The sequence below is a fragment of the Ixodes scapularis genome, unplaced genomic scaffold (genome assembly GCF_016920785.2).
Source record: "Ixodes scapularis isolate PalLabHiFi unplaced genomic scaffold, ASM1692078v2 PGA_scaffold1__304_contigs__length_218370807, whole genome shotgun sequence".
In the NCBI taxonomy this organism is placed as follows: Eukaryota; Metazoa; Arthropoda; class Arachnida; order Ixodida; family Ixodidae; genus Ixodes; species Ixodes scapularis.
In genome coordinates, this window is record NW_024609846.1 from 71,278,112 (window position 1) to 71,422,290 (window position 144,179).

General features: G+C 44.4%; 2 protein-coding genes and 2 long non-coding RNA genes across 5 annotated transcripts; 2 read left to right on the top strand and 2 right to left on the bottom strand.

Moving 5' to 3' along the window:
• The first annotated feature begins 7,889 nt into the window (after positions 1-7,889).
• On the top strand, positions 7,890-8,840 carry LOC120843584. Its single transcript, XM_040214989.2, has one exon. The coding sequence runs from the start codon at positions 7,890-7,892 to the stop codon at positions 8,832-8,834; it is 945 nt and encodes a 314-aa protein (XP_040070923.2). The 3' UTR covers positions 8,835-8,840.
• A 27,140-nt stretch (positions 8,841-35,980) lies between these two features.
• Positions 35,981-51,916, top strand: LOC120850570. 2 transcript variants are annotated; one of them, XR_005718178.1, is made up of 3 exons: positions 35,981-36,005; positions 49,706-49,983; positions 51,799-51,916. It is a non-coding gene; the product is annotated as an uncharacterized LOC120850570 (long non-coding RNA). The 2 variants fall into 2 exon arrangements; XR_005718177.2 differs by lacking the exon at positions 35,981-36,005 and having other exon boundaries at positions 49,726-49,983.
• Positions 51,917-62,124: 10,208 nt separating this feature from the next.
• Positions 62,125-75,311, bottom strand: LOC120850385. The gene is made up of 4 exons (XR_005718134.2): positions 75,253-75,311; positions 73,129-73,249; positions 69,492-69,634; positions 62,125-62,356 (listed from the first exon to the last, which is right to left on the bottom strand). It is a non-coding gene; the product is annotated as an uncharacterized LOC120850385 (long non-coding RNA).
• A 22,747-nt stretch (positions 75,312-98,058) lies between these two features.
• LOC115326181 (gamma-interferon-inducible lysosomal thiol reductase-like) lies at positions 98,059-132,858 on the bottom strand. The gene is made up of 7 exons (XM_029986983.2): positions 132,670-132,858; positions 127,806-127,910; positions 121,834-121,989; positions 112,894-112,974; positions 112,704-112,799; positions 98,476-98,628; positions 98,059-98,142 (listed from the first exon to the last, which is right to left on the bottom strand). The coding sequence occupies exons 1-7, from the start codon at positions 132,856-132,858 to the stop codon at positions 98,059-98,061; spliced, it is 864 nt and encodes a 287-aa protein (XP_029842843.2).
• Positions 132,859-144,179: the final 11,321 nt, after the last annotated feature.

Sequence of the window (144,179 nt, forward strand, 5' to 3'; positions counted from 1 at the left end):
CGAGGTGTACGATTTGGCTGAGCAGCCTGATGGTAGCCTTCTTAGAGAGTCGCAATCGTGTAATGAAATCTGCGTCATCGCACTGGTAGAGGGGGTCTTCCCTCGGTCGTACCCTATTGAAAAATATCATTTGTATCAGAAATTTTTGCGTCCAATAAAAACATATGAATCATAAAAGCTATATAAGAACATATAAGAATTATGTAAGAAAAAAAGAAAAGAACTACTGTAAACGACTTAATTTTCGCAAGGATCTGATTTCCGTGGATTTCGCGAATCGCCTACAATTTGAAAAAAAATGGGTCTTGCGAACAATCCCGGTAAAATGTAAACACATTGGAATCTATGTTGAGATCCCACAGTGTCGCGAAAATTAGAACCCACGAATTATTCATGAACTTCTGCTTTGACCTAAATCTCAAAACTCTGAGCCCGCCAAAATTAGGCTGTTTGCAGTGTATAAGATATATGAGAACCTATAAGAATCATATAAGAAACTTGCGAGAAGTTTCTTATAAGTTTTTATATGTTTCTTATATGTTCTCACATCTGTTATATAGTTCTTATATATTTCTTATATGGTACTTATATGTTCTTATATATCTTGCATGGGTCATATGTGTTTCTTGGACAAAAGACATTTCTCAATCAACTGGCTTTTTCACTAGGGTACCTGCAGTGGCTTGCAGAGGAACTGGATCCAATGATCATAAATGGAATAATGGCAATCTTCGTGGTCACTACAGCCACCAGGAAGAACAATCGTATCGGCAAACATGTCAACGTACAGTGGAGTGATCGTGAACCGTAGGTGCTTCTTGGAAGCACCTGGTAACTGGTAAAATGTAAGTCGTAAGATTGAAAATATTGTCTTGCCCAAATATAATATAAATTATATAGCTAACATGTTACACGCGAAAAAAGAGCCGTGCTTAAATATTTTATTGTTCAAGCGAAATGTCTGCCACAATAAAAGTTTGATGGGCAGACTCCGAGAATAAGGTGATATTTGCAACTAGACGTTGCCGTTAATAAGGACATTGATTGCAATAACTGGTCTGCCCTCCACGGCGAGGAATGAAAATTCAAATGTTTTCACTTGAGAGTGATTTTTTAGGAATCTTCCAAACAAAATTGTTCCGATGGTGTACGTTGATCAGATTAAACACGGAAAGAAACAACACAGGTGACATGTCCCCGTGGCTTCCCGCTTCGCCCGCTTATGGCTAACATCACTGTTAGTCAAGGTCGTACTTTAAACAATAAGGGTCAATAAGCATGATGGGAATATTTCGTAGCCTTGGCAAGATTGAAGGGCATTCCCTGGCTACTGTTATATAGTTTGCAGCCTCAAACACACTTTTGAAACACTTTTGTCCACCACGTCGAAGGCCACAAACCAGTCGCCATGTTCTAAATCCGCGATTAAAAAAGAAAAGAACCAAGAGCAATGCGGCCAGAGTTCAGCGCTTACAATAGGCGTGGTATTGTTCTTGGTTTAGCAATTAGAGATTTTAGTGCAACAGAACGAAACCGAAACTCAGCTTAGGTTCCCGCAAAGCCTTGGTTTGCGCTAACAGCGTTGGTGCAACCGGCCCTTAGACTTTAAAAAAAAGTAATTACGGAAGCTACTCAAAATTGCTTTTTTTCACACAAGCGTAGCTCTCAAGCAGACACCAAGCCCAGTGGATACCACAGAAGGCATGTCTTAATTAGGTTAATATATATATAAATATATATATATATTTATTTATTTATGTATTTATTTCTGTCCTAGAGTCTGTGTTTATACAAGAAATTTCAAGGGCACATGTGTACAAAGCCTGTTTCATTTCGTAGAGTTCTCGTAAATCCGCGAAGAGCGCCGTAAAACACTAACAGGTGTATCGCATGCCATGGCGTTGGACGTTGCCTGCGGCAACGCAGTCAATAACAGTCCCTCTCTCCCTCGGCTAGCAGAGGGACGCGGAAAATATGCGGCATTTTTTAATACAAAACATGTCTGGCTTGCCTGAAGCAGAATCACAGTAAAATAAATTCCTAACAGTTTTTTTTTTCTTTTGTTGTTTGTTTTAATGTTAGACATCAACTTAGAAACTGCAACATTTATATTTTATTTCGTAGAAGAGGGGAAAGAAAATGGGCGGAAACGCTTAATTGGTGCTCGCCAATTGGATGTTGAAGCAGCCTGGGCTCAAAATAAGTTGTATATAAAGCGTCAAAGGTGAGCAGAACTTATAAGTTCGAGCTTCTACAGCAAGACTAACGCTTCGAACCATGGTAAAATTTTGCTTTGGGGTGCAAATTCTCTAGCGATTCGAACCCTCTAAACCTATAAGAAAGGGTTACCCAGACTAAGGAGAAATTGTGAACTAAACTTTGTTATTAATATGAAATAAAATAAAGTTCTCGAACACCCAATTTCGTAACGTTTTATTTATTTGGCGAACAACTTTAAGTTTTATTGTCAATTTCCCAGTATCTGTGTACGAAAAGCACTTGATTTACTTGTATATCAGAACCGCGAAAAAGATTATTTTTTTAATATTTTGTGCAATCCAACCGACCATTGTTTTTTAAACTCACAAACTAATGGCGAACTCGGGTTGTCGTCACTTCCTCTCACCTTGATTGAACAGACCGCCCCATCCTACCGCAAAAGCAACTCGGGATCCATTTCAGCCGTTCACAACTACTGAACTCAGGGCTCTCTGACGTTCTGGGAACAGTCACGGTGTAAAACGTTTTGACATTGGTAATGGAGAAAAAAAAATTGTTACAGCGTAGGACGGACGATTCAGCAAAATTGGCGGTCGCAGCGTGAAGAAATGACTGTTGTGTGGGACTGTAAACTGTTTTTCACAGCGGCATATTAAAAGAAAAAGAAAAAAAATGAAAGTCATTTACAATTCTCTGTAATGCCGAATTAGAGCGCAGCTCTTCAGGAGGAGGAGGGGAGGGTACGGATGGAGAGGATGTGCCCCTGCTCGTACCTTCCCTTCCTCCTCTCCTGCTCCCTTACCATTCAGAGGACAATTTTCGCTAATTTTTTTTTTTTTTTTATAAAAACATTTTCCGCCAAATATAGCGGGAAATTTCGCGAAAATGTTTCCGGTAACTTTTCCCTCTCAATTTAGCGGAATAGGCATCGCTAAATTTCCGGCTAAATTTAGTGGGGAATTTTTGCGCTAAATTTAGCGGGGAAATGTAGCGAAAATTTCCCCTCCAATTTTAGTTGGAAAATTTCCCTGCTAATTTTATTGGGAAAAGTTCCCCGTTCAATTTAGCGGGGAAATATTGGGAAAATGTTCTTCCTAAATTTAGCGTGAAATTTGGCGATACTTTCCCCGCTACGCCGACGCCACTCAACAGCGACACGGGCGTCTACGAGCTGTGCTCTAAAACACAATCAGTAGCATTAGAATCGGTCTTCGCAGAACGAAACAAACTCCAATGTTTGGAAATATTTGGCAACTCATCCAGTTTTCGACAAGGAATGAGGTGTAATAGCGGTCATAGGGTAAGGTAGAGCAGGCAAAAATCAAATTCTAAATAAACCGCTCTTTTTTCACGCCGTAATACCGCGCAAGGATCACCCACAGAACATAGCCTGTGTCGCCATGTGACACAAATCACCGAGATGTATAGTCAGCTCTCCCTTTATTTCACAACTCATCCATGTGAACGCGCTTTCACCAAACCTAAAAATTTTTTTGAAGCGCCCACAAAACTCGGTGAAGCGGCGGCGAGCCCCGCGAGCTCTTTCTTTATTGGTTGGGCTTAGCTGGTTTACCGACATGAGATGAACGATCTTGTAAAAGCACTGAAATACTTCTCACGTCGAGTTTTCCTGTCACGGTTCAAACGAATATATCCCGCCCGTTGTAATCTCCGCACCTTCGAACACACAAGCACATTGTCGAACCAGATATCCATCGCCCTTACGCAGGACCAGAGATGGCAGTAATGGCATTTCTGTAATGGAATTACAGTAATTAAATTACTTTTGGAGTAATGAGTAATGTAATGAATTACTTCTCCATGCTAGTAATTTAGTAATGTAATGCGTTACTTTGAGGCAGTAATTTCGAGAAAATTACTAATTACTTTAGAAATTAGAAAGTTCGTTTGCAAGCTTTATAAAAGAAGAGAAAAATTGTTTTGCGTCGTGAAATGTTCTGAAAGAGCACCAGAGGAAATAAACGACGGCCAACTGAGCTCAAAGCCTTGCACGAAGAGCTGGGCAGATGCACAAGGGAGGGCTGGAAAGGCGAAGTAGAAAAGCTTACGAGTAGACAACGCTGGAAGGCAGGGGTTTACGAACTCCAGGCACGACAGATTCACGGCGTTGCCTTATTACGACGATACTATACTTCGATCGTCCCTAAGCTGACAAAAAGAGCTTATCTTTTCGAGCTCTCCTGCGTCTCTTCTGGTTGCGATAATTTTAAAAAGGTTGATGTGTATGTGTTGTAGGACGGACTGATTTGCAAATTCAGGTCTAATCAGTTTCGGAGTTGTCACTAGCTCCGAAATACATGAATACTTGCGTTTAACAAACATTCTCCCACGCAAGACCACTGAGCCACAATCTTCGGGGTAGCGAGGGAAATATCGCAGGGAACTATTTCTTCCACAATCTCTAAAATAAACGCTTGCTCCTGCACTCACTATATCTTCCAATGAGGCTACTCCATGCAGACCATAAAAAACTTCATGTAAATACTTCGTTTTAATATCAGCTAAATCTCAGTCAGAGGCCGGAATGCTTCGTAAGTTAAATAGAAAACATTTCAACACTTCCTTCAACAACAAAAAAAAAAACTGCTTTTCCTGCGAAGAACTAGTTTTTTACTGCAACAAACGGAAACAGCTCGGCCAATCAGGGCACGGGACACGTGTCTTGATCTAAACATAAAGGTTGCCAACAATCGCTGAACACAATTTTCTCCGTACGTAATTACGTCGTATTTCAGGTATCAAAGGAAACTTCAGTTGGCATATTAATCATTCTGGCTTCGCCAATGCCTCCGTGGAATGTCGACACTATAGCGTGGAGCTATGGTCACGGACAACTGAAGAAAGCCAGGGTGTGTCCTATTATCTTTATTTGTTTTGCTTTGTGATTCGTTCCTTGGCGTTCTTATCAGCAGATGCAGCAACCTGATTGGCTGCAGATTGATCATTAGGTGCTCGGGACTCCCAACGCCACGAGCTCCTTAAGTTGTCCGCATTTAAAGTGCACTGGCACGTAACACCGCTCAGGTAGATAGGAGCGGGCTATTTCTTTAAGATATGTTATCTGCTTCGTATAAACGCGTCTTTTTGTGTTTTAAATTACCCTCGTGAGTACTTCACCAAAGAGTACTGAAAGAACCAATAATTATATACTGTTTTTTTTTCATCATAACCAAGATATTAGTCAAAGGTAAGGTATCAAATGAAACACACGCAAAGATTAAAAAGCCAGGTTCATGGCACATTCCCAGCTCTTGATATTGGTAGAGCCGGTTGGTCGGTAGAAAACCTCGATATAACAAAAATATGACGTTGCGCTTCTGGAGGTTTCAAAGGGGTGACGCCGTCCGGCAAGGAGGCCGACCGCTCAACCTACCACTCCGCAGCGTATCATGCTAAGCGCTGCGGCGGGTTCGACTGTCGGCTGCAACCGTTAGCCGGGACTCTCAAAGGGAGCACAAGGACACGCCGAAGGCAAGGGATAATCGGGTGTTTATTTTACGTGTTAATCATATACAGATAAGAAATACGTTAAGGGCGACAAGGAAGGAACAGATTTTACCTTGTCGTGCCTTCCCGAGAGCGGGCTCGGAGGTGGGCCGTCAGGGAGGGCCGGGCCACACGTCCGAACAGTCGGATGTCCCCGCGAGCAGTCCCCTCCAGCGGGGCGCAAGGCCCCCCTCTCTCTTCCTCTCTCTTTCCTGGCGGCCTCAGCCTCGGACTCAAGAAGGTCCAACCGCCAGGGGGACGTTTCGCGTGTCCCCGCAAGGTGTGGGGGCGGGGGGGGGGGGGGGGGGGGGGGGGGGCACGGGGGAGGCATTCGACGCGAGGGTAAGCAGGCAAGATGGCTGCTCCTCCTAGGCACGAAACGGGGCCCTCCGGCTGACAGTTGGACAGCTCGGAGTGCTTTTCCCGCGGCCATAGCGCCTAATCAGGGAAGTGGAGCGGGCGGCTCCCACACGCTTCTGACACTGATTTGTTGGTTCCATCGGCTCGTAAAGTCGGTTCCATCGGCTAGACAGCAGATTTCCTCTTAGAGTCTACATGTATTGTGGAACTCGTTATTTGCTTAGCTTCCGCTATAGATTTCACAGGATGGCTTCAAAAGTTTACCGAGGGAAGACTGATGTAAAGGTGTCTCCTTTACCGGAAAGAACCAGTATAAACTGGATTATGGAAAAGAAAATCTAACCAAATTTCCTTGTGGGAAAATGGATTTCAGGAATCCAGTTAGATTTTCCAGCAAGGAATCCAGTTAGATTTTCTGTTCCATAATCCAGTTTATACTTTTCTTTTCTCGGTAGGGAGGTGTGTTGGCTTTACGGTCCAGTGGTGGGAAAGGGGTATTGCTATATGATTTCAGTCAATCAAAGGTGTTAAAAACATGCATAGTGGAAAGTTGCCTACGAGCAGCGTTATCAAAGTCGTGCGAGCTTAGGATGGTGTTAAGTTTCGGCTCTCAGGTAGATATTTTAATTATAGGTGGCTCTCCACGAAACCTTCTGGTGGGGGTGGCAGACGATTTTTCGAAAAGACTTCGGAACACGGGGGAACAAGTTAGGAAAACGCCTGCAACAAAACCTGTGGTATTACCTGATATTCATAAGGTGGCTTACAGACTTAGGAAAGTTGTACAGCGACATAACGTTGCGGTAATGTTCTAGACTCCATCAAAATTGAACGCATTTGTACAAAAGTTGATAAAGGAAGGCTCGTTAGCGGCGATGTCGCTGACGAACCCTTTCTTGTTCTACGTACAGGCATGCTTGCTGTCGACGCTGCTTCCCCAAGGATCCTTGGCTCTGGGCCTATCTACGGTACCGCAAGCTTCGTTAATGAGAGCGCCTTTGATACCGGCGTTCGTTGTCTCGCCATCACATCGCGGAACGCGTGCCTGCACCAGCGCTGACAGAGCTCGGATATCAAGCGTCATCCTATGGAAGTGCCCATCTTCACCGGCCTTGGAGGACGTCGCCCTCATCGAGAATCCTGCGTCGATTCAGCCGCACCTAGCGCGACCATCGACTGCGACAGCCACGTCAATTGCTACAAAAGCAGCGCATGGTGTGGCCTACGCCAGTGGGCACGGTGACTCGTTAGCGGCGATGTCGCTGACGAACCCTTTCTTGTTCTACGTACAGGCATGCTTGCTGTCGACGCTGCTTCCCCAAGGATCCTTGGCTCTGGGCCTATCTACGGTACCGCAAGCTTCGTTAATGAGAGCGCCTTTGATACCGGCGTTCGTTGTCTCGCCATCACATCGCGGAACGCGTGCCTGCACCAGCGCTGACAGAGCTCGGATATCAAGCGTCATCCTATGGAAGTGCCCATCTTCACCGGCCTTGGAGGACGTCGCCCTCATCGAGAATCCTGCGTCGATTCAGCCGCACCTAGCGCGACCATCGACTGCGACAGCCACGTCAATTGCTACAAAAGCAGCGCATGGTGTGGCCTACGCCAGTGGGCACGGTGACTCGTTAGCGGCGATGTCGCTGACGAACCCTTTCTTGTTCTACGTACAGGTAAGATATCAGTATTCTATACACTCTAGACGAAGTAATAACCTATGGCTTCTCGAGTTACCGTGCCCACGGTCATCGCGCTTTTTTTGTTCTTTGTGCTCTTTGTATTACTGGTTGTGTACACATGCGATGCTTGTCCTACATTCCGCTGATACATTAAAACTTCTCTTGTTACGCTCCGGTGACGTCGGGGCGAATCCGGGACCTATGTCTATCGATCAGGCCAAGCAGTTTAACGACATGTTCAAACTCTTGCAAGATGTAAATGAACGTACGGTCAAGATTGACCAAGGCCAAGCTAGCCTAATTAAGTCTATTAACGAGTTAAAAAGTAAGCAAGAATCCGTCGAACTGAAGGTTACCGACATCCAAAATCGGCTCGAAGGCGTTGAGTGCAAAGTAGCAACTTTCGATGCAACCCGGGAAGAACTCTTGGCTGCCGAGGGATTAATGCAGTCTGTTATTAAGGACAACCAAAGACTGCACGAGCGCCTGAACGATATTGAGGACCGCTCAAGAAGGAGCAATATTATCTTTCACGGTATTGAAGATTCCACCTCTGAATCTTGGGAACAGTCTAAAGTAAAAATATTAGATAGGTTATCTACTTCACTTAGTCTGCAAGTTTCTGACGAATGCGTTGAACGTGCTCACAGGCTTGGCTCGTACGCAGTCGGAGGATGCAGGCCACTGATTGTCAAGTTCTCTTCTTTCAAAACAAAACAAACAATTTTGCAATCACGACCTAAGCTTAAAGCCTGCGGCATAACGGCTAATGAAGATTTTTCTCCGGCTACGCGCCTAGCAAGACAGAAACTTTTTGATTTTGGAAAATTACAAAAGAGCGTCTTCCAACTGCGCTACAATAAGCTTTACGTGAACAATAAATGTTTCATGTATGAAAATGCGAACGACAGGGTGTATGAAGTTGGAAATGACAGAAGGCCGGGCAAGAGCAATTCAAATACAAGAAGCCCTGGAGGCGATAATAATCAACCTTCCTCATCGTTGCAAAATAACGTGGCACCAAACTTAAATGCCCGCGCAGCATCTGCCCGATCTGCCTTGCCCTAACATAGTGCGAGGGGTAGTGGTTCTTCTTTCGCGCCAGAAATAATTACTGTTCTGTTTACTAATATCCGAAGTGTCATGCGAAATCGCGATGATCTATGCTCTGCCATTGACTCCACCGGGGCTGATGTTGTAGTTTTGACAGAAACGTGGCTCTCTAGCAAAATTCATGATAACGAAATCCTAACTACTAACAAACGGTTCAAAATTTATCGCACTGATAGGGAAGCTCGCCAAGGCGGAGGTGTGTTGATTGCAGTCGCCGAACATATAGATTCCCTTCATTTGAATGTTGCAAGTGATCTCGAAACAGTCTTTGTTTGCCTTTCCGTGAATCACAAAAAATATATCTTGGGTGCCTGTTACCGCCCTCCCTCAAGTGACGATAGCTTTCTGAACAAACTTCATGACGTAATCAGTACAGTGACTTTGCGATCTCCCACACCAAACGTCATCCTTCTGGGTGATTTTAACTATCCAAATATTGTGTGGTCGGCGGAAACAGCTTACTCAAGTCCTTTTTCGTCTGACAGTGACAAATTCCTCAATTTATGTTCGGACTACAATTTCTCTCAGCTAGTGTCTCGCCCCACCAGAATTACGCCCTCCTGTGCCTCAGTGCTAGATCTTGTATTGTCAACCTTCGCCGACCTTGTTTCTCCTATTACCTATCTGCCTGGTTTTAGTGATCATTTATTGCTGCATTTCACCTTAAATATAACCACAAGTCATTCCCCGAAAATAGTTAAAACGATTCGTGATTACGGAAAAGCTAATTTTACGGCTATAAATATTGAATTGTGTGAATTTCTGAGTTATTTTGTGGAAAATTTTTTTGAACGGTCTGTAGATGAAAATTGGTGTCTGTTCCGAAACAAAGTGAACTATCTAATAAGCACATATATTCCTGTTCGCACATTATCATCCAAAAGTAATTCCCCTTGGTACAACACCAGACTTAAACGACTTTCAAATAAAAAGAAACGCCTCTTTCGTGTAGCCAAACTTTCAAAACAAGAGAGTCATTTTAACGCCTATCATTACGCCGAGCAGGAATATAAACGTGCAGTATTAGAAGTAAAACGCAATTTTTTTACTAACACGTTGCCCACAATTTTATCTACAAATGTTCGCCACTTTTGGAACTTTTATCAAACCTAATGATAACCACGGTGACCTGAAGCTTACAAACACAGATGGGGAACCAGTAGGCCATGATGAGTGTGCATCATTGCTAAACGATATATTTATTCAATCTTTTTCTTGCACCGATGTTTCTGTGTACCCCAACTTTAATTGCCCTGACTTTTTTCCAATGAATCCAATATTAATATCATACGACGGTATAGCTGCAATAATTAATAACCTGAAGCTCTCCTCTTCATCCGGTATTGACAAGATTAACTCTAAATTCTTAAAGAACACGAAATCGTCTTCATCAGCTATACTATCAATGATCTTTAAGCAATCATTGGAGGAAGGCTGCCTTCCCGAAGACTGGAAAGTTGGAAAGGTGACTCCAATTCATAAAAGTGGCAACCACTCCTCACCGAATAACTTCCGGCCAATTTCTCTAACATCCATTCCTTGTAAGATACTCGAACATATCATATATTCTAACCTCGCATGTTTCCTAGAATCGAATTCTTTTTTTCACCCTACTCAACACGGCTTCCGCAAATCATTTTCCTGCGAAACACAGCTTCTACTTTTCACTAATAAGCTTCATTCTGTCCTTGACCGTGGCTCCCAGATAGACTGCGTTTTCCTTGATTTCTCTAAGGCCTTCGATAAAGTTTCTCACCGGCTACTCCTATTAAAACTTAGCAACCTCAATATTGATCCGAACGTGCTACGCTGGATAGAATCGTTTTTAACCAACCGTTCTCAATTTGTGCATGCCAATGGTACTAACTCTTCACTGACTCCCGTAGGATCTGGAGTTCCCCAGGGTTCTGTTTTAGGACCGCTACTTTTCCTCATCTACATTAATGATCTCTCTGAATGTGTCTCCTCTAATATTAGTTTATTTGCTGACGATTGTGTACTATATAGAGAAATAACAAATAACTCTGACACCTCTGTTCTCCAATCTGATCTTAACTCTGTATCTGACTGGTGCGACAAGTGGTTGATGCAACTCAATCTTAATAAATGTAAATCCATGAGAGTTTCCCGTCATACTAACATATGCTCGAATTACTACATTGACGACACTCCGCTGCAGTCTGTGTCCTCTTACAAATACTTAGGTGTTTACATAACTTCTGATCTTTCCTGGGTAACTCACACTAACTACGTAACTAACAACGCCAATCGCATGCTTGGATATCTCAAACGAAATTTTTCACAGTCACCAGTGTCACTAAAACTCCTTTTATATACTACTTTAGTACGTACTAAACTTGAATATGCATGTTCTATCTGGGACCCCGGTCATAATACTATCATTGAAACATTGGAATCGGTTCAAAATCGTGCAGCACGTTTCATACTCTGTAATTACCATCGTACATCCAGTGTTACTTCAATGAAAAATACCCTTGGTTTACCCACACTAATGAACCGTAGACGCATTTTTCGCCTCACTTTATTTCACAAGATTTACCATAATAACCCTTTCATGCGCCATGAACTTCTAACGCCACCTACTTATGTTTCATCCCGCGTAGATCACCAGTACAAAGTCGGTATCCCCAATTACAAAACTAACACTTATTATAACTCCTTCGTTCCTCGTACTAGCTCCGATTGGAATCGCCTTTCCGCTGACATAGCCTCCATAACCAATATAATTGATTTTAAAAATGCCTTGTTTGTTAGTTTTCATTAACCATTTTCTAGTTGTTATTACTGTTATAACATTGTGTAAATATTTTTGAAGTGTCTAAGCAAGCGTGCATTAATTACTGTATCATATTTCATGTATCAACAACTGTACCCTGTCACCTAATCCCCCCCCCCCCCCCACTCCCCTCTGTAATGCCCTTCGGGGCCTTGAGGGTAAATAAATAAATAAATAAATAAATAAAAGAATAATAAGGCATGTAAAATAACCCATCGAACAAAAATATATTCGTCAAGTGCTAAGCGGGTGTTGTGTGCCAGATACCATTGACCTGTAAAGGGGTTTATATCGGACGAACCGGTAGATGTATTAATGAAAGGCTTATGGAACATGCCCGCTCTGTTAATTCGCCACCGGGAGAGAATCTGGCGCTTAACTGTGATATGTTTGGCTGCATTCCGATATAGAGGAAACGACGACGCTGGGTAGCCATAAAACAAAGATGAGAAGTTAAATTGTAAAGGAGCATTTTATTTCACTGAGCGAGGACGGAACCTGTGCCAGTGTGCCAGCTATAACTTTATATCTCACGTAAGTGATGTTTTTCCGGGAATTCAACACATGTTTAAAAATAGATGACGGTTTATGTTTGTGTATTTTTGAATGTAAGAAAAAATGTTTGGTCTATCGAATAAAAAAAAAACTGCTGTAAGTCAGCGCTCTGTCCGTGTTCATCGACTCGTCTTTCATTCATCTTCGCGTTGTTTCTTAATTATCACAATTGCAGAACCAACTCGAACAAGTTTCAACGGTGCTACTACTACAGGATGTCGTCTATGGCGGACGCCTACAAAAACGCGAGTACTGAAAACAATTCGGCGCTCGGCGCCCTCGCAGATAACGCCGCCACCGACCAAAAACTAGACGCCAATCCTGCAATTCGAGTCCCCGCAGGAGCATTGACAGGGGGGTGTCCAGCAGAGCTAAGAATGCCATAGACGTGTGGCAACGTTCATGTCGAAAATCCGAGTCTACCCTGCTGCATCGGGGATTGATGATGAAACCATGCTCACTGGTTTTTTGCCGGTCGCATTGACTGATAGCGCGGCGCTCTGGAGATATAGACAGGTTTCTCGAGTATGGCGAGGTCATTTTGTTTCGCGATTCAGAGCGGAGTTCCTGCCACCAGATATACGAAACCCGGATGAAGGGCGAGCTCTGTGCCTGTATGCAAAACCCGCAGGAGTCGTTTATAGATTTTGTAAGGGCCTTCCAGGGGTTGTATGACCTTGCTGACGCGGTGGCCCCAGATGCAGAAAAAGTAGCACGCGTAATCCGTGAGAGCCACCGGCTTCCACCCACATCTTATTGAGTGTCGTTTTAGGGATCTGGATAAGATGACACTGGCTACATCGACGAGTCAAGGCGACACTCTTGCTGAACTTTGGAACGGGCCTCCTCCACCAAGAAGCACTGATCTGACGAATAGGCCGACTATGCCGAGCCCTGAGCTTTTGATACTCGAGCATATGAGTCTCGATAACGTTTCGAACACGAGCGTGCATATGCAAAATTTCTTAGTGAGAAGCGTTCTCTCAACCCACAACAGGTACACGGGCGAGATTCAGAAACGGAGGACAGGTCACACCTTATTCTTACAGGACCCGTGGAAACGATGGGAACCAGACCTGGCTCCGCTGTCGCCGGTGAGGACAACCATGACACGTGCCACCGAACTGTGGCGTACAGCCGCAAACCTGAATGCAGTGAAACTGCGAGAGCCGGCGGTGGTAGGTCCATTCGTCGCAGTCGCCTTTGGGCCGCCCGGACGATGGCACACTCCGCACTACCAAGGCATTTTGCGGCCTCGCATTCTCACGATCATGAGAGGCGCGGCGCGTCTCCTTCTGCAATGGATCCGGGGAGGCTCCTGAAGTACGGTCTCGGTCACGGAGTGCTCGGCGCGTTCGCAGTCGAGGCGGGCGTCTGAAGGTTCTTTGCGGCCCGGATTCTGATGGTTATGAGAAACCAGGGGGTTCCCTAGTGGTTATTTGCGGGAGGGCTGATCAAGTCACTACCTGTCGTGTGATATCCGTTGGGTCGGTTCCAGCGGTAACCACTGGAGGCCGTGGCCCGCCCTCTCACCAATTTGAGAATCCCGAAAGATCCCTCGTGGTTACCCCGGTAGTCCTGATATGTCACTCTCCGTCATAATAAACCCGGCAGGTCCGCTTCAGCGGTTACCTCCGGAGGCTCTGCCCCGCCCTTTCACGGTTATAAGAAGCCCGGTAGGCCTGATCAAGTCACTGTTGGTCCTTAATCATGACATACGCGGTGGGTCCGCTTTAGCCATCAACCACCGGAGGCCTTGACCCGCACTCTTACGGTTATGGTAACTCTGTTGCGTCTACTTTTGCGGGGTATCTTGGGAAGCCTGCCGGGTACGGCCTCGGTCATAAGGTACTCGGCGGGTTCGTCGTTGAGGTGGATGGCAGAACGCCCTTCGAGGCCCGCCTCAGTTATGATGTGTTCGGAACGTCTGTTCCTGCGTTGAATTCAAACACAGTTGCCTTCAAGTGGACCGGCGCGAGGCCCGTCCCGCACGGGACTTCAAGATCCAAAGATGGTCTGGGCTTCGCCACACCAAGGATGGCTGCCGTTGATGGCCAATCACTTAGAGGCCCTTGCTAGCGCCCCCCGACTGCAACGTTACCCGAAACAAGACACCTGTAATACTCGTCCCAACCGTACGTAGAACTGAGCCCACAGATAAGTCCATCGAGCTGGGTATTACAGTTACTGTGTATGTGGAAGGGAGCTCGTTGAAGATGAAATACAGAAGAGACGAAAAAGGATAAACTTACAGGGACAGAGGATAACACACAATGCGCTTTCAAATAGCTAGCGACATGTATTAACGCCCATTTCAATGGGCGGCGTGTCCGTGCTTGGCACTCATTTCGCTGTGTTCGGCGCTCCAGTCGTCCCACTCCCAGATACTGGTGCAAACATATCACCTATTCGAGATGAAATATTCAAGGTTTGCAAAAATAAATATATACAGTTTCGAAAAGCAGGCCTAAACATGCAGGCTGCGTCGGGATATATACTCTCTGCTGCGGGCACCATGAGATAAAGAATCTTTCTCCACAACAAGAAATAACGCAACGGTTTGTAGATCTGCCGGGATTACAAGTACCCATGATCCTCGGTCGAGATTTTGACGCAGCGGAAGGCGCTACATAAGGCTTTTACTGAACTGCCTTTTGCTTCGAAAACGAGACTGTGCTAACGTCATTTACCAGACGTGAGGACTGCATTTATGGGTACACGATTTTTGTTGAAATTTGAGGGACAGGTTCTTTTGCTCCCGGACAGTGTCATTGAGGGGGTGGAAATGTGTACCGGCAGCTGCTCTCAGAAGCAGCAGCTCAAGCATTACTGGAGCCCTTCTCGCCGGTGTTGCTGGAAGGACTTGGGAAAGCAGATCTCTTATAGCACCGAATAAAAAACAAGGATGCGCTCCCCGGAAGTGCAATGCGAGAACCATAAGTGCTCACAAACAGGACTTTCTTGATGCGGATCTCAAGGAAATTATCAACACAGGCGCATTGCATATGTCAAAACGCCCATGGGTCTCCCCGGTGGTCCTTGCTCCAAAGAAGGATGGCACAGCTAGGCTTTTCACCGATTACAGGAACCTAGACGAAGTATCACTCGGGAACAGTTACTCGTTCCGCAGTATTTCCTCTATACTGAACTCCCTTAGAAATGCCCACGTTTTTCACAACCCTCGATTCGACTAGAGCCACAGATTTCTTCAAATAGAAGTTCATCCAGCTGATAAACAGAAGACTCCATTCATTTGCCACAGGGGACTGTTTGAATTAACTCGCCTTCTCTTCGGTTTGTCCCACTCTCCCGCCAGCTTTCAGCGCTTAATGGACTTTGCCTTCGGCGACACAAAGAACGACTTTGCGATGGCGTACATATATGACGTAGTTGTGTTTTACAAAATATTTTAGGAAGATTTCTGGCACCTTCACATCATACTCGCGCGATTGCTTCAGGGTGGCCTTTCGATTAATCCATAAAACGTTCAGTTGGCCTCGCCTGTAATGAACCTTCGTGGCCCGAATGAGAATAATTTTCTAGCCATAATGGAGCACGCACCCCCTCACGACGTCAAAAGCCCACAGAGGAATCTCGGGATGATTGTGGATTATAGAACTTCCATTCCGTATTGTGCCGAGATAAAAACAAACTCTGAACCAATCACTCTGCACAAAAATCGGGAGGTGTTAGGAGAAACGCAACAAAGTGAATTCGCCTGTCCTTCAAGAGCGGTGACCGAAAACGTGTGTCTGATTCAGCCCGACATGAATCGTCTGTTTGTCCCGCAGACCGATATAAGCGATTACGGACTGGGAGCATTTCTTTCGCAGGAACATGACAGCGTCCTGCGTCCGGTAGCCTTTGCCAGTCACAAGTTCACCGGAGCGGAAAGGAACTATTCAACGACTGAAAAAAAGTAGCGAGTAATTATTTTTGCGCTTAACACGTCTGACATGTACCTTGACGGAGATTCACTTTACATTGAAAGTGACCAGTAGGCTTTCTCGTAGGTAAAGGGGTTTCAGGCTTCTGTAGGACGACTCGCTCGATGGACTCATTCGGTTTAGTGCTGCAAGTACACTAACGAGTGCAAGCACGGAGTGACTAACCACGTTGTAGGTGCGTTGTCCCGAGCTCCACTTCTCGGGCAGAAACTGCATGTGGATCCCTACTTGGCGCTCTGGCCAATGCAGCGCCCATCAAACTGGATTGGTGGTGGGGATCCCTTGCGAGTAAAGATGTCTCTCGGCGGCCCAGTTGTCAGATGGACTTTGTCTGAAGATCACACAACGGCGGGCAGAAGGAAGCGCAGCCGACACCTGTAGTCCCAGAGACCTGGACTCATACCTGCTGAGCAGCGACGGCACCTTCCTGCTGTCATTATATTCATGCCCTTCTCGGCTTTTGGGAGGCAAAAAATAACCAGGCTCCCGTATTTTATAGTTCGGCAGGCGTCGTTGTCAGGCGAGGCGACTTATCCCCGCCGTGCCAAGGACTTATTTTTTTTTTTTTTTTAATTTCTAAAGCCTCGTGCCAGAGACGGTGCGGCGGCCACGTAACTCCATCATCAGACCCACCACAGCCGCATCGGTTCCGTCCGGACGTACTGATGTCAGATCGGCGCTCACCCCTCTGCGGAGGCCATTGCTAACCAAGAAGAAAGGTCATCCCAACACTTCCGGAACCGTCCCTTAATATTTTTTTGAATGGATAAGATAGGTGGGCAACCTGCGGATTTAAAGCTTTAAACCAGATTTTTTGCATGCCAAATGGTCCATAGGCATTTCCACCGCGAGGGACTAAGTGCAACTGTTCACGCGAGCGGCGCTCCGCCGCTGAAAAAGGGCCGTCGTAGCGTGTTCGCGAGAGCTCTTAGGATCGCGGCGCGGGCGACAATATTCATTAAATGTCTACGTGTTATTGAACTAGTCCGTTGTATGATTTTCCGACACGGGACGCAGCCAGGGAATTCCTACGAGCTTCAGGAAGGTTTTATACTTGTGAACGTTTAAAAAAATTAGATAGGAAATAAACATTCGAATTGCGAGCTAAAAACAAAATAAACCCAATTATGAACTAGGGAGGTCCCAGTGTCCAGTTTTCATGTGCTAAGTAAAAAAAGGACAATTTGTTTGATTTTGTATAACTTGACGTCATTATTATGCTTTCAAATAAGCTCAAATTGCAGAGGAAATTTGTTGACTATTAAATTAAGTTTTGTTCGCAATGCCTGTGAAAAAAAAAATTGTGTGAATTGTGCTAAACTTTACCTCAGGGCAACAGAAGGTATTTATTTCTAAAATATCTTAAAAGCCCAGTTACATGTCTTCTTCCTTCAGAATGCAGGCCACAGTGATTTACGTTATCCACAAAAACATGCGGCTTGACAGCTGATCTTACCTTTCTTCAATTTCTGGTCCCGGAAACGTGACATGCATTGCATACGGATCTCAATTTGGCAAACTGACCAAGATACGCATCTATACGTAAAATATCAATACAAAAAAGAAAGCCAGCAGCATTAAATATACGGCACTGCGACACTTGTAAAGCAGACAAGTAGGCAATGTGAAAACAATATTTCAAGGTAAGGAACTCAATAGCGCATGATACTACAAAGTTTCATTTTAATTCAGTTGTATTCAATTAAGAATTATTAAGCATACACTAAACAAAAGCTTTTTGCTTTTTTTCCAATGCGAAATGGTAAAAGGGCTCAAACGGTGGTCCGAACTGTGTCCATCGAATCTAGAGCAGTGTTGTGCAAGGCACATCTAAAAAGTAATTGAAGTAAGGTTCAAAGCAAGACCACTCTAAGACGGGCACTATATAGGAGTTCTAAACAAACTCCTTTCAAAAATCGGCGAAGCAGACCGCAATCTCGCGGTTATTAACGTGCGCTAATTCACTGATTTTTTTAAGAAGATTATGCGGAACTACTTCAAAGTGGCCGTCAGGCAGTAGTTTAAGTGAGAGGTGAGGCACTTCAAGCAAAGTAGTAAGCAAACCGGGCGCAGTTTACTTGAAGTAAAGTACGATATATATAATGTACTTTCAATATAAAGTACAACCACACTTTATCATAATCTTTTGTGATTTCCTTTTATTGGCCTATGCATCTTTTCCTGCTTGAACTGGTATGGATTGCACCAGGATTAATCAGGGGCGCATGTCATTTTTGGAAATGGCGGTGTTCTATAAAGTCAAATTGACAAAGATTAGTTGTTTCTTCTATCGCTGACGACTGCTTAATATAATCAAGCTATAAGGCACTCATTTGCATCAGTCTCGAAGCCGACATTACTCCACTTATAGAAGTCACCAGACGACGTCTCGAAAGATGATAGCTCGTGTTCACATGACGATACGCCATTTCTTTATAGGTTGATCTACCCCAATATTTGAATTCAGTTCTGTGTAGTACTGGGAAAACCAAGTAAGCGAACGTGTGCTTATTAAAAAAGCTTAATTTTACCGATTTGAAGGCATAGTGCAAATCAGCGTGCTCGTCCCCGTGCCTTTCAAAGGAGACCACGTCTGTTGACGCCCAAGTAGCACAACTCGCTGGTTTGGGAATGGGGCGGTACCGGTCTGCCGGCAAGATCCTACTGGCCCGACGCTGGAAACGCCCCGTGGGGCGACAACGGGCCAGTGAGATTGCCAGTCACTGGCCAGCGACTGGGACTGACTGGGACGCCCGGCACTGGGCGTCCCAGTGAGTTCCCGGGATGCTGCCAGCACAAACCCCCAGCGTAGTACCAGTAATACGGTAAGGTACCAGCAAGACCCCAGGCTAGCGGCCTCAAGCCATACAGTTCCCGGTCTTTTTTCCCAGCGAGTTCCCGGGCTGCTGCCAGCACAAATCCCCGGCATAGTACCAGCAGTACCGCAAGATGCCAGCAAGACCCCAGGCTAGCGGGCTAAAACCATACAGTTCACGGTCTTGTTTTCCATGCTAACATTTGGTTTTGTGTGCAATTCACACCTGAATAGAAATGATGTAGTTCATAACAAGGGTTATTTTAACACGTAATGTGTGTAAACAATAAATGAAACATACAAAATTGTTACCGTCATTGTTTATTGTCAGTTGCAGTGAAGCTACAGTCGGCTGGTAATCATGCGCTTGTCGCCAGAGGAGTGCGCTGAATGGAAGAGGCTGCATGTCACGGGCCTTGGAAATTTTCTTCACACTTCTCATGCAGCTTGTGATGCAAGTCGACCATGCACCCGAGAAGGCAAGTCCTTCATTACAGCACCTGTAAAGAGAATCGACACCACAGTAGAATGACAGGGTAAATCAATACCAGCTGGACGTGACAATCCAGAAATTCCAAACTGGGGTGAGGGGCATGAGACAAGCAGCCCATGTAAAAGGAAATTTTTTGTAGCTAATGCACTAATTGTCTTTATTTTATTTTCAATCTGGAAACTATATCAAAACAAGAATCCCTAAGGGACACACCTGTAACAACACACTGGATGACCAAGGGGCGAAAATGGTCCAGTTATCTCATAATCAAGGTCAGCTATTTGTATGAAAAAGGCCCACTTCAGAGAAAGGCTTGTGGAAATCATCTATTTTAATTCAAAACGGCATGTCGAGAGACGGGCGAGCTTGGCAGAGTAGTTGGCATGTTGTTTAACACTGACGTTTGTTACGATAGGTGTGCAGTCCCCGATATCCACATTCAGCATTTTTAGGTAAACATAGCGATTCATTAGCATTACTGAGACAATGACAAATCATATCCTTGACATATACAGCTCACCGTTGTACACATACTAATGAGATTGGGTAGACACAGGTAAACATGTAATGCATTGCAGAGTATGACACCCCGGTTCCCACATAATGGCAACTTGACGACTAAAAGTCATCTGCAGACTTCATGAAATAAAAAATAGCGACTTACACAAAAACTAGTATATATTATCAGCGTCCACCATCAAACTCACATTGAGTGTTTTCCATCGGCATGCCCTAGCCCTTTAAAATGCCCGCAAGCCTCACTTACTTTAAGCATATGACATCCCATGAGATGAAACATTCCCTCGTTATCATCATTAAGATGTCTACAGGTGCGAACAGTTCAGGAATATCAATTGAAAGATACCAAACCAGTAGTGAGGTAGTGTACAGTGGCTGGTAGATGCAGGTTAATATGTATGGGACATCTATTTTCTAAGTGATATTGTTTATCTGGTCAATTTTCTTCACATACCCATCACATACTGGGACAAGGTTCTCAATACAGTGGAAAACAGGAAGGAGGAGTGAGTTCCAGATTTAGTTTTGCACAAGTTATGTGGCAACTGACTTCATCCTCTTAGAATTTATTAGAGTGGGTCTGGGTGTAATGATGTCTAGCCCGACAATACTGCCAGGAGCACATGTCCCAAAACCTTCAGAAACGGGTAGAGGAAGCTTTGCGATGAGAGCTGCTCGCACTGAGAATTGATGTGAGCAGTGTCGGCCATTTCTCTGTCTGAAATATCTATGCGTCAGCCACCCCCTATCAGAAAAAGTTTTAGCTGAGCGCTTTTTACGGCCCGCTCAGCTCAGCCACTGAGCGGGAAATTAACCAGGCATGCACGTAACGCTCAGTCGGCAGTGGCCATAGGGGTGCAGGAATTGTCTTCTCCATCGGCATCTGCGCTCCGGTTGGTCGTTGCTGACTGAGCGTTGTGTGCATGCAGGTGCTTTCCTTTTGAGTGGAGCGGGTCTAACAATGCTCAGATAAAACTATCTAATGTCTATGTCACAGCCTCAACAGCCAAACGAGCAGTCTTCCTCGCTTGCACAATAGACCAAAATTGCACTGCATACTGCTTTAGAGGCTTGTTGGCATGTTTCACACTCACTCTCTGCAGACAGCTAGGACTATCGGTAAGCAAGGGAAAAAAAAGTGTGAACACATATCATGCATGCCAAAAGAAAACATCAATGGGACTACACGAGACTGCATTAAAGTTGCCAATTGGGCGCGTTTTATACTGCAAAGCCACTGGCTGAATCACATAAGTGTCACACTTGCCGAGCTTGAAGTACAGTCGTTGCAAGTATGCCCATGCAAATTGCACTTTCTAAAACATAAACACGCATTTCAAATTGTCATCCAGGACAAGCTGCTATTACACAGCAGTATATATAAGGCAGCTTACCATCAACAACCTTCGCAGACTGCCATGGACCTGATCCTCGGCTTGGCTGATGATGCAGGAACGAATTGGCCTAGTCGATGCTAGCTTCCGTTCGGCAAGGGCTGCACTGAGTATAAAGATGAAAAAAGTGTTGTAGATTATGGGAAACAAACAAAAGCAATCCTAGCATCCACAATTCGCTAGAGGCACTGAAAACAAAAATAAGAGGTTGGGTCAATTATTTTAATGCAATATACTTCGGACACATACCATGACTGCAGGTAAGATATTTGCTGCCTTCAATCTAGATCTGCTTGAAAATTTACAAGCCAAATAACAAATATTTTATAAGCTGAAGACTATCTCTGCAAATATGGTGCTATCTAGTACATCAGAGATGAGTAGAATTGGATTACAGCGTCCCCCTTACAAAGATTGAAGCAAAACAAGTATAGAATCTGCCGTGCCACTACAGTAAAACCTTGTTAATTCGGATCTCATGGGACCGGCAAAAATGTCCGAATTAACCGAAAGTAGAAATATCGAAAGGACAAAGAAAGCTGCGCGAAAACGTTGCCCTGTGACAGACCTTTATTTTGAGAAAAAATCTGTTATTACCGCCTGCTTTCTGGACGACACTTGGGCGAAGACGACAACTTTCCTTAGCGCGGTCAAGTGCTCCACCGCACTCGCACTGTCGGAGCTACGCATCCCGTGCGCTGACAATGTAGCACAGCAAGGCCTCTTCTAGTTTCGGGTGCACCACCTTCCAAGGCCGCTTTCTTTTCGTGTTGAACTTCTCGCTCTCATAAGCCCGTAGGATATCGGCCAAAATTTTTACGTACGTGGCCAAAGTGCTTCTCTTGACGTCGTAACTTTCCATAAGTTGTCGAAAGACGCCGCCCTCCAAGGCCCTCAGTATTTCCACTTTCGTCGCTAAATTCTTAGCCTAGTACAGCTGCAACGGAAAACGAGTAGCACAACTGACCAGTAATCGGGGCGGCGAAATCGCGACACCCGGCGCCATTTTTCCCGAGCGCCGATAGCGAGAGTGCCAGTCACGTTGCATTTTACAATGCGGGGGTGGCCGACGAAAAATTGAGGGATAGGATAGTTGTTAAAATGGCGGGCTTTAGGATCCCCGCGTTCAGGTATAAAACGTGACTGTCACTCTCGCTATTGGCACGCTCGGGAACAATAGCCCCGCGTGCCGCGATTTTGCCATTCCGGTCGTCGGTTACTTGTGCTACCCTTTTTCCGTTGCAGCTATGCTTCTGCCGCTCCCTTGCCAGGAGAGTAACGCGCTGAAGCACGGCGATCCAGAGCAAAACTGTTGCGAAACACGGAGAACCGAAAAACCATGGGAAAACCGGAAAAATCCCGTGCGCACTTCGGATGGATATCGGTTATACCTTTTGGAACAGACGGTAGATAGCGCCACCTGCCGAATTCGTCCGAATTTACGATAGTGCGCCGCATTCCCTCTGAATTAATGAGCGTTTGCTGCCATTGACTAATACATACGTTTGACGGGACCGAATCTGCAGTTCAAATTATCCAAATTAGCGGGGGTTGAATTAACGAGGTTTTACTGTACAACAGAAACGACTCTACTGTGATCTCGTGGGGATCAGAGTTCGGAACAGGCATGAAGGATTTGGCACGAGAAATATGCCAATGTCAATATTCATTTTTGCAACATTAAAATGACTCTGAAAGTGCGACCAGCTGCAGGGTGTATTAACGCAAATCTTGTGAGTGCTGAATTGTAGGCACAGTGCCCTGGTTGTGTTCATGTGCGATATACGACCAAATACCATAGAGACCAATACTGCAAACCTCATCAAAAACCAATGGGTGCGGTGGTGAACGGCGTGAGTGGCGCTGTTCACCTCTCTTGCCGTTCATTTGTGTTTGTGTGTTGCCACTTCCAATGGGAAGGCTTCAGCCATTATTGGGAACACTAAATAAACAAATAAAAATGCAAACACAACACACACAGCAATACTGGCAGCAAGTCGAGACGCACTTCTGTTGTAAACTCAGCATTCCGCTTACGAATGGGATGCGCAATTTCCCTACAGGATTTCATTCCACGTGAATGGCATCGGAATTGCTAAAGGCCAGTCCATAAACACAGTCTGCGTTAAAAACAATCCTATCAGCAATAAGTTTCTATTATATTGCTCAATATATAGAGCACCTTACCATGAACAGCCTTGGCAGTCTTCCAAGAAGCCTGGCCTTCAACAGAGGAAGCTGTCATTCTGTGTCGTCTCAGGACACTCGCATCAGAATGGCGAAAGTGAATGCCAACTACTACTCGGTAAGGACTGCAGCAAGTATAAAGATGAAAACACAGATTAGAATATACGATAAAAAATATCATAGACCAACGTGAAAAAAGTGCACAAAAAGACAAGGACAAAAGGACAGGAACACATAGGACGCAGACTGGTGCACACTCACAACTTGATCTATTGAACATAAAAGAAAAAGGATCAGAGAAATCAGAAAGGCTGTGTTCGGAGAATGCGAGCTTCAGAAACCAGGGCGTGAGCAAAATATGTCAGGTAGACTGTTTTACAGACATTTTTGAAATAACAACAGCCTTTCCATGTAATAAGGTGGTGAGTTCATTCTGATTGAACATCCTGAAAAGTAACAAACAAAAAACAAGGAATAAAAGAGAGGAATACATACACTACATACGAGTGTAGACTCCCAACTCACAAACTGGAGAAGAAAAAAAATAAAGAATGCGAAAGGAGCTTTAGCAAAAGTTCGAACAGGTCCAAGTGGAATGTGCTAACTCCCACCCATATGACTGTAAACACAATTTTCTTGGCAGCTCAGGTAACAGACGGATGTGCGGACACATTGGTCGCCCATACTAAGAATAATAAAGGCCTAAAATAATCCCCTTGTATGGTTTTCACAGTATCTGCTAATTATTCACGTTTTCTCTAAAAGCCTCGTCCCATTTGAGCGACAAACACCGATTTTCGTCCGACACCACAAAGTTCCATGTCGCCGATGCTGTCCCACTGCAACGGCCAACGCCCGCGACAAATAATAGAGGCGGAGGGCACCGCGCTCTTCCAGACATTCTAGCTTACCAGTGAACAATACGGTGGAGGGAGGCAATCAAACAACCCCCCTCCCCTTTCCGCCTCCACCCGCCGGCGGGCCGGCCCCCCCGCGCGCCCGCCGCTGCCGCGGTTCCCCCGCCCCCCCCCCCCCCCCCCGCGCTGCCCCCCCGAACCGCCGCTGCCCAAGCGCTGCCGCGGTTCCCCCCCCCCCACCCCCCTCCATCTCCCCAAAAGTTCCGCCGCTACTGATGGACCTCGAGCGAGTATGCAGCCTATTTGTGAGCGAAGAAAAACAGCCTCGCATTACCCCATTCGTGCACAATTAGTAATACTGGTAAAAGCAAGCGATCTAGACAATAACAAGGATTTTGAACGGAGGAAAGAATAATCTAGCCCTAAGAGGGGGCGCACCTCAGAGCCCCATAGAGAATACATGAGGTTTTTCACCAAATTAAAAAACTTCTCACATAATAACGGCTGCGCGGATCTCGTTGAAAATTTCGGCTTTAAAGACATTGAGTCATTATCGAGACACTAAACGCAACAGATGTTTCGTCATAAATTTAATTATATTCTTTAAAAAATCATGAAAATGGTCAAAATCGGCTAATTCGGCACTCTTGCGTTCGGAGCGAATTTACAAAATTATCTAAATTCAAACATAAGAAGAATTGCGCTTAATGTCTTCTAAAATTATTACGGAATCGAATAATATTCAAATTATTCATGTAAGTCGATTTGTTCCGTAACTACAGCAAATATAAAGAACCAAGGTGTCGGTGCTTGTTTTCGTCGTTTTTAAGGTACCTCTCTCTCCCGTGCGGTGGCGCTCGCTGTCCACGAAATGCGAAATCGTCCGTTCGGAGATCGGCCGGATCGGCACTGTGCGAGGTGTTCTTCCGCGGCCGTATTCCGCGCCCGTATCCTGTTTCATTCTGCACGCCGAGGCGTCAGTGTGCGTGTCTTGCTTTCCTGGTTCTCGCTGGGTAGGTCTCCGTGTTTTCGCAAGTGGTAAATTCACCTTGGAGGTATGGGTCGAAGACAACCGTCCTGTGGCAAGCGGACCGCGAGGTGTTCCACAACCTCGCGGTCCGTCAACGCGTTGTGCTTGTTTATACTTTTTTTTCTTTTAAAAACGGGCTTTTTTTTTTTTTTGACGCAAAGTTTTATTTTATCGTTATCCTTCACACAAACGTCCTTCGGCCTTGGGGTCGTGGAAATTGGGGATGAAGCGTGCACAGAGTAGATCGTTGTTTTCCTCCTTTTTATTTTTCACGGACGTCCTGTGACCTCCGTACGGTTCGTGGTCACCACAATCTAACGCGGGGAAAAACGGGTCGCCTGCTCTGTAGTCAGGGTATTCCTAGGGGAGGGTGATAACTCGCTGTTCTTCTGGAAATTCACATATCACCCAAAAAGGTGACATGGGTAATGATTACGGTATGTTTTTTTCCGGTGTTTATTTTTGAGCGAAAATCGGTGCATGTTTTTCGGTGCTTTTTTTTTAATCACCAGTGTATTATGGGTTGAACGTCTTGTGATGACGCTAAAAAGCGTTGATAACCAAAGAAAAATGCGATTGGACAAGAACATTTCAAATTTCCAATTCTATTCACATATCCATTACGCTCTTCTCGTGGGAGCATCTATCCTGACGAAAAATGCCAAAGTCATTGAGCTGTGAACGCATACTCAGTGTACAATCTTTCGGCCTAGAGAGGTATTGCGCACGCTCGAACGCGCTTCACAGCCCAGTAGACGAAGTTGGTGGCACCCAGAAGGCGAGTTCTTGAATGGTCTGTAGTAGGCAAAAGAAACAAATAACAATCAACGCATATCAGCTCTTCAAGCGAAGAAGCGCGTTTCTAAGGTCAATGGTTCCGGACGGCACTAATGTTGTTGGCGTTGTCGTAAGATGACGTCAGTTCATACGAACTGACGTCATCTTACGTGATGACGTGACACAAACACGTCATCTTACATGATCTCGTTACACGAAATGACGTCATCTTACGTGATCACGCTGCACGAAATGACGCCATCTTACGTGACCACGTAACACGTCATCTTGTAAGTCAACCTCTCCACACAGCAGCGCTTTCCGGGCCCGTGCAGTGCTGTAGTCGAAAGCAAGCTCCCTATGGCAAGCGAAAGCTTCTGAAGTCTCACAATGAGAATACTCGCTAGCGACCGTCTGTGGAAGCTTCGCACGTTGAGGTTTTTGTCGAGATCGAGCCATCGTGTTCCATTAACTATAGTTGAAGTTATCGTTCAATAAAGCCCTAAAAAATATGAATGTAGTTGGTGTAGACATCAAGATCTAATCAAAAATGCGGTTTGACGTCAATTAACGTGCACATACAAGTGTAGAAAAAAATGAGTTATTTGTGCATAGATGTTTAAAAAAGTGTTTATTATTCGACATAGGACTTTGGGAGAAGGATGTGTTCAGATTTTTCTTCATGAGCGCAAATATACCTGACGCAATAAATAGTGACGATTTCATCGTCCCAGTGGTGAGCAGGTGATTTCTTGCTCGAAACAATGATGCCATTTCATAAACCAAGTTCTGTGACATATGCTTTTCCAATGTCTGGTCACTATCTTGTAAACCTTTCAGTCCAAACGAGTATACTTCTGTTTGTTTTTGTTAGCTTAGGAGGGGGTCACAGAGCCTATCTCTTTGTCTTCCTCTAGGACAGACGTACAGAGTTATACCGCAACACGCATCTGTGGAACACACAGAGCTATCGCTCTCCTGTTGGCGGTACAGTAGCAGACGACACAACGCAGCTCCGTAGTCTATCGAGGGCACGGCTAGCCGCGGCCCGTAGCGCGACCGTTCAGACTTGGGAAATGGTTTTGAAGAACCGAGAAATGGTATCTTGTGTACAATAATCACATGTCGTTAGTATACTAGTATTCTACTTGCTAAGCCAAATAAATATTTGCAGCTTGTGAGAATATGTTTGCGTGACGATTTACCGTTCACACTCCTGACGGATGTTAGCGAGTCCTTCATGTTCGTGGCTCGCAGTTATCGCTACCCCCTCGGAGTGACTTCACCATATATATTTTTTTCTTGCTTGCAGGACATCATAAAAATCACAAACACGCGAGAAAAAAAAAAATCTTATGAGTACGCGTGATTTTGAGCTTCGCAGCTCTAAAGATGCCCGGTAAATGTCGTCCAGTCTGTTTTGTCTATACTCCGTTTCACCGTAATTTGGCAACCCTCAGTCGCGGAGCAAAGCACGTGACAGCTACTTTTACGAGCAGTACTATGGCACCTGCAGCGCGTCTCCGACTGGTGTGGTTAGCGTCTTATGCTGGCCATACATCAAAAGTTGTCCCGAAGTGCAACAAATGACGTCACAGAAGACGGAGTGTCACGCTGTTGCATCTTGCGATCCTGGCAATTCATCGTAGAAATGCTGGCGAAAACCACGAGGGAACACGAGTGTCGCTGTCGTCATGGCGTCCCAACGAAAAGCAATTATACAATTTCGACGTTTTTGTAATTCGGTAATTTAAATTACTGTATATAATTTTTAAGAAAGTAAAGACATCATAACCAAATAGGAACTTCCGTGCCAAAACATGCAGTGCGAAGTGAAGACAACTACTATCTTTTTTTTTTTCTTGATGTCCACAAAAAAAAAAAAAGGCTATGCAGCATCGATCCGACCGTTTGTTTGTTGTTTTTTTCGCACATTATGTGATGTCCTCTAACACGAAAGTACCGACGTAAAAGCGCTGTAGAGACGATATAAAAACAAAAATTTAAGGGAATCGAGCTTTGTAGTAAACGGAAAAAAATAAATAATTAACGACTTTTTACGGTAAACACTTCACCTCTAAGTAGAACTTCAAAAAAGTGACGGTTACGCGCTTTCATGCCCATTTCAACAAAGTTGGGAGAACGATGTATTGCATCTTGTGAATAGACATGTGGAGCAGCATGTTTATGTTAGAGGCATTGTGTGTAATCGCTGCGCAGTACCTGCCAAAAGAAGATATTATTTGGGCAGTCTCAACCGTTTCCGTCTGTGTGTGCTACGAATACAGCAACTCTTTTCGTAGAAGAAGTGATGAGGAAATGGCGTGCCCTTGATGATACGATTGTGATTATGAAATAAAATTTTTAATCAGCCAATAATTGCGACCTGTCCGGTCGCCTGGAACCCCGACAACAACTCTCGTTCTCTGGAAAGTTCATTCTAATATTTACACGTTTTGTGGAGTTCATCGCGCGAATAAGAATGTTCCAACGATGAGCTAAACCTACACGAGTTCCCCAATCCAACTCGGCGCTTTTGAATTTTAGCGCCGTAGATAGTTCTGCGAACAGAGTATACTTCTGTGCAAAATATTCGTCTAACAGTTTTGCAACGTTGGAAAGCATCGGAATGATTCAGAATCACTGCGGAGTTGATACTCGGGAAGATAAGACGGGCACTTGGGAGGAACGGACCGTGGCATTTGAGACAGGGGCACAACCGGGGGACAAACGTGCTACAATCGCATACCCTTCCAAGGTCATCGCTTGGGCGACCGCGCGCGCGCCCAAGAAACCTTTCTTTTCTTCTTTTTAGGGGTGGGGGGGGGGGGGGGGGGGGGGGGAGTGGAGGGGAGTGGTGTAGGCGCTGATTGTCTTCCTCCTTTGTGGCTTTTGACAGACGCACAACGAGACTGGCAGAACACGCGCATGATTCATTTCTTTCGATGGAGGCGTTCTGTCTGTGTATGCGAACATGATTTTTTTCCCCTTTTAGTAGTTAGTTGTTCTTGCCTTGACTCGGGTCCCAGTGGGTGCGTTGTCGTTGTATGCCCACTATTTTTTTTTTAGTTCATGGTAGTTTTTGCGCTGATGGGGTATCAAGGTAGACAAAAAGTAAAAAAAATAAAATAGCGCCTCGTCAAAAAAAAAAAAAAAGTTGTTGCAATCAGGAACGTTTTCAAAGCCATTTTAGGAGCCTGCGGTGTTACCACAGGTGCAGGATTGAGAGCGTAACCCACGCACTTGAAGAGAAGGGGAAGCTCTCGTTTTATTGGAACTCTCTTTTATGGGTTTCCACGTCGCGATTGTCCTTCAAAATCAACTGTCATTTATTTCTCGCTCGTGGCTTTCAAGTACTGGAAGCCACGACTCGAGCCACAATAGTTTTGCGAAATCAAGGTTTCGCTGAAATGGATAACTCTCACGTACAGTTCGACGCGCAATACCTTTGCCGTATTGACTCGCGAGAGATGCCCCCAACACGGCTGAGTATGGCGGTGCTCCAGACCTAACATCTAAATTTTGTTGCCTTACCTGTTACTATTTCGCGCCCATTTTGAGCCATATCAAAATGAAAGCGCATGATGAAATAAAAGTCACACTCGTTTTCCGCTCGATGGAAATTTCACGCCAGCTCGCTGTCTTTGCTGGTACCTTGAGCGTTTCCCAGCAATGCGGAGAGTTAAAAAAACAAAAAAGAAAAAAAAAACACACGTACGATGGCATCCTTTGCGGAATGAGGACGATTCGTCACATGCGCATTCGTCACAGGACGATTGGTCACAGGATGATTCGTCACATAGGAACATTTGTCACAGGATGACTCGTCATGCGGGCAACTGCATGGTCTCATTGATCGAGCAGGGGACGATAGTAAATTGTAAATTTCAACATCTGCCCACATACCCTGATGAGGAGTTTCACAATTTTCCACTGTCACGTAAACCAATGGTTATATAAACTAATATTACAATACTCATCCGCTTTTCCTTTCATTATATTACGGGTCTTCAGCAGGTTGATCTCAGTTGCAGGCTTGAACGAGCAATAATCCGACTGGCAGCCAAATTAGTTTTTAGTTTTGCCTTGCATACACCTATTCGACAAAACCAACAAGTATCGGAATTCCTTCTGCCGAATGTGTACCAGTACCCCTCGTGCAGCATCATGGCTCTCTCTGTTGCGATCACCTCCATCCTTTTGAATGTAGTTCAAAAATAGTCGCTCTTCTATGGCCTCCGCATTCACCGTTCAGGACGGACCCAGATAGCTAGAACGTCTGTTACAAATTCTTTGACCTCGAGAAGGGAAAGACATGCTAAGATAAGAGGTGACCGACTTTCTGAGGCCCAATTAACATTCAATGTTCGGGACCGAATCAGAAGCTAAAACGTTCCTTACAAATTCTTCGCCTTTGTCCGCCCGAACCAAATTGAACAATACATTTTTGAGGGGACGAACTATTGTGAGACCGGTTGGCCGCGTGACGAGTCATCCTATGACGAATATTCCTGTGTGACGAATCGTCCTGTGACCAATCGTCCTGTGACGAGTGTGCATGTGACGAATGGACCGTATCCCATCCTTTGCACACTCATTACTTCTATAACACTGAGCCACCTCGTATCCTTTTGTTTTTCTTTCATGGTACTAATTTCTTTCTGCGCATTACGGCTGTTACGACGCTAAGTCTGTCTGCCCTTCCAATTTAAACTTAGGCTCAGATCAGGGACGAACCAGTTTAAATCAGGGAAATATAATTAACACTGTAGCAAAATAAATCTATCATATCGATCGGAAATACGATTTGGCACATTTCATCTGAACACATATTGTGCACAGCGAATGCAATAGCGAGTCAGCGTGCAAAACGCCGCCACACTGAGCTACCATAACATCTCAGCGATTTTTGCATAGCACCGAGCACGGAAAAGAGAAAACGGTTATTCATTCACATAAACGAAGCAAATTTATTTAAAGCCCGGACACTCCGTACGTCCAATCTAGCTAAGGTTATCAATAGACTCGACCATGTCATTTGTCGAAACAGATAAAAGACGTTGGCAAAAATGATTAGACTGAATAAGTGAATCTAACGCACGTATTTTACCAACCGACGGTCGCGCGCCTTCAATACCCTTTCCAATTGTCATTGCGCACCTTGGACACACTTTGGGAAGCAATGCATATTTACATCGCCGCCCGAGGTCTCCATTAAACGTGTAGTGCTGACCCAAATAAAATGCTAACCTGACTCTCAATCGCTCACCGCAAAGGACGATTTCGAACAGGCGGTACTGTAGGTCACTTGAGATAAAAAAAAAAAAGAAAAACAAGCTATAGAAACGAGCGTCGTAAAAAAGGGGACCGGCATTTTTATTCCTACCTCCGAACAGAAACGAGCGCCACCCACTGCATCACACAGCGCAGAGGCCGGACTCGGTCACCGCGCGTACATACCAAGCGCGCGCGAGGGATGCAGAAACTTCCTCCGCCGGGAGAACACGGCAGATTTCGGGATCTATTTCACGCAGCGGATAACGCGGGCCTTTTCACACCTCGATACTGGCGCCATCTAGAAGTTGCGCGTTCAACCACGTTTCGAGCCGCGCGCCATCTGGTGGCTGAAACGGACGAATAAATAGAGGTACCGCGCCCTCCTAACAGACAAAGAAAGGAACTTACTTTGGAACGACCGTACCATGATCTTGGCTGTTGAGCAGATTCGACGTAGTTCCACGGCTCACAGTCGCTTCCTTCTTGTTTAGACACATTTGAAACTAAGATAAACTCCACGCATCACGACTAATCGGTGAATTGACCTGAAGACAGAGATATGAAAACCCACACGCCCGGCCAAACGTGCAAAAAAGGGCTGTGGATTGGACTGGATTGCATTGGTCGGCTCTAATGGATATCTAGCGACTTTACGGAAACTATCTTCATCACGCTTGCAATAAAACGACCAGCAATGCAAATTAAAAAAAAAACATTAGTATACACAGTAATAATAACTTATTTAGCATGTAAACATTGCCACAATAATATAAATGCGTCCTGAACACGTAGCAAAAAATTAAATACGAAACTAACCGCACAATGTATCCAACCGACTTCAGCAGACGTATAATCTTTTAAAACATCAGACATTCTGCATGTCGGTTAGGCTTTGGTTGTTAACGCGTCCTGCTGGTAACGTAGTGGTCGTTGGTTCGAATCCCACTAGAGAAAAAATTTTTTAATTTTTTTTTATCGCGTTTTTTTCTTGTTTTTGTTATTTTAAATATTTGCTGTGTTTTTTTGCAGTCGCCGGCCCCCTACTTTAGGGTAAAAGTCACGCAGAATGTGAAAATAGAAAGTGCGAGCCCAAATTTGAGTTGATGCAATGCACAAACCGTGGCCCTCCTGTTTGCCGGGATAAATCGCTCCCTCCGTGCTAATAGGTTGGTTGGTGTAGTACGCAAACAGCGCAAGTGCTTTCAACGAAGTAAAGAAGATAATAATAATGGGAATATTGAGAGAAAAATGGGAAAATGTGTATGTAAATGGTCAAACTGCCACAGTGATGCAGCCGAAGTTTGTCTGAAGGCGGTCACCTTTAGCCACTATTAAAACAAAAATACCGCTATTTTAAGGCAGTTATTTACCTGAGCTCATAGCGCGCTACGTATTGAGCACATCTCTTAATTTTCTGACTTCCGGAAAGTAGTACTTAATTTTGTTCTGGCACATCAGTGATATCCATCGCCTGCCCCCTGGTTTTACTTATTGAGGTTGTGCTCCGCAATTTTACTTTTTTATTAGGCCTATAATGTTTTTATTCCTGAGATCGAAGAACAGTGCGGATAAATAAACTAGCTTTCAGAAACGGTATCGTTCGGTGTGATAACATTTATGTTTTGTAGCGCCAAGGGGTCACATTCACAAACCCGGCAGTGTAAACACCCTCAACGCCTTTGTGTTTCCCGTTTTATCGTGTTAAAAAAAAAATGTTTTTATATTTACTTTTTTTTGGTGCGGTATGTCGTATAACATAAGCTATCGGGGACAGATCATCTGACTATGTGAACATTTGAAATCTTTCTGTTAGATGGTCGTAGCTACCACAGAAAATAGTCGATTCTTGCCTGAAATAGCATATTTTCACACTAAATTAAAATCACCAATAACATGATCTCAGGAAAGTTGTGCACATCTCGCAGCGTCATAAGCAAAACACACATCTCTTTCTTGTCCAGATTCTGCAATGTAATGCAAATTATTGTTTTTGTAACTCAAAGCGCGTGCTCAATCATGCCACGTGTTTGTTAATCGTGGTTGTTGTTCTTCACTCGGATTCTCCGCTATACCGTTTTTATTTTATTTTTCTTGTCAGTGCCAAACACGTGCGTATACCACCGACCTTAAGTATAGTGCATCAAATTAAAGTAGTTTCCTGAAAAGGTGTCGTTCGGTGTTGTGTAATTTATTCTTCATAGCGTAGGTGGTCAGAGTCTCGAATCCTGAACTGCAAATGTTCCACGCCGCATTATTTTTTCTCGCATTTTCGCGATAAAACACGTCAGCCCTGCCATGCTGGGATCAAATACACCAGCGTCGGCAGTTATTTGCGAAGGATTGATCTACGCAAATATTTCCACTCGCTATTCATGAATTGCCACAGTTCGTCAAAATCTGGAGGACTTGACTGCATAGTAAAAACGGAAAAAAAAGATAAACGATGTCGGTTAGTAAACGGAACTTCCATGGCGGGGCTCGCCAGCCTGAACAGCAAAGCGCCGATGCCGGCCAGTCACTGAACTTCCGTGTAAATACTGGCCATCAAAGACAGCAAAGTGCCGATGCCGGCCAGTTACTGAACTTCCTTGTAAATACTGGCCATCAAAGACAGCAAAATACCAATGCCGGCCAGTTACTGGAACCTCCATAGAAAGACTGGCCAGCAAAGACAGCAAAAACCCGATGCCGGCCAGTCACTGTAACTTCTTCGGCGGAACTGGCCAGTGAGCAAGACGAAACCCCGACGCCGGCCGTGGCCGGTAGCTCACCGGCGCCAATGGCCGGGCGCCGCCATCCTGTTACCGGGACCGGCCGGCGTAGTCCCGATACCGGCCGACGCGGTGTGCTACCTGGGCGCGCGTTCATGCGGGCACGCAACCTCTTCCAAGATTTTCTACCGATTTTGTAAGAAGTCATAAGACCCCCTAACCCCCCCACCCCCTACCCCCCTTCCCAACCCCCAACAACAATAAACATTGCGCAAGATGATGCCGCAGAGAAAAATAAAATCTAAGGGTAAAGAAAAGAAATTCATTTTTTCGTGCTCTTTTTGTATCATTCTGTCTGTAAGGATCCACCTTATACCCTGATACTAAGGTAAAAAGTTTTCACGGAGAATAGACGGATTCTTTGATTTACGCGTGCATTTTTTTCACCTTTGCCAATATTCTCTAACTTTAGTCACCAAATTTTAATGATTATTTTTTGTGAGGAAGGTGTATGTTTAAATCTATGATACAAGTTATCCTCGTGTAACTCTTTTGTTGTTTTGTAGTTAATGAAGCAAGCTTGCTAATCACATGAAATAAATCAGTTTGCTTCTATTTCGGCATTTTAATGTAAAAATATAGTACACAATAAAAAGGTCAATACCAAACGTTTGGCATACACTGACTCGGCGAATACAATATCACGGTGATTCCGAGAGAATGACCTGTTTATTCATAAGAACGTCCGCGCGTCCCATATTTAAAACGACGGGACTCCAGCACTACTTCGTTACCATTCGCCGTAATTTAAGTGCCCGTGTACGCTTGAGGCTGACAAGAAACCGAAGCGGTGTCGAAGGTATTTCGCGGTGGAGGCTGGATAACTGAAGACCCTCCCGCTTTCATCCTGTCAGTGACAATAGAGCAAAACTTACGGCACACCTTGCCGCTGATAACCTTCGCAGGAGTAAGAAGGAACGGTTTTCATTGCAGCTTAAAAGCGAAATATTTTTTTTCTGAGCAAAAGTTGTTTCCTATATAAGGGCATATGTAGTATGTGGAAACAAATAAAATTTTACTCTGTCCGGTTTGATTTCAATAATTCTCAAACTAAACGGATGTGAAACAAAGAAACCGGTAAAATTGTTTACTATACTTTCTAAACATTCAGTCGTAAACCTACAAAAAAAAATGTTTTTCCACATTCGATAAGGAGTGCTTGAAAACAACTTACGGTATTTTTCTTTTCAGAAAGATATTCAAAATGCACTGGACCGTTCAAAACACTTGTGACACTGTTACGCGTAATTGACCAAAGACGTTGTTACTTGGCAGCAGATTTTTGTTTCTCTGAAATTCCTTGTCTTGAAAACTTGACGCACATAACATAAATATTTAAATTAGGCGAGCTATCCACGTTCATTATTTTCAATACGTAAAATCTCAGATAGAAAACAAAAAGACCAGCAGCGTAAAATATGTGGCACTTGTGAAGGAAAACACGTATGGGTCATGCGAAGCAAAATATCAGTCAAAAGAATTTAGTAGTACTTGTTTTATTTTAATAAGCGTGCACTAAGCAGGAACGCTTTTCTTTTTTTTCTTTTTTTTTCTTAGGTGTAAATGTTGGAGGGCGTAAACATTTGAGTGAGCTTTAATTGGCGCTGGAGGCAACGTCGTCTTGGAGCGCGGAGTATATAAAGGGTGGTATCTTGCCTCAGTTCATCAGTTCGAGCTTCCCCAGCAAGACTAACTCCTCCAACCATGGTAAGGTTTTAATTTTGATTGCAACTTCTGAAGAAAAATAACACCCCTCTAAAGCGGGAAATTTGTTATTGTGGCTGTCAACCAAAACAGCGACTGCAAAGAACAAAACGGTTTCAAGTGTATCCAAGCTGTAAGCAGCACAAAACATTTGCGAAATCACTATTCGCGTATTTATTTTGATGGTCATGTCCACTCATAATAGCAACATGATTATATCAATTTGATCCCGGCGACGTGATCCCTAGTTACTTATAACTCAATAACTAACTTCCGATTTCTGCTCATATAGGCGTTCTAGCTAACTCCTCAACCTCTATTTAACCGTGTTTATTACCCTTAACCTAGCCTACCTTAATATTTTATTTTATAATCTCTGATGACTATTCGTTCGCGGTGTCGAAATGCGTGATCTTTGTGAAGAGAACAATAATGTTTCTTTGTAGCAGCAGCAGTATTTTAAAGTCTTCTGAATAAATCATTCATAACAAATAATATTAGCCCACTTTTGAATTTTGCAGAGCCACTTTTTTATTCTTATAATTTTATTTATAACTTCAGCCCGAACAGTCATGTTGTGACCGTGCTTATTATAGGCTCAAATTTACATCGTTAAACAGCTACCTTATGTGCGATCTTAAGTTTCCTTATAGATACACCTTTCTCCTCGCTATATCCCAAGTAGCACAACTCGCCGGTTTGGGACTGGGGCGGTACCGGTCTGCCGGTAAGATCCTACTGGGGCGACGCTGGAAACGCACCGCGGGGCGACAACGGGCCAGTGAGATTGCCAGTCACTGGCCAGTGACTGGGACTGACTGGGACGCCCGGCACCGGGCGTCCCAGCGAGTTCCCGGGATGCTGCCAGCACAAATCCCCAGCGTAGTACCAGTAACGCGGTAAGATACCAGCAAGACCCCAGGCTAGCGTCCTCAAGCCAGAGTCCCCGGGCTTGTTTTGTCCCAGCGAGTTCCCGGGCTGCTGCCAGCACAAATCCCCAGCGTAGTACCAGTAACGCGGTAAGATACCAGCAAGACCCCAGGCTAGCGGCCTCAAGCCATACAGTTCCCGGGATGCTGCCAGCACAAATCCCCAGCGTAGTACCAGTAACGCGGCAAGATACCAGCAAGACCCCAGGCTAGCGGCCTCAAGCCATACAGTTCCCGGGCTTGTTTTGTCCCAGCGAGTTCCCGGGCTGCTGCCAGCACAAATCCCCGGTGCACTACCAGCAGTACCGCAAGACACCAGCAAGACCCCAGGCTAGCGGGCTAAAATCGTACAGTTCCCGGTCTTGTCATACAGCCTAACATGTGGTTTTGTGTGCAATTTACACCTGAATAGAAATGATGTAGTTCATAAGAAGAATAATTTTAACAACAAATGAGTGTAAACAATTATGTTGCACTGTACATGAAAGTAAATTTCTGGCATAGGTATACACCTTATTGGTAAAGCGGCTGCCACAGCCATTTGTCGCTCATACACATGATAGCAAATAAAACATACAAAATTGTTACCGTAATTGTTTATTGTCAGCTCCAGTGAAGCTACAGCTTGGCTGGTCATCATGGGCTTGTCGCTAGAGGAGTGCGCTGGATGAAAGAGGCTGCATGTCACGGGCCTAGGAAATGTTCTTCACACTTTTCATGCAGCTTGTGATGCAAGTCGACCATGCACCCAGGAAGGGGAGTCCTTCATTAGAGCACCTGCAAAGAGAATCAACAGCACAGTAAAATGACAGGGTAAATCAATACCAGCTGCACATGATAATCCAGAAATTCCAAACTGGGCAAGCGCTTAAAAGGTTAAAACAGCGCAAAGGACGACGGACAGGGTAAAGGACACGGACAGAGCGCTGACTCGAAACCAAATTTTCATTGAACTCAACGGCGCAATATATACACACTATTGAGAACAAAAAAAAGAAAATCAGCCTGAAAAACACCCAAAACAAAAGCACAAAAACTAAGTAAGTATCACCTCTAAAAAGATAAACCAAGCTAATCAAGTGGCCAGAAAACCAGAGGCATGAGACAGAAGCCCATGTAAAAGAAAAACTTTTTGTAACCAATGCGTTAATTGTCTTCATTTCATTTTCAATCTGGAAACTATATCAAAACAAAAATACTTTGATTGCCCTAAGGGACACCTGTTACAACACACTGGATAACCAAGCGGCAAAAATGGCCCAGTTATCTCATAATCAAGGTTAGCTATTTGCATGAAGAAGGCCCACGTCAAAGAAAGGCTCGTGGAAATCATCTACTTTAATTCAAAAGGGCATGTCGAGAGACGGGCAAACTCGCCGGAGTAGTTGGCATGTAGTTTAACATTGCCGTTCGTCCCGATAGGGGCGAGAGATCCAGCATTTTTAGGTAAATATAGCGATTCATTAGTATTACTGAGACAATGACAAATCATATCCTTGACATATTCGCGACCCTAGCAAAACGGACAGCACCAAGCGGGAAAACCGGGAACCAGCCAGAACAGGTCGCTCTGCGCCTCTCCACGTCTCTGGCGGCTTTCGCGGACACGTGTTGTCGACGCGGTGGCAAACAATGTAATTTGATGAAGGTCTGAATATTTCTCAAGTTTGCCTGAGTGTTCATCAGTGTGATGAAGCCTCAGTAAATTGTTTCTTTCTATCACGTGTTTGAAAGCCTGTTTACTCCACAACACACATTCGCGTGCTTTTAATTTCTTGGATGGGGAGGAATCAAGGAAAAACGTTTTGATTTCTTCTCTGGCTCGAATGACATTCAAAGTGACAACTACTCGGTAATTGATAAGTGGTATGTAAAACAGACGAGGTGTTTCACTGGAGGGAACCCCAATGCTGCAGTCAAGTGAATGGGAAGGTTCAATAGCTGCTTTTCTTGAATTTGGCTGTGTTTGATTAGCGTCAAGATTGAGCCACCCACGCTGGTCGGTGCATTGGCTATTCATCTTGGCAGCTTTTCACCGAAAAAGCCTCTGGACCACACCGAAAAAGTTGGGCTGATTTCGCATCTACTTGATTCTCGAAAACCTCCTCGCTGCATACGATTAATGAGGGATATTGTCTGCTTTCAAAAAATGGGGGACGCGTCTCGCAAAGTTAGAAGCTGTCACGACATTATGATCTATTGCGCCTCCAATATTTATAATATACCCTCGTTGAAGCCAGCAGCAATATTCGTCTACATTGCTCAGGTTGTCCGGCCACAAAAGATACTCTCCTTCTCCATTCAGGATTTGAAGTCAAGTTTAATGCAGAGGGGTTCTGCGTGAATCTCCGATGAAGACTCTCTTCAAATTTGTCCGCAATCATCTCCGTGCTGCCGGCTAGAACCATATGGCTGAGTTTAGGTAGTATCTCTCCGTCTGTCAAATATACTTTGATTCAGCAGTTCACCTAATAGCTTGTCAAGTAAGCTCATATTTCAGCCCAAATAATATACTAATATCCCTTTAGTGGGACATGGTACATAATATAATGCATAACCCGCACATTCGTCAAAATGACTTCGATTGCCACTAAAACCTGAGTTGAAATACGAGTATCAGCTGCTTAGTGGGGCTCAAGAAGCTCAAGCTTGGCTCAAGAAGCGCTTGCTTAATTTTCGTAATTTTCCTGCAGCCTGTGTTGCTGATCGAGCAGACGACTGGAGCTGTTTCTTGATACGCACAAAAGCTCGATTTCGCCGACAGATAAGTCGTATGGTCGAGTGATGCGAGGTAGTTGAAAATTACTGTCGGTGGAACAATTCTGTAGTCATCGCTGCTTTCCTTACCTGATCAAAACTGATTAGAGTCTATTACCGTCTCTCCGGAGCCCATAGTTTCGGTAATGAACGAAACCTCCGAAACAAAAGTTTGACATGAAAAGAACAAAAAGCACCGGGAAAACAAAACTATGCTCTGCAAGTTTATCTGCACCGGCTACACTTAACCGTCGCAGTTGAAATACCTATAAAATAGGGCATTAAACAAAAGAAAATCTGTTAAATTGAATGCGCTACCCGTTCAGGCGGCCCGGCCGAGCCGACGCGACCTGTTCCCAGCCGCCATGTTTGTTTGGTGGTGGCGCCCCCTATAGATCGTTGGAGTCGCGAATACAGCTCATTGTTGTACACATACTAATGAGATTGGGTAGACACATGTAAACATATAATATATTGCAGAGTATGGCCCCTGTGTTCCCACATAATGGCAACCTGACTAAAACTCATCTGCAGACTTCACCAAATAAAAAATAGCGACTTACCCAGAAACTAGTATATATTATTAGCGTCTACCATAAACTCACATTGAGTGTTTACCATCGGCATGCCCCATAGCCCTTGAAAACGCCCGCAAGCCTCACTTACTTTAAGCATATGACATCATATGACAAGAAACATTCCCTCGTGATCATCATTAATATCTACAGGTGCGAACAGTTCAGGCAAATCAATAGAAAGATAACAAATCAGTAGTGAGGTGGTGTACAGTGGCTGGTAGGTGCAGGTTAATATGAATGGGACATCTATTTTCTGAGTAATATTGCTTATCTGGTCAATTTTCTTCACAGACCCATCACATACTGAGACAAGGTTCTCAATACAGTGAAAAACAGGAAGGAGGAGTGAGTTCCAGATTTAGCTTTGCACAAGCTGTGTGGCAACTGACTTCATCCTCTTAGAATTTATTGGAGTGGATCTGGGTATGATTATGTCTAGCCCAACAATACTGCTAGGAGCACCTTCAAAACCTTCAGAAAGGGGTAGAGGAAGTTTGAATCATAATTTCCGTATTGCGATGAGAGCTGCTCATACTGAGAATTGATGTGAGCCAATGTCGGCCATCCTTCTGCCTGAAATATCTATGTGTCAGCCACCCCCTATCAGAAAAAGTTTTAGCTGAGCGCTTTTTACGGGCCGCTCCGCTCAGCCACTGAGCAGGAAAGTAACCAGGCACGCACGTAACGCTCAGTCGGCAGAGGTCATCGGGGTGCAGGAGTTGTCTGCTCCATCGGCATCTGCACTCCGACTGGTCGTTGCTGACTGAGCGTTGTGAGCATGCAGGTGCTTTCCTTTTGAGTGGAGCGGGTCGTAACAATGATCAGATAAAACTATCTAATGTCAATGTCGCAGACTCAACAGCCAAACGAGCAGTTTTCTTCCTCGCTTGCACAATAGACCAAAATTGCACTGCATACTGCTTTAGAGGCTTGTTGGCATGTTTCACACTTACTCTCTGCAGACAGCTAGGACTGTCGCTAAGCGAGGAAAAGAAAAAGTGTGAACGCATATCATGCACGCCAAAAGAAAACATCAATGGAACTACACGAGACTGCATTAAAGTTGCCAATTGGGCGCTATTTATACCGGACAGCCACTGTGTGCTCAAGTAAACTAGCTCTACATATACCGCTCAGCACACCACAGCTAGGCTGAATCACATAAGTGTCACACTTGCCGAGCTTGAAGTACAGTCGTGATCTCTACGAGTGTGAACAAGCGATCGTCGACTGCTCAGTACTGGGAGCATCATGCACCAGCGGACTTGCTCTCCTTTTAAAATGCCTTGCGAACCAAGCATGGTAAGTCATCTGATAAGGAGAGAACGTCACCACGGACAGCACTGAGCAGTTGATAATCGCCTGCTTACCTTCATATGTATCAAGTCTCTACCTGGCCGAAGTAGGCAGTATGTGTGCAGCAGAAACGGCTGTACTGAAATCTCAAAAGGATGAAAGATCAGAACAGGCTTGGTAAGCTTTCACGTTGCAAGTATGCCCATGCGAATTTCACTTTCTAAAACATAAACACGCATTTCAAATTGTCATCCAGGACAAGCTGCTATTACACAGCTGTATATATAAGGCAGCTTACCATCAACAACCTTTGCAGACTGCCATGGACCTGATCCTCGGGTCGGCTGGTGATGCAGGAACAAATTGGCCTAGTCGATGCTAGCTTCCGTTCGGCAAGGGCTGCACTGAGTATAAAGGTGAAAAAAGTGTTGTAGATAATGTGAAACAAACAAAAGCAATCCTAGCATCCACAATTCGCTAGAGGCACTGAAAACAAAAATCAGAGGTTGGGTCAATTATGTTAATGCAATATACTTCGGACACATACCATGACTGCAGGTAAGATATTTGCTGCCTTCAATCTAGATCTGCTTGAAAATTTACAAGCTGAATAACAAATATTTTATAAGCTGAAATATATTTCGATGGAACTACAAAATCTGAAGACTATCTCTGCAAATATGGTGCTATCTAGTACACCAGGGATGAGTAGAATTGGATTACAGCATCCCCCTTACAAAGATTGAAGCAAAACAAGTATAGAGTCTGCCGTGCCACTACAGTAAAACCTCGTTAATTTGGATCTCATGGGACCGGCAAAAATGTCTGAATTATCCGAAGGTCGAAATATCGAAAGAACAAAGAAAGCTACGCGAAAACGTTTCCTTTATTTTGAGAAGAAATCTGTTATTACCGCCTGCTTTCTGGACGACACTTGGGCGGAGACGGCAACTTTCCTTAGCGCGGTCGAGTGCTCCACCGCACTCGCACTGTCGGAGCTACGCATCCCGTGCGCTGACAATGTAGTACAGCAAGGCCTCTTCTAGTTTCGGGTGCACCACCTTCCAAGGCCGCTTTCTTTTCGTGTTGAACTTCTCGCTCTCGAAAGCCTGTAGGATATCGGCCATAATTTTTACGTATGTAGCCAAAGTGCTTCTCTTGACGTCGCAACCTTCCATCACTTGTCGAGAGACGCCGCCCTCCAAGGCCCTCAGTATTTCCACTTTCGTTGCTAAATTCTTAGCCTAGTACAGCTGCAACGGAAAACGAGTAGCAAAACTGACCAGTAATCGGAGCGGCGAAATCACGACAGCCGGCGCTATTTTCCCCGAGCGCCGATAGCGAGAGTGCCAGTCACATTGCATTTTTCAATGCAGGGGTGGCCAGCGAAAAATTGAGGGATAGGATAGTTGTTAAAATGGCGGGCTTTAGGATCCCCGCGTTGAGGCATAAAACGTGACTGTCACTCTTGCTATTGGCACGCTCGGGAACAATAGCCCCGCGTGTCGCGATTTTGCCATTCCGGTCGTCGGTCACCTGTGCTACCCTTTTTCCGTTGCAGCAATGCTTCTGCTGCTTCCATGCCAGGAGAGTAACGCGCTGAAGCACGGCGATCCAGAGCAAAACTGGTGCGAAACACGGAGAACCGAAAGAGCGAAGAACCATGGGAAAACCGGAAAAACCATGTGCGCACTTCGGATGGATAGCGGTCATACCCTTTGGAACAGACGGTAGCTAGCACCACCTGCCGAATTTGTCCGAATTAACCATAGTGCGCCGCGTTCTCTCCGAATTAATGAGCGTTTGCTGCCATTGACTAATACATATGTTTGACGGGACCGGATCGACAGTTCAAATTATCCGAATTAGCGGGGGTTGAATTAACGAGGTTTTACTGTACAACAGAAACGACTCTACTGTGATCTCGTGGAGATCAGAGTTCGGAACAGGCATGAAGGATTTGGCACGAGAAATATGCCAATGTCATTATTCATTTTTGCAACATTAAAATTACTCTGAAAGTGCGACCAGCTGCAGGGTGTATTCACGCAAATCTTGCGAGTGCTGAATTGTAGGCACAGTGCCCTGGTTGTGTTCATGTGCGATATATGACCAAATACCATAGAGACCAATACTGCAAACCTCTCCGAAAACCAATGGGTGCGGTGGCGAACGGCGTGAGTGGCGCTGTTCACCTCTCTTGCCGTCCATTTGTGTTTGCGTGTTGCCACTTCCAATGGGAAGGCCATTATTGGGAACATTAAACAAACAAATAAAAATACAAACACAACACACACAGCAATACTGGCAGCAAGTTGAGACGCACTTCTGTTGTAAACTCAGCATTCCCCTTACGAATGGGATGCGCAATTCCCCTAGAGTGTTTCATTCCACGTGAGTGGCATCGGAATTGCTAAAGGCCAGTCCATAAACACAGTCTGCGTTAAAAACAATCCTATCAGCAATAAGTTGCTATTATATTGCTCAATATATAGAGCACCTTACCATGAACAGCCTTGGCAGTCTTCCATCAAGCCTGGCCTTCAGCAGAGGAAGCTGTCATTCTGTGTCGCCTCAGGACACTCACATCAGGATGGTGAAAGTGAATGCCAACTTCTACTTGGTAAGGACTGCAGCAAGTATAAAGATGAAAACACAGATTAGAATATACGATAAAAAATATCATGGACCAACTTGAAAAAAGTGCACAAAAAGACAAGGACAAAAGGACAGGAACACAGAGGACGCAGACTGGTGCACACTCACAACTTGATCTATTGAGCATAAAAGAAAAAAGAAAAAGAATCAGAGAAATCAGAAAGGCTGTGTTCGGAGAACGTGAGCTTCAGAAACCGGGCGTAAGCAAAAGATGTCAGGTAGATTGTTTTACAGACACTTTGGAATTAACAACAGCCTTTCCATGTAATAAGGTGGTGAGTTCATTCTGATTGAACATCCTGAAAAATAACAGACAAAAAACAAGGAATAAAGGAGAGGAATACATACACTACATACGAGTGTAGACTCCCAACTCACAAATTGGAGAAGAAAAAAAATAAAGAATGCGGAACGAGCTTTAGCAAAAGTTCGAACAGGTCCAAGTGGAACGTGCTGACTCCCACCCATATGCATAAGACTGTAAACACGATTTTCTTGGCAGCTCAGGTAACAGACGGATGTGCGAACACATTGGTGGCCCATACTATGAATAATAAAGGCCTAAAATAATTCCCTTGTTTTTCACAGTATCTGCTAATTATTCACGTTTTCTCTAAAAGCCTCGTCCCACTAGAGTGACAAACACCGATTTTTGTCCGACGACACCACAAAGTTCCGTGTCGCCGATGCTGTCCCACTGCAACGGCCAACACCCGCGACAATCGCCGACAAACCATCGACGACGGACGAGTTCTTGTCTGTTGTTGGACTTGAAGCGCAGCAAGCAGTCCCACCGAGGAACATCTGTCGGATACAAACTTATCCTCCTCGCCCGCTTGTGCCCTCTGTTGCCTCTCTTTCCACCTTTCCTCCCGTGGCTTGCTCCACCGCTCGACCTTCAGAGAAGCCCTTGGCGGCCTCTCCCCGTTCCCGCAGTTCCAGTCCCTCGATTGCTCATAGTGGTCGCGGGCGCGGCTTTGCTTGCTGGCGCTGGGCAGTCATGTTGCGAAAGGCTTGTCTGTGGCTGGTTTTGCTTGCAAAAACTTTGTGCGCGATTTGGTGCTTCAAGATGCCGAGGTCTACGCCCCTAAATCAGGATGGATACACCCATGTTCGAGGACTGACCAAAGACCGCTCACCACGAAGTAGGACACGACGTTCCGCAGCAAGCCATTCCAGCAGACGAGACTTGTCATCACGTTCTGTGATGATCGGGATGCCGTATTGTCCCCCATAAAACGCCTGCCCTCGATCATTCGGATATAAAGTTTTAAACATCCTCAAAATCAGGGTGAAATTCCTTGGTGCTAACTTAGAATTCCTCGAACGACCCCCCCAAAAAAAAGGAACGATTCGGGTATTCTAGTTCAGAAAAGGTTTGGTGTCAATTGTCACGACTGTTTGTGGAAAGTCGCCAACGGCAAATGAAGAGAAGCGGAAGCTTTAATCAAGAAACAAAGTAATTGTCTCCACTTTCACCGTGTTTGTCGGCGCATTTAATGCCCAAAGAGCAAAATATGAAAACCGCATCGCCAGACTGTTTATCTGTGTATTTTGAAGTGTTTTGTTGACAACTCCAATCCCACTAGGAAAGAAGTTTCCTCGTCCCCGTGTCCTGCGTCGTGTCCGCCAGGTGGGACAGCGTGCGTCGTGTGTCGCTCGTCGTGTGTCGCTGTCGTTTGTTGCTGTCTGTCGCTCTAGTGGGACGAGGCTATAAGGATGACACATGAGCAGTGTAAATAGTGCATAAGTAGGTGACAATTCATCGTAGACTTTAGAGAGAGATTAAGCTGTCTTTATGTATTGGCCATCAATCTGTTGCCTTAACAGACAAGGAAATTATGGTTTTAAAATCTGCTCTTGCTAATGGGTGAATCGGCGCATTCCACTTGGGCCTGTGCTTGAGCTCCTTCCGCATTCTTTATTTTTTCCTTTTCTGTTCATGCGAGTCAAGAGTCTGCGCTTGCGTATGGTTTACACGTAACTCTGCTTGTCTCCTTGCCTTTTGTGGTGAACTGTTTTTCAAGCTGTTCAATTAGTAAAGCTCACCACCTTACTACAATCATGCAACAACTAAAACAAATACAACCTACACCATTCGCGCAAGGCAGTACCAAACGAAAAAATACCGGGATTGGGTGAGGCATGTCTAACACTATACACTTACACTGAACTAAATATACCTCTCATAAACTGGCGAGACACTACCTTAATCCAGGACATGCTTGTAAATTTCCCCAGAAGCGGCATCAAAAAATTATTTCGTGGGCACAAAGTTTTGCGATCAGGAGCGGTATGCTATGCAAATCACCATGGGATGAATTCATCGCGGCACCAATTTTCGACAATTCTTTTCTGATAACGAGTCACGAAAATAAAGCCGTTTGCAGACGACTGCGCGGCGGAAGCTACGGACTTGCTCGATCCTCCTCTGCCTTTTGCCTGGCTCAGCTCTCCGGACGCAAATACGCACACGGAATCCACCCGTAGTGTCTAACCGAGAGCTTAGACGATGGAGGGGCACCGCGCTGAGTTGAGTGCTTTATTTTTTTTGTTGGGGGGGGGGGGGGGGGGGGGGGGCACCGCGCTCTTCCAGACATCCTAGTTTACCAGTGAACAATACGGTGGAGGGAGGCAATCAAACTTCCCCCCCCTCCCCTTTCCGCCTCCACCCGCCGGCTGGCCGGCTGGCCGGCCGGCCGGCCGTCCGCACGCCCGCCGCCGCCGCCGGCGCCGCCGTCCCCCCCCCCCCCCATCTCCTAAAAAGTTCCGCCGCTATTGATGGACCTGGACCGAGTACACAGCCTATTTGTGAACGAAGCAAAACAGCCTCGCATAGCACCATTCGCGCACAATTAGTAATACTGGTAAAAGCAAGCGATCTAGACAACAACAAGCATTTTGAACGGAAAAAAGAATAATCTAGCCCTAACGGACAAAGAAAGGAACTTACTTTGAAACGACCGTGCCATGATCTTGGCTGTTGAGCAGATTCGACGTAGTTCCACGGCTCACAGTAGCTTCCTTCGTTTTCGGACACATTTGAAACTAAGTTGAACTCCACGCATCACGACTAATCGGTAAATTGACCTCAAGACAGAGACGTGAAACACACACGGCCAACACGTCCGGCAAAACAAGGCTGCGGAATGGATTGGATCGCGTTCGTTGGCTATTATGGATGTCTAACGACTTTACGGAATCTATGTGCGCGTATTGCCGCGTATCTTCAACACGCTTGCAATAAAACAATCAGCAAAGCGCATTAAAAAACTATTAAAAGACACAGTAATAATAAATTATTGAGTATGCAAAAATTGCCACAATATTAGAAATACGTCCTGAACACGTAACAAAAAATTACATACGAAACTAACCGTACAGTGTATTCAAACGAACTCAGCAGACATTTAAACTACTAAAAACAACGCGTTTTTGATTTGGCGATTTGGTCTTGGTGGTTAACGCGCGATGCGGGTGATCGTCTGGTCGGTGGTTCGAATCCCGGAAGCGCGAAGTTTTTTATTGTTTTTTTTACTACGTTTTTTATTTCTTTTTAATATTTTTTTTAATGTTTTTTGCAGTTGCCGGCCCCTTACTTTAGGGTAAAAATCACGCAAAATCTGGAAATTAGAAGTGCGAGCCCAAATTTAAATTGATGCAATGCACAAGCCGTGGCCCTCTTGTTTTGCCGGGATAATTCGCTCCCTCCGTGCTAATTTCTGGGTCAGTGTAGTAGGCAAACAGCGCAAGTCCTTTCAACGAAGTAAAGAAGGTAATAATAATGGGAATATTGAGAGCAAAATGAGAAAATGAGTAAGTGGTCAAACTGCCACAGTGATGCAGCCGAAGTTTGTCTGAAGGTGGTCAACTTTACCCACTGTTAAAACAGAAATACCGCTATTTTAAGACAGTTATTTAGCTGAGCTCACAGCGCGGTACGTATTAAGCACATCTCTTATTTTTCTGACTTACGGAAAGTAGTACTTAATTTTCTTCTGGTACATCAGTGATATTTCCCTCGCCTGCCGCCTGATTGTACTTATCGAGGTTGCGCTCCGCAGTTTTACTTTTTTATTAGGCCTAGACATGTTTTTATTCCTGAGATCCAAGAACAGTGCGGATAATTAAACTAGCTTTCAGAGACGGCATCGTTCGGTATTAGAACATTTATGTTTCGCAGCGTCAAGGGGTCACATTCACTACCCGGCAGTGTAAACATCCACAACGCCTTTATCGTGTTAAAAAAAAAAAATGTTTTTATATTTGTTTTTTTTTTGTTTTTGTTGCGGTATGTCGTATATAACATAAGCTACCGGGGGACAGATCGTCTGGCTATGTCAAAATTTGAAATATTTCTGTTAGATGATCGTAACTACCACAGAAAACAGCCGATTCTTGACTGAAATAGCATATTTTCACACTCAATTAAAATCACCAATAACACGATCTCAGGAGAGTTGTGTAACTCTCGTAGCGTCATAAGCAATACACACATCTCTTTCTTGTCCAGATTCTGCAATGCAATGCAAATTATAGTTTTTGTAACTCAAAGCGCGTGCTCAATCATGCCACGTGTTTGTTAATTGTGGTTGTTGCTCTTCATTCGGATTCTCAGCTATACCGTTTTTATTTTAATTTTCTTATCAGAGCCAAATACGTGCGTATACCACCGACCTTAAGTATAGTGCATCAAATTAAACTAGCTTCCTGAAAAGGTATCGTTCGGCGTTGTGTAATTTATTCTTCATGGCGTTGGTGGTCAGATTCTCGAATCCTGAACTGCAAATGTTCCTCGCCGCATTGTTTTTTTCTCGCGTTTTCGCAATACAACACGTCAGCCTTGCCATGCTGGGATCAAATACACCAGCGTCGGCAGTTATTTGCGAAGGATTGATCTATGCGAATATTTCCACTCGCTATTCATGAATTGCCACAGTTCGTCAGAATCTGAATGACTTGACTGCATAGTAAAAACGGCAAAAAAAAAAAAAAAAAAAAAAAAAGATAAAACGATGTCGGTTAGTAAACGGAACTTCCATGGCGGGGCTCGCCAGCCTAAACAGCAAAGCGCCGATGCCGGCCAGTCACTGAACTTCCGTGTAAATACTGGCCATCAGAGACAGCAAAGTGCCGATGCCGGCCAGTTACTGAACTTCCATGTAAATACTGGCCATCAAAGACAGCAAAATACCAATTCCGGCCAGTTACTGGAACCTCCATGGAAAGACTGGCCAGCAAAGACAGCAAAAACCCGATGCCGGCCAGTCACTGTAACTTCTTCGGCTGAACTGGCCAGTGAGCAAGACGAAACCCCGACGCCGGCCGGGGCCGGTAGCTCACCGGCGCCAATGGCCGGGCGTCGCCATCCTGTTACCGGGACCGGCCGGCGTAGTCCCGATACCGGCCGACGCGGTGTGCTACCTGGGATGTTACAAATAAATGATTACTAACTGCTGCCACTACCGTCCCATATTTTGTGCAGTTCCGTTGCGTTCTCGTCCTGGCCCTGGCCACCTGCGCCTTCGCGGGCTACCTTGGCTACGGTGGCTATCCCGTGGCTGCCCCCTTGACTACTTCATATTCCACCGTCCACCACACCCCAGTGGTTTCTAGCCTCGGCTACGGACATGGACTGGGCTATGGCTATGGTCTCGGCTATGGCCACCGTCTTGGCTACGGTTATGGTCTGTCCGGCTATGGCCTTGGCTACGGTTATGGACTCGGTCACCTTGGATACGGAGGCTTCTACAAGAAGTGAAGGTACGCGGCAAGAGAGTTCTGAACAATTTGTTTGGAACCGTTTGTCTTTCAAAACGCTGGAAGAGTCTGTTTATCACAAACGAATTATTAGCCACGTTTTAAGCTTGGCAATTCTATTTACATGTTAGCGCTACGAAGATGAGCGACCGGCATGCATGAACGCGGTCTTGCTCACAGGATGAAACAGAATAATATTTACAGCCTAGCACTTTATGGGTTTGGGCACTGCTGCGCTGTGTCGCTGCCTTTATGTCACAATATAATATGTTATATTGTTCTAGGTACCTAACCAAAAGGCGTGAAATAAATTATTTAAATATTAATATTTTAGATAAATGGCCTCACTGAAGAAGCGAACTGTATGTTGGACTTTCTTTTTCCGTAAACTAGAGGTGCAACAACATTCGGACTTTGACCAATTCACTGCCAGGATTAATCTCTGTCAAATATAAAATAGAAACTGGTATGCCACTTCTTTATGTGCACTAGTTAACATTAAAACGAAGACAAATTCAATTTCAGGGTACCCTTCAAATCGGGCAGCATCTTTTGGGTGACATCATGTAGGGTACCCCGTGGTTTTCCTTTGGTTTTGTCTTTGGGGCCTCTGCAATCGCCAACATTTCAAAGTACGGTGCGGCTTAGCGTCGCCGAAGGTCGAGGCGAGCGATCAAGACAAAATACTTTTTCTCGCTGCCAATGACGTGGAGGACAGCAGTGCAAAAAGGGTGGTTTTGTTTACTTCCTTTTGATGACGCCACTAAAAATTGACATGATGATAATGCAATTATAGCTAAGGTGCAAGCGAGCTGGTCGAGAATGGCGATAATAATCCCTGGAAAAGGGGAAGAAGGAAGACCAAGGGCAAACACAAATTACCAAACACAGTCAGGGGACAAGTGCGCAACTGAAACAACTGGCCCAGTCTTAATATCGAAACAGGGACATCTCTATTTTCAGCGGAGCACTCTACCAACTTGCTAACAAGGAGTTAGACGTCCATAAAGCAAACGGGTTCTATCAGTTGCCACCAGTCACCAACAAGGGTGAACGGCCTGCATTTTAAGGTTATGATAATAATGCAATTACTTCAAAGCTACAAGCGAGGGGGGCAAGAATGACGATAATAATCCCTGGAGAATTGGAACAGGGGGGAAAAAACAAGCATAAAATTCGGTCAAGCAGCAGTCACCTATTTGTGTTTGGAAATTTGTGCTTGTCGTTTGTCCCCCTCGTTCCCCTTCTCCAGGGATTAATATGGTCAGTCATATGGTCAGTCATTTCTATAATTGCATTATCATCCTAACCTTCAAATGCAGGCCGTTCGCTCCTGTTGATGTTAGACTGGTGGCAACTAATAAAACCCGATTTCCTCTGCTAACGTCTAACTCCTGGTTAGCTCAGTTGTTAGAGGGCTCCACTGGAAATGAAGAGGTTTCTGGTTCGATACCAGGTCCGGGTCGATTTTTTAGGCCTCGCACCAATCACCTAGCTGAGTTTTGATATTTGTTTTCGATTTTATCAGCCATGTTTCCCCTGTTGAGAGATTATGATCGTCATACTTTTCATGAAGCCATACTGTTGTTCTAAATACTTTGCAGACCGGGAGATAATGTTTTTTTTTCTTTGCATTCTGGCAGCGGCATCGCAGTACATTAGGAGACGGTTGACTGTTTTTTTCACACTTGTGTTAACATGAAAATTATAAAAAATGCAATGTTTCTTTTCTTTCACTCCTAGTAATATTACCCTACGTGTCAATCCCTGCAGTCTTAAAGTTAACATATATAACTGGAATCGTTTTCTTTCTTCCAGAGTCAGGGCGTCTGAAACCTCCTTATCAAGATCTGTTGGACCTGCATTCAACACAAGCAAGAGCTCTCGGAAAGAAATCAAATGGACTGAAATAAATATATCGCCCTGAAAAGTGCAACCCTGTAATGTGTTCTAAAATTATATAGAAACATAATTTGCAGGTACCTATCCCGTTTGATAAAAGGAAACTCTACAGAACTTTCGAGCAATCTCAAGAAGATATGAATGTTAAGTCAAACTAACGTCGGGTTCATTTAAGAATAGCGCCCATTTAAATAGTTGGACCCTCAACCTCTAATGTGAGAGATTAAAATGTAACGTTCTTTGCGGTTTACCTCAGGTGTGTGGGCCGCACACATCCGTTACTTCTTTGTTTCTCACGAAGCGTTCGGCTTACCTTCATGTGCGCTGTGTAAGTGATCAGATCAGAATCGCGTTATGTCACTAAAGCAGTCGTTGAACACAATTCACGGAAGTGTTGCATCTCATTTGCATGGTCTAGAGAAACTAGCGTGGACAGAGTTTGAGCACTGCGGAAGCAACTATAACCTCAACAGCGTAATACATTACAGTTGACGCCGGCTACAGAAGCATCGAGGGATGCGCACATGCAAACTGTGCATTCCTTAAAAGAACTGGATTCGAGCAAAGGTAAAAACAACATCTGTACTCACGGCGGCCATACAAGCCTTTCTTAAGCATGATCACTTGTCCCTCGGTAGCACCATTCGGTGAGAAGCACCAAAACCACGCCCGTGAGACACCCCCGACTCCTCTATTGAACGACAACGACCCGCCTCAGGTCTTGGAAGGAGATCCGAAACACTGCTTTATGCCAGATGTTGTATCTGGCGGGGCAGGGGCGAAAAGTAAAAAATAACATATTTATTGGAAGCGATAGATTCCTATGGAATAAACTCTATGATAGCAGGATTTTTTGGGTCATTGATGTGTTTTATTTAAACACAGAAATGGTCGGTTTATATGATGAATCAGCAGCCCCCATTTTGCATCACTGTATTCAAGAGGGTAAAACTAATTGCTAGTACGAGTTGGTCGAGAGAACGCTCGAGTTGTATAAAAGCTTCGTTCGATTTACATTCCCATCCTTCACCGGTGCAGAAGAGTGTAGGGCGGTGTACTTTATGTAACGATTTGGCGAGGGATGAGACAAGCAACGGTGACGAGGAACAGCTGTCGCTCAGTCAGCCGCGCAACGAGGCACGCTGAAAGCGAAAGGAGCAAGTGACCAAGGCGATGAGCGACGTTTCTAGAAATTAAACAACGAGCTACGCAACTAGCGACAGTAAGAAATCTCCGTCGCTCGTCGCCGGCACTCGTAGCGTGTCGCCATCGCTAGTCTCGTTGTACGCAAAATTGCTTACATGCAGTTCAGAAAGCCGCTCAGTACTGCATTGACACAAGCCTCGCATCCAGCCATAACCATAGCTTTTGTTTTAAGACGCCGAGGTGGAAGTTAACATCGTACATCGTTTTGAATCATGGCTTCTCGTTCATTGGCTCGATTTACACTTTCGGTAAACGCACCAGAGACCGTCCTACCCACATCGCGACTATCGCAGGCCCGTGATTGGACAAGCGTCTACCGACGATACAGGCCACCAGAGAACAGGGGCTATAAGAAGTGACCGGTCGCGAGCGTTCTCTTGACCCTTGAACGAGATTGTGGTCTTGCATCGATTGCCAGCTTGACCAGATAAGATACCCGGCATCATTCTTAGTTTTTCATGAGGCTGTACAACAGGAGAGCGCACGACACAACAGCGCGCGCGAAGCTAGAGCGCCGCGACGTTAGAGCGCGCGACACTAGAGCGCCGCGACGTTAGAGCGCGCGACTCGAGAGCACAGCGACGTTAATGCGCGTGACTGAAGACCGCTGCGACGTTAACGTGCAGCGGTCTTGAGTCGCGTCTACTTTCCCGCACAACACTCGGAAAGCCATGCACCGCAGCTTACGGAGACAGCTCAGCAAATGACGAAGCCAAAAATATGCTTACATAAAAAAAAGAAAAAAAAAAAAGAAAGCTTAGTTTGAGTTGTGATATTAAGCACTGCAAGGGCTTCGATTTTTGCATTGCTTGATGTCAAAACTCAGACTACGTTTTTTGGTCTAAACATATGTTTCGGCTATGTCAGTCGCTGAGCTGTTTCCATAAGTTGCAGTGATTAGCTCTCCGAGTGTTGTGCGAGAAAGTAGGCGCACGTTTTTTGTTTTTAGAGCGCAGCTCTTAGGGGCCCGTTTCCGGCTTGAGCGGCGTCGCCGTCGCCGTCGCCGTCGCCGTCGCCGTCGGCGTAACCGCGCGGTGCATTATGGGTAAATTTCCCCGCTAAATTTAGCGGAAAAATTTCCCCGCTAAATCTAGCGGAAAAATTTCCCCGCTAAATCGATCGGAAAAATTTCCCCGCTAAATCTAGCGGAATATTTTCCCCGCTAAATCTAGCGGAAAAATTTCCCCGCTAAATCTAGCGGAAAAAATTCCCCGCTAAATCTAGCGGAAAAATTTCCCCGCTAAATCTAGCGGAATATTTTCCCCGCTAAATCTAGCGGAAAAATTTCCCCGCTAAATCTAGCGGAAAAAATTCCCCGCTAAATCTAGCGGAAAAATTTCCCCGCTAAATCTAGCGGGAAAATTTCCCCGCTAAATCTAGCGGAAAAATTTCCCCGCTAAATCTAGCGGAAAAATTCCCGCTAAATCTAGCAGAATAATTTCCCCGCTAGATCTAGCGGAAAAATTTCCCCGCTAAATCTAGCGGAAAACCCGCTAAATCGCAGAATAATTTCCCCGCTAAATTTAGCGGAAAAATTTCCCCGCTAAATCTAGCGGAAAAATTCCCGCTAAATCTAGCAGAATAATTTCCCCGCTAAATCTAGCGGAAAAATTTCCCCGCTAAATTTAGCGGGAATTTCCCCGCTAAATTTAGCGGAACAATTTCCCCGCTAAATCTAGCGGAAAAATTTCCCCGCTAAATCTAGCGGAAAAATTCCCGCTAAATCTAGCAGAATAATTTCCCCGCTAGATCTAGCGGAAAAATTTCCCCGCTAAATCTAGCGGAATAATTTCCCCGCTAAATCTAGCGGAAAAATTTCCCCGCTAAATCTAGCGGAAAACTTTCCCCGCTAAATCTAGCGGAATTTCCCCGCTAAATCTAGCGGAAAAATTTGCCCGCTAAACGAGTGGAAAAATCTCCCCGCTAAATCTAGCGGAAAAATATTGGTCACGTGACCTGGGGGGTCACGTGACCCCCTTCCGAGGTCACGTGACCTCGGGGGGGGGGGCACGTGACTCCCCCTCCACGTGGACCCCCTCCCCTGAGGTCACGTGACCCCAACAAGGTCACGTGCCCTCGGGGGATGGTCATGTGTAACCCTTTCCCCTATGTCACGTGACCCCCGAGAAACCATGGCCCTCAGTACACTTCCCTCCTCCTCCTCAAGAGCTGCGCTCCCATTCGGCGTTACAGGGAGTGGTAAACGGCTTTCACTTTTTTTTTTTTTGTTTTAGAGTGCATGCGATACTCTGCTCCGCAAGCGGAGTATATGCAGTTACTCTAGCCTGATGGTGCTTCCCAGGTCATGACATCTTTCGATGGTTGAAATAATCTCAATATCCTCTGGAGGTTTTAGCGGTGGCCGAGAGGAGGCGCCAAGGGTCTCACGTCGTCGCGGTTGCGTGAATTACACTTGGTGCTGAAGCTGAAAGCGGTATGGCTCGATAACGGCGAGTTGAAAATGCGTAATAGTGTGCCCCCTGTAGTCGGTAACAGCTTAAGAAAAATGTTGCGGCTCCACCCTCAAGCACAATGCGCCCACTTGAATTACCTCCGCCGTCGAGAACATAGCCCTCTTGCAAAGCCTCTCCCCTCACCCGCCACCCCCCCCCCCCCCCCCCCCAGAAAACGCCTTTTAGGAGCTACATTATTCATTTGATTCATTCAGTACACCTAAAGGAATTTAATTCTTTATTTTCAACGGAGGCGTTCACTAATAATGGAAAGAAGTCATGTCTAATAGAACGCCATCTGACTTCCTGTCCGAAGTGCTGTCTAGAAATCCTGTCTTCTAGCGCTTCCAACTGACTAAAAAAACAGCCTTTAAAGAAAAAAAAAAAGGAAACGTAAATACTGTTTTAGTTTTCGTAAGTAATAAAACATTAATATTTCTTCTTCCTAAGAGAGGCTTTGTACACGAATTGTGTATGTTTATTTGGTTTATTAAACTCAAAAACCCTTTTCTTTTCGGGTTTTGGCGAAGCGTGACTCACTAAGTACTCGATGTCTGTCTCCTTCGTTGTCTACCGCCATGGATCCGAAGGATAGCTGCGGAAAGCGATTCTTCGGATTCATTTTGGTCGAGAGAGCCTGGTGCGGCCACATCGGCTACATCAAAACGTTGGTACAAGAAGAATAAGCGCGGTCGTATTTTAGACGTGGTTGACGGCAGCTGACCTTGAACACTTATGTTCGGATGCGACACACAGAGCCCGAACTCAACGGGAGCGAGGTCTGCAAGGCTGTCGGCAGACTAGGAGTGTCGCCAACTTTGGTGAAGCCGGATTTTTAGGTGAAACTTTCGGGGTTCCTCTGGCTCAAACCGGTTCGACGAGCCTTCGAACTTTTAACCAGGTTCGACCGGTTCGACTTTGTGGGCAGTGTGGTCAGACCTTGATACCAGCATGTCTAGGTTTGGAGATTTTTTATGTACACGGTTATTTTTAATTTATGAGCATTTGCAATTAAAATAAACTAATTACAATCACTGAATAAGTTAATAACTTCTTTTTTTGCACTGTATTAACTGAAATAACCAAACAGTACCACTCTTAATTCATCCCTTTGCCTTCAACATCCAATCCGAAGCCAAATGGTCAGCCTGTCGAGCATGCGCATAGCAGTCGAACCTGAGCCGAACCTTTGTCGAACTTTTCACAAGAAGTCCCAAAAAGTCGAACCTGGTAGAACTTGAACCTCGGCCGGTTCGCGACACCCGCGCGGCAGACTGCTTGCTGTCAGCGTATCGAGCGTCCTGGAGATCAGGAAGGAGGTAAATGCAAATAATGGAAAAGTTGCGACACCTACCCGGAAGCGCCCAGTAAGTGGAGGCAAGAAGCGGAATACCGTCAAGTACGGTGACTTCGTGCTACGTGCGTTGAGTTCGTGCGTACCTGACCTTTTTCGCCTAAGCGAGTTTCCCATTGTCTAAAAAATAACGGCAAAGTTCAGTGCAACCTCTGAATTCCTTTCGCTGAAGAAGTGTAGTGTGGGTTGTCTTCTCCGTGACATCGGTTTCAGGCGAGAAAAGGGGGGTCGAAACTCTTAACATGATCGAACGAGACGACATCGTCTCGCGGCAGCAGACATACTTGTGGGACGCTGCATGTCACGGGCAAGACATAACCAAAGAGTTTGCCGTCTTCGGTTACATACCATTTCTGTTTTTGGTCTTTGACTATGTACCATTCGTGCATAGCCAAAGCCAAAAAGATGTTGTGTACTTCGATATGACTAAAGAATTCGTTAAATTAAATCGTCAGCTACTTTTGAGAAAGCTCTGCAACTATACGGTCTGTGTTCTAAGCACTATCGGATGTTTCAAGGTTATTATTCTCATCCGGTACATTTTGTGCGAGTGTCGAGCTGCTTATCTGCTCCTTTTTTATCTACTTCTTGTGTTCCACGAGGCACCCATCTTGGTCCAATTTCGTTTTTAATTTTTGTAAATTATGTATGTTCCGCCATTAAACACGCTCAATTACTGTTATTTGCTGACGACATTAAGTTGATTAATGTGGCTAATACGGTAAAGGACTGTGACCGTCTAAAGCGTGATGTACATTCAATTTCGGCTTGGTGTTCCCTGAATAGCCTTGTTTAGAATGAGACAAAGACAAAAATTACACCCTTTTCGAGAAAGTGTGATACTGTAACATTTTCTTACACGTTAGACGACAAAGCTATTGATCATGCTTCTTATGATTCGAGATCATTCGCATTGCTACAACGAATTCATCGTTTCAATACTTGAAGCCATTACACACAACTTTTCGAATTCGCTTTGCGTTTTACGTTTGTTTTTTCACTCATGTGTAGTCGTATTGAATACGCCTCGGTGGTGTGGAATTGTATTGAAGTTACAAATTCATGTATCATCGAGCGCGTTAAAAAAATTTATTTGTGTATTTTAAAATCGCTACTTTTATTTACACTATTACTACGGTTATGATAGAGTATGCAGACTCTTGAAATTGTTCACGTTACCTAACAGAAGAAGGAGACATAATTGTAAATTTCTACACAAGGTCGCAAATGGAATAATTGATTCAGATGTATAACTTAGTTGCATTTATTTACGCGTTCCTCGAATTTCTTGCAGATCGCATTCAATGTTTTATTCTTCTGAATTGCACAAAGCACAACCCATTATACGGTTACAATAAATCTATAACAACCGTGAACAGATTGCTGCATGTAATAGCCTTGATATTTTTGATGACGCGCGTAGATTTTGAAATTCTATTGATTATATTGTGTCGTCCTAAAGTTTCTCTTCCTCTTTATATTTCTTTTCTGCTGTTAAATACTAATCTGGAAAGTGCACCACTAAAAATGCGTCATTCTGTTCGTGGGCCAGTCAAAAATAAATGAATGAATACACGCACTCGATTTCCATGTCCTGCGGTCTAAATACATCGGACAGACGGGCCGATGCCTAAACGATCGGGTGAGTGAACATGCAAACGAGATCAAGAAAGCCGCCTACAGCACTTCGGAGATTAGTTACCACCCGATTGCCAAACACACCTCTGAGTGCAGTGAACCCTGTTCGGCCGACCTTCCTCGACCACCAGGATTGGAGGTCACGCGTCTCAATATACGGACGAGAGATCATGGAGGTTTTCGCTATGCACCACAGTCACAACAACTTTGGGCCCAGTCCATAGGCTTATCCAGGAGGGAGATAATCTTCCTGGGGCCAGAGCTGACGTCCCTCGTTTCCGCGGCTCCAAGCGATTAGATGTCAACCCCACGGGATCGTTCTTCACTTCCCTGGCTCTACACACTCTCCCATCGCTTTCCCACTTTCCAGGGTAGCGTCCTTCACCCTCCGCTCCTTCACCTATATCTGCAAACTTCCGGTCAATAAATGTTGTTGCTAGTTGAAAGCCTTCGTTGTCCGTCCCCCCTGTCTATGTATCTTCCTCGTGTTTGATTACTATTACCAACACGCTAGTTTTGTACTTAACATACATCAGGTTGAGCCCTAATCCATAGATAATTTGCATAACCTTATATGTTGTATAATATTTCTAAGGCTTATCAATTGGAGATGCTGCAACAAATGCAATACATGCGTAATTTTTAGACGCTCACTTTCAACCACCGTCGTATAATGCAAGCCGCAAGATGCAAATTTACAATATAATCTTAAATTCATTAGGGATATGCCGTGCTCATTTTTGTTTCTTGAAATAAAACGCACGGGTCACCGTCGTACATTTTATATTGTGCTAAATTTTTTCTCCGACGAGGCTATTCGGCGATGGATCTGATGGCGGGGATACTCCCACACGCGGGAGTGCAGAATCCAACATTGGTGGAGGCGACAACGGCAACGGGGAATCGGCACATGACGGAACATCTTCGGAAACTATCTGCCTGCTCGTGGGGTCTTCGTCTCGGCTCGATATTTTAACGGCCGAGGTAAAGCTGCTACGCGCGGATCACAGTGCGCTCAGAGAGGAAGTCTCCCAACTTCGCCAAGCAGTTGTGAATGAGTCCATCGCGGCTGCTTCCAAAAACGCGTCAACCGTCGCCACGGAATTAGCGGCGCCTTCGTATGACTCAGGTACAACATCCGGATATACCTGCAAATATGACTGCCCGTGGGATTTCGACATCGTCCCCACGTCAAGGAAACGGTGAGTTTTCCAACGTGACTGACGGTGCGAGTGATTACCCTCGCTCTAACCAGGATTGTCGTCCAAGGCCTCAGGTTTCATTCGGTTAAGCTACAAATTGCGGTGTCAGAGTGGTGCCGCGCGCTCCGCCTTCGAAAGGCTTGTTCGTTTCCCGTATGGACCCAGCCACGACGGTCTCGGACATAGAGGCTATCGTAAAAACCATCCTCGGGGAAAAAACAGTGATGTGCACGCGTTTAAAGACACTCTATCCAACCTACAATTCGTTTCATCTCGCCATTGACGAGGAATCTTTGGTAGCGTTGAAGGGCCCTGATGTGTGGCCGGATGGCTCTCTTTTTCGTCCGTTTTTTTGGGAGGCTGCCTATTTCCCGGCATTACAGGACTGTCTTGGAAAATGTAACTCAAACTGATGATGGCTCGAAAACTTAGTGCATATTATCAAAACGTTCGTGGTCTTAGAACCAAATCAGATGAATTTATGTCGAATCTGCTGGGCTGTGATTACAACATCGTTACCTTATCGGAAACCTGGCTACATGATGGCACCGCCAGTGGCGATTGTTTTCCAGCGTGTGTTTCGGTGCTTCGCAGGGACCGTGACTATGCGTCAGGAATAAAATACGGCGGTGGTGTACTGATAGCCTGCAATCAATCTTTGAACACCCATAGACGTAACGATCTGGAAACTTATCGGGAATCGGTATGGGTTTAAATTCCTTCTGCTGACGGATTCAACCTTCTGATTGGAACATATTAATTTCCTCCCCCTTCAGATGCTGCGCTTTTTATAGACCACTTCAATTTCCTTGAAAACAACATATATAGGACTAAGTATCGCGTAAACATTTACAGAGATTTTAATCTTCCAAAAGTTGATTGGCTTTCTGGCATTATTAACAGTGAAAGCTTATGTACGCGTCTAAAAGCAACTTGTATATTCAGCTATATAAATTTTAATGATTTAACGCAAGAGAACATGTTTGTGAATTGCTCCGGAAACATTCTTGATTTAGTTCTATCTAACTTTTGTGTTTCGAATGTGACTTGTGCAAATGATCCCCTGGTAACTGCTGATGCTTACAACCCTCCGATTGAGGTCTTGTTTTTAATGTCTTTAAAGGTTATATCACCTTGTTGCGTCCTGAGATATGCATATAGTCTCGGTGATTATTTTTGTTTATTTAAATATTTCACGAAATACGACTGGAATAGCATCTTACAAGGCTCAGATGTTGATTCTATAGTGGACGGTCTCACATTGGTAGTTAGTGATGCAGTGGATATGTTCATTCCTAAGGACCTTCAACATCCCGAGAAGTGTCCCAAATGGTTCTCTAAGGATTTACGACATTGCTTGAAGTTAAAATTACATTATCATAGATTGTATAAAAAGACAAAACTAAACGTGTGGTGTGAAAAATACAGCATATGTCGTAAACTAACAAAGCAACTACTCGCTAATGACCAGTATCTATACCGTAAGCAGGTGGAGCTTAGCTTAAACAAGCGACACAAAGCCCAAGCAGCACAATTCACCGGCTCAAGCTTGAGCCTGCTTGGGCAGCCGGGGAAAGTTTCCCTGGCCCAAGCACCGTTTTCCTCCAAGGGGCAAGCTAGCCCCAGCCTGGCTAGCCGGCCCGGCAGTTCAGTGGGGGTTCCTTGTACAGCCAAGCTTGGCCAAACGGTGTAAAACAAGCCTGGGCCAGGCTGGCAGTTCAGTGGTCAGCCAAGCTTGGCAAAACGGTCTAAATGCATCCTGGGCCACACTGGCAGTTCAGTGGTCAGTCAAGCTTGGCAAAACGGTGTAAATGCAGTGTGGGCCAGGGTGGGAGTTCTCTGGTCATTCAATCTTGGCTATACGGGGAATTTACAGGCTTCTCCCAAGGAAGTCTATGTTGTCATTCAAAGGATGCTTTTGTGGCATAAAATATAGTCAGACATCTCCAATTTTTGGTGCTGTGTGCAGAAAAAAACTGGTTGCTACCTTGTTCCGGATTTAGTGACCCACGATTAATGGAGCTGCTCCAGTAATTTTCTCAGAATACTTAAACAATAAAATGAAAGTTGAAAACATGTGCGAGCTGCTGTATTTATTGTGCAGTTGGCATGCAAATGAAGCTGCAAAATCAAGTCAAGTTTGATACAGTGGTTTTTTATTTCATGTTCAGTACATGGTGCTAGCTTATGCCCCGAGTCCCACTACAGCGACAAACAGAAACAAATGACAACAAGTCTCAAACCTGAGTCTTTCGCGATTTGACAGGCTTTGTGGAATAAAGGAGGCTATGCTTAAAAACAAGCATCATGCACGCGAGGGTATCTTTGGCAGGCTTAGAATCACTCATGCTTATTTCACGAGCACCGAACGAATAAACGCCTTCCAAAGGTACCATCACGGGCATGCTGAATGGGTTGGAGGCTTGTAGCTGTCGTTTGTTTCTGTTTGTCGCTCTCGTGTCCCACTCGAGTGACAAAGGCTGGTTGCTGGTCGAGTATCTGCTGCCTGGCAACTGGGCTTCACAGCTAGTAGGTGGCTCTGCCGATTGGAGTACTTATGACAGCAGTTGTCCATGGTTCACCCCACTTCATGGCTGTGACGTAGAGCTGGATAGCAGCACCTGGAGAAGGAATAAGATAACCAGTGATGCATGTTTAGTAAATATGTTTTACATGAACCATGCTCCTAATTAAATTATAACATAGCAGAAAGGCCACCCAAAAGGTCTTGGTGGTATGTTCAGTCTCCTTCAATATAAAAGACGTACTAAAAGCATGTGGCCGTGATGGCCGTGGGCGCTATGCGCGCTCCACGAGATTCTGTTCTGCCTCGAGGAAAGGACGCTCACTCGGGGCTGAACTGGTCCTGAACTTGTTAACCGTTTTTGGTTTAGGTTTAGACTAAAAGTGTGCTTTATCGGCATTGCGCCCAGAGATGTGATCATGGAGGCTCGAAGTAAGCATGCTCATTATTGTTTTCGTTATCAGTTGTTTCTGGTGTAAAATTTGAAAACAGGCACAAATATTAACGTTACACCTGAGTCTCATATTTGAAAAATAAAATGTCTTGAAGAGCGGAATCATTAATCAGAAGGATGGCATGGACCATGCTATTTAAAAGTGAAAATAATTGCCTTGACTCGGGCCAGTTTCTCTCGTACAGCCATTTCAGAATTAGTTGCTGTAACATAATGTGAATGAACTGCTCTCCACCGTCAACCCGAAAACTGATAAGTGTGCATTGTGCTTTAGCTGAGCACTACGCGAGTTCCCCCTTGGGTAGATTGGGATCTCCCAGAGCACACAAAGTGCCCTCACCAGTCACTGCCTCGGCCAGGCGCTCCCACTGGGTCTTTCATACTGCAGGAGAATACAGAACGCAGGAACTACAGAATTTGACAGTGACAAGCATGATTTCCCTCCATTTGTAGAATACTACTGTCAGTAAATGCAAAATAAAAGCCAGTTAGAGCACCTCAATGTGAACACCACATATAACATACAGTACTGTGGAAGGTTGCTCAGATCGTTTGAAAGCAGACTGAATTGCCGCAAGGGAATTTTCTTGTTTCTCTTGATAGTAAAACCAAGCCATAAGTACAACTTCACTGTAAAGACAATGTTTTCTATCTGCTTTTCTTTAAATGCATAGAAGTACTTTTTGGTATTTATGTTACCTACCTCTAAAAAGACGAAGGACCAGTAAAAGGAAACACACAGACACAGTTACGTACAAAACAAGCGTGTTGGTAAGAGTAACTACACATGAGGAAGATACATAGAAAGGGGGGGGACGGACGGACGGACAACTTTGTTGTCCGTCCCCCCTTTCTATGCATCTTCCTCATGTTTAATCACAAACACAGCGCTGTGTCTTTCCTTTTACTGGTCCATCTTTTTTGCACTGTTTTAACCCATTCAATATGGCCATCAACCAACTTGCCCAACTTTACACCTTGCTACCTCTAAGGTTGCAATATAAAGTGGTCTCAACTTCCACTGACAGCCCTGAAGCTATAAACCCACAAAAAACCAAATTCCCTAGTAATTAAAACAACACAAAAGAAAATCAGATCAGAAAAACATTCAGTCTGATTTGATTATATTGAATCAATAAATACAATGAATATGAGCAAGAATTCTTGTGAAAATGTATTATAAACTTTCAATGTAAAATGGGATGAGAGTCCTACTAAAGCAACCAAGAGGAACAACCGACCCCAACACGACTTAAATACATTCAGCATGCACACGAAGATAGCTTTGGCAGGCTTCCCATTTTTCGAGGCTCATGAAGTAAGCACAAGTTATTGCAAGAATGCCAAAAGATATCTTTGTATGCATGCTGCATGGTCTTGGGGCTTAAGATGGCAAGTTGGCTATTCATCACTGAATAATACGCCACAAAAACACAGACACAACAAAGGAAGATCTGGACAGGACACGGCATAACCTTCAACTGAATGGTTCATATAAAAAAACAGAAATACATATAGACCCTTTCAGGCAACATTTCATGGGTGCGCCGCTGCCACCTTGACGTCACGTGATCCTGCCGCCATAGCCGACCATGTTTCTCGCAGTTGCTCCGCGTTGTGTGCGGCACCGGCGACCACCGGAGCTTTGTTCTCGAGTTCTTTTACGTTCTGCGTTGAAATAGTGTGTTTGCTTTAGGTCCTTTTGATATTTCGGGCTTTCATTTAATCATTTGATATCTACACTTGAACATCGCTCTTGTATTTTCTTATTTATAGAATGGAATCGGACAGCGAATGGATCGACGATAAAAGATTATGGCCTAGGCTTCAGAAACCATTAAGTTCATCACATTTTGTTTTTATCGCTAATAAGGGCAGTCAACACCATTGCGACACATAAAAATTTCAACTGACGCTGTAAGGCTATCGCAGTCGTGCTTCTTGCTGCATGTGCGAACTATAGACATTGTTTCCGTAAGTAAAAGCCGAACTGCATGGAAGTGCTCAAGCGAGCAGCGAGACGAGCAACGGCGACAACGATGAGTCAGCGACGAAGATTTCTTACTGTCGCCCGTTGCATCGCTCGGTTTTTGGATTTCTAGAAAACGTCGCTCATCGTCTTGGTAGCTTGCGTGCGGTTTGCCTTGTCGCGCGACTGATTGAGCGAAAGCGAAGCGAGTCGCTTGGCTCCTTGCTCTCCAAACCACTTGCATGCGGTTTTCTAGAAATCCAAAAGCCGAGCGCCGCGACGGGTGGCAGTGTGAAACTTTCGTTGCTGACTCGTCGTTGTCGCTCGTCTCGTCGCTCGCTAAAGCGCTTACATGCGGTTCGGCTTTTATCTATGGAAACAATGTCTAAAAGCGCGCACATGCACCGAGAAGCATGACTGCGATAGCCTCACTGCCAAAAATTTGGGGGATTTGCGTGCCAAACCAACGACGGGCATCTGGAGATAGCCTCACTGCGTCAGTTGAAATTTTCATATGTCGCAATGGTGTTGACTGCCCTTTATTAGCGACAAAAACAAAAGAATGCGATGAACTTACATGTTCTCTGAAGCCTAGGCCATGATCTTGTATCGTGATCCATTCACTGTCAGATTCCATTCTATAAATAAGAAAATACAACATCTATAATGAAACATAGGTATCAAATGATTAAATGAAAGCCTGAAATATCAAAGACCTAAAGAAAACACTCGGCTTCAACGCGGAACGTAAAAGAACACAAAAACAAAGCTCCGGTGGTGATTGATGCAGCACACAATGCGGAGCAACGGGGACAAAATGAAGGTCAGCTATGGCAGCCCGTTAAGCACGCCGACTGGTGGCAGCTCGAGTAACTGACTCCCTAAAAGCATCTATACAGATAAAAAACTGACACCTGCTGGCAGAACACTGTAAGGTCAAAATGCACTTCCTCAGAAACCAGTGCCACTAGTCCCACAGAGAGTGAAATTCTGTCAGACAATGACACTAAGGGTGCACCTCAGACAAGAGTTGTTACCCTGGTATTTTATCCAGAAGGTCACCTAGCAATTCACTGTGTCCATTGTGAGTGCAAGTCCAACTTAGAAAAAGACTAGTGTCATGGGCTGCTACAAGACAAAAACAAAGAGGAAAATTCACAATGCCTTCTTGAAGAAATCCTACAATAACAACTCATGTGAGCACACCCTCATTACTAACACATGACAAAGAATTCCACGGTCTGCAGAGTCAATGACGCTCGTTTCTGGAGGAGTGTGTTCAGACGTCGCATCAGCCCACTTCACATGGCGCAATTTCGCTTGCAAATTTACACCTGTGACATCAGGCACTGCAGCTTCCCCCATGCCTATATTTCGCTGAGTGAGTGACGTCACAACAGCAAACTCGCAAGTAAAATCACACCATGCGAATCAGGTTTACAGTGTTCTGACAGCATGTGTCACTTCCTATCAGTAGATATATTTTTTTTACCAAAGTAAACTATTCAGTTAAAAGTTAAGACGTGTCCTGCCCAGATCTTCCTTCATTTCGTCTGCGTTTTTTGGCGTATTATCCAGTCTTGAGGCATATCAGTGTCAGGTGTTTTTCTATGTCGCTCTAGTAGGACTCGGGCAGGGTGGGTAAACAGTCATGTCTCAATAATATGGATACTCTGCTATATAAAAACCGTTTTCGGGGACCAACCGGGTAAATACCTGCATTTTGTCCTGTTATTATGCACAGCTCACATTATGGACGCCTCTGGGTAGGAACGGAGGTGTCCATTTGCATGAGACATCACTGTCAAATTCCCTAGTGTTGAAATTAATGACTGCATGCTCTGAAGCCACGTAGCAGGCTTCTCCACTGAACACTAATGCGTAGTGGTGGCATGGCAGATGTTTGTGGCTGCAGAACACACCGCAGGCAAATGATATCCAATGTGGACAATCATGGATATTTGACATTAGAATCAACCAACAAATAGGCCTACATGTTGCTGTCACAGAATTGAATGATTTTTTTTCATCGTTAGCTTCCGTTTTGTGTAAGATGCATGAGTGCCGAAAACACGAGCTCGGAAGAGAAGAAAAAGAAAAAAAGAAGGAAGGCGGAAGCTGCGTAGAGCTAGGCTTCAGTGGTTGGAACAACAAGCAAGGCTTAGTGGTATGGGAGGTCGAACCCCGAACAAGGCTTTGTCAAGATGGTTGGTGGGCCCTGAGCAAGCTTCGACAATGTGCATGCGCTTGTGAGCGAGCGCTGTTCGGCACTATAACCACCCAAGCCACCACAAGTTCTTGACTCCGACTGGTGCCGCAAGGGACTGGGACCACCACCGACATCTTGCGACCATGATTCGACTTTCCTCATACGAAATGTATGGCGTCTTTGATTTGGCTTCTGTTCCCTCTTTGTTACGCTTTCGAAGCTTTTGCGATTTTCTTGCCGCTGCTACGAAGAGCAAAAGGTTTCCAAGATATGTTCTTTTCCTTTATTTTCATTTTTTTACGTCCGTTTGTGCGTCCTGTGCACCTTTTCTTTAATTTTAAATTTCATTACTAATAAATAGTGTTTCGAAATGCCAGGTACAAGTCACTCTCAATTCCTACCGCCTCTAAGGAATCCATCACCTAGGTGTGGCCCTAGCACCTGGACAGCGGTCCAATTCAGATTACAAGTTGGTTTGTTTATGGCATCTTTTCCAACCGAACCTGTGACAAACTGGCATCCACTACAGGACTTGAACCTGACACAAGTTAGTCACAGGTTCGATTGGAAAAGATCCCATAAAAACAAACTTGTAATTTGAATTGGACCGCTGTCCAGGTGCTAAGGCCACACCTAGGCGATGGACTTCCTGAGAGGCGGTAGGAATTGAGAGTGAGTCGAGCCTGGCGTTACGGAACACTATTTAATAGTAATGAAATTCAAAAGTAAAGAAAAGGTGCACAGGACGCGCACACAGTCATAAAAAAAGAAATAAATAAAGGAATAGAACATATCTTGCAAGCGTTCCACTCTTCATAACCGCGGAAGGAAAAACACAAAAACTTTGAAAGCATAACAAAAGGAACAGAAGCCAAATCAAAGATGCCATACATTTGGAGGAGGAGGAGAGTCCAATCATGGTCCCAAGATGTCGGTGGTGGCTTGGGTGCTTGCAGCGCCACACAGTGCTCACTCACAAGCACAGGCACATTGTCTAAGACTTGCTCGGGGCCCACCAACAGTCTTGACGAAGCCTTTCATTTCACTTCATTTCATTTATTTTTCCCTCAGGGCCCGAGGGCATTACAGAGGGGAGTGGGTTACATATAATATAAAGTAAATCTAAGATATGCACATGAAACAGAACAAGAAAAATAACAATAGGTTAGTCAAATTCTGGAATATAAATATTGGCAATACAGTTTTTAAACGCCACACCATCGGAAATCGATACCGCAGAGGCTGGAAGGTGGTTCCAGTCAAGAGTGGTGCGAGGTATGAACGAACTATGAAAAGATGTAGTTTTACACGAGGGTACGTCCATTTTATGTTGATGATCGAGACGTGACGAGATGTAAGGTGCAGGCGTTAGTAACCTTTCACGTAGGAAAGGGTTATGATGGTATAGCTTGGGTGCTCGAGGTTCGACCACCCAAACCCACGAAGCCCTTGCTTCGCGTTCCACCACAACCACACCGTGCGCGGGTTCCACCTTCTTTCTTCTTGATCCCTTCCTCTGAGCTTGTGCTTTCGGCACTCGCACATTTTGCTCAAAACGGAAACCAGTAAAAAGAGTACAAAAACCACTGAATTCTGTGAGAGTTGTTATGACTGTGAATGTCTAGAGGGCAAAGTTTACATTTGCAACAAAACTTGAAATGATAAGGCATGTGGAGAGGGAGACAAAGTTTTGTGTCACTGGACCCCACAAGATCTTTGTAAACTACTCAAGAAACGGTGTGACATAAAAGCGCGACAAAAGACATTCTGATGCACGGCATATTAAGACATCGAAAAACCACTACAGAGGTGGTTTAGAGATGTCGGGGCAAGCAACATTCCTATATTGGGACAAATCTTCTAAAGGAATGTGAAAAACTCCTTTTACTCTTGAAGTGAAGAATCTTCTAAAAGAATGTGAAAGATTCCTTCTAATTTGATGTGAAGAACTTCACTGCAAGTGGATAGCTACATTAACTTAAGGGCCACCATGGCATAGAAGAAAAGACCATCTAAGGGATAAATAGATAGATGCAAACGGCTGTACCTTTTGTAATGGGCAGTAGTGCCAGTGCATGTGATGGGACTATTGTGCTGGCAGTGCCAGCGTCGAAAGAGAAAGTCAATGACTCAACAATCAATTGAAGCCAAGTATGAAACCAGAAATAGTTAAATGCCTTGCCTAGGAAATTGGCCTGCAGTGGCAAAAGCATCCCTGGCAAGCGATTCACAGTTCGCATGGAAGCTAACAGAACAAGGCCCAGATATCAGAGCTTTTGAAAACCAACACGGATGGCACCACAAAAATGTATCCTTAGTGATGGGAAAGTTTGGAATGCCAAATAGTATGAGCTGTTGTAGTAAAACCATCATATACGTATGAAACATGAAATCATGGATGACTCAGGATCTCTTTGGCTGGGTCTTTGGTGGCTCGTGGACTGGGAAGCCGAGTTTGTGGATAAGCGTCCCAGCGTGTGCTTACTTGGTGACATGTGCCACTTAACACTATCCAGTTCTATTCTAGCAGCCAAACACGACATCCAAGCTGCATCCGTTAGACCAAGGCATAATTCAAAGGTAGTCTAGATTGTGTTTACCATTTATAAATGTCCAGGCACGTCTGCAATTTAGCCCATCCAGAGGCTTTCAGAGACAGTCACAAGAGCCAGCAGCTTGCTTGGGCAGCTCACTGTCAGCCACTCTGTTCTTCCATGCACCGTGCCACCTCCATGAGCTCCCACTGAAAAACAAAACAAACAGAATCGGAAATTATACTTGCAATAAGAACATCTCAGCAGCAGAGGCTACGTTATGGTGCCTGGAATGCGCCTCCAACTGGTTCGTTTCATGCTGTTGGATGTTGCAATCCTGGCATGCTGTTGGATGTTGCAATCCTGGCAGTTGGTCGTACAACTTCTGGCAAAAAATATATGAGCTAACGCAGCCGTCATTGTCCTCGCAACATTCAAAATCCTGGCTGACAAAGCTTCTACGGACTGTCAAGCTGAGGGGTACCCTCTCTCCCCCCCCCTCCCTTTTCCAGCAGAAACTACCTCAACTGCCATGATGTTCACAGCCCGGAAAAGATCCCCTTGAAGTTTATTCAGGAGCAACTAGGGTAGCTATAGAGACAAGCTCTCGCACTATGAAGCCATTCCACAAATCTGCCATAAGCAGCAGCAGTTCATTGAGAGTATAGAAGTTTTCCTTGTAAATACATCTCGAGATGAAGTTGCATCTCTGGATTCTACCAAGACTCTAGTTTCCAGCAAAGATTTACGTTGGCAGGCCGGCCGAGTTGCTGAGTAGGAGGAAGGTGCATGTGCCACACCACACGAATCTTTTGCTTACATTCAGAGAAAGGAAGGCTGAACTTCCCTGATCGAAACTGATTAGGCTGAAAATCTTGAGACTTTTCCAATTGCCGAATTCCTCAACAATACCAATTTTTCAGCTCATAGACACCCTGCACAGGGTTGAGTTAGGTACTAATGGTCATTAACAACTGCGTGAATTACTGTACACATATGCTGTAACTATACTAAAGCCCAACTTATTCTACTAACACACAACACTATAAAACTACCAAAAAACACCGAGCATGCACCCGTGGCAGAGTAAGCGCTCTAACCCCTACTTTTGAAACATATCACCTCATTTAAGGACATATTAAAGCCTATTCCTCTATTTTAAGCAAGTTAAAAAAATATATGAAAGAGACATCAAGCGCCCTGTCCCCATGGGCGTTTATCTCCACGACTGGCAGACAGAATGGGGATAGAACGAGTAGAACAGCAAAGCAGGAGAGGAATAGGAGGGGTGCAGTCGAAAAGAGCTAGAAAGTGATATACTTGGGGACAACATTCTGTGGCAATGGAGCTAAAGCTAGAGAGCCAAAGGACACCATTTCACTGCATAGCTGAATATAGTTCAACCATAATAATTTGCTGGGTGGAACGTAACCAATTAAAATATATGTAAAATTGTTCTGTTTAGCTTTGACTTTAGAATGTTAGCATAACATTAGCCAGGATGTGCCAAACCTAGAGCATTTCCTATTTAGCTATTTTGTGTTTTCTTGGTTTAAATTCACCCTAGGTTTTCTAGCTCCCTGCAAAATTAAAATGGCATCTTTATCGTGCGCATCTTTGGGCATCATCAGTGTGGTGTATTGTAGGTACACCCTGTGAGCTCGCCTCTTTGTTTGACATATAAGATTTTTACGAAGTTTGGCAACCAAGAAATCTTAAAACAAACCAAGCAAGTGGTGTGCAACGTGTATGACAAATGGGACAGTGGGAACCGGGGTCTCCTAGTTATTTCCGTATGCCGGTTGGCAAGCAAGCTCACTGGTGTGTGTGAGCACTGAGCAGGGGTGGGGACCGAGCTCAGGACCCCTGGGTTCAGCAGCGCAATCCTCGCTACACATTCTGAGCTGTGGTGTGCCAGCGACCCCCTAGGGCCAGCCATAACTGAATGCGATTCAAATGGAATGCGACTTTGCGTCGTGGAGTGTGCATGCTTCTATTTCTGTATATTCCTCCCGCGCAATAGTTTTTCAGCACCAGAAGAGTTTACAGATAACTGACCTCAAAACGCGGCAGCACTCATGAAATTTGTTCATGTGGCAATTTGGGTCAGGTGGATCATGATCATTGACTAGCGCCAAAAAAATAGACAGGGTGAAGAAGTTGCCACTGGCACACTCGCAACTAACATTATTGAAAAAAAAAAACAATCTGTTACATTGCTGTGAAAAATGTCAATCATGATTACAACCAATGTAGACCTCTATCAAGAAATTCATATTCTTTTGCTGATAAGGTTATGGATGTGTCACTTGTACAATTCGTGCCTTCGGCTATAATCTCAAACACCTCGTGTAGCTTTATCTGAGTATCTGGCCAAAAATTTGGTGTCATTAAATGATGGGAAACAAGGGCAGCAGCTGATGTGTGTGGTCGCTGCAGCAGCGGCCCTTGGAAAAGACAAATGCAAAACTAAACACTGCAAAAAATTCACAGAATGCACGACCAAAGTTGTGTTCGAAATCCCAATGTCATATGGTTTTGTGTACACAGGTCAGACAGGCCTATGTACTAATGATTGCGCCAACGAACACGAGGTGGCCACACAAGCGACTTCCATCACGACATCTGGCCACACACTGCAGACGCTGCTTTTGCTCCCAGTCGTTTAAGGACACCAAATTTTTGGCCAGATACCCCGATAAAGAATCTAGAGAGCTACACCAGGCGTTTAAGATTAAAGCCAAAGGCACCAGGTGTACAAGTGACAGATCCATAACCTTATCGGCAAAAGAATGAATTTTTTGATAGAGGGTTGGACCAGTTGTAGTCACGACTGACGTTTTTCACAGCTATATAAGAAATTTTGTTTTTAATAAATGTTAGTTGCCGGTACGCCAGTGTTCACATCAAATTTTTGTCTAGGTATTTTTCCGGCGCTTATCTACTATCATGAAGTTCGCAGCTTTTCCTGATTCGACACTGCCTATCTTCGTCAGCTGAGAGACAAATTCTAGTAGGTTGACCCCAATGAAATCTACCTTGCAAGTCTGTCCGAGTGTTTCAGTCAAAGTGTTGGCTTACGTTTAAAAACGGGTTAGCCTTCAGAAATAGATCTGAATATGCCTGCATGCTCGGCGATCGCGGTTCAGCTCCCTAAACCGCAATCCTCGTACAAAAACATGCACTGAAGCAACTGCGTGGTTGACACGCCAAACCCTAACTAAAACCAAAACCAAAAAAAAAAAAAAACTATTTGGTGCACTAACACAGAGCCATTAGCACTGCCTGCCTCCCCCCTCCCTAGCTTTCTCTTCATTGCCAAAGAAAGTTGTGCCCAAAAAAAGATGGGTTGCTTTTTTGTTCTAACTCGGAAGAATAAATTTAAGGCTTTATAACAAAAACAAGCAAATGCGTAAGCAACCATTCTTTAGGGTGTTAATTTGTAATCAAAAAAAGAAAAAAAAACAAAAACAGACGGGTTGTTTTTACGTGTTTGCACAGTCAACTAGCTTTGCAAATGGCAGCTGTTTGTAATTCCGTGGTCAGACCGAGGGACCACCCGACCATGTACACCTTTGCTTTATTACCTACCCTATCCCCCAGCTCTCCATGGTCATCGCCAATTTAGAGTGGGCAATTGCTCGGTATATTACAGTTTGTAATGGTGTTATTTGTTTAGGAAAACAAAATGTCAGATAAATACCAGCAGGGCCCTGCGGAAACGGTGCATGGGCCCCTTTGCTGAGTTGATGGCTACTATCCAGACTGGCAGCTGATCGGCATCTTCCAGCCACCTGCAGTTTTTTCTTGATGATACAGACTTCCTGCAATAGCATGAATAAGAATCAGACTGATATTCTGGAACAAAAAAAAAACAAAACTTGCTTCACAGATCAACAAAAGAACAAGTGCCAACATTACGCTTCTCTTGTTGTCGACAGTGCAAAGACCATGATGACAGCACCATTAAACTCAAGCAAACAAGGAAAATGAGCTTCTTCATGACGTAATTGTATTAAGAACCAGGCATGCAGCCGGAGGGGGGTAGGAGCCTACCTCACCTTTGCTTTATTACCTACCCTATCCACCCCCCCCCCCCCCCAAAATCGTCCATTTTGCTGGGCCCTCCTCTCCCCCTCCCCCTCATACAGCATTTTGTCTTGGGTGCCCCCCCCCCCCCCCCCTTCCAAAACAAAGTTCTGGTGAAGTGCCTGTTAAGAAAAATGTGCATGTAGAGCTTAGATACCTACTGGTACCTTAAGAAATCCCAGGAAGCTAAAAACAAATTAAACACCACTTAAAAATAGCACAGCTCGCTTGATAGGCACATGCACAGCAATCAACAAGCCTCTTGACGTGTTCTGCAGTGCAGGGATACAGATCAAAAATAAACACCGGGGATGTGATTGAAATCCTTTGGGGCAGTGCAATGCGCAAGTTTATCCTGAAGCTACTGTTTGCGCATGCGCCTAAGAGGCATTAAAGCTGGTTCACACTGTTGCAACTGACTACGACCGAGTTGAACAAAACAGGGTTTTAAGCCGCTTACGACTGCCATTACTGCTGGACGGCGTGGTCATAAGCTGTCACAAGAGGCTTAAAGACTGGTTTTGTCGGAGTCAGTCCTAGTCGGGTGCAAGTGTGGACCAGCTTTTAGACTAAAATTGTATCCAGCTTTGGGTCTTTCCACAAATGCTTTAAGAGATTCCCTTCAACTTTACCAGAGCCTCAGGTATTTATATGTCTTAGTAAGTAAGGAGACATCACATTCAAAGTTGCATCTCCTTGATTTGTATGTGTCTCTGCAGTACATGTGAGAGCGCCTGCCAGATGTGTGTGTTTCTATTGCAACTTTTGTACCCCTGAACGTTCTATACCAGACCAGAGCATTTTAATCAAATCATTCAACCTCTTTCCTCAGCCATGTAAACTACTTGTGCACCCACGAGTTCCACAAGTCACGAATGTAGCCGGGGTAAATTAAAACGCCGCTAAGGCAAGCAATAATAATCTTTATTAGCGACAGTAGTACTCTGGGTGGCTCGCAAGGCTAGACATATATACAGGGGCCCGTGCGCACGATCGACTGCTAGGCAATCAACCAGAGCAAGATTATTAAAATAACAAACAAGCAACAAGGAAGAAAACAACAAGAACGATGAGATTAACAGGGCTCTGTCAACACTTTTAAGAAACTAGGCCCGCGCGCCTCAAACCCAACGCCACGCACCACAGGCCGGCGTGAGGCACACGCCGTACACGAGCACAACGACGACGCCCAGCTAGGAGCCTGTCCTATCTACCCGCCAAACGCCAGCGCAGCCAGCGCCACACGCCAGCGCCACTCGAACCGCGCCATCCCGCTGGACGCGGCGCGAAAACCAAGTGCGCGCAGGCCGGGAGTTTCAAAATACTGGGCACAACTCAACGCTGTCGCTAGCATGACAAAGGACAAGACGACACGCCAAAGTCAAAACCACCCGAGTCATCCCGAACACACCCATGGCGTTCGTTCCAACGTCCGTATTCAAGCGTTTGACAACACAGAGCAGTTCACTGATAGCAACGCGTACTTTAGAAACGATCTAATCAGCGTCTCTGCAGTGCTCCGTTGTCGCAGAGCATTCACAAGACTCTCAAGATAGCCGCGCCGCCGCCGCCGGTCAGTGCTAAGACGATTTCACTTTTTTCGACTCAAATCGCAGAAAAAAGTGAAACATTATCCGCATTACGGTGGCAACGTGAGCTACGTTGTTCGGAAGATCATCTAGCATATCTTGGATATTCTTCTAGCATGCATTATGAATATGAAATCGGCAAAACTTACCTAAACTCGGACCGACCGACGCACTCCGAGAAACAGGCCTTTGTCTCCGCTCCGGCGCGAACAAGGATCCGGAAGCTGCTTTGTGGCTTTGGATTAGCACGAAGCCAAGGACTGAATACGACGTAATAGTTTCGGTTTCGACCCCACTCTATCACAGTTCATATTTTTGGGGCCGGTGTCACTGCTGTGGACATTACCGCAGTTATCGTGCTCTGTACGAACTTTGAAGTGAATCGAAGACGAGCAGACATAATTTTCCAGCTTCTTCTCCTGTTATACGCTGCTTGATAACCTTTGTTTGCTGATTGAAATCTACATCAACTTACGTACATCTCGTCCTTCAAACATACGGTGTTCATTATCTTAATTCAACTTGATTTCTCATTTGTAAAGACATGTAATTGCTTAATCATTCACTGGATGTTTGTTTTGAGTTGTTATTTTTTGCTAAAAAAATGTACGTGTTTTTTTTTTTTTTTTTGGTTGGGGGGGGGGGGGGGGGGGGGGGAGGGGGTTGGTCTGAATTACATGTCGTGTTTTGCGGCTCAGTAAAACGGGTTGTTTTGAGAAATTCAAGATCACGTACAGCCGACAATACACCAGTGATGTAGATAGAGGGGAGGGGGGAGAAGCTTTCAGGGTCGCCCCCCCCCCCTCCCTCCCCCTTGGAAAATATTCGTGGCTGCGTCGCTAAATGGGCAAAAGAGAAGATGCACTGCGTTTTTTGCCTCATAAACATACACACAAATCTAAAGAGGCGTGCATTTTGGGCTTCGTGTGGGATTTGCTGAGCACGACTTTCGGTTTTGAGATGAAGCAGCTCCTCCCATCTAAAAAAAAAATTGGGTTGTGTGTGTGTTTATACAGCCTAGAACTTGGTCTGCCTCACAGGGGCGACGAGTCTCCCAGCTGTAGATGAGAAATTTGGCCAGTGCGGTACAGCCGCTAGCCTGGGGTCTTTAAGGTGCATTACGCAGTAGTGATACACGACCGCACGCCGGTACGATGCTCATCCAAACGGGCAGGGGTGGGGCTCGAGCCCAGGATGTCTGGGTTCTGCAGCGCGAGCTTTCGCTCCACGTGCTCCGAGCTGGTGTGCGCTAGACCACTCGGCCACTGATCCCCCCATCCTCCTCCCATCTCTTTCCACTTTTGCTGAGCGAACGCTCGAGAGGAGCCGACCCCCTCCTCAACGTTTACTTTTAACCTGTCACCGAGTATGGCTTTTTTTCTTTTTTCGTGGACCTTTCAAATCGCTACAGCTCGCAGTTCATACAGCGGTGTAATCCAGTTGCGAACGTGCTGTGCGTGTAGAAACAGAAGACATGTTTCCCTCCGGAGCGGGATCGGCGGCCGAGTGGGCTAGAGCACACCAGCTCGGAGCACGTGGAGCGAAAGCTCGTGCTACAGAACCCAGGGATCCTGGGTTCAATAGACCGATCCCACCAAGCGTTCCACGCATGCGTGACGCCGAAATTACTGTAAGTGATAGAAGCAGACACCAGTTCACGAGACAGCTCATGCCACCTCGTGCTCTGCTCGCGCAAACCTCCAGCAGAATTGTCGCGCGTGCAGAAAGACTACAGCTCCCACGATGCATGGCGGCAGCGGCGGCGTACTCAAACTAGATGGTGAAATCGGTCTATCCGCACCCCTGCCCGTTTCGATCTGGATGAACATCCTACCGGCGCGCTGTCGTGTATCATTACTGCGTGATGCACGTTAAGACCCCGCGCTATCCGTTGTACTGCATTGTCTAAATGTTTAATCTACAGCTAGGAGACTCGTCGGCCATTGAGGTAGACCAAATTCTAGGCTGTATAAACATATAACAAACCTCAATTTTTCTCTGGAGCCATAGCTACAGGCTGTTTTCAGCGCACGCGATCAGCGCATTCAGTAAACTAAGAACAAGAGCGCGCCCACGAGGCTTTGTGTTGCCTCTAATTTGCACGTGCTCACCCCCCTTTGACCAAATTGGAGCCCTGCAGAAGTTACGCTAACCTCGTGCACCGCCGAAACGTGCCCTACATGTCCTACACTTCGTTTCACACTCAGTGCGAGCGAAAGCAATGTGGGGTCGATGTTGACACGTCAAGAGCTCTCCTTCGCTCGCATTTATGATGAAAGAGAGAATAAAGAGTCATAGAACAAAGAAATGATTGCCATATATTTTCTGTTGTGTAATAGATGGCAGGTTAGATCTATGTTCTGACCGCTTAAGCTAAGCCTATTTCGTATTTACAAATTCTGATAAGCATGAGTCCATGTGGAACCTATCCAAACGCGGATTAAAACCCGGCTTGATTAATTTTGAGATGAAAATAAAAATGTAAATAAATATTACATTCGCGGTATCTCTTACTTTGTTCCGATTCCTTGCATTGTACGCATCAGTGACATTAATGCGATGGCTGATTCGTAAATGCGATTTTCCGTGGAATAAACTTCTTTTTTATGCACTTGATCACTAGCGCCACCTGCACATACCTTTGCTTTACGCCACGCGTGGCCAAGGCTTTAGTAACGTTGTGGTGCGGTCTGTGCGGACCGCATTCCACGTGTGTCGGCGGTGTCAGGTGAGTCAGATGGGTCGTTCCCACTTTAAATAAATACTAAAAATCAGTTTCTCATACTGCGAAGTTTTGACGTAGGTGCAGCGAGAGCAGTCTTGCCTCTTCTTGAACTCAGAAATACCAGCCAACATCTAAGCCTTTCTCGTGGCGAAGTTTCGCGTGCCGCGTTTCACTTGAAAAACTAAAGGCTTAGCACATGTCGGTTTTAGAAAGCATTTTTTGCTGGAAGCTTCTGAGGCAAGTTCGCCCTCGCGAATAAAACGCACCACCAGGCTGCAATTACGAATCATGTGAAACTGATTTTTGTTGTTCATTTAAAGTTTGGGACGATCAATTTGACTCAAGCGCCCGGTCATTCTTTTCAGTCTGTAAAGAACGCGGGGTCTGAGCGAACGGAAAATTGAACACGCCTGTTCAACGCCGCGGCAAGGTGTGCAGATTTAGTTAAGCAGCATGTTTTTCACAATATTTTTCCTGAAGCGCCGACTGAGTTGCGATTAGTTAATTTGTTCCGTGTCAATAAAGCCCGACGATCGCGTCACGCCAACAAACGCGATATTTTTTGAAAAGAAAAGGAGGAAGCGGGTCCTGGCCCAAGGTCTAAGCGCAGATACTCGTGGACGAAGCTATGTCACTGGCTATGTGAGAATAGCGCAAGAGTCAAATTTAAGCGCAACGTAAGAACACATTTTAAGTTGATGTTATATAAGTAAAAGTGTCGGTATCGAGCACTTCAGGGTGCGATGAAAAGCAAGTTCCAGCCAAAAAATATTGAACGACGGTAATTGCCCGTCGTTGCTTAGCGCGCTGAATCTTGCAAAAATAAACGACACCCAAACAGTGGCGTCACTAGAGTGAGCGGCACCCGAGACGGTGGCCCGCGGCGACACCCTCCCCCCCCCCCCCCCCTGCTCGTCGCCCGCCTCCATCCCCCCCCTCGCCCCTCCGCCCGTCGCCCACTGCGCCCCCCCCCCGCCCACCCCCACCGGCCCGTAGCGACACGCCTCGGAGCGCTGCACCCGGGGCGGTCCGCCTCGCCCTCCCCCCCCCCCCCCCCCCCCCCCGCACCCCCCTTCACTGCACCCGAAGCCACTCCCCGGCAGTTCCGTATAATCCCGGGGCCAGTGAACACAGTGAAGCGCCACGAAATCCTTAAACGTTGGTAGCCGCCTGTCTTCCCTGGTCGGCTCGGACCAGGACAATACAAGGAACGCCAAGGAAATCACCTCCCTGGTAGTTACGTAGAATCCCGGGGCCAATGAACACGCTGACGCGCCACTAAGACTTCAATGTTGGCGGCCGCCTGTCTACCCTGGTCGGCTCGGACCAATAAAATACAAGGAACGCCAAGGAAATCACTTCCCTGGCTGTCCCGTAAAATCCTGGGGCCAATGAACACACTGAAGCGCCAATGTTGGCGGCCGCCTGTCTACCCTGGTCCGCTCGGACCAAGAAAAGACAAGGAACGCCAAGGTAATCCCTTCCCTGGCAGTTCCGTGGCATACCGGTGCCCGGGAAATACGGTGAGACGCCAGGCTGGCAGTTCACTGAATTTCCTGGGCGGTCCTGGTCCAGTCTACTACGGCCAAGGCCCAATCCTGGCCCCAGCTAGCCCAAGCAAGTGTGCTGCTTGGGAGAATTCTGGTACTTTGTGAAGAAGCATACCAGGAAGGAGTCAAACTGTATAACGCTACATAATGAGTCTGGTGTTCATACGTCACCTAAGTCTGTCTGTGAGCTGTTTTCAGAACACTTTAAGTCATGTTTTTCTAATCTCAACACTACTTGTTCTGTGACATGGGATTCTGACGACTATTTACCTTTAACGAGTATTACGGTTGATGAGGTGGTTTCGGCTATGGGTAAACTAAAATCTAAGCTATCGACAAGTTCCGATGGTATTCCAAACTTTATTGTGAAGTTCTGTTGTGAAGTGTTTGCTCCTCTTCTCGAAAAGGTGTTTAACAGGTCGCTCCAGAGGGGTGTCTTTCCAAACACCTGGAAATGCTCCATTTTTGTGCCAATCTTCCAATCTGGTAAGTGTGGCGACATCACTAATTATCGTTCTGTAGCTTTTTTAAGTGCATTCTCAAAAGTGTTCGAGAAGGTGATGTACAGCCGTTTGCAAACTATTTTAAAAGAAAGATTGTTCCCGTTCAGCATGGTTTTTTAGCAGGAAGATCCGTGGAAACACACTTATGCACATTTCTTAATTATTCTATGCCAATTGTCCAGAGTCGGGGACAGGTAGATGCAGTATATCTGGATATGTCGAAAGCCTTTGACAGGGTAATCATTAATTGTTATTGCTGAAACTCAAGAACTGCGGGCTTGGCCCTGAGTACATTACCTGGTTCAAGAGTTATTTACATGAAAGACAAAACTGTGCTAGAGTTTCTGGCTACCTGTAGCGTCTTTTCATATCTATTTCGGTTGTGCCTCATGGCTCCAATTTTGGTCCTTTGTTGTTTAACAATTTTGTAAATGATCTCATATCCTCCATGACGCACTCGCAGGTGCTCATTTTTGCAGACGATGTTAAACTGTTTCGGCACGTGGTCTGTATCGCCGACTGTACTTTGCTGCAAGAGGATGTCTCGTCAGTTCAGAAATGGTGCATTTCAAACAATTTACTTTTGAACCCCCATATAACCCAAGTGATATCTTTGTCAAGAAGGCGTAACACGTTATCATATGACTATACTATGGAAATTGAGCCTATAAGTAGGACCAAACTTGTAAGAGATCTAGGGGTTTTTGTGGCTGGTCACCTTTCTTTTAATTCACACACCAATTCCATCGTCCGTCAGTCCATGCGGGCGTTGGGAATAATGGCTCTTTTAAACTAAACCATTCAGCAGTCATCACCGTCTGTTGCGACTCTACAGCCCCCATGTACGCTCTAAACTTGAATTTGCATCTGTCGTTTGGAATAATATATCTAGCTCAGGGCAAGCGAAAGTATTGAATATGTACAAAGGCGGTTTGTACGTATAATCAACCATAGATATATTGGTTACAAATTTTATTTTGAATACAATCTGATTTTAACTAGACTAGGATTGTGCATGTTATGTAACAGAAGGTCTATCCGGGATGTTAAGTGTTTGCATAAGTTGGTTCACGGATCAATAGACAGTTCTACTTTGCTTGCTTCTTTACATTTTCGCATTCCTGTTAGCACAAGTTCCAGAAATCGTAGAGTGTTTATCCAGATAAGATTAACTTGTCACCTGTATCACGAATTCAACATGTCCTTAACACGAAGCATTGCGGCATTGATATTTTTTGTAGAACTTTGCCCCATATGTTTTACACGTGCGCATGATTTTAGAATCGGTTTGATTAAGGATGTATTTTTTTGTAACCGAAATGTAAATCTTACATTGTGCTTTACCGCAAAGGCCAACCGGCTGCTAGTAAGCGCGCAAGATAAATATTGTAATGTATTGTATTTATATGGATTTTAAAGCGATTTACTCGAGATAATAATGCTATATCTAACTCTAGAATAAAGAGCTTAAACTTTTTGTAGACAACTGCATAGCCAAAACCGCCAAGTCCGTAGCCGTATCCCAGACAATAGCCAGAGAGACCATATCCATAACCTAGGTTGTGACCGTTGCCCAGGCCGTAACCGTAGCCAAGTCCGTGACCGTAGCCGAGGGTAGAAACAACTGGAGCATGGCTGACGGTGGAGTAGGAGCTGGTCAGGGGGACAGCCACGGAGTAGCCGCCGTAGCCGCGGCAACCAGCGAAGGCACAGCTCGCCAGAGCCAGGATGAGAACGCAACGGAGCTGCAGAATATGAGGGTATCTAATATTATAATGGAGCCAATTAATCGTTGCTCGTTAGTCTCGTCCACATGATCGTTTCCTTCTGGTGGTCCCGGTGATCAGGATCAGCCATTCAATGCTCAACAGTCTTGAAGCATGGGGAAACCTAGTATATCTTTATTTTTTTTTTGTATCTACCATTATAACCATACGCCATGTATCGGAAGGCTTTATTTTATCTTTCTTCCTACATTTGAAAAATTAAATTGGATATCCACACATGTAAACACTTGTTCGCATCAACTACTGTCTATTTATTACGATTTTTTGAATTATTACTTTTTTGTAGAGTTTAAACAACTTGCGTAGCATTTAATAACGCTCCATGAGAAGTTCTGCCTAATTACGTTTGGCGACTCAGTACAATGAGGTCTGAATAGGCGCATCAACATTTACGTTAAATGTGACCACCGATCGCTTTGAAATTGCATTAATGTGAAGAGAAGATTTAAACAGCGTGATAGTAATAAGCTTAAGAACATTCAAAAATATTCTAAACGCATTTAGAGCTAGTTCACACCATGATTTAAGTGGTGGTCTTGCTGAAAAACCTCGAACAGATGAGTCAACTGAAAAAAAATACTTCCTTTTATACGTCCATCATCAAGGTTAATTAGCTATGTAAGCCAAGGAGAATATAAAGATATGAGCACGATTTTTGCAGGAGTCTGTGACTACTGAATATATTGCATAGTAACGGCTAGACTCTAATCAAAAGCCTACATATTTCGTTTTATTTTCATTTACCGCAAACTATTTTGTTTCAAATAAAGCAAATCACCTTCGCTGCAAAAACAGTGGATTCTCGGTTAGTTAGTGGGTGTACAAACCAAGGGCAGTATGATAACCAAAGCACGTTATTTCGCTAAACTTTGTGCAAGAATCGCTTGCGGTGCATGCTTGTGATCTCTCAATTTTAGCTTTTAACTTTGCATTCTAAGGCGGTAACTTCCTTTCGCAACTTGAAATTAAAACAAGTTCACTATAAACGACCCGATTTCGCTTCGTGCAATGTTTAAGATAGACTTAAGGTGCGCTTCGTATCATTGACCCATGGATTGTTACATATTTTACACGTTCCATTGTAAACGCCTAGCCGACACTTGAAGGGACACTGAACCCCCGAATTAAGCTTTTAGTTAATTGGTAGCAATGTAGACGTATTATATATAATGAATATTACTCGAAAACAAATATCCCAGTGTTTACGTCCTGAGAGAAATTTTCAGCTAGGGGCAATTTCGATATTCAAACACGTCAACACGGAACATAATAATTCTGTAGAATCGCCTGTTATGGACGAAACACTCCACAAGGACATGTGTCTAAATTCCTAGAGTGGCGACGAATGTCCCAATCTAAACTTACTCACAAATTAGGAAATAAAATACAAAATGAGCACCATAATCACGTCGTGTGACTCCTTTCGAGTATGGAGCAATCGCAAAATCTACAACTTTTTAGCACATTGTCCCGCACTAGACGCTACGAATACAAGCACGTCGTGATACTTAAAATGATTTATACAACTTAAATATCGCGTAAAATTTTGTTTTCGAACATATTTTAATGGCATCAAGGCACAATAGTTGCTTGTTTGTTATTTTAGTGCTTCTTGGGAGCATTGAAATGGCTGACCCCACCGCATGTTCTTAGGGCAGGAATTATGATCCGAAATGTTGCATTGTATGTTTCAGTAAACTACCGGTAGCGCTAACAGTGTTCGCATTGATAACACTCATTCCGCCTTCTTCTACCGAACACCTGGTATCCCTCAAGGCTCAATTATTGGCCCGCTTGTGTGTTTAATCTTCGTCAACAATCTAGCAGCATGTATATGTAGCGCTCAGTTACTGATGTTTGCGGATGACGTCAAGCTTTTTTGTGAGTGCAAACTCTCTGGTTGACTTCCATGTTCTCCAGCATGATGTTTCACAGATTGCCCAGCTGTATTCAGCGAATAGCATATCGCTGAATCGCCAGAAAACAAATGTTTTATATTTCTGCAGTTGTCAGGGTATAGTTCACTATGATTACATTATAAAACAAGAGGCAACCAAATGTGCACCTGTAGTAACTGATCTTGGCCTGCATCTTGACAATGCATTGAGGTTTACTGCTCACGTGTCTTTTATCGTCGGTAGGCACACAAGTTTGTTCTGTATTATATATCGCATTATTCAGCAGTTGAGAAACTCGGCCTCCTTTATTTCTTGATTTAGTGCCATAGATAAGTCGAGGCCTGAGGTCTTTATTGTGGCGTGGAATTTGTCATCGGAAACGCAGGCAATGACTGTGGAAAATGTGCAACAAAGGGTAATCTGTATTGTTTACGATCGCTACTTCCAGCGTCGTGTTTATTTTGACTACGCTTTTCTTCTTAATAAAATTTCGCTGATGCCTTTCTCTAATAAAGGAGCAGAGCACAATGCAGCTTTCCTGTACAGGTTTGTAAATAACGATTAGACAGTTTTCCGATTTTACTTGATGTGAATATTCAGGTCCCTTTCCACTCTACTAGAAATCAACGTACTTTCAACGTTCACACTTTCTGTAAGCCCTCTTTATTGTCACGAATACACTATCTATTTAAGATTGTTGAAAATGCCGAAATTGATATATTCAATGATATTTGGCGTTCGTGAAGCAAGTGAAATGTTTCTTGCCCAATTTTTAAGTTGTGTGCTTTATGTCGCTTTGTGTTTGAAACCTTCAAAACTCTTTTTCTAGTTTGGTTTGCTCCAAATTGGCTCTGTACACCAAAAACAAATTGAAAACTTTTTTTTTGACACGTGAAATTAAAGATGATATTATATTAAATATACTATATTATTTCAATTTGTCTATCTTTACAGATTAGTGTTTTTGGAAGAAAACAAACTACCAGCTTCAGCACCAGGGAGTCGAAATGATGTGTTATTTTGATCTAACTAATGTAATCAATGTAGTTTAAGGTCATCATTATTGAACAAGTCAAATGAAATCATAGGCACATATGATCATAGAGAGCATTTAATTCTTTGAGAGTCAGTTATGCGAAATAATCATTATTGTGCTTCAAAGAGGGGACCTGCAGGGTTATTTTGGCCACTGAGAGAAATTAAATAAATAAGTAAATAAATTAACAGTAGGGGCTGATTCAAGAGGTCATATACGTTGAATCTTTATCAACGATTTACCTTAAAATTTTGACCACTTTTCTGAACCTAGAATTCAAACAGATGAATAAAAAATCACAAAACTAAAATTCCTGTTCCGGTTTCATTTTATATCCCCTCTATTCCGGGTTATGAGTAGTAATGTCCAATAGAAAGTTGGATATTTTTCAGGTTTTGATCAGCAGCAGTGCTAAAATGCAGCTGATCATCTTAATAAATCATAAAATCAGAAAATATTTCTGTTCGACACACCACTAGTCGTTAATAAAAAGCTGGTAAATATTTTATATTTCTCAAACAAGGACCCAACTAGCTGTACGTTACGTTTAAAAAACCGGGAATATTCGAGTTTTTTTTCGATATTTACGTGGAGAGTAGCCGTTACAAAATATGTTCGCAAGTTCTTGGGGGATAAGCTCTCTTCACTACATCGCGGTCATTTAAAGCCAAGTGTGCGAGGGAAGGTTTCTAGAAACTATTAATTAGTATAGACGGACAAATCGACGAAAATTCTACTCGTTCGCACTCAAAGTTGCAACTATTCGTTTCAGTAAGTCAACTCACTACATTTTTTGTGCTTTAAATTTAATTGAGTATCTAATTAAGGGCACAACATACTCGTACGTTTCGAGCGCAAATATTTTAACTGTAGATAGATTTTAAACAAACATAGAAAACCGATAATATATCTATACTAATTATACCTAGTGTTTCAACGAAGTCGAAAATATTCGTACCGATTCGGTGGTTGACAAAAAAAATTAAGGAACAAAGTCCCAGCCATAGCAGACATCACTGATTGCAGAGATTAAACTGCTACTACTACTACTACTACTACTGCTACTACTACTAATAATAATAATAATAATAATTCTAATACTTTATTGGGCCACGTTAACTGCCTGAAAAGGTTTTACGAGTACCTCAAGGCATATAATTGCTTGTGGGACTTGGACCCCATAATTGTATTAAGTAAGCACAATATGATGACGGATGGTGATGACATTGGCTATTAACACCGAGTTTTAAAAAAAGCCATACAAAGTGCGTAAATTACTCAAGAAAAACGGACGAACCGCATACAACACGCAGAGAGATGTAAAAAAAACAGAAGTAAAAAAAAACTAGCATCAAAATGAAGAACGTAAAATAAAAGAATGAAGTTACAAACCCAGTACAATAGGCAAACTTGATTGCTAACTTAAAGCTCGTTTGTCTTGCCGACAGAAAGTACTACTAGGCGTAACACAAGCTAGCATAGCAGAAAACACGTTGTAACAGCTTAAAACGTGACTCACGTCAAATACAAGAAGATATACCGACCAAACATTCATATCGGGAATAGTTCAGTAATAATTCTTAAAGCAAAGAGATTTAGCGCATTGTTAGAAAGCTTTTTGTCACCGGTCATTTGGAGCTCAGCCCAAGAAACGATTCTGGCAGTCTACTAAGAATGTCAGCAACATAGAAGGACCGCATTCTCTTTTCATACTTCGTACACAATCGAGGTACTGAAAAACACTCGCCGTTTATTACTAAGTGCTGAACAATAGGATTGGTTTTAAAAGAGCTTACACAATAGTGTTTCGTTGTAACACGTACTTCAAAACGGGTCGAAAAACGTGGGAGATCTGACCACTTGAATTAATCTATTGTGTTCACTACTCCACGTAAACTTTTTTTAGGATATCGACAATCTTAGTTTGCCACATTCGCAAACAATTTGGTAGTGAAGTTATTCCATAACGCAGTACGCCATATTCTCAAGCATTAGCCACAAGAATTTGGAATGAGAGCGGCAGTAACGTTGTCCTGGAATAACCTATGTCCTGGAATAAAAAAGGCTGGATACACGACGCAGCTTTTTAGCAATTTAGTTATAATGAAAATTTCAAGATATATCCCTATAAAAAATAATACCTAAGTATTTAATTGCATTTACATAATCAATGGCTGTAAAACAACAATCAAAACGATTCGAGGAATGAAGCGAATGACTATGCAGGTATTTACGTTTCAAATGGTTACTGAAACACACAAGCATTGTTTTTTTTCGTATTAAATTTCATGAGAATTGCTTGAAAACAAATCATTACAATGGTAGCAGCAGACTGCAAAGGAATAATTGCACTGTGCACGTTTATGTGATGTGACACTAATAGAGAATCATCAGAGTATTCATTTCAGTCATATCCAGGATATAGTTTCTTTCATGTCATTTAGATACAGATTAAATAAAAGTGGTGACAACACAGAACCCCGAGGAACTCGGGCCTTGAAATTCATTGCCGCGCTTTGGGTACTACAACTGAAAAATTGTTATGTACGAGTTGATAGAAAACATTGAATCAACCGGTAAAGAGACCTGTACACACATGCATACATACATACGTTCATTGCAGAATGAACCAGTGCATTGATTATCCCGGCCCGCTAAAGTACCGGTGTGCTTGTGGGCGGGACACTGTTGCAATGGATAGGATGTTATTACTCTTAAACAAAGCAACGTACCGGCATGCTTTCGGCATAGAGAAAAAACAAAAAAGAACACCTTCATTACATATCACAAAGCCCAACAAGTTACAAGCTCTGTAAATTTGAAACATTAAAATCACAATATGCAAAAACAAAAAACAACGCACAAAAAAAATCAACTAGACATCGCTAATCTGGTTAACCAACAAGGTTATTGCACCACTCTCTCATTCTCTTAAGAATCCTAAGTGACTGCAACTCCAAAGGTCGATCTCGCAACACCTTATAATAATAAAACTAAATAAAAAAATTGTTTTATTTTTTTCGTGCCCACAAACAACCTCTCGGTTTTGCAGTGTGGTGCCACAAAACATACATGGATTAAGACCTAAAATTGCAGGAAACAACAAAGTAAAATCAATAAAACTTATAATTTAACGTTATCGTACCGGTTTATTCAAAGTTTTCCATCGATAATAATTTTGAACATAAAAAAGCCGCACACAATAATTGAAGTGCGTGTTGGTAACATTGACAATTATCAACACGTTCTTAAAATATTGTGAACTTTGCCAGGCAATAAAGAGCCGTACCCTATTACCGTAGTTTCTGAAAATCTTAAACCCTAAAACCGGATGATGAAACCGGAGAAGCCCACTGCGTTCAGGCGCCATCTATTAACGTCTTTCAAGCTTGGAAATTCCACAAACCACCCGATTTGACAGGACAATGGCCCATGTCTAGTTTAAGCCAGTTTTCAGTCTAAGTAAAATGTGCGCTTCCTCGGTATTTACGGTATGTTTGGTGTTCGAGTGCATCACGGGTTTCCATGGCAGAATAGGATTGCAGCAGCCGCCGGGAATGTGGGAAACTCTTACATTTCGTTCGTTTCCTTCATTTCCTGCTTATTTTCCTCTTAAATCATACGCGAATCATACGCGAAAGTGCGTACCATTTGATTGAATTGGATGAAGACGCAGTGGTACGAGAGGTAGTACTTTTTTACATGAGGCACTAAGTCTAGGCCCCTGTATTATTGTAGCTTTGATATAATTGTGGTGTCTTAAAGACATGCAGGTGCGCGAGAAGGATTTATGGTGTCAATGTATGGCAACCTTAAAAATGCATATTTTAAGCTTCTTGTTAAAATGATTGATTTTTTCTTATTATTTAAGTAACTACCAATGCTTAAAAAAAGTTCGTAGTGAAAATAATGCCACCGCCGAATTAAAAAAAGAACAAGTAAAGAAAAAGAAGAAGGTGAATCAGGAAGACCGTTTGAGCAGAGGCTCGTGGAAGACCATTTCCTGGAAGCTAATGCCTACGCTTTCAGAAGAAAGGGTATATTCTGACACCCCTTGTCACATATAAGAAACTCTAAAACTTCAGTTCGACGGCCAGCGCGCTCACGTCGAACCAACTATGACAACGTTCACGAGTGGCTTGACAGCCGAGTGGTACAACTTATTAAAATAACTAATGTACGTGTTACTGACCAAGAAAAAAGTAATCGGGCTTTTTCTTGGCCCTACTGCTAAACCTAATTTGTTTTCTTTTCTGCTGTCCTTGATATGTACTTTAGCTGTCTAATGAGGTATATCTCACCGTTATCAAGCGCCTATTAAAAGCTGGGTCGTATTTTCGACGTCAGTACGCTATACGTCGAACAAAAGCTTTGGGTGCATTTAATGCAACAATAGCGTGTAAGACGACACCCTCTCTTTTTCGAGTGTACAAGCCGTCATTGACCCAGGAACATCAAGGGGTCCCGATCGACCGAGAGCTCCATGCCCTCAACATCAAGCAGAGACAGTAAAATGACGTACGGCCGTGAGCGCAGAACAAAAATGTATTTTTTTCATCTGCATTAAACTTCCGATTACCGACTTCCAGTTTGGCTCATGGAGATAGTGTTTCCAGTTAATGGCTCCTAATTTATCATAATATGTTTGACATATGTTATAGTATCAGTATTGTTATTCCGATCATCAACATGAAACTTGAACATAATCACAAAGTTCTCCTACCTTAAAGCAACCACTCTCATACATTATATATAAGAAGATGCTTTAACGACAAGCCGTACATCATAATATCATTAAAGATCAAGGCGAATCGAAGCTTTCATCATTAAAAGAAAACCTGAGACTAAGGCAAATAAAAAACGGACAACACAACACAGAATCTCAATCACAGGAGGGCGCCAATATATTCCGAAAACACGAAAAGAGGGAGAAAGAAAGGAAGAAAGAGACCTCCCCCACAGAGTTAGACAGATTCCATCCCCACTCAAAGGGAACCACCACCCAGAAACACCACCGGTTCCCATGGACCTGAAACATACGCTTCCCCGAGGCCGCGCGAGCCAGCCATACATGGAATAAGCCCCGCACCCTTCCCTCGCTTGTCGCATACCCCCAAGGTACCGAAAAAACGACAAGGCAACACAAAACAATTAAAGCAAGAGAAAGCCTTTCGCGCGTTCCCCCAGCACCAAAGACCATCGATTAACAAAATTGCCGTTGACGCCAATACATGTCTCTTATGTTCAAGAAGGTGGTCATTTATGCAGCGGCATGTCTGGCCCATCATAGCATAAACCACGATAAAAAAAAAAAAGTGGAACAATCCGCACCTCAATGGAAACAATCCGCACCTCAGTTTTCTCCGCCGAAGCTTTTAAATTAATTATGCGAGAGCCCATGGAAATATAGAATTACGGCGAGTTGTTTCCCAGAACCAATTCACACCTGTTATACCTACTCCCTATCAGCCTTCGAAATACTAAGCAAATGTAGTCACGACCATGGCCCGCGGCGATCAACCGCTCCAGCTCGATTTCAAGTGAAATCTATATATACACAATGAATGCACGACTTTTTTTACGGCATTACCTATTAGAAACTTTAAAACCCCCACCTTTACTAACTTGGAATGTGCACTGCGTCTTGAAAGAACCGGTTTAGTTGCTTCTTTCCCATACGTCCAACATAGCCCCTTAACGGTTGACAACTGTATATCTAAACATTGCACCATCCCATTGACCACAGTACCACATGGGAACACCAACTCGGGTGCTGCCCCCAATAACGAAATCCCCAACTTTTTTATTTGCCCCAGTCTCAGTTTTCCTTTCAATGTTCTTTCCAAACCAGCTCGCCTGCGTACCTTTCCTCTTCGAAGTGTTGTTATTTAATCTGTAACAGAAAAAATTATTTGTATACATCAATAAAAAAAGTCGAAAATATGCAGATGAATGAACCGTACTGGCGGAATGGAACGGAGAGAAAGCCGCCGGAAGACGAAATCTTGAGTGACGCCGGTACTCAAAGTCCGAGCCCCGTTATATATCAATAAGAATATAACAATACATATCAATACAAATAACAAAGCTCCCGTTCCCCATTGGAATCTCTTAATGGGCTCGTTATGATAGGCAAAATATCCATCATTCTCTGTATTTTGGGAGATCCATTAATATATCACAGTGTCGGATATAGTGCGTGCTGATTATTTTGGCAAGATAACGTAACGGTTATTTAAGAGAAGATTAAAACTAATATGAATAGGAATTTGACATATATTAATATATTTTAACGACACCACGCAGCCTATTTAAGAAACCTGCAGGCTTTTCAATGCGAAAAGTAATAATACATTTTGTTGTCCAACTTAAGATTTCCAGATTTTTATGGCACCCCTTGTAGCTTGCACAAACCATGAATGGTTTCACAAAATCTCATAGTGAAGCAACAAAATCCCTCAGGTGAATCTTATCACCACATGAAAGGTAGCCAATTAGCCGATCAAAAGAAATTACAATCGCTGTCGTTGTCAAACACTCTCCAACCGTTTCGAAGACCATCGTGAGATAAAAATCATTTCCGCAAAAAATATTTACAAAATTATTAAAGTTAATTGCTCGAATGGTTAGGAACAAGCAGGTCACATTACTGCGTAAAGAAGATAATAGTTTTCATAGTTTAACTTGCATACCAAACGGCAAAAACGAGGGACATAAGACATCACTATTTTATTTAACTATTGCTTTGATATTTAATAGGTGTTTATGGAGCTTTTTTTGTTAATATTGATTCCTTTGCGACATCAAACTTTTTTCAATATTTCTTTCGGAACCCTATTTTTTCCGCATACTTCCGAACGATCATCACACCTTTTTGGCATAATGAAACATGAATTTCGACAACAGGTAATAATTTTCCTATAACAACTCTTCTGGAAAACGTGACATGCATTGCATTCAAATCTTTATGAAACGATCTAGCTAAGGTGAACATGTTTAGCATGCAAAATACGTTTTCTGTTAAAAATAAAGTCAGACCAGAAGCAGATAAGTCGTGTTTGTGAACGAAGACACATTCCGGTGTACAGTAAAGTATTTCTAAGATAGGAAAACCAGTAAGTGAGGGACATTTTTCTTTTTACTAAGCTAGCTCTGAATTTGAAAATGACATTTTTAAGGGTGTGGAGCCTTAAAGGGGCGTAGTCATCAAGTTAAGCTTCGCCCAACGGCCGTGAAGTGCAACGTATATAAAGAGGGGAGCCGAAATACAGTTCATCAGTTCTAGCTTCCCAGCAAGACTAACTTTTTCAGCCATGGTATGTTTTGAATTTGATTACAAACTATGAAGATTTCTTTTTACAAGAGAGATAAAACGAATTACTTGTAGCACTCTGACGCATGAGGAGATGTCGAAGGCCGCAGCCTTCACGTGGCATTTGGCCAAAGGGCCCTATTTTATGACAAATTTGGAACTGCGGGAGGCTAGATTTTGTGAACATGTGGACAAGCACATCGGTGATTTTAGCTTGGACTAAAAGCCAAACGAAGAGCGAGTGTCAAATCTGCGTCAAATTTGGCAAATGTAGAACAATTTTTTTTTTAAATGATTGGCAGGCTTGAGCCGAAATGGCTGTGAATCGTGCGAAGTGTTTTGAGGGGCACTCGGGCTTTAAGAGTTGCAGAACGTCACTGGCAGACAGAGAGATAGGACGACATTCCCCCAGCTCTCTTCGTGTTTCGTAAAGTTGTACGAACAACTTCAGAATAGCCCACTTCATGTAACGTGAAACGTTTGTTGTGATTTGCTTATGAATTTTCCAGCAGTCTACGCGCAAAATCAGAAATCTTCATAAATTCTTATTAACTTGTTCGTATTCTTGTACGCCGCTAAAAACAAAAATAAAAATGTGGCAATAGTTTGGTAAGTACTGTGATAGGTATTTCATCCCTGCGACTAATATTAGAATATTCGCTAAAAATGTGTTTCTAGTAAGACTACAATTTGCGAATTTCCAATAATCTGCTCTGCGTTGTACGCACCAGGAGTCCGACTGGTAGACATCGTGTTGACCACGAATACGACATAAATTAATGTAACTGCAAACTCCATTTTCTGACGCCGCATTATTTCTGCAGTTCCGTAGCGTGCTGGTCCTGGCCCTGGCCACTTGCGCCTTCGCTGGCTACCTCGGCTACGGCGGCTACTCCGTGGCTGCCCCTCTGGTGAGCTCCTACTCCACCGTCAGCCATGCTCCAGTTGTTTCAACCCTCGGCTATGGCCATGGTCTTGGATACGGCTACGGTCTTGGCTACGGCCACGGTCTTGGCTACGGATATGGTCTGCACGGCTTGGGTCTTGGCTACGGTGGTCTCGGCTACGGCGCCTTCTACAAGAAGTGTAAGTGGGCCATGGATAATTACATAATATCGATTGTGAGCACATCCAACAGACCCAGGAGGTATGAATATTGTACAAATATAATTTGCACTATTTATTTTTTGTAAGGCAAAAATCTCAGGGTTTATCTTAATGAAGTCAATGTCCTACTAAATTATATAATATACAATAAATAAATAAGCGTTTACATTTGAGATTTAAAGACTAACCGACAAAACTGAACGTGGGTTATAGTGGTTGTTTTTGGAGTGTTTGCTTTTTCGACATTATTATTAACAGCCTACTTCTTTTCTTCCGCAGAATTTGTTGATCTGAGAACGCCTGGTCAAAGTCTTTTGAACCTGTACTCCATTCCACGTGGAGTGCTCGTGCAAAGAATGAAATGAACCGCAATAAACAAACAGTTCTTGAAAACACCATAACCTAATGTGTTTGAAATGTGTTCTAGAAATCAAATTTTGTTACCCCGGCAATTCCAGATTGGTAACACTGGGCAAGGTTCTCAATTGAGTAAGCTAGGTGTCAAGTGTTCTACAATTTTTGATTCAACCGCGGATGGCGACTGGGATCACGAAGTAATGAAAGAAATATAAATTTTGATTTACATTTTTGCTTACAACTTGCGTTATACATGCTCGTTACCAATACACTAGGCAGGACGCGTCCCGCGAAACTGTCCATAGACCCCGTTAAGGAATATTTACTTTCCTTCGAGAGGAAAACTTTTCATACCGAGCTCGCCGATACGATGGACCATCGAAGCGTTTTCTCTTTCTCTTTGTCTGCCTTTGCTCCTCGGCGAGTAACACGTTCCTCGGAAACTACGCAAGACATCAAGTGTAGTAACACTTGGGTACTTACGGAGCAATAAGTCCACTTTTATGGGAACCCGAACCCTGCAAATTTTAACGCTGAAATGGTCAATGTAAATCCAACCCTTGTCCTAAAGTGTTGGCACGCATTTTCATTATAAACAAGAAAAGAGTGCCGAATAAACATAAGGACGAACAAGTACAAAACAGGACAGGGAGAAATCGCATCTAAGTTTAGTGGGGAAAACACCATCTACTTCTAGACCAATGAAAAAGACTAGTCTTATTGAAGCCGGCAGGAACCCGTATGTTCTCAAAAATTCAAGCTTAGCATGTGATACACTTATCTATGGTTCTTATTACAAAAGCATTATGAATTCACTTGCCTGACACTGCCTCTTTGTTTCTCACTACACCCTTGATGTCATTAAATGACGTGAGCAAGTGAACCTATTGCAGTGAGTAGCCAGTTGTCCCGCCGGGCTTGCTTTTGGAGCCGGCACATATTTATAGTTAGATTTGAGTTATCCACATTTCAACATCACCACATTGGCGTGCGCACAAGTCAGCGGTCTCGAAAAAAATCTAGACTATAATCCGCTCATATGCAAATTTTCTTGACGATTATTAGTTTAAAAGCAAGAGCAAATCACAACAAAATAATATTTTTTGTAAGGATAGCTAAGTCCTTACTAATTCATGGCAATATTCCTATTTCGACGAATCATAAGGATCAACCAAGCCTTAGACTTTTTTTTTTAATTTTGCACATCAAACATGCGGATTCTTACGAAGGCCATAATCCGCAACAAATATCATGAACCCGAAGTCATTAGAGGAAAAATATCAATGTGTTTTCAATTATTGTCGGCAATGAGCGCTTCTCGGCTGGTGCAGCGTTCCTACATAAAAATGGGAGCGTTGCTCGTTACGAAAACTAGGGAATGTCACGCACAGCATGTACAAGATTTAACTGCACGCGGTGCACCATAAAGCACTTGGATGTCAATGTTTTCATTTTGTAATCACTGTTTCATATTGTTACTCTAACTGTGGAGGATTAGAATATTGAAAAGACAAGTAAAACATTTTGTGATTTTGCTCTTATTCTTTGTCATATACAGGCCAACGTTAACTAACATACCCAGAAATGAATGCCATCGTATGCTTGCGCCATCTCCGTGGCGGGTTACGCAACTCTCCAATAGAAGCCCGTGCATTTAATATATAAATATTTGTCCCTCTTGTTCCCCTTCTCCAGGGTTTACTTTCGTCATTCTTGTCCAGCTCGCTTGCACCTTGCATTTAATTGCATTATAATAAAAACGAATTCCGGTGTCTGCTAAGCACAAGAACAGCCTACAAGCAATGTGGGTTTAATTTCTCACCTGCTGGTAGCTTTCGCACTATCGCTGATGCTTGCAATTAAATGTGAGACTAAAGTATTTTTTTTTCGTGGTGTTTATACTTACTGTTATTCTGAAGCAATGCTCAGTGCGCATCGACTATACACAAAATGCGGCTCTGGTACAAAAATGATATTACTAAAGTGATAAGATTATTACATTGCTTGATTCTCTCTATTTTCACAAAGGTAACACACTGGCCTCGGTCGGGTAAGTGGACTAGGGAAAGGTAGGGAAGATGTGTATGAAGTAAATGTATGGGAAGAGTTATGTACAGAGTTTTTCTCTTAAATGAGCAGTAAAAAGTAAGATTCCACTTCACTTAAAAGCAATTAACTATGAGTAGACATAAAATGTTTAGACTTTTGGCTGAAACACCATAATAAAAATAAGGTTGGCTGTAAAGTTTATTAATTGGTATGAAATTTTTATTAAAAAATTACACTTCATATACACTTCGCAAATATGGTAACCAACCGTCTTGTCTTTTTTTTACCAGTGTGTTGGTCTTTTTTCGGTTACTTCAGTTCCCACAAATTATTGTTGTATCGACACTTGTCTGTAATATAAGGCATTTTGATGCGACTTGCACAAACAACAGTAGTGATGATAAAAATAAACACATTACTTTTCAGTACCTAAAAAACATCATAAATATACGTTTCTCCCCGCTTTTCCTCACACGCTTGAAACGACGTTGCAATTCTACAAGAAGTGTGTGCAGCGAACTGTTTTGACGATCCAAAAAGGTGGGCAGTGATCACCGGCAACTTGATATTTTCGACAGGCAAAAGTCTGAGCCAGAGCAGGTACGAGACCACTCGAGCGGCATTCTCGTGAGTGCGAGTTTTAGCTCGGGACGACGTTGCAATCCTCAAGAAGTTCGTGCAGTGAACTGTTTTGACGATCCAAAAAGGTGGGCACTTTAACCCGTTTTCATCCGAAACCAGTTTACCAGTTTGGTAGATTATTTGCCGGCAAACAGATTTCGCTCGAATGTCACCGGCAGCCCCTTTCGTATACCAGACGACCCGGTTTTCCCAGAAATCTTACCCGAAACGGTTGACTCGCTTCCCTGTTTACCAACCTTCGAATTCACTCCAAGCCGACGCGAGGGGAAGGGGAAGCCGAGACGAGCCGGGGACTGGGTATGTAATTATGGTGCCTAGCACCAAGGGCGAGTCCCCACGCACCCTCTCTCCCTCGCATTGGGTTCGTGGGGAAAATGCAACAGGGTCGTTTTGCTGACTTTTTTTTTAAAGAAAACCGGTCGCTTTGTCCGTCAACGAGCAACGGCCGGCCAGGAACGAACGCTCAGTCTCGGCTTCTCGTTCCATGTGTGCCACCTGTATCTTCCAAAGCAGCTGGTTGTGCAGATGAAAAGAACATTTTTTTCAGTGACCTGTTTCTTACGCCTCTTTGTCCGTCCGTCTTCAGAAGCATCCAGCGAGCGAAAAACACTGTGCCCAAGATTTCTCAACGTCGGCGGATGTTCGCTTCGCGCTTTCGTGGTTTTCGCTAAGCGTGCTAGTGACGCCTGCGCACACGCGGCGGCGGCATCAGGGACGACATCGTGAGTGTGGCTGGGGTTTCTCAACGGCGGCGGATGTTAGTTTCGCGCGTTCGTGGTTTTCGCTAAGCGTGCTACTGACGCCTGGTGCACCCGCAGCGACGGCAACGGGGACGACATCGTGAGTGTGCCCGGGATTTCTCAACGGCGGAGGATGTTTGCTCCGCGCGGTCGTGGTTTCGCTAAACGTGCTGCTGACAGTATACGCGTGTGTGCCCGTGTGGTGCACCTGCACGGTTTTATTAGTTAAACTACCGTGCGTCTAGGATTTTACCCAGCGGCATTGTAAGTACCTTGAAAGATATATTTTGCGGCAAAGAACTTGGTTGTTCCTATTTGGTCTGATTGATTTTGTCTACAGCTGTGCAAATTATTTCACTGGTATCTACCCTGTTAAATAAATACATAGAACCTTCAGGTCTATATGGGCTAACCGATTGTTACCGAATCGTCCAGCATCTGGTAAGCATAACCAACCACGGTTCGTAGGCTTCCTCCTAAGTGCCTTCCGTTGACGTCCAAAAAAAAAAAAAAAAAGAAAAACACGGTAAATTCCGGCCAATTTGGTTATCTTCTGGTAAATTCTGCTTTTACTGGAAGTGAAAAGAGTCGCATAATCTAGTAAAACAGATTTTTACTGGAAATGAAGTTCCGGTAAAACTCCGGTGACATTCTGATAAAATATATGATGACATTCAGGTAAAAATCATGTAACATTCCTGCAAAACAACCGGTGACATTCCAGTAGGATATCCACCGACATTCCGGTAAACTACGGCTTTACTGGAAGTGAAAACAGTCCCATAATCCAGTCAAATAGACTTTTACTGGAAATGACATGCCGGTAAAAAATATTTTTCAATAGGGTAATCTTGCTATCGTCATAAAAACTATCCTACATAAATTGAAGTGGTCAAAATACTTTTTTCTAAATTAGTCAAGCACAGAAGAGCATGCTGGGAACGTAGGTACGCGCGCCACACGTACTCGCCTTTTTTGCATGAAATACCCCAAGTAAATATCCAAAATGCATCACGCACGCGTTTTTTTTTTGTTTGTTTTGTTTTTGAACAGTCACTACTGCAGACGGCAGCACATGCAAGGCGTGTACCTACGTTTCAGCATTCTCCTTGGTGCTTGGGGAATTCTGAAAAAGGTCTATTGACGCAGTAGGCGGATGTCATGAGTGTTGATTTACTCAGTTTACGCAAGGTCTAAAGCGAATTTCTACACATTGGTCGTTCTTCTTGTTTTAGTAATACACTCACATCTAAACATGTGCCTTGATCTTGTTAGCACATACTTCGTAGAGAGTTTCTTTGAAGCCACGGTAAGCTTCGTACATTTTGTCTTTCTGAAAGTAGGTCAATAAATGTATACATTGAGAAATTTCAAAAACATTGGTAAGTCTTTGAAATATCAACTTCCAGCACTTGCAAAAAAATGTTATCTGAAAATTATATCCTTGCTTAGCGGATTATTTAAAAAGAGAAAAATATGCGTACATTAATTGGTTAAGAATAAGCTGGTATGTGTTTCCGAGTATCTATCAACGGGTAAATACACCACGTTATATTTCCAAAATCACAATTAACGTGCTGCGACCAAAGTCGTTTTAAATGTATTGTGTACAGTACTTTTTTTTAAGTACGCACTTTTATTTGTTTTGACATCGAACGGAACCTACCCTATCCATTCGAATCCATGGAACAAAAGACAAACGTTTCTGTGGATTCACACTCTCAGACCACTCTGCGTACCGTGCCTGAAGCTTATTACCCTCGGGGCCATTGTTGCACTTGGCCAGGACTCCGAGATTGAAACCAGACTTTTGGACACACTGTTATGGGGGATGAAGAAAAATTAAAAGATATTTAGGAAATGTTGGTCAAAATAAGATCAAACAGCGTGTTATGCAGCACTCCCACAAAGAGGAAAGGGTCAACGACAAAATAAATGAATCGCATGATTAACACTGATGAGGTTTACACCTAAGCATTCCGGATTTCGGTTACGTTTTTCTTTTCAGCTGCGACTGCGATGTAGACCAACTGACAGACGAATGAAGCGAAATTTCCCGCACGCTGCCGTCTAATGACTGACCCAGGATGACGTAGCGTCATTCAAACCGTGTTCAGGTGAAATGGTTAGTGAGCGGGAAAAAGCAGAATATAGCATCCCAATACCCTGATGGCCGAATTAATAAAGGGGCCTCGATATGAACTCGACTTGAACTCGACTCGAAACTCCACTCGAGGCCGTGTTTGAGCTTAATAAGCTGAACTCCACTCCAAACGCTCTTCGACTCGAGGAAATACGCGACTCTTTTCTCGAGAATCTCAAGGTAGGTACGGCTGTTCCTCGAGCCGGTCCTCGACTTGAGTTTGAAGTGTCATGGTGACCGACGAGTCGTTCGCAGAGTACATGAACTTCGTTTTAAGGCTGCGGTACCACGGCGGCCATCTTGAACAAAACATTAGTTGAACCACCAGGGCGGCGTTGGCTGTCCGTATGAGCAAATGCTGCAAAACCTGCGCGCCAATTTCGAAACCCTTTTTTCCGTCGCTTGCGACCTTGAGTTTCCTTCTCCACTCTTACGCCCCTCCTTTCACGTGTTCACCCTCTGGCGCGTCGCGCCCACGTTCATTGTTGGGAGGACAATGTACCGGATAATCCCCAACTTGAGGCCCCCTGCCAAAATTGTCCGGCTGCCAAGTGATTTGAGCGAGATGGGGTTTTGAAGCGGTATGGAAAAGTGGGACCGTCAATTTTGAACTATGCCTTTTCGATACTGCATAAGTTGTGTACGGGGCTGGCCAAGGCACGGGCGCGAGGACGTAACTGTATACAATGCTTGGGTTGCAGGAGCACTCGCGCGTAGAAATGGTAGGACGCGCTTTCTGAAATCACACGCCTACATTCCGCAGCGTTGCAATCCTACGAGTAAAACAGAGTACATCTTCGGACAGTGCATAAGTTGATGCCGGCCGTACGAAAGACACACCTCGCGCTTCCTGTCACTACTGCCTCTGCTTGCACGCGCTGCCGATTGGCGGTCCTTTCTTTATTTTGTTTCGTCGCTCTTTTGAAAATACTGAAACTAATATTTTCTCAGACCCTGCTCATCGTACCTCTGCACTACAGTTGTGTAAAAACATTGTGATGTAATTTGAGATATGGGACGGAGTGTCTACATTCTTAATTCGTGTGTAATGCCGGCATAATATTCCTTTGCTGCCAGAGGGTCAAAATAATGGTAGGGTCGGCAGCAAAAACAATTTCAATGACCGAATTATGATCAAACACCAGTAAGAACATAAAAAAGAAATCACATGGGGACAATAAAAATATTGCTACAAGAGGATGGTGCGCGGGGCACAAACAATATTCGGAGTGACGTTGAGGGAACGCGACAAGCCATGGAGATCTTTCCTGATGGCAGCCGTAAAAGTTGATCTGGTGCCTCGTTTTGATCGGCTTTGCACGGAAACTCGTCGACTACCGACTAAGATGTCAGTGGTGAACATAGTGAACATGAACTGGATGATTTTTTTTTTGTTTTTGTTTCTGTAGTTAAATGAGAGTATGAAATTATGAGACGTCCGCTGACGCTTGCGTCGGCTAACGGAACCTCAATCGCCGATCGCGGCCGATGTCATGGGCGTATACAAATACATCAAGCCGTCTGGGCGGGAGCAGTTGAAGCGCCGCACTTTTTTGGCCGGTCAGTAGAGACTCCGCGAATTTTGACTCGAGGCTACTCTGTGCGGAGGGAGCCGCTACTGAGCGCGACCAATCGGAAACCAAGGATGGCTGAAATTTCCTAATTGCCATGAGATTTGCAAATTCGTTCTTCCCGTCGTAGTAAATTCGTCCGAATCGCTATTCGATTTACTAATCGATTATTTGGATGAAAAGATATATTTCAAAATTCGTACGTGGCTCACCAAATGGCAATAAAATTGGTATAGGATTTCAAACCGATATAGTGTCACCCTAATTTACAAACTTGTTTCACTTGAAATTAGAGTTCACGCGCAAGCGAGCTGGTGGAAGCCTATACTAAAAAGGCCAGAAACAAGAGAAACAAAAAATAAATAAATAAGAGCGGGATAAGCGCAACACAGTCTCAAATCAGTTGAAAATGGTTACTTGGTAAGTGTAAATGTCCAGACATTGTATTAGTAAAATATATATATATATATATATATACATATATATATATATATAAAGTCAAAAATGCGTACTGTCGGAGTTATTAATTCGAAGTTTATTCCAACGTTTCGAGCGGGGACCGTTCTTCATTAGGTGATGAAGAGTGGTCCCCGCTCGAAACGTCGTAGTAAACTTCGAATTAGTAACTCTGACAGTACGCATTTTTGTCTTTGTATATATATATATATATATATATATATATATATATATATATATATATATAGAGAGAGAGAGAGAGAGAGAGAGAGAGATAGGTAGATAGATATTTTTCACTATTTGCTGACGGCCGAAACTAACTATGCAACACAATTTTCGCTAAAGGCTACCGTTATTTACAAAATATGACGAGCGTAGTTATTATATCTGCAATAATTTGATAGCAGAAACATAATTCGATCAAGCTACTTGATGAGTTGGCGTTCAATGAAGCGGTGCTCGATGAAATGTCCACTATTCGATGAAACGCCAATCAGTAAAACAGAGCTTCATCGGACGAAGATGCCTAGCTGTTGTGATCCGCAATATTTCGCGCAAAAACGAAAGACACCAGAATAAACAACAAGTAAAACCACAGAGCTGCCCCGCCTCATATCACCCTCAGTTGGAGCTCGACTGACACATCGCGCCGATCAAGCATCACCAACAGCTCAACACCTAAACGCCACGGCGTTCACTATCTTTGTTTGGGTGATTCCACCCACTAATATAACAACTCATACAATGCGCCGTGATAAAGTGCTTTTTGTCTTTGTGTATGTGTTTTCGTGACATTTAACCTCTGTTTGCGCTCTGACTAAGAATGAAACCATGTATACTAAAACATCGATAGTGGTCTCTATTTTTAGCAACGCTCGCACACGTCTTGTTTTTGACGCAGCGGCATTCTCATCTCCCATGCACGGACAATTGGACAAAATAGGTTGGTCGGCCTTCACTCATTAGCTGCGGAACGTTTTGACCGTGACGTATGTATAATTCAAAGAAGCACCGACAGGCGGGTGCCCCTTTGAAAACAAATCATGCTCGCGTAGAGATATTTAGCGGCTATAGTATAGTCCGTGGGTATTTATTTCTAGGCCAACTCGTCGGCGTCAGTCGGTACAGGCGCTGGAGGCGTGATGAAAATGCTGGCAGATGTCGGCTTGACGAGCCCCACACTCTCCCCTTACAGCAGATGGCAAATAAACCAACAACAATATTTGTCGACGGGCAATTGATTGAAGAGGCCAATCGGTAGTAGGATGACTCGACAAAGGGTAATTCATCAAAAATTCCAACTCGTTGACAATTGTCTGTGAGGCCATTCAGTTTCCACATTGCACTCATCTTCTGTATTAGAACACATACACATGTTAGACATTTTAATATAAGCAAGTTTCGGGCACCGGATATTTTTTTGAAAAGCTGTTTCACCGAATTTCGCATCTCCCGGTTCGTCGAATTTTGATATAAAATCATAATATAATTATTATACTTGTCACTTCTTCAGTTAGAAATGGTTACAAATAATTATAAAATAAAAGTAGGCTTTCGCAAAAATTATGTCGATTATAGGCTATGCCAACATAGCCGAACAGTAAAAAAAAATGTTATGAGGGTGTTTTTGTTAGGGTTCAGGAAAGACAAAGGCGATTCTTCAAATGAGCACTGGTCACACAGGCCGACTGGTAACATAATTAAAAAAAAGCACCGACTTCACAGAACAGGAAAGAACAATTTCACTAGACGTTTCGCCTCCCTTGCGGGAGGCATCTTCAGTAGTTACACAACAATGCCTGTGTAAGCTTCGTGGAGAGGGCCGCGTTTTTTGTTACACACGGATGTGTGTGTCCCTGCGAACAAACCACGATTCTAGGAGTTTTCGGGACCCCCATCTGTCCTCCCTCGCCAAGGTCGTCGCGGCCGGGAAGTCAAAATAATGCCCTATTGTCCACACATAGTACACCAGTTCAGACTTCCGTCGGGTCGCGTGGGATGCGCACGTGACGTCACGCTGGTGTTTACAAAGCAAATGAAAAGTTCAACCTCAAGTCAACGCTATTTATCAAATATGTCCGTACTTCGTGGAGAGGGCCGCGGTTTTTCTTACACACGGATGTGTCTCTGAGAACAAACACGATTTTAGGAGATTTTCGGGACCCCCATCTTTGTCATAGGGTGACTCGTCTATCGGACTGTTCGTCGCAGTGAGAGTACAGGGAAAAATAATAATTCATACCCTATATCGTGCAGAAGAGAAGAATATTAAAAAAAAAGAAAACGAAGCGAAAATTTCGATTTCCCTTCTTGTGGACAGGGCATTGTAGGTGAACGTGGCTTCCTTGTTTGATTCGCCAAAGTAGCAACAAAGCGGCATTTTACGATCGAGGGAGCACCGTCGGAAACACTGCCCAAAATAATTTTATAGGGAGTTTCACGGCTTTCTACTGCGACATAAGCACGTGGATAGAAAAACAAATATTGACAACAATAAATGTCGAATATTTTTGGCACGCTCACACCTGGTTTTTCTTTATAATTTGATGACTCATATGTTGATTTTGTTTGCGGAACCGTACTTCTGACCGGCAATTTTATTGCGTAGGCGAAGCTTTTGCGTGCGATCCACTAAAGTTAATTATTTTGGGGTGTCCAAGTTGAAGCGGTGCGTGTCATTTTTCGATCTCTGTCCGAATGATACAAAGTTTCACGTTTTCACCCTGTGAGTGAAGTGAGTTGGTCAGTGCTAGCATCGAAGGCTAACTTCGAACTCTAATTTGGAAATAATGTCTCTGTTGCCGCATCGCGGACAAAGATATATATGCTCTTATCACTGTAGCAAAATAATGTGGCAGGATTTGTGCTCTTGTTATGATCGTGTACCATTGTAGTCGACGTCATCCCAGCACGGCGTATCGTTTTTGTATTCGGCTCAGCCCTGCAAACCACACTTAGGAAAAAAATGAAAGTTTGCACCTTGTTTGTTCAATTTTTTTGTTATACTGCAGAAACACATTGCGCCCCGTGTTTTTGAAGGCACGGTAGACGGTGGTGACGGTGAAGTGACCGACCCCCATGTCAGCCGGCGTCTCGCTCGACCTCCTCGGAGGACCGGTCGTTTTTACTGGTGACTGGTGCATACGTGGAGCAACTCCGCGCGCATTGCGTTCTTCATCTCAGAGAACGCAAATACATGACTCAGCTCTATCTCGTCATCGCTCCAAAATGACAAGTGGAATTCGCAACTGTAGTCGGTGACAGGTCAAGAACGAAGTGGGAGCTCCTCCCACCCTGTTCCACTTCAGCGGAGCGAACGGGGAGAGGAGGTCGCCCCCTCTCCAGCGTTCGCAAATGGCAAATTTTAGTTTATTAGGCCACTAACTGTCAATTTACGCTCGTTCCTTTACGTCCGCCGCAGCCGATAATGTTATCCCCGGGAATACCAAAAGTATAATTTCTTTCAGCAAAAAAAAAAACAAAAAAAAACATAATAATAAAACGCCCGGTATATCGCAGCTTTGACAACGCTTCACGTGTGTGAGGTTCGATGACCGACAGAGAACCACCGCTGGCCGTGCTCCCGAAGCGAGGAAGTGCAATTTATGGAGACCGATCATATTATCAGAAAGGTGCAGACTAGAGAGCCTTCATGTGCGCGAAGCGCACATGGAGGCACTCTAATGCAGACAATCCAGGAAAAGTATTCTTGCAACTATGAGGTTCCAGTTGTACTTACACATGCATTATCGTCAAATTTAACGGAGTTCCTTCCAACACTAAAGAGTTGTCAAGAGTGAAGGTTATAAAGGAGAATATCAGCAGGAATCTATTGTGTGTTTACTGAAAACAAAACAAGCATCAGAAAAACGCATTTGGGCGGCCGGGGAGGCCAGAAGCACGGACTGCGCGCACCCGAATGGGAGGACACTCCTAGCAATCTGTTTTCAGAGCCACGGTATGCCGGCTGCCGGCCAAATGTCCACTTTAATTCTATTATGGCTTTCGAAACGTAAATACACGCTCGAGAATTTTCAACAATATCACGCGAGCGCCGACCGGCCTGTAGATCAGCGCATCGTCACGGCGCGAAGTAGCGATATCAATGACAGTACGCGCGTGCGCAGAAGAAACGCGCCGAAGTCGGCGTCGGCTGCTAAGCTGTTTCCCCAATCACGACCCACCCCTGGCGCGACGCCCACCGCTTGTTCCACCCCATAAGCAGGGGACCTAGTAATCAAAGCGACACACACGGTACGCAAACACGAACAGCAGCCAGTAGGAAGGACACCGACACGAGCTTAGTCAGCGAACGAAAAGACAGACACAAACTTCACTCTAGGCAAACAGAGCAGGGGTAGTTACAAGGATGAGAGGCGTGCGCAGACGTTGGTAAGCAGTGCACAATAAATACGCGAAAACTCGCAGCAACCGAAGAACCACGCAGCAAACACGTACGTGCACACGCACCAGAAGCACGTGCGTTACGCTGCGTATCTACGCGGAACTGGCGATTTTGGCATTTCGGCATGGAGAATAGAAGGGTAGGAGAGGGCATGAAATCAGCCGCGTAGCCTCTACAAGCCATGCTCCCTTGACGCCTAACCTCTTTCTCATTTTCCTCCTTACTCTCCTCACTTACCATGCCAACGTGACCACATCACATGACCGTAGCTAGCCTTCGTGTAGCTATGGTGTACTAGAATACACCACAACCTAGCCTTCGATCTGATAAAACCTACCGGACGGAGCGCGCGCAAGCCTGCAAGGAATCTTCTACAATCAACCATCCATCTCGCACGTGACATGTCACGCGCACCAATCGCCAGACAGATTAGCGGTCACGCTGGGCACAAAATCGTTTAAACTTTTTATGAAGAAACTGGAAATTGTAAGTTTTTGTTATTATCTTGAGAACCTACCTCTGCGTAGGGTTGAATGCACAAGAGATCTAGGAGTATATATTGATTCATCTTTGTCATTCAATGAACATGTTTCCAACATCACAAATGCTGCCTATCGGACGCTAGGTGTTATTTCGAGAATAACACGTGAATTCCCTTCGTCAGCTTGCATATTCATTTTGTATTTTTCATTAATACGTAGCAAGCTTGAGTTTAGTTCTGTTGTTTGGAATTGTATTGGTAATGCAAGCCAAGCAAAAATCGAAAACGTGCAGAGACGTTTCTTCCGTATTGTATATGATCGCTATATTGGCCGCAGTGTTTATTATGAGTATAACAGGCTTTTACGACGATGTGATTGTACCACACTAAGCTCGAGAAGACTTGAGCGCGATCTAGTTTTTTTGTATAAATGCGTTTATGGTTGCATTGACTGTTCGACCCTTACATCAGCTATTAGCATATATGTACCGCGAGTGCTTTTGAGGGTTAATCCTACTTTCTCAGTTCAAAAAATCAACCTCTCCAGTCCCATGAACCGCATCCAACATTTTTATAACAGGTTCAGTACAACCAGCATCGACATCGACATTTTCAACTCAAGTGTTCAAGCGTTTAGGTGTTCTCTGGCTGATATTTAACTGTTACCTATTTCCTGTTCCCCCATAATAGATATTAGCTGTTGCATGTGCTGTTGATTTTGTTATGTGTGTTTCTTTTGACTCTGTGCATCATTACATAGGCTACTCGCCGTTCATGAGCACGAAAAATAAATGAATGAATGAATGAATGAATGAATGACTAGGCTTCACCAATATTGCAAAGTGCCCCCTCCTAGTACTTCTGACCTCCTTGCATTTCGGTAATTTGAAACTTCGATATCGATTGCGTGAACAATTTATTCAGCAAACTGAACCGGTGGAGCCTCGCATAAAAAAAATCGTTTGACAATATGAAAGCGACTGAAATTCTTCCTAAAAGCTATATTAGCAGAAAGTACGGTGTTATAAAGGACCTCACGAGTTTCGACCAAGTTTTCCAGCACGTTATTTTGCAAGAAACCGAAGAAGCCAAGTGTACAACCAGTTTCCGAAGCTGGCAACCACAGCTAGAATCAGCGCCATCCTCGGCAGTTTCCTGAACCTCGCGTAGTCACATTTCAGCCACCGCCACATAGAGGACGCAACCAGACATCCAATTTGTGTTTTCTGTATGTTTTATGATTTGTTTTAATAAATAGGCTCGATTAGTGAAAATGTGGGCTAATAATCAGGACCTGGAACAGTAATCTCCATTTAATACTAAAAATATAGGCCTAAATGTCTGCCAAAAAGGGTCAAAATACTCGGTTTTGACTATCAACAAATTCGTGATTTCGCCTATATTCAAAGTTTTTTTATGGAGACTCAAAGGTGAAATTTAGAAAAAGGGCCTCTAATGACACAGGAGAATATGTTTTTCTTTGCAGGTCTACAATTTTATTCAAATGTGCCAATCCCTAAGCGCTGTACCACTGTACTACCAAATGAAGTTTGCCAAAAAAAAACTGTTTTTGTCACTTTTCACGTGAGCACTCCGAAAAAAGTTTAGGCCATATTACAATGAAATTTAGCGTAGCTCTTTCTACCATAGTTGCAAACACATGTAAAAGGTTTCAAATAAAATGACCGAGTAGGCGGCCAAAAATCCGCGACTGAATGTGCTTCCGCGAGGCACCTTTTTTAAAGTAAATATCTGTCAAAATAAAATGAAAAACAAAAAAAGGGCCTCTAATGACAATGAACGAACTCTTCTTCTATAACATTCTAAAATTTGAAATAAATTGCTCCAATTGTGCACCCTGTACCACTGTACTACGAAACCATGTTTTGCCGAAAAGGCCAATGTTCGCGGGTGCCTACTGAATTAGCGTTTTGCACTAGGAAAACAAATCCTACATCAGAGGAAAGATAATGTTGTACAGGACAAGATGATATATAACACATAATTTTAGGAAGCTTGAACACGCCACAATCGCATTCGAAAACGTGCGGAAAGCGTCATATGTCATGGCCGCCGTGGGACCGTAGCCTTAAGCGCAAAAGAGGTATTCTACACACAAACAAAAAGGGGGTGTGGCCCTTACACCCCTCGTCACGTATAGACGCTTTACACACGCGCCAGGTTGAGCCCCCATTGCCGACCTTCTCCGGTCTTACCGAGATGCCGAGCCACTGAAGCGGACGTTGACGAGCCTCCACAGAGGCCTATGCTGGGGAGAAAGACACAGTAGCACTGAAAGTGGCAATAACCTGTCCTGCTGTGGCAATGGTAAAGTGAAGCGAGCGGAATCAGAAGAAACAAAAATTGAAGGTCGGTTATGGCGGCGCCCTTTCACAGCTGCCTGAAAGCGTATATACGACACCCCTAAATTTCAGTTGGGCGTACAACGCACTGACGTTCAATTAACGCTACCAACTTTCACGAGCAGCTTGATAGCCGAGTTGCACAACTTATCAAAATAACTTACGCAAGTGTAACTGAGTGTAAAAAAAATTATCGGGGTTTTCATGGCCCTACTACGAAACCTCCGTGTTTTCTTTCTCTACTCTTTGATGCGTACTTTAGCTGTTTAATATCCCATATCGCACCATCATCAAGCCTCTCGTAAAACTTGGGGCCTTCAACTTGATGTCAGTGTGCAGTGAACTAAAGTTTTGGGGTGTCGTATATGTGAAAAGGGGTGTAGGGGCTACACTTTTCTTTATAGAGTGTACGGCGACGCAGGCGAAAGCCAATCGAGATATGTGACAAGACTGTGTTTAAGAAAACGCTACGCGTACAAACTTTTGACGTTGTGAGTCCCGCAAGTGGCCGTACACACTTCCTGGTCCTCGCCGTACGAGGTCTTCACCAGATGCGACGCCTAGATGCCTTTGACAACTCTCAAAGTGGCCCATTCTGCTTGCTTCAGCGTACGGAAATCCCTAACCCGCTATTTTGACAGGTATAGCATGTGTACATTTTGCACGATGTCACGCGTCACCTCCGCGATTTCCTTAGCGGCGACAATCGCTGAATCAGTCTAGGATATTAAGTTCGTGAGGGGTCTGTGGTGTTTAAGAACGCCACCGGTGCGGTTCCAGTGCCCAGTGGTGGTAAGAATGCATCTTTCCGAAATGTACGGCTTCTTAGACAATTCGTGTAATTAGAAGCGATTGCTGAAGTCTACCCCCGCTCCGCCAGGGGCAAAAATCACATAGTGCAAATAAGGTATCTTCAACAACATACTCCTCTCTAGAAGAGAGTTTTAGTAGATAGTTCCGATACCTCCGACACCCCCGATAACGATACCGGGTAGTGATACGATGCATGCGCAAGGGCGGTCGCGCAATATCGGGTATCGTTATCGGCATCACCGGAAGGATCTAATAAAACTCTCATTTGCAATGGAAACTTTGAATTCATATGTAGCGGAGTATTCCTTCCATAGACATGGCTCACATAAATATTTTTTGGAAATATAAAAAATATGACCCAAGCTACCATCGCATGAACTGACGCCCTATTGAAAAATCAGGCAAAAATCTTCCCCAGACATTCGGTGGAAGCGGATTAATTTCGACTCAATTTCACAAGAAACCAGCGTAGTTTACCTGATTTTTGGTGGAAATATTACCGCCCGCCACTTTCAGTTACCATATTTCGCTGGACGTTTTACCGGAGCCACTTTCGGTTAAAATCCGACAAGAACTTCCGGTGACATTCGGTGGAAACGGGCTAATTTCCAGTCATTTTTACCAGAAACCAGCGTAGTTCACCAGACTATGGTGGAAATATTACCGGCAGCCACTTTCACTTGAAGTCTTACCGGAAACACTTTCGATTACCCGTCGCTGGAATCCTACCGGAAGTCACTGTTGTTTGCCGGACACCGAACTTCACTGGAAGCCTACGCAAGAGGAACGGCTAAAGGCAAGAAAGCCAAGATGAGCAGAGGGACTGAGTTTGTATTGGCGGCCGCAAATGCAGCGGCATTCTCGTAAGTGCTTGTTTTAGCTCGAGACGACGGTGCAATCCTGCAAGAAGTGCGTGCATCGAACTGTTTTGACGTTCCAAGAAGGTGGGCAGTTTCGCCCGTTTTCACCCGAAACCAGCGTAGTTTCCAGTCTTTGCTAGATTATTTGCCGGTAAACAGATTTCGTTGGAATTTCACCGGCAACGGGTTCCCAGATTTCGCTGGAATGTCACCGGCAGCCACTTTCGTTTACCAGACCGCCCGGTTTTAACAGAAATCTTACCCGAAACGGGTGATTCGCATCCCTGTTTACCGAACTTCACTCGAAGCCGACGCGATGGGAGGGGAAGCCGAGACGAGCCGGGGACTGGGTGTGTAATTATGGTGCCTAGAACACAACAAGGACGAGTCCCCACGCACCCTCTCTCCCTCGCATTGGGTTCGTAGGGAAAATGCGAGAGGGTCGTCTTGCTGACTCTTGTAGGAAACCGGTTTCTTTTTCCGTCAACGAGCAACGGCCGGCCAGGAACGGACGCTCAGTCTCGGCTTCTCGTTCCATGTGTGCGACCTGTATCTTCCAGAGCAGCTTGGTGTGCAGATGAAAAGAAAATATTTTTCAGTGACCTGTTTCTTCCGTCTCTTTGTCCGTCGGGCTTCAGAAGCATCCAGCGAGCGAAAAAGGCTTTGACAAAAATTTCTCAACGGCGGCAGATATTCCTTTCGCTCGTTCGTGGTTTTCGCTAAGCGCACGTGCTACTGACAGTGTGTATGTGTCCGCTTGGTGTACCCGCGGCGACGACATAGGAACGACATCGTGATCTGTGCCCGTAATTTCTCAACGGCGGTGGATGTTCGTTCCGCGCGTTCGTGGTTTTCGCTAAACGTGCTACGAAAGTATGTGTGTGTGTCCGTGTGGTGCACCTGCTCGGTTTTATTAGTTGAACTACCGTACATCTAGGAATTTATCTAGTGGCATATGGAGTACCTTGAAAGATATATTTTTTCGACGAAGGACTCGGTTGTTCCTATTTGGTCTGATTGCTTTTGTGTACAGCTGTGCAAATTGTTTCACTGGTATCGGCCCTGTTAAATAAATACGTGGAACCTTCAGGTCTATATAGACTGACCACTTAAATTGTAATGACCGTGTCCCACTAGAGCGACAGACAGAAACAAATGACAGCGACAAGCCTCAAGCTTGATTCTTTCGCGATTTGAGAGGCGTTGTAGCATAAAGGAGGCTATGGTCAAACACGAGCATCATGCACGCGAGGGTATCTTTGGCAGGCTTGCAATCGCTCGTGCTTACTTCACGAGCACCGTACGACTAAACGCCTTCCGAGGGTACCATCACGCGTGCTGCATGGGTCGGAGGCTTGTCGCTGTCTTTTGTCTCTGCCTGTCGCTCTAGTGGGACGCAGGCTTTACCGAATCGTCCAGCATCTGCTAAACATATACCACCCACGGTTCACAGGCTTCTTTCTAAGTGTCTTCCGTTGACGTCCAAAAGAAAAACACGGTAAGTTCCGGTGAATTGCGGCTTTACTGGAAGTGAAAAAATCCCATAATCCATTCAAATAATTTTTTTAGTGGAAATAAAATTCTGGTAAAAAGCTGGTGACATTCCGGTAAAAATGTCCCGAGACATTCCGATAAAAACTGGCGAAGTTCCGGTAAAAAAGTCCGGTGACATTATGATAAAAAATCCGGTGACATTCCCATAAATTTTGGCTTTACCGGAAGTGAAAAGTGTCCCAAAATCCAGTACAATAATAGTTTACTAGAAATGAAATTCCGGTTAAAAGTCTTTTCCAATAGGGCGTGGAATCACTCTGGTGAACTGCATGGATCAGTGACAATTGTTTACCTAAGCCCCCCTCCCCCCCACCTCCCTCCCTCACTTCCCTCTTCATTATCTTTTCGTGCGGTGTCAGTAAAGAAGCCGCCGCCGCGGCCGCTTCCGTGTGTATTCAAGTATTCAGATGCCGAGGGGCGGGTTCGTAACGCGCTTGCAATAAGCCCAATGAGGGAGGCGGATTTGCTCCTATAGTTTTGCCCCATGAGGAAATCCCAACACAACATCCGGCAGTTCCCGTCACCCAAGAAATGGTGGCGCTACATCGCATCCAGTCTTTCCAGTGCCTTCGTCACAATAATGCGGAAAAGGGGAAAGATTTTTTTGTTTTGTTTTACAACACCTTAGAAATATAGTTTTCTGAAAAGCTTACGATACGCATGCGTTAAATTACCCATAAATTTATATTGCAAGCAAAAATTCCACTATCATGCTACCCTTCTCTCTCAGTGTTGTCACTCACGAGATCAGAAGGGAAGGGAGGAGTATGAGTTTTCCCGCTTCCAGGACAACCTTCCTACATTTTAATGACGCTTCGGTGTTTCGTGAGCGATCCAGAGTCTACGCCCAATCGAAGTACTGCGGAAGGCGACGAGCGGGTGCTAGAGTGCTGAAGGCGGGGCATCAGGGTGAGACGCAGTGCCGTTTTCATCCTCTCAGTGACTACACCAAAACGCGTCTTTGACATCACACCATCGCGATGTCGCTGGTATTGGCAAAGCGCATGCGTGTGCATGAGAGCATTTATTCACCAACTAGGCACTAAATGTGGACTATGCACGAGGTGCAAACTATAGAAGGAAACGATTTTTTAACCACAATTTGCCTCTACGCACTAAACTCTGAGGGCGGGCTGTCATCCGGAATATACTCTAGCAATAGGCACCAGGGAGGAATAAATACAGGGTCTGAGTTTGTATTAAAAAGCTGTTGTTAACACGCTGAAGAAGGAGAGGTGAAGCACTTGCCTTCAAGTAAGCCTTGTTTGGAGACGTTGAATTGAACATGCAGGCCAAGAACGGAAGATGAACTTTTGGGTTTGGATAGTGGTGGAAAGCGCATCCCTGCGGGGCAGTGCTAAAGTTCAAAAATTGACCTACGGATTTAATGTAGGAAGAAACGCAAGCCTCACCCGTCATTTTATAGAGCGAGGTTTACCTGAAAGAGGTTTCCTAGGCATTCCTTCAATCCGTGTTCACAAGAGAAGTTGTATCGTTTTTTAGATGGGTCCCATCTCCTCTGTAATAATTAAATTATTACATTTGTCTCTACGTACTCTTGTCTCCTCGTTTTGACTGGTATATGGGAGATTTAATGTTTAATCGTGCAAAAAGCGGTCCATAATTTAAAAAAAAAATCAAGGGTGATCAGCAAAATCTTGATTAACAAGGACAAGAAACCGCTTTTGATGTGAGGTCTTCGTTGTCAAGAGCTCGACATCCGAAGGACCAAAGAGGGATTTTCAGACTTTGGCGATTCTCACAGGTGGCGCATTTGGATGTTTGTTTAGGCTGAGACATATTTCGCACACGGAAACGCAGTGCCTGTATTTTCAAACAACGATATGGAAGCTAAATAACAATAATAATTAATCTATTTCATAAATTATTTTGCAAAATAAAATACAAAACCTGAACCATTTGAGAAGCAATTCGCCTTTTCTGAATTACAATACAATTTGTTAAAATAAAGGTTATGGCACAAAAATTATATATCAAGAAATGGCTCACACAGATAACTATTCAACACGAACAATATCTTTATTGTAAGTTACATTTTCTCAGCAAAAACAACTTTGATTACGAGAGGAAACTCTAAAAGTTCACATGTCAACATACGTTTAGTCACAACGGATATTTCTAATTTTTTTTTTCTCTTTCCATGTGTACCGAACTCGGTAGGATCCATCACGGCACAAAAAGTACACTTATTCAAAACTTCTTAGCGCTCAGCCTTCTCTTGCTCTTGCGCTGCTTGTCAGTGGCGCTTTTCCATCCATTCATTGCTTAGCTGCACATACCATCCAGAACCTTAGACCCGCCTGATTTTTTCCCTGCTTGTCTTGGATATGCTGCGAAAGCTCCCAGCATTTCTTCTCTTTTTTTCTTTTTCTGTGCCCCGCGGTCTCCTTGTTGTATTGATACCCATATGATCACAGTGTGCATGATGAGTGCGTTTTGGTTTGTTGTGCTTACGCGGAGCCATGGGTGGTTTCGAGTGCGTTAAACAAACGATATTTGTGTGCTGCCATGTTTTCAGAATGATCAAAACAAGTTAACATTTCTTGAGGAATATGAAGGTAAGTTCTGTGGTTTAATTATAAGTTCTTATTGGCCCTGCATCTCCCGAGGTTGCGTGTAGCACCTTGAGTTATTTGTGCTCTTGGATTACAAGGAGATAACCTACTATAAGATACCCTCACAATAAGCTCCGGATTCCAACCACTACGTGTTCACCGGTGTGGTGGTACCTCGGGGGGGGTTCAAGGTTTCCTATGGGTTAGCCTAGCACGAGTCGCTCGGGTGCGCAGACCGCGCCGGCTGCGCCTGATAGAAAAGCCCGCCGTCCGAAGCCGCTGCGCTCGCTTCACCTTATGTGAACAGTGACGTCAGGTTGCGTCACGTTTTGACTGGTGCCGGAGGTGTCTCACACTGCGGCGGTGACATGTCATGCGATGTCTTTGGCGACGAACATTTGCATGTCATGTGAAGCCTTTTTGGCGATGGGAGGATGCTTATCGCCCACGCTAGCCATCCATTGACTGCTGTTTGATGTCGTGACTTCTACCCACGTTCGGCTGTCGCTATTCGTGAGCGACCTACCACCGGAACCCATTGGTGATAAATAGTTCAGCTAATTCAGCAGCTGGTGCTCCTGTTTGCCTCCTCCTCCTGGCGCCGAGCAAATGCAGCGGGCTGCTGGTCGCACAATCCGGGGTTCAATTTCAGCTGAGAGGCTTGGGTCTCTTTGGTAATTACGATTAATTGTGCTTCCGAGTTGCGAGTTGCGGCAGTGACGTGGCACTTCATTGTTACAACTCGGAACTAGCATGGGAGTTAAAATTAGCATCGGCTGTTATCTCCCAGTTACGGAATTTCAAAACTAACAGCAGAGAGAGCTGGTAAACAATTGAGTCCGAAACTGGTGGCAGGAAATAGTTTAAACGGTTAAGGCGTCGCCCCGTAATGGCGAAGGTTGCGGGTCCGATCCCCTCTCCTGTCCAAATTTTTCACCAGCTCTCTTTTCCTTTCCCTTACTTTAATAGAATATATTGAATATTAACGTTCAATCCTCTTCGTTCACAGTATATAGTATACATATAGTATGAATATGTATACTATATTCTTTCACAGCATAAATTATATATATATATATATATAATTTATGCGGTGAACGAATATAGTATACATATTCATAATGTAAGTATACTATATACTGTGAACGAAGAGGATTGAACGTTAATATTCAATATATTGTATTAAAGTAAGGGAAAGGAAAAGAGAGCTTCTTATCACAGCAAAAAAAGGCTTGTGGAGTTTTGGTCCTGGGCCAAGGGCCCATCTAGGAAAATTATTAAAGTCCGGGATAATTGAGCTGTTAATTATTTTTGCCCAATTAACTTTTTAGAGCGCAGCTCTTAGGGGCCTGTTTCCGGCTTGTGCGGCGTCGCCGTCGCCGTCGGCGTAACCAAGGTCATCTCAAGGTCACGGGACCCCCAAGGTGACCTCCACGTGACCCCCTGAAGGTCACGTAACCCCTCCAAGGTCACGTGACCCCGAGACCACGTGGCCCCCTCCCCAAGGTCACGTGACCCCCCGAGGTCACGTGACCCCTCCCGAGGTCACCCCAAGGTCACGTGACCTGGAGGGGTCACGTGACTCCCCGAGGTCACGTGACTCCTCTCAAGGCCATGTGACCCCCAAGGTAACCCCCAAGGTCACGTGACCCCTAGATCACGCCTCCCCGAAGTCGCGTGACCCCTCCTCCCCGAAGTCACGTGACTCCCCCTTCCCGAGGTCACGTGACCCCCCGGAGCATATTAAAGAATGAGGGAAGGAGTAGGGGTCTACCCTCCCCTCAGTACCCTTCACTCCTCTTCCTCAAGAGCTGCGCTCCAATTCGGCGTTACAGGGAGTTGTAAACGGCTTTCACTTTTTTAATATTGTGTTTAAGGGCATGTTTGAATTAGAAAATTGCTCGGCATCATTGAAAAACACTAATTCAACACATTGCAGAACGATAGAAGGCACGCAAAGCATTTTACAGCTTTCTGAAAAACCGCACAAATCGGACCGGTTTTTAAGTTTCGGTTAGCTATCGGAGCGCAACTCGGCCCCGGCGGCAACGCGCCTCGTGGAGAGATAGTGGAACCAACCTCTGCTGCGTTGTCATCGCGCGACGCAGCAGAATCTTGTTCGACTCTCTCCACGGGGTGCGGTGCCGCCGGGGCTGAGATGCACTTCGATAGCAAACGGAAGCTTAAAAACCGGTCGAATTTGTGCGGTTTTTCAGAAAGCCGTAAGATGCTTCGCGTGCGTGCCATCTATCGTTTCGCAATTTGTTGATTTAGACTTTTTTAATGATGCTGAGCAATTTTCTAATCTAAACCATACCCTTAAACACAATATTAAAAAGTTAATTACGAAAAATAATTAACAACTTAATAATCCCAGATTTTAATAATTTACCTAAATGGGCCTCTCGCCAGGACCAAAACTCTACAAGCATTTTTTCGTTAGGATGAGTAGTTTTCGCAGGAGCGATTTGGCCTGCGTTCTCTAAAACACCCCCCAATTGAAAAAACCAGCACAAGCTGGTCCCAGCATCCCAGCTTCATGCTGGGTTATTGCTCCAGCATGCCCAGCTTGCCGTGCTGGTCGAGCTGGTTGGATGCTGGGTCGTGTTGGGTGAATGCTGGGCAGATGCTGGGCCATGCTGGGTGAACTGCCCATGCTGGTTAGGCTGGTGTATTCCCCACCATTTTAACCAGTTTAAATTAATACACACGATAAACAAGCCAAACGCTTCAGAAGAACCAGCTCGGCATCTAATTTAATATTTTCCTATTTGCGATCTCCTCACATGAGCTCAGATGCTTCACATCCACCGCGCTGACATAGTACTAACCGGCGACAGTTCTTGGTGCAAAACAAACAATGCTATTAAAACTAGATTGCTTATCTCTCAACACGAAAAATACTAGACACACGCCAAAAACAAGCAATAACAATAAAAAATACTACACGGATGAGAAAAGCGAACCTGAGTCCCGCCCGTAATGGGGGCGAAGCGTCCTCTTGCGTAGTCGGCAGAGGCGAGAAAATCCGTGTGGCTTGGATGGCATTGGCGATACCCCTCGGCACCACCGTCATTCACGAGCACACAGATGTTCGAAGACATGAAACGACGCCTCAGTCGGGGCATCCGACTTCTTCCCGCGCTGAACGGACTGCCGCTCGCTGCCTCCTTAAAGGGGTCATGAAACGCTTTTCCAACTTTTTCCTGTTCAGCTTTCCTCCTCAACTCATAAATCGCGCATTCCACCAAACAGTTAAAGAAGACGAAAAGGGGAAGCCCCCTCTTGCTCGCACCCTCGTTTGTGTAATCCGGACACATCCATTCTCCCCCTAGAAGATTAGCCCGTCGCTCAAAATTCAGACAAACGTTGCTTTCCCCACCCCGTTCATTCCGAAGCTGACAATGCTGTTGAAGCTATGTGCTCGTTGGGCCAGCCACACTTGCCACGTGAGCGTGGCAAATGTGGCTGCAGAGAATGAAGTCAGGTGATGAAAGGGAGGCGGCTGATTGGTCCGGCAAGCGCGTAGCTTCCACCACAATGTCAGCTTAGGGGTGAAGGGAATAAGTGAGGTCCGGTTGCGTGTGACGTCAGTTTGGACCCGACGACGCGCTTTTGGGACCGCGGATGTATCACAGTGAAAAGGCAGAGAGGTTGCGAAGGGGAGGAGGTACGAAATAGTCCGCTCTGTTTTCAAATTTTCGCACTGAAAGTCACGCTTTTGACTTTCTACTTTTTTTCTTTTGGTTCACTGAACGATGTGCTATTAGTAAAATCCCAATCTAAAATGATTTATCCCAACCCAAAAATCGTTTCATGGGCCCTTTAAATCCCGCTTCGCTTGCACCGCCGTTCAAGTAGTGGCCAAACGACGCGCACATAGCCGTCCCTTCGAAAATGTGACCAAGATAGCCATACGAGTCTCAAATTCTCTGCTCCTACCGCTCACTCTCTCTCTTTTCTCGCACACAAAGGAAGCTCGCAGCGTTCCTGAAGCGCCCGGTCGTCTACCAAAAACGAGAGGACAAAGAAGAGGACGTGGCATCGTACCCACCCCAGCCGACCTTGGCGTGCCCGCTCCCGGCAATGCCAGTTCGACAAGCTCTCGTCGACCTTGGCGTGCCCGCTCCCAGCAACACCAGCTTGAACCAGCTTGGGCCAGATTCAAAACCAGCTTGAACCAGCATGACCAGCTTGAACCAGCTCAAGTACCAGCTTGCCCGTCTGCAGTGCCATCTCGAACCAGCTTGAACCAGCTTGCCAAGCTTGAGCCAGCTTCAGTGCCAGCTCAAACCAGCTTGCCCAGCTGCAGCGCCAGCTCGAACCAGCTTGAACCAGCTTGAACCAACTTCATTATTACCTAGACCAGCTCGAACCACCTCGAACCAGCTCAAACCAGCTCGAACCAGCTCGAACCAGCTTAAAAACCAGCTAAACTAGCTTGCCCAGCTTGATATCCTTGCTGGTTTTTCCAATAGGGCCATATATATATATATATGTGTGTGTGTGTGTGTGTGTGTGTGTGTGTGTGTGTGTGCGCGCGCGCGCTATATACATGAACGAACAGGGGAGAAAGTTATTATTCAATTAATTTATTTTTACAATTTATATTTAGGATTCCGTGTTTTCGGAGTTCATTTTCCATGAAATTCGTAGAGCGTTTTTCAGAGTTTTTTTCCCCCGAAAATTCGGAGTTCATAGGAATCTATTTTGTTTGATACCTAAATCTCTGAAATTCGGAGGTTAATTTCGCAGTCTTTTCTAGGAAAAATAAAAGAAGAATATCCAGGTGTAAACGCATGCTAAATAAAAAAAAAAAAAAAAAAAAAAAAAACTCGCTGATATCAATCAATATTTGTTGAGCTGGGTTTGGTGTTGGTGCCGTTGCCATTAGCAATACTAATTTGTCCACGGCAAACGTTGCACAGATGTGTGGCTTCAATAAATGTCGGTACCTTAAAATAAACTCCTGGAGGTAGTCGCTGGGAAGCACGTATTCAACCCATGTGCAATCCCGCGGTCGCGCAAGTTAGAGTGGCAAAGAATTTAATAGGGAAGTTTCCACTGCCCCTCTTCCCAATTTTATGCTATCTCTATGGTCCATAGCTTTTACTGTTACAAAAGCACAACCTAGTCTTCTTCATAAAACAAAAACAGTATGGCCCAAACTGGAAACCGATGCAGAGACTTTTTTCGTCACCCGAAAGTACAATGACATGTCGTCCTGAACCTTGACGAGATAGTCGGTAAGACCCCTTTAGTCAATGATCCGAGATATTAAAGATAACTGGGGTGCCGTTTTCCCGGCACCATTAACCCTGTGCGCTGATCAAACTTAATTGTGAAATACCGTATTTATTTTGTTCTTTTTTTGTACGAAAAGGGGGGGGGGGGGGGGGGGGGCAGCGGTACATTAAACTTTGGAATTTATTGAATAAACCTTAATGGACCAAAATTTTTTCGGCTGGTGCTTTTCGGCGTTTTTCGGATTGATCCGAAAACACGAAATCCTATTTACTTATCATAGTTATATGATATATATATATTATATATATATATATATATATATATATGTATATGTATATATATGTAAATTATTTATTTAATATAATATTATTTGCATAAGCAGTTCACCCTCCTCCGGTTACACCTACGCCGCAAAACACGTGAACGGGCGCCTAAGGATGCGCTCTAAAAAAAAAGAAGAACATTCGCATGGGCCGTGCGGAAGTAGTGTTCACCGAACTTAACGCCCGTATCCGATGGTCCGTTTTGGTCTGTTTTTGCGCTATTCTGGACGTGCCGGTCCCACAACCTGGTGTGATTTTGATCCCAGGTCAGAACCTAGCTTTGTGAAGACATTCCAGCTGCTGCAGTGGACTGTAATGAGGGGGGGATCGGTGGCCAAGTGAGCTAAAGCGCATACCCAGGTCGACGCGCGTGGAGCGAGAGTTCGTGCTGCAGAACGCAGAGATCCTGGGCTCGAGCCCCACCCCTGCCCGTTTCGATCTGGATGAGCATGTCGTACCGGCGTGCGGTCGTGTATCACTACTGCGTGAGCACGTTAAAACCCCAGGTTAGTAATCGTACTGCACTGGCAAAATTGCTCATCTACAGTGTAAACCAGTGTCGCCACATCCTGGCGGACCGACCTTGCGCTGTATAAATCACTAAACGTCCAATTTGACTTTGACTTTGCAGTGAACAAGTTAACTTCAAGTAGCCAGCTAATATATTAATATTCGGCTAACCGAGTGGCCGCATTAAGTTTGAAGAGCACTGTACATTCAATTACATAAAATATATACTAACGCAAGTACGCAAGAACGCTTATTCTGACCACAAACGGACGTTAAAATGGGTCTTAATCATTTCAATACATTTATCAATACAAAATCACAAAAGCATTATTATTACTTTTGAAAGTACCGAAATTACTTTTAACAGTTACTTTTTTCCCTCCCCTTTTACAGCGTCAGCTTTACTGAACTCGCACAAGGCGAGTGTCGTGCATGTTGCGTAAAACGAACGGTTTTTGGATCGTTTACGCGCGTTTATCGCAGGTAAATTTGGCACCGGGAAAGGGCAAGTGCAATGTGATACCCTCGCCCTTTCGCTTATGATAGTCGCGGTTGAGGCGCAGTGCGTTCGACCAATCGCGAGTGCGCTGGGAGTCATGTGATCGCGCTCCTCGCTATACCTGCTCTTTCTCGCTTCCAGCCGCCCGTTCCCTCGGCGCTGTAAGCCTTTGCGCCCAAGATTGGGGCGGCCGAGGCATAAGCTGCAGCAAGCACCGGCCGCTGAACGGCGTAAGAGGTGCGAACACTCCACCCGTGTTCTCAACGGCGTGCATGAACGCGAAGCGGCACGTAGAAGAGTGTGTTACCGATCGCGAAGTGTGGACAGGCTTGTGCGACTAAGCAATTTGTGCAGCGCGTCCGCGAGAACGTGTTTAATGCTAGCTGCTTCGTGTTTGATCTGTTGTGACTTACGCGAGACACCGCAAGACGCAACATCACGGGAATTTCTAGTCACTGATGAAGCAATATCAACAAAATATCGCACTACCTGACGCTGCCCCCTGGCCTCACGCCAATCGTTGGCACGCGCATTTCGTTTTTTAATCGCGCCCTTTGTTTGTGTGTGTTTCCTGCCAAGGAATCCTGGAACCGAGTGTACGACTGGAGGATTGTGTACCAAAATTAATAGACTAAGAACCTTAGTAGATTATTATTCGGTGATTCTTGTTCAATAGGGAGTTTTCGGGAACCGTTTTTGCGGATCCCACACGGTAGGATGGGCCCTCCGGTTCGCACAGCGCATGCGCTACAACAAAAGAGTCGCGCATGCGCAGTTCGTATCAAAGGGACCATCGCACCGTTTCAGATGTGCGAAAACGGTTCCCGAAAACACCCTAATTATGCACAATGCGAAAGACCCGTTTTCAAACAAGTCGAAAAATCTACCGTTCCGTAAATGAGCAGTCATTTGATATGTAAGGGCTACTTTTCAACTAGTGGCCAATTACAGTCCTTGTCAAGTAACTGAAGTGAATACTTTTAAAGCGAGAGTAATTATAATTATAATAAATTTAGTTTTTGAGTAACATGTATATGACTGTTCAGGTCTTAAGCTGAATCCAAGTGAAGTTCACAGGCTGAGGCTCAAAAAAGGCAGAGAAACAAACGTGATTGAAGTATCTTCTTCCTTTAGATTTGCATTAAAGTTATCATAACTGTGATAATTAAAAAAATGGCAATAATAACGTAGGGAAAGAGGAAGGCGGCACCCGCGAAACATACCGATGCTCTTCCGTAAGGGATGAGCTGCAGATTCATTATGATCGATAGTTCATTGTAAGAAGGGTAGAGCTGTTCCAACACAAACCGCTTGCTGTCGGGACAGTACGACTCGTAGAACACCTCGACATTCACTCTGGAACACATATTTTTACGTGCCTGCAAGTTCAAAAACACCAAACGCTTAGTTTAGTCATTGCTTTTTTGCGCAACTATTTTAGCAAATTGATGAGAGAAAATATTCGTTATCACCGGTTACATGCAGCATAGGTAATTATCAATTTGAACACTGGCGCAATACTATGTTTGTTTTTACCTCGACGCCAAATATAAGTTTCTTTTGACTGCAAGTATTTCGTTAAAGATATGAATTACGTTAATGTAAAGCAGACTTGCTATTGCAGACCCAACAACAGTGTAAAAAAAAAATGTGATTAAAACTATGTATCCGGTGAGTTTGATTTCTTAAAATTTATCAGGTGATTTGCCGGGGGAGTGGCCATCTGTGGAGACGCAAATGTTTTTGAAGCATCAGCAATCGGTACTAAAATAATGCGGGTGAGGTGGTTACGTTAAATGACACTATTCACACTATGTGAACTGGCGCTTGTACCAGATCTTCACGTGAAAAACAACACGATTTCTAGGCTTTGTTTGTTAGCTTAGCTTCAGCTATATATACCATTCCAGAAAAAAACCTCTGACCGGTGACTTAACTACACTCTAATAAGTACATTCTTACACATCTTGTCACACGGTACCACTCCAAAATTTCAGTTCGGCGTAGAGCAAGGTGCGAACCTTCACGAGCTGCTTGATAACCCAGTTGCAAACTTATCAAAATAGCTAATGTACATAAAACTGACTGTAAACAACAACAACAAATTGGGGCTAGGTGTTTTTTTTGTTTGTTTTTTTTTGCTGTAGTCGTTGATGCGTACTTCAGCTGTTTAGTATGTTATACCGCCAAGTCATTATGCCTTTTGTAAAAGTTGGGCAAGTCATTTCGACATGAGTGCGTTGTACGTCGAACTGAAGTTTTGGGGTGTATTATATGGGACAAAGGGTGCACTAATATACCCTTTTTTTCAGGGTGTCGAACCGGAACCGAACCGAACCGAAAACCGGAACCGAACCGGTATTTTTTTCCGGAACTGAACCCGAACCCGAACCGTTACATTGTTATCGCGATGAACCCGAACCGGAACTGAACCGGAAAAAAAAAATAACGGTTACCGGCTCATGTCAAAACGCTTCGGCCACGCGCTGCTGACAATGAATGTGCTATCAATGCCATTTGTTTAAGTGCCGTCAACTGACACACACCTCGCTTACATATTTTTCTTCTCCACTCAGTCTTAGGAATATAAACGCTGCATCTATGAATCTTGACAAACGTTGCACCCATGAATCTTGTCATAGGAACCAGTATTGCGCTGGTCACGGCTTGCACGGAAAAAAAATTAAAAGGCTGTGCAAAAAAAAAAAAAAAAATCGCGTCACGGGATTTCATTTTCCTACAATCTCGTAGATCCTAAATGCTGCTGTGTGCTCATTTCATAACACGTTTCTAGAACGCGCGAGTTCTTGAAGCTTGCTCCCATCGGAATGAGAAAAGAAAAGGCTGTGGAGTTTGATAATGTTTGAAGGAGAGAAAGAAATTTTATTTACAGTTGAAATGAGCATTCAGGAATTATATCTGCTCTTCGCTGCCCCAACCACCGGCCAGAGTATATCGAGCTATGAAGTGTCAAGCTTTACATGCCGTATTTTTTCGTACCGGAAACTCGATAAATGCGGAAAAAAGAAAAAAACATGGATACGAACCCTAGTCGCTCGCGGAGATGCGAAGCTGCGCGCACTTTCGAATTTGACAAAGGATCTGCCGAGCTTCTGTTGCTTCCGTCGCCTGCCCAGCGTAGTCATGGGACTCAAGCGGGCGCGCGCGCTCAAACCAACGCTCAGCAGACGCTGGAGTTAGCGCCCGTGACAGACAGCCGTCGGTCCCTTTGAGTGCACATAAAGAAACCATTCCTGGTAGAAATCCCTGAGCCTTACACTACGATGTATCCCGTTTCGTATGTGCTGATTTCAGATGTTTTATTTGTAATTTATTTTGATGTTGCAATTTGTCATTTACAATTTCCGAACCGGTTCGCGAACCGGTTCAGCGCCCCGAACCGGTTGGCGAACCGGTTCGCGGATCGAATTAATCGAACCGGAACTGAACCGGAACAAAATAAATTTACCTGAAACTGAACCGTAACCGAACCCGTATTTTTTTGGGTTCGACACACTGCTTTTTTTATTCTTAGAGTGTAGCATGCGCCACGGCTCAGATAAGCTTCATCGCCGCCATGCTGTGCCGAGAAGCTGCCGCAAGGAACCACTCCGCGCGGTGTCGCGAGAGCTAAATTTCAAAAAATGTTTTCTCCATTAAAAAAAAAATATAACTTTCTTTAAATTTTATAAATGACAAGTTCATATGGCGCTCTATCGCTTCAGTGGTCTGGCATATTTGTACTTGGACCACCTCATTGGGAAATTTTCACTTTATTTTAAACCAAACTTTTGAGCAACTTTACGTTTCAATATAACAAAAACCTTTCGTTTTAACGGTAGGAAGCTATTTCATAGAAAACGTATATCTACAATAGATGCGAAAAACACTCCTAGCATGGCTATACAGACTCTCGAATTTAAACAAAAAAATCTCGGAAACGGCACAATTTCAGCATTTTGTCTTCAATTACAAAAGAAGCATAATAACCACTATATTATTTAAAATCGGCCATCTGAAGCAATAATGCAAGTAGAATAGGACAGAAAAACCTGCGCGTTGATAGCTAAAGATCTATACTTTGGGCAATTTTTTTTACTTGTGCTTAGTTTCGCGCCTCTTCGGGAATTTCAAACAGCGCTAACGCGGCCAGACTATTTTTGTGGACGAAAAGATTAAGGCAAGTGACTATTCAACACATAAGGATCCCCTGTGATTTTTTTCGAAAGAATCGGTGATGGTCGAGCGTCACGCCTGGGACGTTTGGCAAGCAATGACCCAATGCTTTTGTGTGTAACCCCACCCATTATGTAATGCGCCTAACGGGGTCTTTACGGTAATAAAATGAAATGAAAAATGAAATTAAATTAGCTGCGCTCTAAGAGAAACATTCGAACATCATCTAAGGAGAATCGAACCTAGAACCCTAAGGTTTTCAGCCGGACGCTCGACCACAATGTAAAGAAAACATATTCTTTTTTTCCGCAAAATTTAGCGGGGAAAATTTTCCGCCAAATATAAGCGCAAACTTTTTCCACTGACTTTAGCACGAACATTTTTGCGCTAAATTTAGAAGAATTTTTTTTCACCAAATTTAACGGGGAAATTTTTCGGTAAATTTTTTTCCGCTAAATTTTGCGGAGTTGTTTCCGCTAAATTTAGCGTGGAAATTTTTCCACAAAATTTATCGGGGAGATTTCTCCGCTAAATTTAGCGTGGAAAGTTCTCCGGTAAATTTAGCGGGGAGTTTTCCGCTAAACAAGCGGGGAATTTTTTCAGCTAAATTTAGCGCGGAAATTTTCTGCTACATTTAGCGGGAACTGTCCCTATAATTCAACGCGCGGTGACGTCAGGAGTGACCCTTATGACGTCATTAGGGGAAACGTCCCATAATGCAACGCGCGGTTACGCCGACACCGACAGCGACGGCGCTCAAGCCGGAAGCGGGCGCCTAAGAGCTGCGCTCTAAAGCAGTTTGCATATAGATTCGAACGCGAGTCACCGTGAGATACGTGCTTAGAGTGCCGCATGGCGAGGAGTTCAAGGAGAAAACTTGGCACGTGGCGTTCGAACTACAGATATTGCGATGACTCTTATTTGCAGACTGTCTTTTATATGATGTATGAGCAGTGGGACCCCAGCTTGAGGGAACTATGTCCCTCGGGGGAGGATACCACTCAGTATGAGTATAAATTACATAAACTTCAATTGCAGATAAACATAAAAGAACATTTAGAAAATATAATGATGAAGCATTGCCTTATGTTGATTGAGTTCCTAAACTATCAATGCAGATGGTGCCATTATATTCATTCTCCAAAATGAAAAAGGTTATCCAATCTACCTGTGATTCAACATTATAGGAATAATGCCGCTCACTGAAAGGTAGAACGTTAAAGGGATTTTAGCTGACATTTCAAAGCATTAGAGTATTTACCTGTCACTTTACCCTCCCTGGTATATCCCTTCTCCGAGGGTGCCACTAATTAATCAACGTTTCAATACAGACTTTGCCAAGGGAAGTTTTTATTAATTGAGCAATTGAGATTTTAGTTCACGAGGCTTCAAGGCTAAAGTGCGGTGTCGGTGTTTTCTACCCAGGCGCCAGGACGTCGGGCTTCCTGGCGCAACTAATTTCTGTATCTATTGTAGATATTATAAAGCCAAATGCAGTTCGGTTATCTATGCCCCTCAATTTAACTATTGAGTCGTGACTCCGTGGTACGAAGCCAGCTTACCGTCTTAAAAAGAAATGTAAATCAGCTGATCGTGTCCGCCTGCTTTGTGCGGAGGCTAGGTCTAACTGTAATTAAATTGCGCCTGGTGATTGTTCGCAACAAACGTCTCCAACATATACTGAACAAGTATTCAGCTGGCCTATTCTAGGTTGGCTGTCACAATAGCTCTAAAATAATTAATACCAGAATTGTATACGCGTTCCTTTTGTATAAGATACAAAATATCTCGAGGTGCCTAGGTGTAATGGCAATTTAAGAAGTTAACGTAGGAGATTCTGAAAAATGCACATCTCCGCGATTTCATAATCCTCCTGCGGTGATTTTTTGAACATACTGTGGCGCCCTCTCTCGAGTAGTACAAGACTACAAGCTCACTTGATCGGGCCTCATAGTATTTGCAACACCTTCGTTGAGATTTTCTTTTTTTTTTGTGTAGTGCTGAAGAATGAAAAAAAAAAACGCCCTGGACGTCCGAAATCAGCTAGATTCAACGCCGCAAGACAATCGAAGCTGGCAGACTCATGCCACTACCCCTAGGGTACACGTTTTGTATCTCTGTGGTGTGACGTTGAAAGATCAGGGGGGGGGGGGGGGGGCGCTATGTTCGACATCTGTGTCGTTTCTCTTAAAAAAAAAAAAAAACGGAAGTGACGATATCGCGTCTCAGTAATTACAGGCTCAAATGACGAAAGTTCACTTTTTTGTCATTTGGGCCTCTAACCAATCCGACGTGATATCGTCATTTCAGCCACTTCCGTTTCTTTTTAAGAGAAACGAAACATTTGTCGAACATAGCCCCTCTGATGGCTCGACATTTTTATTTCTCCCGTTTTTCCTTAGGTGTGATAGGGCGTTTCTTGGTTGACGCTCTTTTCGTTTCAGCTTTTTTTTTATTTATTTATTTATTTACAATACCCTCAGGGCCATAAGGCGTCACCGGTGCTGCGACGGCGTTAAATAATTCTTTTCTTTGTTTCTTTTGTATATTTCTTGTTATCGCATTCTGCACCAGAAAAGGCGCGCTCTAAATGGGTTACAGTTTGAGACGCTCCAGTTTGTACTACCCAAAACAAATCCTAACACTTCCTATTCCCCAGCGCCTCCTGGGCAACGCCGGAGGCCTGTTGCAAAAGAAAGAGAAGCGCACGTTCTGCAAAAAGTAAAAAAGCGCCTTGGCAGACCAAGGTAACGGGTCAAAGACGATGTGATGTTGCTAACAAGCTGCTAAGCGAAAAACTAAAATCTATTTTAGTTCAGTTTAAATGCGTTCCAATTTTTTTCTTGAAATACTTATGGCTCACCGATTGGCAATAGCAGTCACAGAAACGTACAGATGGCAGATGAGATGAAGTGGGACGTGCAGAAATAACAAAAAAGAAAAAAATTAAAAACGAAGTCGGCAAGCGAGCGAGCTTCATCATTGCGAAAGGCTGGTGAGCGGAGTTAGGCATCCTTACCTGAACGCGTAGTAGAGCAGTGATAGCCATGAGGACGACAAGATACATTGTAGAGCTCTGATGACCACTGGTGAAGACTCCGAATTTCCGGCTTCTGTAGCCGACCTGTTAAACGGAAAATGTATGAAGTAGAAGCGAAAAGCCGCTCCTTTTATGACCACGCCGCCATCGTACCGTGACTCCGTGATGTTCATGCGCCTAAGTTTGTAAGAACTTCCAACTGACGATCGTGACCACGTGGGTTTTGAGGCTTAACGTTTGCAACAGAAGGTGCGAGGATATGGCGTAAGCATCTCTACGCTCTCCGCGTTGATCTCCTCCTATCCTCCTGATCCCACGAAAACCCGCACATGTTTAGGCGCAACAGCCTGTGCAGGGGAGTGTATTTTCCCTTTATATTTATCACATATACCAAATTTATCCTTAGGCGCGGCGCCTAAATGAAAATAGAAGTGAAAGTGCTCGCTAAACTGCTCAATCGGATTCTCTTCTCCAAAGTGTCCGCTCACTCTCTCTCAATATCTAGGAACTCTACTTGACGGATCACAACGATGCTTGCCTCTTGACTCGGAAAAAAACTGGCCAGGTGTTTCGGAAACGGAACATGTTAAAAAACGTTTGTTGGCGCGTTTCCTTCGTAATTATTTATTGTTGCAGAGGATAGCTCTGCTGGCTGTTTTCGATTATGTATAAGAGTCAAGATTTGCAGAATGAGTAATATTTAAATTAAATGTCAGTTAAATTACAAATTCAGAGAGAGATCAAAATTATTTTGGAATGTGTTTTGTGCAAAAACTCAAGCCGACAAAAATATAGCATTTCGGTTACGGTTATCGTATCCTGTTAGTATCGGTTTTGTTTCGGTTTTTTTACGGTTTTAATTTTTACGGTTTCGGTTAACGGTTACACGTTCCTAAAAACCGGTTCCATTGAGTTTTTCCAGCAGTTTGTTTTATTAAAATGTTAGACAGCCGTTTTATAATAAACGGTTTAAAGCAGTACCATATATACCACAACGGGGTAATCACAAGAACAAGAACTTAAAAACGGCTTAGTACTTCTAGTTGGTCAAAAGTTGCACACGTTTCTAGCTCAAACACTTGTTCATTACATATATTTGCATTAAATAATTCGATATTCAAGCACACATGTTACCCCGTCTACTCGGGGAACATCACATTTGATGTAATAAAAATAAAAATAAACATCGCTACTTTGTTGTTCGCCGACGTTGGTAAACAATCCTCAGAAACTGCAAACTTAGTGCTGGAAGAACCATTCGCCCCTTCTCGTCGCCATAGTTAGTTGCAACCTAAGATACACAGAAGAGGCTTCACCCACACTGAAGGAAGGAGCAGCACTATAGCCCTCGTCTGGTAAATTACTGCTAGGCGGAATAAACTAATAATATTGTGAGTTCGGCTAGTTGGTGAAAGTAAAACGTAATGTAAATGCAATAGCGAAAAACAAGGGAAGCTAAGGAGCCGTACGAACAACACAGAAAGCTGCAAAAATATGTCCTGTGCTGTTCGTTCCTCTCCCTGGTCTTCGTTGTTGTGCGGTGTTCTCGTTGGTCGATTTTGTGACGCTAGTAAAAATGTGCACTTATATAGTAGCGGCATTTTTCTATGTGGTTTGGTGGCGGAAATTCTTCTACACGTATGTTGCATCCAGTGATGTCACGAACTTTATTAGAACCGGGTTTTTACACCGAACCTCAAGGTTCGACTGGCTCTACGAACCATTCGACCTTTAAACCAAGTTCTAAATGGTTCAACTTTGTGGACAGTCTCGTTAGACTTTGATACAAGCATGTCTCTAGGTATAAAGAGAATGTTTTTGACAGAATACGTTTTTCTTTTCTTTCTTTTTTATAAATATCTATAGTCGGTGACAGGTCAAGGACGAAGTAAAACCTCCTCCCCCCTTTTTCTGCCTTTAAGAGCGAATGCTGGAGAGGAGGCGATCTCCGCTCCTGCGTTTGCTCTGCTAAAGTGGAGAGAGGTGAGTAGAGCTTCCAATTCGTTCTTCATGTGTCACCGAATATAGTTGCAATCAACGGAACATATTTCTAATAACTTAAAGGTTAGGAACATAATTTACTCTTGCTATAGTGCCAAAACAAACAAACAGTTCTGCCCTTACTAAAAATAGAATGTTTGAATTGGTCATGTGGTAGCCACAATTCAATCCAAAGCCTACTGAGCCAGCCCCTAGCGCATGCGCATAACAGTCAAACCCTAGTCAAACTTCCTCCAACTGTTTCATAAAAGGTCAAAAACGTCAAGCCGGGCTGAACTCGAACCTCAACCTGTTCGCGACATACCTATACAGTTGCCTAATACCTAGTCTCAGCGCACATATGGCATTAAAGGGGCCAAGCAAGGATATTTTTACTGGTTTTCAATTTGCACCGAACCGGAGCGCATAGAACATAGTAACTTAATGAAACTTTTCTCTTCTCGATTTTTGCTTCATTTTAAAAGTTATAGGCAAATCAAAATTACAAAAACAGGCAAAAAATAACCTCCTTCATGACGTCCTTGGTTGCTTGAATTTCCGTGAGCTAGAGAAGGGGTAGTGAGCTCAAGGAGCACTCACGGCTGCCGGATTCCGTGTCGACGGCTCGAGAGGGCGCCTCTAACGCATGTTCTCGATAGGCTGTATAAAGCGGGCATCTAGGGCGGCTCGCACTGTATTTTCTGTGCGATTAAACACTAATTCGGCATGGCACTTCATTGGCCACAAACGACAGCAATTACGGGGTGAAGATCAGTTCAGAACGGGAGCCACTTCGCGCTCCCATACCGCCAAAGGGCTAAAGCTGCTCGCCGAAGGCCTTCGGAACGCTCGAAACCGGTCGGATCCTCTACTGCAGCGCACTCCGCGCACATCCGGGACCTTTCTACGCTCGCTGCTTGTTGGTGCATGATCCCACTACACCTTTCTAGTATGCGCCGCCTTTTCCAGCGCTTGGTGGCGGGTATGTCGACGGGTCATTTCTTGTTTCCGTACTTTATAAACTGCATTTGTTTCTTTTCTTATATAAAATAACGAAGAAAAACTACTCTTATAAATGATTGAAACGGCTCGCGTCACTTATATTTTGTATTTCGACTAAAAAGAGCCTTTTAGCGGCTCTGACCTGTAGAAAGGCCGGCCTGTTAAAGAAGGGTGAAACGCCCAAATAAACATTCAAGTATGAGCTTAGACATGACTTTCGACACATTGTTATTCGTGCCTCGTATTAGAGAGGTTGAAGAAGCAGGGGTTGAGCTCCAACAATATACACTAGAGCCGCTGCCTGGTTTGTCAAGTGGTTAACGTGCAATATGGTCTTGCAGAAAAGAAGTGTGTGCCGCCATGATCTTCCCAAGGGCTGCACGTTGCACGTTCCTCGTGCATCGACGCACCTTGTGCTACTTTTAAAACATAAAGGGGCTTTAGTGTAAGTAATCGGAAAGCGCGCGAAGTGGCGAGGTCCCTGGGTGCTTTGTCAGTGGTGTATGTCCATGCATTGCGCCACGTGACAATAGCAACAAACAAGAAATTATCTGCATAAAAGAAGAAAAAAATTCGAGTCGATATCAACTAAGAATTAGGTGAAAACTGCTGCTGTTTTTTTGCGATTTAGTCAAGCTTGATAAAGAAACCGAGCAGGTTTCGAAACATCGGGCTGAACCGTTTTTTGGATTTTGGTTGGAGCTCTTCCGTCTAAACCTAATTCATGAACCTGCCATCTGGCCTACACGAATGCCGTTCATCACATTCTATACACGTCATTGTTTACAAGAATCGCACTCTACATGTGTTTGGTCAACACCCAGCACGCACATGCCCACCGCTTTTGAAAGCGAACAAAGTACGCGCCAAACGCACGAACGCTTAAAATGTCACCGACCAAGAGCGCTTTTCTAGAATGGTCTGTAGATATCTTGGTGAGTTACTTACGCACAAAGTAGCATATGCATGCTAAAAAAAATCTGTTACACGCGCTGGCGTCTACAATACTAACTGTTCTAAAGAAAACCTAAAACAAATGGCACCTTCCTCCAGGCAACGCGAGCATGTGTGGCACCTGTACCCACAGTCCGAGCATTCTCCGTGATGCTTTGGTAATTTAAAAAAAAAAAAAATGTAATGCTTGACTCTTCAACATTTCTTCGCCAGCATAACTGCTTGCTTCTGATTGAAGAACAACAGATTTGCTAGTGATTTCACGAAACTAGCAAGCCGCGGCTTGAGCGTACCCTGTTCCAAAAACCATTTTTTTTTCAAAATCCCAACTGCTGCAATTTTTTTCTTCTTTTTCATACTTCAGCCCGTAGGCCAAAGTCATGCTTCGCGGAACTAGATATTATTTTAAACTTCAGATAGCACGAACGCCCCTGTTTTCTCGCTGTTTGGCGCGAGGAAGTCGGGCGCGAGCTTACCAGATTGCCGGCCGCGCCACTCGCTGCCCGACGGCGAAGTCACCTTTGGACGGCGGGGAAAACTGGGGAAAACCTGGGGTGAAGGATGTATTCGTTCTGACAGCGAACAAAATATAACTTTTTTAATAAACTAAAGTGAATCTAGAGGAACGAGGTAGCATTTCGTAATCAGAAAGCCATCCACATTCAGATAATGCCCTTAGAATAGGTAACTGAAAAAATCGGCGGAGGGGCTGAGGGGGCACGACCGATTTGTGTGACGCGGCCAGGGGTTGGTGCCACAACATTGACAATCGGGTGGCTGGGTCGCCGGTGAATTCTATGTAGGACGTGGCGTGATGGCAGTTAATACGTCTGCCCCTGCCGGATGAGTGCGGCATTCGCGCGGCTGAGATGGGCGGGACGAGGGGACAGCGTTTGGCGGTTCCTACTGTATTCTTGCAGCAGTGTGCGGTGGTCGTGTTTATCGAGGGCTCTGTGTGGTTTGGAAGAGTATGAACTAGACCAGCTATTGGAGGGTCCGAGAACTGGAACTCGGTCACCGCATTGGCTTTTGCATTGCCCTCCATTGAAGCAAGGCCTGGCGCCCACACTAAACGATGGTAGGGGTGTTGATGCATTATAGGGGTGAGCAAGTTGCGAGTGTAAACATTAATAAATCTTCAACTTAGAAACTCTAACCAAGCTTTATTAAAAAGAAAAATCCCGACGTTTCGGAACCAACTCGGTCCCTTGACCACGGGTGACTGTTTTTGTCCGGCGGAACGGCCTGCCCACGAACCCGAGCACCCCCGGGTGTTTTCCGGATTATCCCTCTTAACCCCGAAACGTAGCTGCTGGGAAGGGTCCCCGTCGACCGGTTTATGTTGCCACGTGTGCATCGAATGTGCCACGACTCCAACAGGAGGCGCCTCCGCCAGTTTTTCTCCGTTCCGAGGATGGAGCTGTTGTCAAGGTCGATGGAGTGGTTCGTCTTCTCGACGTGTTCGGCCAGCGCGCTTCCCTCCACATTTTTCTTCGCGATGTCGTAGCGGTGGCGCCGCAGGCGCTTTGGATAGTTTTTCGTTTCCCCAACGTAGGACGCGGGGCAGTCACCGCAGGGAATTTTATGATCCAGTCCCTGTGCCCTCTCCCTCGGGGGGCGATCCTTTGGCAGGGGGAGAAGGCCGCCGATGGTCGAGACTGGCTTGTGTGATACCGCTATGCCGTACTGTCGCAGTACTCGGGCGAGAACCTCGCTTGTGCCCTTGATGTAGGGTACACACACGCGGGTGGAGGGAGGGGGGGCGTCTTGGTTTGAAGGGGTGCGTCGAATTTTTTCGATCGTACTTTTTACAAATCCAGCTGGGTAGCCATTCTTCCGCAGGTCTTGTTTGATCGTTTCTATCTCTTTTCGAAGGGTCTCCTCTGATGTGCAGACCGTGATCACCCGTCTGACGAGTGCCGAAGCCACGGAAGACTTATGTGTCCTAGGGTGGCTTGAGGAAAAGTCCAGGTATCGGCCTGTGTGTGTCGGCTTCCTATACACACGGAAGTCCATGCGGCCGGACTTTCTCACTGCACAGACGTCTAGGAAAGGGAGACAGCCATCTGATTCGTGCTCAATCGTGAATTAAATCGCTGGCTCGATGGAGTTGAGATGTGTGTGGAGACGGTCGATTTCACTGGTCTTTACAACACAAAAGCAGTCATCGACATACCGCAGGAAACACACAGGTCCTGGGGAGAAAATGTCCAGGGCTTTTCTCTCGATCGCCTCCATTACGAGGTTTGCCACAGTGACGGATTTGTAAAAAAATTCGACGCACCCCTTCAACCCAAGACGCCCCCCCTCCCTCCACCCGCGTGTGTGTACCCTACATCAAGGGCACAAGCGAGGTTCTCGCCCGAGTACTGCGACAGTACGGCATAGCGGTATCACACAAGCCAGTCTCGACTATCGGCGGCCTTCTCTCCCTGCCAAAGGATCGCCCCCCGAGGGAGAGGGCACAGGGACTGGTTTATAAAATTCCCTGCGGTGACTGCCCCGCGACGTACGTTGGGGAAACGAAAAACTATCCAGAGCGCCTGCGGCGCCACCGCTACGACATCGCGAAGAAAAATGTGGAGGGAAGCGCGCTGGCCGAACACGTCGAGAAGACGAACCACTCCATCGACCTTGACAACAGCTCCATCCTCGGAACGGAGAAAAACTGGCGGAGGCGCCTCCTGTTGGAGTCGTGGTACATTCGATGCACACGTGGCAACATAAACCGGTCGACGGGGACCCCTCCCAGCAGCTACGTTTCGGGGTTAAGAGGGATAATCCGGAAAACACTCGGGGGTGTTCGGGTTCGTGGGCAGGCCGTTCCGCGGGACAAAAACAGTCACCAGTGATCAAGGGACCGAGTTGGTTCCGAAACGTCGGGATTTTTGCTTTTTAAATAAAGCTTGGTTAGAGTTTCTAAGTTGAAGATTTATTAATCATTCCTAACCAGACGGATGTCCGTCGAAAATGTTTACATTTAAGTGTAAACATTGACTTTGTTTTGAAGGTAGCTGCGGAGTGCATTTTGCGAGTCTCAAAATATAAAGGTTGGGTGGTGTGCGTGGGGTTCGGTGCAAGCATGCTCGATTGCTATGGCAATGACGTGTTCCTCGAAGTCATCGATGCCGGGTTGGTTAGTGTATCGTAAAGCATGTTCGTGGTTGTTGGAGAGGTAGACCGTCGTTCGGGTGTTGCTGTCGGTTTGGAGGCTCGCATCTGTGAAGTAGACGGGAGCTCCTTCTTGTTTTACCGTGAGTACTCGCTGTGTAAGTGCTCGTGCTGTGAGTTCTCGGCGCTTTTTGTTTCTGTCTGGGTCCATGTTTCTTCGGATAGGCTCTACCTGGATGTTGGGAACAATGTTCCACGGGGGTGGTTCTGGGGGATGTCTGGCAGGATGGAGGTGTCGTAGTCTCTGAGGGTCAGCATGTGTCTGCCCTGCTTGCACGTTTTCAAGGGCTGTAACTGGGGGGCTAAGAGCAGCGGTATGAGCTCGTCTAGTGCGTTGTATGTTCCCGTGCCTATGACTTGCATTGTCAAGGCATACTGTGAGACCCCCAGCGCGAGGCGGTAGGTTTTCCGAGAGCTCTTTCTATTGCCTGGAGCTGTGAGGCAGTGGGCTGCTAATAGGGAAGCATATATAGAATTTAGGAGGTGATGAAAGATTTGATTATTTTGAAGATGCGGTTTTCACGGAGGCCTGTGTTTTTTTTTTAATATTCTGCTAATTACATGTGTAATTTGTTGGATTCGAGTGTGTAGTTTGACTAACATACCGTGTTTCCTGCCTTTTTGTTGTATAGCGAGGCGAAGGACTTCAAATGTAGGCTTGTGTGGGACGGGCTGTCTCTTAATAGTTGTGTTGATGAGGCACCGCTCTGTAACAGCTCCCCGTCGGTTGAAAACGGCGAGAAGCTCCGACTTGTCCGGGACCAGGGTGACGCCCAGGGAGGCTGCGTAGTCGAAGACCCTATCGCTACCAGCCTGCGAGGCACCCTCCTGTTCCCCGGGCGAGCCGGTGTTCGTCCAGAGGGTAACATCGTCAGCGTAAACTGAGCGGAAGAGGTTTGGGATTGCGTTCAGTTGTTCGGGAAAATTGAGCCTGGCTTGATTGAACAGAGTCGGGGATAAAACCTAGCCCTGTGTGGTGCCTCCATTGAGGTAAAGGGGATTTCAGTTGTGTCCTGGTATATGGAAGGCGGACGATCTGTTGATGAGGAAGCCTACGGTGTAATATATATGCTTATGCCGCAATTAGTCGTGGCAAAGTTCGTTAATATGATTCCGCGGTTTCCGCAGTAAAAGGCTTTGCGAATGTCTAAGGCTAAAATATATTGTTGTTGGGCTGACCTGGGCTGTTCAAGTATGTCATGGTGTAAACTAATGTATGTGTTCTCTGTATGTAGACATGTGAAAAAAACCATGGGTGACTTCACGTGTCCTTGGAATAATTAAAAAATGAAGGCGAGCGTTTGTTAGATTTAAAAAAAAAAAGTAACAACCACTTAGAGAAACTTGCTGAAGTAACTCGGGAATACAAGTTGAATATAAAAAGTGCCAAGGAAAATTGTTTTGTAGACTAAATGATAGGATGAAAACAAATTCTAAAATGTTTTGGCAATACTTCAAGGGATGCGGCACCAATTTTGCAGGAATAAACGAAATTACCTATAATCAGCAGGTAATTGTAGATGATGCAGAAAAAGCTTCGTGTCTAAATAATTATTTTCAATCTGTTTTCTTACCCAAATACGACTGTAATTGTTTTTCACCCGTGAGCACTGTCCCAATAATGCAGCCAGTGGAACTAGGGAACTAAGCGTGAGTGGTATCGAAGTGCTACTAAAGAGTATTGACGAAAATAAGGCTAATGGCCCAGACGGCATATCTCCTCGTGTGCTTAAGCGCTGTGCTCATCCGATTTGAGTCTATCTTTATTTAATTTAAGCCAAGTTGCTATCTGTGGGTCTGTTGCCAAACGACTGGAAGACCGCTCACATAGTCCCTATTTACAAAGGTGGTTCTAGGAAAGATGTTGAAAACTACAGGCCTATTTCATTAACCTCCATCTCATGCAAGGTCATAGAACATATTTTATACACTGAAATAGTAAATCATATGACAAAAAACAATCTATTATCTAAACAACAGCACGGTTTCCGTAAAGGCTTATCTTGCACCACGCAACTTGTCGAATTTTATCATGACTTGTCATCTGATGTTGATGAGGGAGGCCAAACAGATTGTATATTCCTAGATTTTCGCAAGGCTTTCGATACTGTTTCGCATTCACTTCTTCTAAATAAACTTAAGATGTTAAATATAGACTTAACGATATTAAGATGGATTGAAAATTATTTGCTAGAGCGTTGTCAGTGTGTATTAGAGAATGGTAAAAGTTCGACATACGTTAATGTTACATCGGGAGTCCCACAGGGCTCTGTCTTAGGGCCGCTTTTGTTCTTAATATATATCAATGATATTTCCTTGGGTATTTCATCTTGTGTTCGGTTGTTTGCCGATGATTGTGTGTTGTACAGAAAAATCAGTAACAAAAATGATGCCACCCAGTTACAAATAGATTTAGAATGCATTATTACGTGGTGCTCTACTTGGAAAATGACTTTAAATCCCAAAAAGTGTGTGCATTTATGTTTTACTAAAAAGAAGAAGAAAATTGAAACCCAATATTATATAAATAACAATATCGTAAACAAGGACTCCAACTATAAATACTTAGGTGTCACGTTATCAACTGACTGTTCGTGGAATTCACATGTGGATGACGTGATTGTAAAGGCTGGCAGGGCGCTGAACTTTATTCAACGAAGCCTGAAATGTTCACTCCCTAACTTAAAGGAAACTGCATATTTAACATGTGTTAGGCCAATTTTGGAATATGCCTGTGCCGTCTGGGACCTGGAACAAAAAACATTAATAAACAAACTTGAAAAAATACAAAATAGAGCTGCTAGGTTTACCATGATGGAACTTAACCTGAGACTGGGGTAGAAACAGAAACTTAAAAGTAGAAGGGACAGAGACAAGTGAAGAAGAGAACGTCTCAAACGCAGCTAAAATATTTATTTAGTCCCACATCCTTATATACTCACAACCACAAGGTCACCCAAACACTCAACATGCCCCTTTCAAAAACACAACACACCAGGAAAAAAAAAAGATCCAAAGACAACAATGCAAAGGGACGCCCCCTCAAGCAATACTACGAACAGGGGCAAACCATCCACTTGTCCGGAAAGAAAAAACTTTTCATTTTTGCTTTCCTTCTCTTTTCTCTCTGTGTGTCACTGACACTACACCCACGAACCAACAAGACCCAAAACTTGGGTACAAAGACCAACGATGTCCGCGAACACAAATGCGAACACAAACAAAAAGGTTTGTTCTGGGACGTTACGGGCGGAGAGAGAGCTGTACTCAAATGAAGACTGAACTGAATTGGGAACCTCTCTCAGCCCGCCGTAAAAAATTGTGTTTAAAGTTTCTGTTTTGATATTTAAAAATAAAACTGGAATTAACAGTGAAACTTACTTAAAAGAACCATATTATATTTCTAAACGGAACGATCATGCTTTCAAAATTAGAGAGTTCCGCGCCAGGACGAGCATGTACACCAACTTTTTTTTTGTTGAAACGATACGAGAGTGGAATGGGCTGTCGGAGCTGCAAGTGTGCAGTGAAAGTAAAGATGTGTTTTTTTCAGCATTTCAGCATTTCAGCATTTGAGCATCAGCATTCAACTGCTATTCTAATCTTGTGATGACCATTTTCTCTAAAAGCTTGCCAGTCCAACCCAGGTAGCACACCGCGTCGGCCGGTATCGGGACTACGCCGGCCGGTCCCGGTAACAGGATGGCGGCGCCCGGCCATTGGCGCCGGTGAGCTACCGGCCACGGCCGGCGTCGGGGTTTCGTCTTGCTCACTGGCCAGTTCCGCCGAAGAAGTTACAGTGACTGGCCGGTATCGGGTTTTTGCTGTCTTTGCTGGCCAGTCTTTCTATAGAGGTTCCAGTAACTGCCCGGCATTGGTATTTTGCTGTCTTTGATGGCCAGTATTTACATGGAAGTTCAGTAACTGGCCGGCATCGGCACTTTGCAGTCTTTGATGGCCAGTATTTACACGGAAGTTCAGTGACTGGCCGGCATCGGCGCTTTGCTGTTCAGGCTGGCGAGCCCCGCCATGGAAGTTCCGTTTACTGACCAACATCGTTTTATCTTCTTTTTTTTTTTGCCGTTTTTACTCTGCAGTCAAGTCCTCCAGATTTGGACGAACTGTGGCAATTCATGAATAGCGAGTGGAAATATTTGCGTAGATCAATCCTTCGCAAATAACTGCCGACGCTGGTGTATTTGATCCCAGCATGGCAGGGCTGACGTGTTTTATCGCGAAAACGCGAGAAAAAATAATGCGGCGTGGAACATTTGCAGTTCAGGATTCGAGACTCTGACCACCTACGCTATGAAGAATAAATTACACAACACCGAACGACACCTTTTCAGGAAGCTAGTTTAATTTGATGCACTATACTTAAGGTCGGTGGTATACGCAGGTGTTTGGCACTGATAAGAAAAATTAAATAAAAACGGTATAGCGGAGAATCCGAGTGAAGAACAACAACCACAATTAACAAACACGTGGCATGATTGAGCACGCGCTTTGAGTTACAAAAACAATAATTTGCATTACATTGCAGAATCTGGACAAGAACGAGATGTGTGTTTTGCTTATGACGCTGCGAGATGTACACAACTTTCCTGAGATCATGTTATTGGTGATTTTAATTGAGTGTGAAAATATGCTATTTCAGGCAAGAATCGACTAATTTCTGTGGTAGCTACGACCATCTAACAGAAATATTTCAAATGTTCACATAGCCAGATGATCTGTCCCCGATAGCCTATGTTATACGACATACCGCACCAAAAAAAAGTAAATATAAAAACATTTTTTTTTTAACACGATAAAACGGGAAACACAAAGGCGTTGTGGGTGTTTACACTGCCGGGTTTGTGAATGTGACCCCTTGGCGCTACAAAACATAAATGTTATCACACCGAACGATACCCTTTCTGAAAGCTAGTTTATTTATCCGCACTGTTCTTCGATCTCAGGAATAAAAACATTATAGGCCTAATAAAAAAGTAAAATTGCGGAGCACAACCTCAATAAGTAAAACCAGGGGGCAGGCGATGGATATCACTGATGTGCCAGAACAAAATTAAGTACTACTTTCCGGAAGTCAGAAAATTAAGAGATGTGCTCAATATGAGCTTGGGCTCGCACTTTCTATTTTCACATTCTGCGTGACTTTTACCCTAAAGTAGGGGGCCGGCGACTGCAAAAAACACAGAAAATATTTAAAATAATAAAAACAAGAAAAAAAACGCGATAAAAAAAGAAATTAGAAATCTTTCTTTCTAGTGGGATTGGAACCACCGACCACCACGTTACCAGCAGGACGCGTTAACAACCAAAGCCAAACCGACATACAGAGTACCTGATGTTTTAAAAGACGGTTGGATACATTGTGCGGTTCGTTTCGTATTTAATTTTTTGCTACGTGTTCAGGACGCATTTATATTATTGTGGCAATGTTTACATGCTAAATAAGATATTATTACTGTGTATACTAATGTTTTTTTTTTTTAATTTGCATTGCTGGTCGTTTTATTGCAACCGTGTTGAGGATAGTTTCCGTAAAGTCGCTAGATAGCCATTAGAGCCAACCAATGCAATCCAATCCAATCCGCAGCCCTTTTTTGCACGTTTGGCCGGGCGTGTGGGTTTTCATATCTCTGTCTTCAGGTCAATTCACCGATTAGTCGTGATGCGTGGAGTTTATCTTAGTTTCAAATGTGTCTAAACAAGAAGGAAGCGACTGTGAGCCGTGGAACTACGTCAAATCTGCTCAACAGCCAAGATCATGGTACGGTCGTTCCAAAGTAAGTTCCTTTCTTTGTCTGTTAGGGCTAGATTATTCTTTCCTCCGTTCAAAATCCTTGTTATTGTCTAGATCGCTTGCTTTTACCAGTATTACTAATTGTGCGCGAATGGGGTAATGCGAGGCTGTTTTTGTTCGCTCACAAATAGGCTGCATACTCGCTCGAGGTAAAGTGAACTAGAGAACTAGAGAACCCTCCCCTAGTTCACTCTACTCGAGGTCCATCAGTAGCGGCGGAACTTGTGGGGAGATGGAGGGGGGGGGGGGGGGGAACCGCGGCAGCGCTTGGGCAGCGGCGGGCGCGCGGGGGGGAGGGGGGGGGGGGGGGGGGGGACCGCGGCAGCGGCGGGGGGTTGGGCCGGCCCGCCGGCGGGTGGAGGCGGAAAGGGGAAAGGGGGTTGTTTGATTGCCTCCCTCCACCGTATTGTTCACTGGTAAACTAGAATGTCTGGAAGAGCGCGGTGCCCTCCGCCTCTATTATTTGTCGCGGGCGTTGGCCGTTGCAGTGGGACAGCATCGGCGACATGGAACTTTGTGGTGTCGTCGGACGAAAATCGGTGTTTGTCGCTCTAGTGGGACGAGGCTTTTAGAGAAAGCGTGAATAATTAGCAGATACTGTGAAAACTATACAAGGGGATTATTTTAGGCCTTTATTATTCTTAGTATGGGCGACCAATGTGTCCGCACACCCGTCTGTTACCTGAGCTGCCAAGAAAATTGTGTTTACAGTCTTATGCATATGGGTGGGAGTTAGCACATTCCACTTGGACCTGTTCGAACTTTTGCTAAAGCTCCTTTCGCATTCTTTATTTTTTTTCTTCTCCAATTTGTGAGTTGGGAGTCTACACTCGTATGTAGTGTATGTATTCCTCTCTTTTATTTCTTGTTTGTTACTTTTCAAGATGTTCAATCAGAATGAACTCACCACCTTATTACATGGAAAGGCTGTAGTTATTTCCAAAGTGTCTGTAAAACAGTCTACCTGACATCTTTTGCTCACGCCCTGGTTTCTGAAGCTCGCATTCTCCGAACACAGCCTTTCTGATTTCTCTGATCCTTTTTCTTTTATGTTCAATAGATCAAGTTGTGAGTGTGCACCAGTCTGCGTTCTATGTGTTCCCGTCCTTTTGTCCTTGTCTTTTTGTGCACTTTTTTTCAAGTTGGTCCATGATATTTTGATCGTATATTCTAATCTGTGTTTTCATGTTTATACTTACTGCAGTCCTTACCGAGTAGAAGTTAGCATCCACTTTCGCCATTCTGATACGAGCGTCCTGAGACGACACAGAATGACAGCTTCCTCTGCTGAAGGCCAGGCTTCATGGAAGACTGCCAAGACTGTTCATGGTAAGGTTCTTTATATATTGAGCAATATAATAGAAACTTATTGCTGATAGGATTGTTTTTAACGCAGACTGTGTTTATGGACTGGCCTTTAGCAATTCCGATGCCATTCACGTGGAATGAAATCCTGTAGGGAAATTGCGCATCCCATTCGTAAGCGGAATGCTGAGTTTACAACAGAAGTGCGTCTCGACTTGCTGCCAGTATTGCTGTGTGTGTTGTGTTTGCATTTTTATTTGTTTATTTAGTGTTCCCAATAATGGCTGAAGCCTTCCCATTGGAAGTGGCAACACACAAACACAAATGAATGGCAAGAGAGGTGAACAGCGCCACTCACGCCGTTCGCCACCGCATTCATTGGGTTTCGATGAGGTTTGCAGTATTGGTCTCTATGGTATTTGGTCATATATCGCACATGAACACAACCAGGGCACTGTGCCTACAATTCAGCACTCGCAAGATTTGCGTTAATACACCCTGCAGCTGGTCGCACTTTCAGAGTCATTTTAATGTTGCAAAAATGAATAGTGACATTGGCATATTTCTCGTGCCAAATCCTTCATGCCTGTTCCGAACTCTGGTCTCCACGAGATCACAGTAGAGTCGTTTCTGTTGTACAGTAAAACCTCGTTAATTCAACCCCCGCTAATTTGGAAATTTGGATAATTTGAAGTGCCGATTCGGTCTTGTCAAACGTATGTATTAGTCAATGGCAGCAAACGCTCATTAATTCAGAGGGAACGCGGCGCACTATCGTAAATTCGGACGAATTCGGCAGGTGGCGCTATCTACCGTCTGTTCCAAAAAGTATAACCGATATCCATCCGAAGTGCGCACGTGATTTTTCCGGTTTTCCCATGGTTTTTCGGTTCTCCGTGTTTCGCACCAGTTTTGCTCTGGATCGCCGTGCTTCAGCGCGTTACTCTCCTGGCAAGGAAGCGGCAGAAGCATTGCTGCAACGGAAAAAGGGTAGCACAAGTGACCGACGACCGGAATGGCAAAATCGCGACATGCGGGGCTATTGTTCCCGAGCGTGCCAATAGCGAGAGTGACAGTCACGTTTTATGCCTCAACGCGGGGATCCTAAAGCCCGCCATTTTAACAACTATCCTATCCCTCAATTTTTCGTCGGCCACCCCCGCATTGTAAAATGCAACGTGACTGGCACTCTCGCTATCGGCGCTCGGGAAAAATGGCGCCGGGTGTCGCGATTTCGCCGCCCCGATTACTGGTCACTTGTGCTACTCGTTTTCCGTTGCAGCTGTACTAGGCTAAGAATATAGCGACGAAAGTGGAAATACTGAGGGCCTTGGAGGGCGGCGTCTTTCGACAACTTACGGAAATTTACGACGTCAAGAGAAGCACTTTGGCCACGTACGTAAAAATTTTGGCCGATATCCTACAGGCTTTTGAGAGCGAGAAGTTCAACGCGAAAAGAAAGCGGCCTTGGAAGGTGGTGCACCCGAAACTAGAAGAGGCCTTGCTGTGCTACATTGTCAGCGCACGGGATGCATAGCTTCGACAGTGCGAGTGCGGTGGAGCACTCGACCGCGCTAAGGAAAGTTGCCGTCTTCGCCCAAGTGTCGTCGAGAAAGCAGGCGGTAATAGCAGATTTTTTCTCAAAATAAAGGTGGGTCACAAGGCAACGTTTTCGCGCAGCTTTCTTTGTCCTTTCGATATTTCTTTCGGTTAATTCGGACATTTTTGCCGGTCCCATGAGATCCGAATTAACAAGGTTTTACTGTAGTGGCACGGCGGATTCTATACTTGTTTTGCTTCAATCTTTGTAAGGGGGACGCTGTAATCCAATTCTACTCATCTCTGGTGTACTAGATAGCACCATATTTGCAGAGATAGTCTTCAGATTTTGTAGTTCCAGCAAAATATATTTCAGCTTATAAAATATTTGTTATTTGGCTTGTAAATTTTCAAGCAGATCTAGATTGAAGGCAGCAAATATCTTACCTGCAGTCATGGTATGTGTCCTAAGTATATTGCATTAAAATAATTGACCCAACCTCTTATTTTTGTTTTCAGTGCCTCTAGCGAATTGTGGATGCTAGGATTGCTTTTGTTTGTTTCACATAATCTACAACACTTTTTTCATCTTT

Coding starts and splice junctions, on each gene's coding strand:
- LOC120843584 (XM_040214989.2), top strand. CDS start 7,890: ATGCTTGTCCTACATTCCGCTGATACATTAAAACTTCTCTTGTTACGC.
- LOC115326181 (XM_029986983.2), bottom strand. CDS start 132,858: ATGCATCAACACCCCTACCATCGTTTAGTGTGGGCGCCAGGCCTTGCT. Junction 127,911..132,669: donor CACACTGCTGCAAGAATACA/GTAGGAACCGCC, acceptor TCCGTTTAACAG/GTCGGCTACAGAAGCCGGAA. Junction 112,800..112,893: donor GCCTAGGAAACCTCTTTCAG/GTAAACCTCGCT, acceptor ACTGCCCCGCAG/GGATGCGCTTTCCACCACTA.